Source organism: Erinaceus europaeus, chromosome 14 (assembly GCF_950295315.1).
Source record: "Erinaceus europaeus chromosome 14, mEriEur2.1, whole genome shotgun sequence".
Taxonomy (NCBI): domain Eukaryota; kingdom Metazoa; phylum Chordata; class Mammalia; order Eulipotyphla; family Erinaceidae; genus Erinaceus; species Erinaceus europaeus.
The window spans coordinates 42,179,498-42,307,375 of record NC_080175.1 but is presented as its reverse complement, the minus strand read 5'-3'; the positions used below and the strand labels follow the sequence as shown (position 1 = coordinate 42,307,375).

The 127,878-nt window shown below is 48.4% G+C and overlaps 3 protein-coding genes and 1 long non-coding RNA gene across 11 annotated transcripts; 3 read left to right on the top strand and 1 right to left on the bottom strand.

The window, feature by feature from the left end:
* Positions 1-8,117: 8,117 nt before the first annotated feature.
* TMED4 (transmembrane p24 trafficking protein 4) lies at positions 8,118-11,614 on the top strand. Its single transcript, XM_007524472.3, has 5 exons — positions 8,118-8,303; positions 8,426-8,526; positions 8,625-8,750; positions 9,217-9,363; positions 10,654-11,614. Exons 1-5 carry the CDS (start codon positions 8,168-8,170, stop codon positions 10,801-10,803), a joined length of 660 nt encoding a protein of 219 aa, XP_007524534.1. The 5' UTR covers positions 8,118-8,167; the 3' UTR covers positions 10,804-11,614.
* An 8,961-nt stretch (positions 11,615-20,575) lies between these two features.
* On the bottom strand, positions 20,576-21,477 carry LOC132532785 (uncharacterized). Its single transcript, XR_009544709.1, has 2 exons — positions 20,988-21,477; positions 20,576-20,790 (listed from the first exon to the last, which is right to left on the bottom strand). It is a non-coding gene; the product is annotated as an uncharacterized LOC132532785 (long non-coding RNA).
* Positions 21,478-21,508: 31 nt separating this feature from the next.
* On the top strand, positions 21,509-106,075 carry OGDH (oxoglutarate dehydrogenase). Of its 4 annotated transcripts, XM_007524395.3 has the most exons (24): positions 21,509-21,614; positions 44,608-44,857; positions 63,485-63,676; positions 65,139-65,229; positions 72,830-72,874; positions 80,573-80,688; positions 83,410-83,564; positions 83,685-83,831; positions 85,002-85,092; positions 85,689-85,868; positions 88,493-88,621; positions 92,075-92,254; positions 92,463-92,615; positions 93,120-93,222; positions 93,506-93,634; positions 93,924-94,074; positions 94,328-94,455; positions 94,584-94,762; positions 95,285-95,356; positions 97,645-97,773; positions 98,027-98,099; positions 104,831-104,994; positions 105,086-105,240; positions 105,316-106,075. In XM_007524395.3, the coding sequence occupies exons 2-24, from the start codon at positions 44,636-44,638 to the stop codon at positions 105,434-105,436; spliced, it is 3,105 nt and encodes a 1,034-aa protein (XP_007524457.1). In that variant the 5' UTR covers positions 21,509-21,614; positions 44,608-44,635; the 3' UTR covers positions 105,437-106,075. The 4 variants fall into 4 exon arrangements, with proteins under 4 accessions (XP_007524457.1, XP_007524458.1, XP_007524459.1 ...); XM_007524396.3 differs by lacking the exons at positions 65,139-65,229; positions 72,830-72,874 and adding an exon at positions 65,354-65,456; XM_007524397.3 differs by lacking the exon at positions 72,830-72,874.
* Positions 106,076-110,460: 4,385 nt separating this feature from the next.
* ZMIZ2 (zinc finger MIZ-type containing 2) lies at positions 110,461-127,344 on the top strand. 5 transcript variants are annotated; one of them, XM_060171597.1, is made up of 19 exons: positions 110,461-110,616; positions 117,242-117,388; positions 117,497-117,611; positions 117,776-117,978; positions 118,133-118,328; positions 118,481-118,744; positions 118,841-118,996; positions 119,538-119,706; positions 121,988-122,132; positions 122,205-122,415; positions 122,792-122,897; positions 122,999-123,156; positions 124,147-124,214; positions 124,444-124,512; positions 124,718-124,959; positions 125,256-125,425; positions 125,509-125,748; positions 126,362-126,500; positions 126,676-127,344. In XM_060171597.1, the coding sequence occupies exons 2-19, from the start codon at positions 117,339-117,341 to the stop codon at positions 126,699-126,701; spliced, it is 2,727 nt and encodes a 908-aa protein (XP_060027580.1). In that variant the 5' UTR covers positions 110,461-110,616; positions 117,242-117,338; the 3' UTR covers positions 126,702-127,344. The 5 variants fall into 5 exon arrangements, with proteins under 5 accessions (XP_060027580.1, XP_060027581.1, XP_007524456.1 ...); XM_060171598.1 differs by having other exon boundaries at positions 117,216-117,388; XM_060171599.1 differs by having other exon boundaries at positions 110,463-110,616; positions 117,225-117,388.
* The last annotated feature ends 534 nt before the right edge of the window (positions 127,345-127,878 follow it).

The window sequence follows — 127,878 nt, the reverse complement described above, 5'->3', positions numbered from 1 at the left end:
TGCTTAGCGCCATCTGCGCTTAACCCGCTGCGCTGCCGCCCGACTCCCTCTTTTATATTTTTTATCAGCTTTTTAAAATTTTATTAGCTTTCTTTTATCACCTCATAACAACACTAGGTACACTCACCTATTTTCAGCTATTTATTTACAATAATGAGCGAGAACCAGAGCTTCACTCGGGCACATGTGATGCCTGTGATTGAATTGTCCAATGCTTTTCTTTTTTTTTTTAAAATACAGAAAATTGAGAGGAAAGAGGGAGAGAGTGGTCCGGGAGGTGACACAGTGGATAAAGCATTGGATTCTCACGCATGAGGTCCTGAGTTCAATCCCCAGCAGCTCATGTACCTGAGTGATGTCTGGTTCTTTCTCTCTTCTTCTATCTTCATGAATAAAAAAATAAAAATCTCTCTTTTAAAAAGGAGACAGAAAGGGATCTCTGCAGCCCTGCTTCACCGCTTGTGAAGGTGTAGAACAGGTGGCTTGAACTTGGGTCCTTACCTTACCGCCTGGCCCCCAAGGCTAATGGTTTGTCTAAATTTAAGTATATAGAATTTAGAAACTGGGTGGGGGGTGTGGGGAGAATACCTCGCTTGTTTAGTGCACCTGCCTTGCTATTCACACAGTCCAGATTAGAGCCTAGTCCATCCCCACGCCTGTCTGACGGGTGAAGCCTAGACATGACAAGACCAAAAGAAAAAAAAATGTAGCGCAAGGGCCGGCTTAAGGATACCGGTTCGAGCCTCCGCTCCCCACCTGCAGGAGGTCGCTTCGCAGGTGGTGAAGCAGGTCTGCAAGTGTCTATCTTTCCTCCTCTCTGTCTTCCCCTCCTCTCTCCATTTCTCTCTGTCCTATCCAACAACAACAACAGCTATGACAGCAATAACAACTATAACAAGCACAACAACAAGGGCAACAAAATGGGAAAAAATAGCCTCCAGGAGCAGAGGATTCGTGGTGCCGAGCCCCAGCAATAACCCTGGAGGCAAAAATATGTAGCAAGGCTGCACTACCTGCTGGAAACTCTAGATGGAGAATTTGTTTAATGCTTTTTCCACTTTGACTGTGGCCACCTCCTTCCGTGGGTTGAGTCCTCGTATCTAATTTATGTGACCTTTGCCTCCCTTTTCAATATTTTTTTAATATTTATTTATTCCCTTTTGTTGCCCTTGTTGTTTTATTGTTGTAGTTATTGTTTTCTGTCTTTCTTGTTGGATAGGACAGAGAGAAATGGAGAGAGGAGGGGAAGACAGAGACGGGGAGAGAAAGATAGACACCTGCAGACCCACTTCACCACCTGTGAAGTGACTTCCCTGCAGGCAGGGAGCCAAGGGCTTGAACCAGGATCCTTAACATTGGTCCTTGTGCCTGGTGCCATGTGACTTAATCTGCTGCACTACCAACTCCCCCTTTTCAATATTTAAGACTTTGGTTACCTTGGGCCCACCCCATAGCTTGGGATAATTTCCCTGTTTTATTTCAATTTTTATTATCTATTTTATTTTTATTTATTGGATATAATTAGAAATAGAGAGAGAAGGGGAGTTTGGGAGAGAGACAGAGACACCTGCAGCACTGCTTCACCATTGGCAAAGCTTTCCCCCTGCAGGTGGGGACCAGGGGCTTGAACCTGGGTTCTTACACATTGTAACGTGTGTTCAACCAGGTGCACCACAACCCAGCCCCAATTTCATTTTATTGTATGTATTTGTGTGTGTGTGTGTGTGTGTGTGTGTGTGTGTTTTGCCTCCAGGGTTATTTCTGGGGCTCGGTGCCTGCACCACGAATCCACTGCTCCTGGAGGCCATTTTTTCCCATTTTGTTGCCCTTGTTGCTGTTATTGTTATTGTTGCCACTAATGTTGTCATTGAATAGAACGGAGAGAACTGGAGAGAGGAGAGGAAGATAGAGAGGGGAAGAGAAAGAGACACCTGCAGACCTGCTTCACCGCTTGTGAAGTGACTCCCCTGCAGGTGGGGAGCCAGGGGCTCCAACCACTTCGGGCCATGTGCGCTTAACCTGCTGAGCTACCACCCGACCCCCTGGATTTGTGGGGTTTTTTGTTTGTTTGTTTGTTTTATCACTGAGACTTTACTGCTCTAAACTGACACTTTCCATATAGAAATAGAGAGTCTAAAAGAGAAGGAGAAAGATCACAGCACCAAAGCTTCCTCCAGTGAGGTGGGGGCTGGGCTCAAACCTGTGTCGTTGGGGGTCAGGCGGTAGCCTAGCGGGTTAAGTCACATGGCACCAGGCACAAGGATCGTGTAAGAATCCCAGTTCAAGCTCCCAGCTCCCCACCTGCAGGGGGATTGCTGCACAAGTGGTGAAGCAGGTCTGCAGGTGTCTTATCTTTCTCTCCCCAGCTCTGTCTTCCCCTCCATGTATTTGTGTTTTTAATGTGACACCAGCAATGAACTTGACCTCACACGTGTGTGTGTGATACCTGAGTGGCCTCCTGAGCCCAATTTTGTTATATATATGGAGAGAGAGATAGAGAAGATTGGGTGGGGGTTAGATAGCATAATGGTTATGCAAACAGTCTGTCATGCCTGAGGCTCTGAAGTCCTAGGTTCAGTCCCCCACACCATTTAACCAGCTGATCAATGCTCTGGTTAAAGGGGTGGGGGGAGAAGAGTGGTCCAGATGGTAGCACAGTGGAAAATGCATTGGACTCTCAAGCATGAGGTCCTGAGTTCAATCCCCGGCAGTGCATGTACCAGAGTGATATCTGGTTCTTTCTCTCTCCTATCTTTCTCATTAATAAATAAAATCTTTAAAGAAGAAGAACATTCACACATTTAAAAAAAAAAAGTAAAGAGAAGAGAAACACTGCAGCAGTGTCCCACCATTTGTGGTGTTCCCAAGTGACACAGGGCCTCCTGCTTGCTCAGTCTCCTATTTCACCAGATGAGCTATCTCCCAGCCCCCCACCCCCACACCACTTATTTTATTTTTTAATTTATTCTTTTTTTATATTTATTTCCCCTTTTGTTGCCCTTCCTGTTTTTTTATTGTTGTAGTTATTATTGCTGTTGTTACAGATGTCATAGTTGGATAGGACAGAGAGAAATGGAGAGAGGAGGGGAAGACAGAGAGGGAGAGAAAGATAGACACCTGCAGACCTGCTTCACTACCTGTGAAACGACTCCCTGCAGGTGGGGAGCCGGGGGCTCGAACCAGAATCCTTAAGCCTGTCCTTGTGCTTGGTGCCACATGCACTTAACCCGTTGCGCTACCGCCCAACTCCCAATTTATTCTTATTTTTAAATTTTACATATATTTTCACCACTCCCATCATCCCCCACCCCTATAAATAACCACTATAGTTCTTCCACAGTCTTGAAAACAGGTGGATTTTTTTCATATTTATATATTCAATTCTCTTTTTTTTTTTTGCATTATCTTTATTTAGTTATTTATTGGATAGAGACAGCCAGAAATCAAGAGGAAAGGGAGTGATAGAAAGACAGACAGAGAGACACCTACAGCACTGCTTCACCACTTGCAAAGTTTTCCCCCTGCAGGTGGGAACTGGGGGCTCAAACCTGGGTCCCTGAGCACTGTAACATGCCCTCAACCAGGTGTGCCACCACCCAGCCCCTCAATTCTTTTTTTTTTTTTTTAACCAGGGAATTGCTCCGTTCTGGTTTATGGTGGTGCAGGGATGCCTCAGGCATGATAGTCTCTTTGCATAACCATTATGCTATCCACCCCCACCCTGTCTCTCTCCCCATTTCCTCTCGAAATTTCTAGCTGTCATTATCCAATAAATATAATAATTATTATTTAAAAAGAAATAAAGATAATAATTATTATTTAAAAAGAAATTAAAAAAGAAAGAACTATGGCCCAGGAGGTGGCACAGTGGATAAGGTATTGGATTCTCAAGCATGAGGTCCCAAGTTCAGTCCCCAGCAACACATGTACCAGAGTGATGTCTGGTTCTTTCTCTCCTCCTATCTTTCTCATTAATAAATAAATAAATTCTTTTTAAAAAAAAAGGAAAGAAAAGAAAGAAAGAATTTAGCCCTCAGAGACATGGTTCAGTGGGCAGAAGCTGTGCTATGTATGTGTGAGGCCCAAGCTCAACACCAGCTACCACATCATGACAGCAGTGGTCCAATCTTTCTTTTTTTTTTTTTTTCTTTAGATTTTATTTATTTGTGGTCTGGGAGGTGGTGCAGTGGATGAAGTGTTGGATTCTCACTGAGTTCAATCCCCAGCAGCACATGTACCAGAGTGATGTCAGGTTCTTTTTCTCTTTCTGTCTCTCCTCCTATCTTTATTAATAAATAAATAAAATCTTTTTTTAAAAAGATTTTATTTATTTTTTATAATATGGATTTTATTTTACTTGCTTTTTAAAAATATTTTATTTTATTTATTTATTCCGTTTTGTTGCCCTTGTTGTTTTATTGTTGTAGTTATTATTGTTGTCTTCGTTGTTGGATAGGACAGAGAGAAACGGAGAGAGGAGGGGAAGACAGAGAGGGGGAGAGAAAGATAGACACCTGCAGACCTGCTTCACCGCCTGTGAAGCGACTCCCCTGCAGGTGGGGAGCCGGGGTTCGAACCGGGATCCTTATGCCGGTCCTTGTGCTTTGCGCCACCTGCGCTTAACCCGCTGCGCTACAGCCCGACTCCCCTATTTATTTATTAATGAGAAAGATAGAAGGAGAGAGAGAAAGAACCAGACATCACTCCGATACATGTGCTGCCGGGGACTGAACTCAGGACCTCATGCTGTGTGTCCAATGCACCATCTCCTAGACTTCATGCTCTAGTCTCTTTTTGCCTCCAGGGTTATTGCTGGTGCTCGTGCCTGCACCATGAATCCACAGCTCCTAGAGGCTATTTTTTGTCCATTTGTTGCCCTTGTTTTATCGCTGATGTGGCTGTTATTATTGTTATTCATGTTGTTGTTGTTGGATAGGACAGAGAGAAATGGAGAGAGGAGGGGAAGACAGAGAGGGGGAGAGAAAGAGAGACACCTACAGACCTGCTTCACCGCCTGTGAAGCGACCCCTGCAGGTAGGGAGCCGGGGGCTCGAGCCGGGATCTTTATGGCGGTCCTTGCGCTTCGCACCATGTGTGCTTAACCCGCTGCGCTACCGCCCGACTCCCTATGCTCTAGTCTTTCTTCCTTTCATAAAATCAACTTTTTTGAAAAAATTAAGAAGCTGAGGAGATAACCTAATGGTTATGCAAATAGACCTTTAAAAATATTTCATTTATTTTATTGGGAGAGATACAAAGAAACAGAGAAAGAATGACAAAAAGGAAGACTAGTTCACTGCTCAGTGCTGGCTTATGGTGGTGCTGGGGATTGAACTTGGGACCTCAGAGCCTCAAGCATGACAGTTTTTTGAATTACCATTATTTCCCCAGTCTGCAAATAGACTTTAATGCCTGAGTCACCAAAGGCCCCGGGTTTAATCCTCAGCATCACCATAAACCAGAGCTTCTCTGGTTAAAAAAACAATAAATAAAAGGAGCCGGTGGTGGAACACATGCTTGAGCAGTGAGGCAGTGCTGCAGGTGTGTCTCTCTTTTCCTCTCTACCTCCCCTTTTCCTCTCGATTTTTCTCTGTCTCTATCCAATAAATAATAAATTAAAATAAGAATAGTAATAATAATAATAGTATAATAGTAATAATAATAATAATAATAATAATAATAAATGAGGGGGCCAGGTGGTGGTGGACCCAGCTGAGTGCACACATTACCATGCTCAGGGACCTGGGTTCAAGCTCCCCACTTGCAGGGGGAAAACTTCAGGAGCATTGTATGTCTTTCTCCCTTTTATACCCCCAACCCTCTCAATTCCTCTCTGTCCTATCAAATGAAATTTTTAAAAAAAGGAGGGGCCAGGCAGTGGCACACCTGGTTAAGCACACAAATTATAGTGCACAAGGACTCGGGTTCAAGACACTGGTCCCCATCTGCAGGGGAAAACTCCACGAGTAGTGAAGTAGGGATGCAGGTTATCTATCTCTTTCCTTCTCTACCTCTGCTCCTCAATTGCTCTGTCTGTGCCCAACAATAAGTAAATAAAGATTTAAAAAATATATTGAAAAACAGGAAAATGCCCACCAGGAACAGTGGATTCATAGTGTCAGCACAAAGCCCCAGCAATAACCCCGGTGGCAATTAAAATATATATAATAATAGAGGGCTGGGGAGAGAGCATAGGGTTCTGCGAAAGACTTTCATGCCTGAGGCTCTGAGGTTCCAGGATCAACCCCCAACACCACCATAAGCCAGAGCTGAGCAGGATCTGGTACATACAATAGGTATGTAGATAAATAATGATAATGACAACAATAACCATAAATGAAAAAATTTTTAAATCTCACGATTAAAAATGAGCTGTGAACGTAACAAAATAAATAAAAATAAGGGCGGGCATAGATAGCATAATAGTTACGCAAAGAGACTAGTGTCTGAGGCCCCAAAGTCCCAGGTTCAACCCCTCACACCACCATAAGCCAGAGCTGATCAGTATTCTGGCAGTAATAATAATAGTAATGATGATGATGACGATAACAATAATAAATAACATTAGCTGTTATGCCTGAGGCTCCAAAGCCGCTGCTTCAACCACCCATACCACTATAAACCAGAGCTGAGCAGTGCTCTGGGGAAAAAAAAAAAAGTGTTGGGGAAATAACTCAGCTGGCAGAGCAGGACTTGCATGCCCGATGCTCTGGGCCACATTTACCAGAATGGTGTCCATATGAGAATAGTTTCATATGAGAATATGGAATAGATTTTTTAAAAAAACTTAAACATCTGAACTTGGAATAGTTCAACGATGACATTTTACTTCACTATTTAGAGTTAGATGTAAAAGGCATATGTAATACACTGTAACACTTCTGTAATTAAGAAAGATGAGATTGTGGTTTTTGGAACAAAATGATAGAACTGGAGGTGACTACACTAAGTGGAATAAGATGTGAAAGACAAGTATGGGGGGAGCTGGGCAGTAGCGCAGCAGGTTAAGTGCACACGGCACAAAATGCAAAGACCGGCAGAAGGATCCCAGTTCGAGCCCCCGGCTCCCCGCCTGCAGGGGATTCACTTCACAGGCGGTGAAGCAGGTCTGCCGGTGTCTATCTCTCCCCCTCTCTGTCTTCCCCATCTCTCTCCATTTCTCTCTGTCCTATCCAACAATGACGATATCAATAATGACAACAATAACAATAACTACAACAATAAAATAAGGGCAACAAAAGGGAAAATAAATAAATATATATAAATATTTATGAAAAAAGAAAGACAAGTATGGGATGGTTTCATGTGTGGAATATAGTTAAGTAAAGCAAATTATTTTTTTTTCAAAAAAGGAAACTACAGGGAACAATTTTTTAAAAAGAATATATTTATTTATTCATGAGAAAGATAGGAGGAGAGAAAGAACCAGACGTCACTCTGGTACATGTGCTGCTGGGGATCGAACTCAGGACCTCATGATTGAGAATCCAATGCTTTATCCACTGTGCCACCTCCCGGACCACAAGGGAACAGTATTTTAATAATCGGAGAAAGACGTGTCTTTTCAGAAAAAATTGTTTCATCTAAGTCAAACAGCTCCAAGAGGCTTGGACTAGCTGAGGAGGTTCATGTTTCATGTTTACCTATTTATGGTAAAATAAATAAAATGAAATAAAATTTTATTCCGTATAAAGATACATAAAGAAGGAAGGGGAGATAGAGAACGAGAGACAGCCTGTAGCCCTGCTTCACCACTTGTGAAATCCATCCCCCCCACAAATGGAGACCAGGTGCTTGAACCCAGGTCCTTGAGCACTATGACGCCGGATGTGCCACCACCACCCCACATTATTATTATTTTCTTTTTTATCATTGCATTACTCATCTTGGCTGAGGAACTGAACCTAGGGCTTTGGAGCATCAGCCATTTTGCATAATCACTGTGCTATTTCCACCACCCAGGCCTATTTCTAGACCCAGGAGGCAAGTAAAACGAAGGCAGGTGCGCTGGGGAGGCGAGGTGCTCCACTGCCTCACCTGGAGGCGGGGCGGCGTTCTGAGCGTGCGCACTGCCGCCGGGCTGCGTGGCCGGGCATGGGGCGCAGGCGCGCGCAGGCGCGCTAAGCGGGGCGCGCTGGCAGGTGCAGGGCCCCGGCGGCGGCCGGCAATGGCGCGGCTAATGGTGTTGCTGCTGCTACTGCTGGCGTTTTGTGCCCCAGCGGCCCGCGGGCTCTACTTCCACATAGGCGAGACGGAGAAGCGCTGCTTTATCGAGGAAATCCCCGACGAAACGATGGTCATCGGTCAGGAGGGCTGGGGGTGGAGAGGGCACCCCTCGCCCCGCCGGACCCCGAGGACGGCGCAGCCCAGGGGTGGGGGCCGCGCCGGGCGCGGGGCGGGGTGTGACGGCTCTGTCTACCCGCAGGCAACTACCGCACCCAGATGTGGGATAAGCAGAAGGAGGTCTTTCTGCCCTCCACCCCTGGCCTGGGCATGCATGTGGAGGTGAAGGACCCCGAAGGCAAGGTAGGCCGCGCCAGCCTGGCCCGGGCCACCTTTCAGCAGAACCCAGGGGGCAAGGGCTCAAACCAGGACAGGAACCTTCACTCACTGCTGTGTTGCAGGTGGTGCTGTCCCGCCAGTACGGCTCTGAGGGCCGCTTCACTTTCACCTCCCACACACCCGGGGACCATCAGATCTGCCTCCACTCCAACTCTACCAAGATGTCGCTCTTCGCCGGCGGCAGACTGGTAAGAGATTTGTCTCTTTGCCTGCAACTCGGAATCACTCATTTTGGAGTTTTGATTGGCCATGGTGAAAGTCTTCGTTGGAAGAGAGGTGCTATCTGCCCCATGGCCAGGAACAAGAGGGTGTCCAGAACTTGGCATAGACACAGAGGCCCCACATCCAGACACCATACTAGCAGTCTTCTCCCTCTCCCCGTCCCCTCTGGCCTCCTCTTCCTCTCTCCCCCATCTCCTCTCCCCTTTCACCCTTTTCTCCCCTCCCCTCTCCCCTTCTCTCCTCTCCCCTCTCTCCTCTACCAGAGCAGCTCTCTCATCTGTAGTTTCTGGTGGAGCTGGGCGTTGAACCTGGGACCTTGGAGCCTCAGGCATGAAAGTCTCTTTGCAGGTCCACTCTGTTGTCTCCTCAGCAGCACCAGAAAGAGTGTTTCTGACTTTCTTGCCATGGGGCCTTGACCCTGTTTCCTTCTAGCGTGTGCACCTAGACATCCAGGTTGGGGAGCATGCCAACAACTACCCGGAGATTGCTGCCAAGGATAAATTGACAGAGCTGCAGCTCCGAGCCCGCCAGTTGCTTGATCAGGTGGAACAGATCCAGAAGGAGCAGGACTACCAAAGGGTAAGTCATCTCGTCCCAGTTGGAGATTGCAGTTGACCTTTACACCTACCTGCTAGAAATTTCTGCTTGGGACCTCCCCTCTCTGGGAGCCATTCAGGACTTTGTTGAGTAAAATGGAGAAGACAGTTCAGAATCTAGGTAATATAGACACTGCCCACGTATTTACCTTGAAACAGTGGGGGGGGGGGTTGGTGGTGACATACCCAGTAGAGTGCACACATTACCATGTTTAAGGAGCAGATTTCAAGCTCCTGATCCCAGCCTATAAGGGGAAAGCTTGACAGGTGGTAAAGCAGTTCCGCAGGTGTCTTTCTCCCTCTCTATCTCCCCACTCTCTCTCAATTTCTGTCTCGATCTAAAAGAAGGCCATTGGAAGCAGTGGATTCATTGTGCAGGCACCAAGCCCCAGCAATAACCCTGGTGGCAATAAATAAAATTAAAAAATAAAAATAGACTGGGTGGCGGTGGTGCACCCTGTTAAACACACACATTACCATGTGTGAGGACCCAGGTTCAAGCTCCAGCTTCCCTCCCACCTGCAGGGGGGATGTTTCATGACCAGTGAAGCAGGTCTGCAGGTGTCTCTCCTCCATCTGCCCTCTCATTTTGTCCTACCAAATAAAATAAATATTAAAATTAAAGTAAGAGCTGGGTGTGGCACACCTGGTTGAGCGCACATATTACAGGGCACAAGGACCTGGTTCATGCCCTTGGTCCCCACCCGCAGGAGAAAAGCTTCACAAGTGGTGAAACAGTGCTGCAGGTCTCTCTCTGTCCTACCAAATTAAAGTTAAAAGTTAAAAAAAAAATTTAATGGTAGGGACATGAGGGCTCTATGGGCAGAGCTGTCAGTGGAGGGAAATGGCTAGCTTTCTAGGGGACTCTTTAAATTTTTTTATATTTTTATTTATTCATTCCCTTTTGTTGCCCTTGTTGTTTTATTGTTGTAGTTATTGATGTCGTCGTCGGATAGAACAGAGAGAAATGGAGAGAGGAGGGGAAGACAGAAAGATAGACCTGCTTCACCACCTGTGAAGCGACTCTGCTGCAGGTGGGGAGCCAGGGGCTCGAACCAGGATCCTTATGCCGGTCCCTGCGCTTCGCACCATGTGCGCTTAACCCTCTGTGCTACTGCCCCACCCCCTCTTGGGGATTCTTCTAATATACTCAGGTGGTGTTCCCAAAGGCACTGGGTCCTCAAGTTGAGTAGTTGTGCGGAAGGGAACAACATCACAACGGGGAGGGGGGGGCGGTTCTGCATGTTTATTCACTGGTCTCTTGTCTCACCAGTACCGTGAAGAGCGCTTCCGGCTGACCAGTGAGAGCACCAACCAGCGAGTGCTCTGGTGGTCCATCGCTCAGACGGTCATCCTTATCCTCACTGGCATTTGGCAGATGCGTCACCTCAAGAGTTTCTTTGAGGCCAAGAAGTTAGTGTAGTGTCCCCTCTCTGACCCTTCCCTTCTTCCACTTCCATGGTTTAAGACTTTCCCCTTCTGGCATACCTTATCCACAAAAAAGTGTTGAGGGAAAAAAGAAAATGGAAAAAAGGATGTTAAGTCACATTGGTGTCATGAGGACAATGTTCAGACCAGTCACTTATTCACATCATTTCTTAAGGCTGTAGATCACTAGTCTGAATTTTGAAAGACATGCCCTAGGGTCTGTGAGGAGTTGGAACTGACCTTCAACTCAGTCTTGCTTCTTTTACCTCTTGTGATTCCTCTCCATTCCATCACAAAATGAGCAAATGAAAAAAAAAATCTTTTGACTTTTCTCAGTCTACTCAACACAGGTGACAGAAATATCCCACGGAAGACACCCCCTTAAACTGCTCCCTCACTCAGTGGCTTTGTGAATGTACAAGGGCAGGTCTTGACCCAAGTCAACTGAAATGTTTTTCTATGCATTAGAACTATTTTTTGATAAATTATATATTTTCTTTCTGTGACTTGCTACAAACAGCAGTGCAGCCCCCTCTGCATTGTATATCCACATGTTTCTGGTTACTATGATGGCAGCTCCCTGTGGACCAGAAGGTTAAACAGCATCTTGATTCACCTGTGACTTCCATCACACAGGACCTCATAGTGCCAGGGAGACAGTGACCGAGCCAGCACCCCGGCAGGGCACACCTAGTCCCCCTCTCTCCCCTGAACCTTTATTTAAGTGGTGGTAAATTTTCTCTTTGTGGGAACCAGATTTGGTTCTTTATACAGACTTTTTCAGTGAAATAAAACATGTTGTAGTAGCTGTGTGTGAACTAAAGTGTGAGGTTGTGGGCAGAGGGGAGGCACGGGAAATGGCAGAAAGGCGCTTGGCCTGGAGTGGATCGCGACGCCTGGGTGTGCGGTGCAAGGGTCTGGCCTGCCAGGACAGCCCTAGAGTATAGTAGTGGACAGGTGGCTGCTGGGCCATTCAGATAGGTCAGCAAGTAAGGAATCCTGTGAGGTGAAGTACCTGTCTCTTAGTTCCCCAGAATCATAAATTGAGTAGACCTTTGTATGCTTTCCCAAATGCTCCTTTGCTGTACCAAACACAAGACCATCACTTCCCTGTACTTGACATTTAATATATTTACTTTTTTTCTGTTTTGGGGAATGACTTCAGGGCTTGGTGCATGCATACTATTGCTGGGGGCATTCCAGGCCCAGTCTCTTTCTCTTTAGAGAGACTGAGGAGAGGTACTACATGGCTCCATCATCCATAGAGCTCCCCCCTGCCCATGCCATCTTTGCTGACCACATCTGGTACTAGAGGTCAAACCCAGGGCCTTGTGTGTGGTAGGGTGTTTGCTCTCATTGTGCACAAGGCAAAGTATTTCCTGGTCCATATTATAATAGAAATATACTGCTTATTATTAGGCTGTCTTGTAGATTTAAATTCTTTTTTTTTTTAATTATCCAACCTTTATTGATTTCCTTTTTTTTTCTGTTAACTACTTTTATTAAAAATTTCACTCGAGAGGTTTCCAAAAAAAAAAAAAATTTTACTCATGGAATATATATATATATATATATATATATATAGTATAATTTTAGTAGATTTAAATTATTTCCCTTTCTTGGCTGGGGCAATGGTATAATTGCTAAGCAAAAGATAACACCACAAGCCAGAGCTGAGCAGTGCTCTGGTAAACAACAAAAAAGCAACAGGACTTCTGGGGGCCTGGCTATGGAGTACGAGCCCTTTCAAATTACACTTATGTAAACTAGAAACAAGCAAGGAGAAATCACCTGAAAACTCAACAAAAATACAACCAGGATCTCTCCAGAAACTCACTAAGCCACAGCCACCAAGTTGTGGATGCTAATACAATTTCATCCTGAACTTCCTGAGGGCAGATGTATCCAGGAACCTCACCTCTCAAGAGACCTACCCCACTAGGGAAAGATAGAAACAGGCTGGGGGTATTGATCCACCTGCCAATGTCCATGTCCAGCGGAGAAGTAATTACAGAAGCCAGACCTCCCACTTTCTGCACCACAAAAAGGAATTACTGGCCCATACTCCCAAAAGGGAGAACTCCCAACTCCATCAGAACTTGGAGAAAGGGGTGGGGGAGGAAGGAGAAGGACACTCAGAAGTAGTATATGACTTAGAAAGGGAGAGAAAGCAGGATCAGTGGTCCGGGAGGGGGCACAGTGGATAAAGCACTGGACTCCTAAGCATGAGCATGAGGTCCTGAGTTCAATCCCTGGCAGCACATGTATCAGAGGGATGTCTGGTTCTTTCTCTCCTTTTTTTTTTTTTTTTTTTTGTATGTGTGTGTGTTTTCTTTTTTTACCAGAACACTGTTCAGTTCTGGCTTAATGGTGGTGCTGGGGATTGAACCACAGACCTCAGAGCCTTAGGCTTGAAAGGCTTTTGCATAACCTTTATGCTGTTTCCCCAGCCCCATTTTTTTTTTTAATTATTTTTTTAAACAGCACTGTTCAGCTCTGGCTTCTGGTGGCGCGGGGGATTGAACCCGAAATTTAGGAGCCTCAGGCATGAGAGTCTCTGCATAACCGTTATGCTATCTACCCCTTCCCCTATTGCAGGGTCCGGTGGAGGAATGCAGACACAATTCTGGTGTGGGAAAGGTGTGGAATTATACCCCTGTTATCTTGTAAATTTTGTATGTCAATATTAAATCACTATTTTTTTTTAAGCAAAAGTGAGGTAGGAGCAGGGAAGATCCTAGCTCCACATGTAAAGAAATTCTGGGGAGCTGGGCGGTAGCACAGCAGATTAAGCGCAGGTGGTGCAAAGGACCGGTGTAAGGATCCCCATTTGAGCCCCTGGCTCTCCACCTACAGGGGGGTCACTTTACAAGCAGTGAAGCAGGTCTCCAAGTGTCTCTCCTCTTCCCTGTCTTCCCCATCTCTCTCCATTTCTCTGTCCTATCCAACAACGACGACATCAATAACAACAGCAAGGACAACAAAAGGAATAAATAAATATTAAAAAAAAGTTCTGGGAGTCTGGCGGCAGTGCAGTGGGTTAAGCACACGTGGTGCAAAGCGCAAGGACCAGCGTAAGGATCCCGGTTCAAGAAGACCCCGGCTCCCCACCTGCAGGGGAGTCGCTTCACAGGCAGTGAAGCAGGTCTGCAGGTGTTTTTCTCTCCCCCCTGTCTTCCCCTCCTCTCTCCATTTCTCTCTGTCCTATCCAACAACAATGACATCAATAATAACTACAACAGTAAAACAAGGGCAACAAAAGATATTAAATTTTTTTTTTAATTCTGACACATGGGGCTGGGTGGTGGTGCACCTGGTTGAGTGTACATATTATAGTGTACAAGGTCCCAAGTTCAAGCCTCAGGTCCCCACCTGTAGGGGGAAAGCTTCACAAATGGTGAAGCAAGTGCTACAGGTCTGTCTCCCTTTCAATTTCTCTATTCTGTCAAATAAAGGGGAAAATTCCAACACATGCCACAATATAGACGGAACCTAAAGATATTCTAGGTGAAATAAGCCAGTCCCCACCCCACAAAAAAATTATATGCCATATATATGTTCACATTTTTACTTATAAAATATATGCCATTTAGGTTGTTTTTGTTTTTTTATTTACCAGTGCACTGCTCAGCTCTGGTTTATGGAGGTGTAGGGGAATAAATCTGAGACTCTGGAGCCTCAGGCAAGAGAATCTCTTTGCATAACCATTATGCTATTTACCTCGTACCCTAGTTTATTATTTTTCAACTAGAGCACTGCTCAGTTCATTTATGGTGGTGCTAGGCATAAAACAAGAGCCTCTGGCATGAAAGTCTTTTTTTATAACTACTATGCTCTCTTCCTGGGCTCTGCAATTTAATTTTTTTCTTTTTTTAATATTCTATTTATGAGAAAGATAGGGGGAGAGAGAAAGAACCAGACATCACTCTGGCACATGTGCTGCCAGAGACTGAACTCGGGACCTCATGCTTGAGAGTCCAAAGTTCCACCACTGCGCCACCTCCTGGACCACACCGCAATTTAATTTTATAGGCTTTGGCATTTAACATTTATGTAGGCATTTAAAAAATACTACATATGCCATTTAAAATTTTATGATTAGGAGTGGGGGTAGAAAGAATAATGGTTATGCAAAGAGACTCTCATGCCTGAGGCTCCAAAGTCCCAGGTTCAAACCCTCCCCCACCCCATCCCCCATCCCAACTTCCCACCATAAACCAGCGCTGAGCAGTGTTGTTTAAACAACAAAAAGTTAAGCATAACCTCACTTGTAGGACGTATCCAGAGTACTCAAATTCATAGATGACAGATAATAGAAACTCTAGGAAGAGGAGAGGAAGGGGATGAAAAGTCTTTGCATAAAATCTTTGTTCTTATGTAGTGGCTTTTTGCATACTGATTATGTATCTTGATGGAACTGAGACCACTGAACACACACAGCACAATGGCTGAGACGGACATTTTGTGGACATATTCTAGTCACAATGCACAAAGTATGGAGTCCCAAGCTCTAAATCCTGTCCACACATCAGCCCAACTATATCCTTTTAGAGGTTATTTGTTGTTGCTCTGAATATTTTTATTTATTTTTAAAAACACTCTTTTAAAGTATTTATTCCCTTTTTGTTGCCCTTGTTGTTTTATTGGTGTAGTTATTATTGTTATTGTTGTCATCATTGTTGGATAGGACAGTGAGAAATGGAGAGAGGAGGGGAAGACAGAGAGGGGGAGAGAAAGATAAGACACCTGCAGACCTGCCTCACCATCTGTGAAGCAACTCCCCTGCAGGTGGGTGAATATTTTTTTAGAGAGATAAAGAAAGAAACTTTTGGTGGTCCGGGAGGTGGTGCCATGAATAAAGCACTGGATTCTCAACCACGAGGTCCCGAGTTTGATCCCTGGCAGCACATGTACCAGACCAGAGTGATGTCTGGTTGTTTCTCTCTCCTGTCTTTCTCACAAATAAGTAAATGCATTCTTAAAAAAAGAGAGAGAGAGAGACACTTTCATAGTGACCAGAGCCCTACTCAGCTTTGGTTTATGGTGGTGCTAGCAACTGAACCTCAGATTATGGAGCCTCAGGCATGAAGGTCTTTCACATAACCATTATGCTGTCTCCTGAGCCCTAACAACTGTATTCTTAGAAGTTTTGTTTTTTGTTTTTTTGTCTCCAGGGTTATTGCTGGGACTTAGTTCCTCCACTATGAATACACTGCTCCTGGAGGTTCTTTTTATTTTTTAATTCTCTTATTTTTTAAATTTTTATTTCTTTTCAAATATTTATTATTATTATTTTGCCTCCAGGGTTATCGCTGTGGCTTGGTGCTTGCTCTACAAATCCACTGCTTCTGGAAGCCATTTTTCCCATTTTGTTACCCTTGTTGTGTTTGCGGTTGCTATTGTTGTTACAGCTGTTGTTGTTGGATAGTAGGACAGAGAGAAATCAAGAAGAGGGGAAGACAGAGGGGGAGAGAAAGACAGACACTTGCAGACCTGCTTTACCACCTGTGAAGCAACCCTCCTGCAGGTGAGGAGCCGGTGGCTCAAACTGGGATCCTACCATGGGTCCTTGCGCCTTGCGCTTAGCCTGCTGCACTACCGCCAGGCCCCCTATTTTTAAATTTTATTTATTTATATATTTATTTACTTATTTATTTATTTATTTTCCCTTTTGTTGCCCTTGCTGTTTTTTTTGTTGTTGTTGTAGTTATTGATGTTGTTATTGATGTCTTCGTTGTTAGATAGGACAGAGAGAAATGGAGAGAGAAGGGGAAGATGGGGAGAGAAAGATAGACACTTGCAGACCTGCTTCACCACCTGTGAAGCAACATCTCTGCATGTGGGGAGCTGGTGGCTCAAACCGGGATCCTTAAGCTGGTCCTTGTGCTTAACCCCTTGCACTACTGCCCAACTCCCCTATTTTTTTAATTTTTAAAATAAGTTGACAGTAAAATACAATACTTTGTACATGGCATAACATTTCCCATCCTTAAGCTGGTCCTTGTGCTTAACCCCTTGCACTACTGCCCAACTCCCCTATTTTTTTAATTTTTAAAATAATTTGACAGTAAAATACAATACTTTGTACATGGCATAACATTTCCCAGTTTTCCATATAACAATATAACCCCTATTAGGTCCTCCTCTGCCATCATGTTCTAGGACTTGAACCCTCTATTTTATTTTTTATTTATTATTGGATAAATAATAACTAAATAATAAGACAGAGAATAACTGAGAGGGGAGGGAAGAGAGAGAGAGAGAGAAAGAGAGACAGCTCTTGTAAAGCTCTCCCCTCTCAGGTGGGGCCCTGAGGCTTGAATCCGCATCCTTGTGCACTGTACTGTGTGCGCTAAACCAGGTTTGCCACCACCTGGCCCCTATTATCTTTATTTATTTGATAGACACAGCCAGAAATTGAGAGAGAAGGGGGTGACAGAGAGGGATAGAAACAGAGAAACACCTGCAACATTACTTTACCACTTAACAAAGCTTTCTCCCTGCAGGTGGGGAATGGGGGTTTGAACCTGCATCCTTGAGCATTGTAGCATGCGCTCTCAATCAGGTATACCACCACCCCGTCCCCTGGTGGTCATTTTTTCTGTTTTTTTTTTTTTTTAATTGTATAGGACAGAGGGAAATTGAGAGAAAAGGGGAAGGTAGAGGAGAGAGGACACCTGCAGACCTGCTTTACCGCTTGTGAAGTGATTCCCTGCAGATGGGGAGCTGGGGGTTCAAACTGGGATCCTTGAGCAGGTCCTCGCACATTGTACTATGTGCGCTTAACCCTATGCACCACCGCACAGCCCCATATGTATTCCTAGAATTTTTTTTTTATCTTTATTGGATAGACACAGTCAGAAATCGAGAGGGAGGGGAGCAATAGAGAGGAAGAGAGACAGAGAGACACTTGTAGCCCTGCTTTACCATTCACAAAGCTTTCCCCCTGCAGGTGGGAACTGGTGGTCGAAGCTGGGTCCTTGTGCATTATAACATGTGCACCCAGCCAGGTGCCCCACCACTCAGCCCCTCCTTAAAAGTTTTTTTTTTAATTAATTAATTTTCCCTTTTTTTGTTACCCTTGTTGTTTTTCATTGTTGTTATAGTTATTATTGTTGTTGTTGTTGATATCATCATTGTTAGATAGGACAGAGAGAAATGGACAGAGGAGGGGAACACAGAGGGGGAGAGAAAGATAGACACCTGCAGACCTGTTTCACTACCTGTGAAGCAACTCCCCTAACAGATGGGGCTGGGTGGTGGTACACCTGGTAGAGCACACGTTACAATGCACAAGGTTCCAGGTTTGAACCCCTGGTCCCCACCTGGAGGGGGAAAGATTTGGAAGTGGAGAAGCAAGACTGCAGGTGCCCCTGCTCTCTACTGCCCCTTTCCCTTTCTGACTGTCTCTATCCAGTAAATAAAGATAATTAAAATAATAATGATGATAAATAATATATAAAAATTATAAATAACAATAAAACCATGTACATTGCTTTTTTTTTTTTTTAGAAAATGCTCTACGTTTATATCACACCTGCAGTTTGAATTCTGACCCAGATACTTGTGTCCTCTAAGGAATTACTATCCTGTCAGAACAGTGCTCCTTGCCCTAGTATCTGCGGCTGTGTCTTATGACACAGTCCATGCCTTCAAGTTGGGAATAATCTCAGGAGAACAATTCCAGACAGTCTGAGAAAGTTCCCCCAAGGTCAGTCACTTACAGACCTTCCCACAATAGCATCTAGTTAATATAGCACAGTCTTTATTGGTTTATTTATATTTTAGATGGAGACAAGAAAGTGAGAAACCACAGCATGGAACCAGGTGGTGGTGCACCTGGTTAAGCTCACACATTGCAGCGCTCAAGGACCCGGGTTCAAGCCCCTGGTCCCCACTTGCAGGGGGGAAAGCTTCACGAGAGGTAAAGCAGGGCTGCAGGTTTGTCTCTTTCCCTCTCTATCTCCCCGTCTCCTTTCCTCTCAATTTCTCTGTTTCTATCCAGTAATTAAATAGAAGACCAATTAAAAAAAAAACTACAAAAAAAAAAAAAAAGAATTGGAAGCTCTGAGAGACTAAGTGTTTTGTATGAGCCAGTCTCTTTAAAAAATATATATATACATATATATGCATACAAAGAAACTACAGCACTGAAGCTCCTTTCAGTGTGGTGGAGGGTAAGCTCAAATGTGGGTCACACACACAGCAAAGCATCACAACATCCAATTGAATAAAGGGCTGGCCTTTATTCACAATTTACTTACTGAGGTCAGGTGGTGAAGCCAATAGATCACATATTACCCTTCACCCGCAGAGGGTATCTTCACAAGCGGTGAAGCAGGTCTGCATATGTCTGTCTTTCTCCCTCTCTATATCCCCCTCCCATCTCAATTTCTCTGTCCTATTAAACAACACCCACATAAAAAAAAAAAAAAAACCTGCCCGAAGTGGTGTTATCGCAGCAGGAGCACTAAGCCCCAAGGGTAATTGGACACACACAAACACACACACACAGTGGATTTTCTCTGAATGTGCTTGACTGAAATTTATCGTATTTCGCCAACACTGTGATATATATACTCACCCACATATATTTTGAAGTAGGAATATCTCTTTTCTTTTATATATTTATTTATTTTCCTTTTGTTGCCCTTGTTTTATTGTTGTAGTTATTATTGTTGTTATTGATGTCGTCATTGTTGGATAGGACAGAGAGAAACGGAGAGAGGAGGGGAAGACAGAGAGGGGGAGAGAAAGACTGCAGACCTGCTTCACCGCCTGTGAAGCGACTCCCCTGCAGGTGGGCAGCTGGGGGCTGGAACCGCCAGTCCTTGTGCTTTGAGAAAATATCTCTTTTATATAAAAAAATATTTTAGGGGCCGGGTGGTGGCGCACCTGGTTGAGCACACATGTTACAATTCGCAAAGACCCAGGTTTAAACCCTCCGTCCCCACCTGCAGGAGGAAAGCTTTGTGGGTGGTGAAGTAGTGCTGCAGGTGTCTCTCTGTCTCCCTCTCAATCATCCTCTTGATTTCTGGTTGCCTCTATCCAATCAATAAAAATAATAGAAAAAATTTAAAAAATATATTTATTTTAATGAGAGAGCGATACAGAGAGAAAGACCAGAGCACTGCTTGGGTCTGGCTTATGGTGGTGCTGGGGACTGAACCTGAGCCTCAGCCATGTGAATTTTTTGCACAACCATTATTCTTTCTCCCCAGCCCGAAATGTCTCTTAAGATGAATGAGTTGGGAGTCTGGCAATAGCGCAGTGGGTTAAGCGTAGGTGGCGCAAAGCGCAAGGACCGGCGTAAGGATCTGGGTTTGAGCCCCCAGCTCTCCATCTGCAGGGGAGTCGCTTCACAGGCGGTGAAGCAGGTCTGCAGGTGCCTTTCTCTGCCCCTCTTGTCTTCCCCTCCTCTCTACATTTATTTCTGTCCTATCCAACAACGACAACATCAATAACAATAACTACAACAATAAAACAATAAGGGCAACAAAAGGGAATAAATAAATATTAAAGGGAGTTGGGCAGTAATGCAGAGGGTTAAGCGCAGGTGGCGCAAAGTGCAAGTACCGGCATAAGGATCCTGGTTCGAGACCCTGGCTCCCCACCTGCATGGGAGTCGCTTCACAAGCGGTGAAGCAGGTCTGCAGGTGTCTATTTTTCTCTCCCCTCTCTGTCTTCCCCTCCTCTCTCCATTTCTCTCTGTCCTATCCAACAACGAACTACATCAACAACAATAATAACCACAACAAGACTACAACAAGGGCAACAAAAGGGAATAAATAATATTTAAAAAAATAAATATTAAAAAAAATGAAAGAGTCGGGGACAGGCAGTGGCTCCTTACATTTATTCAGAGCGAGGTGCGGGGTTCAAGCCTCATCATACCCTCCCCTCCCCACCGGCAGCAGGGAAACATCACAAGCAGCGGAGTAGTGTTGCTGGTGTTTCTCTTGTCTCTTCCGTATCTCACCCTCTGCAAAAATTTTAAAAAAAAAAGGCTGTGGAAGAGGTGGAGTCACCATCATGCAGACAACCCAGTCCCTACAATAACCCTGATGAGATTTAAAAAATTATCTAGAGAGTCGGGCGGTAGCGCAGCGGGTTAAGCGCACGTGGCGCAAAGCCCAAGGACCGGCGTAAGCATCCCGGTTCGAGTCCCCGGCTCCCCACCTGGAGTGAAGTCGCTTCACAGGCGGTGAAGCAGGTCTGCAGTTGTATGTCTTCCCCTCCTCTCTCCACTTCTCTGTCCTATCCAACAACGACGACATCCGTAACAACAACAACTACAGCAATAAAACAAGGGCAACAAAAGGGAATAAGTAAAAAATATCTAGGCGTCCCAGTGATAGCGTCTTTCTCACAATGTAAAAATAACATCAGGATGGCAATGACTAGCTTGACACTCCTTGTGCAGGAACCCAGTCCACCCTAGGACTTCATAGACGCTCCAGGCTCCGGGGACCGCCCAGATCGCACCGCACCGCCCACCACTGCCCTAGGACAGAGCAGGCCGGCTGCGTCCTCCCTCAGATGTCTCTCATTCGAGGAACATCCACACTCCCCCGCAAACATTCTCCCCAGACGCTTCTGGTAGAGCTCTGGGGCCCCCCGGAAGGACACGCCTCAGCGACGCCGGCGCGGTTGTATGACGTCACGGACATGCCTACCACAGGGATGGGCCTCCCCGGCCGAATTAGAGCAGCGTGCTGACGTCACACGCCGGGGTGGGGCCGAGAATTTGCTTATCTTGGAGCGGGCTATCCGCGCCTCAGTCGGGTGGAGCTGAGCCGGAGACAGGTAAAGGCGCGCTGCCGCAGAGACCAAACCCACTAGGGGAGCTTTCACACCCGTCGGCTGGGAGTCGAGGTTCGGTAGCGTCGCAGGGCGACGCAGCCGTCCCCTCCTTGTCTTAGCGCCGCGGTGACAGGGGCCGAAGCTGTCTAGAGCCCAGCTTAAGGTTGGGGGGGTAAAGGAGGGAGGATGCGTCCTGACAGACGGGAACGGCAGCCAATGGTGCAGCGGGGGCCGCCGCGCGGGTGGGGATTGGTGCGTGCGGGGGTCGCCGCCGTGTGTCATTGGTCGTCTCGGGTGGGGGCGGGCTGCGCGGCGGATGTGAGCGAAGGGGCCCCACGGCGCGGGTTACCCCCAAGGTCGGCGGGCATCACGTGGGGGCCTCCCGGTCGTGTCCTCTGCCCGCGGCTGCTGGCTGTGGGTAGCCGGGCGCGCCCATGGCGAGGCGCTGGGGGACGCGGGTCCGCCCCGCACGCTGGGGCTTGGGCGGCGCTACAGGCGCCCGTCCAGGCAGGTCCGAGCTCCCGGGGCGACGCCCTTGAGCTTCCCTAGGGTCCTAGCACCCCGCTAACACCCGCTCTCCACACTTTCTGCCCGTCCTCCCCTCGCTCCGCTGTGCCGGGTGCACCCATCCTCCCAGCTCTCCGGGTCACCCCCTCCCCGTAAGTGGGGTCCCCGCAGCGCCCTCCTTTCTCCCTCTGGAGGTTTAGCAGCTAAGCTGTGAGGAAGCGCTGATCGCGCACCTGTTTCCTCCGGTGCAACGCTGACCCGGCGCTGGTGGAAGTCGATCTCCCGCTCTCGGTGGGGCCCCGGTGGCCGCCTCTGAGGAGACGCGACCGAGATGTCTCTGCGGGCCCAGGTGTGAGCGTTGTTGGGGAGTCAGCGCGTCTGGGGCTGCTGTCTCGAGCTTTGAAGACTTGACCTTCGGCCAACGTCCAGTCTCCCTCCTTTCCCAGCTCTGGGATGCGGCCTTGGGATGAAGTTTGGCTCTCCGGGGCGGAGCAAATTCTTTTAAGTGTCTTTTAAGACTCATTTTTCTCGCAGAAGAATGCGGATTGCAGCTTCATATGTGTATGCAGAATCAGTTTTAATCACTATCAACACCTCCACTTGGAGAGGAGGGAACAACCGGCAAAATAGCTCACTTGGTTGGTTGTTTGCCACCCAGATTCAAACCTGACCCCCCACCTCATGGGAGGAAGTTGTGGTTTCTTTCCCCTTCTCTGTCATGATGACTTAGAAAAAGTCAGTCTGGAGTGATGAAGTCCAGGAGACAGGATGGAAAAAATAGTGCAGTATTTATTTTAAAACTTTTGGGATAGTTTTTATTTGGAATTAATTGCAATTGAGAATTCAGAGCACTGCTTAGTACTGGTTTATGGTTGTGCGGGGGCGGGTTGGGGGGGTAATTGAGCCTGGGACTTTAGAGCCTCAAGGCATGAGAGTCTGCATAACTATTTTGCTATCTACCCCTGTCCCCAATTGAGAAATTTATCAAGCTAGCAAAATAGCCCACCTGAGAGGGTGTCTGCTTTGTCAGACACGTTTAGCCCCTGGACTCTGCCCGTCTGTGTTTGAAGGCCTGAATGGCAAAACACACTAAAGCCAGAAGATGGGTGAGAGAAATAGCATAGTTTTGCACAAGTTTCAAATGCCAGATCCTTGGAAGTCCCAGGTTCACTTGCAGACATTAACATAAACCAGAGTTTAACAGTGCTCAAATCAAAAAGAGTTATGGATGGGAAGGTTCTAGAGCGCGCTGGTTGCCTTGCTGGGTGTGTGTGTCAGGTATGTCCCACCTGCCAGGGAAAGCTTCATGAAAGGTGAAGTCTACAGGTGTCAACTTTTGTCTCTATCAAATCTTTAAAAAATAAATAATATGGTTGCTGGGGAGTCGGCCGATAGCCAGTGGGTTAAGTGCGTGTGGCGCAAAGCGCAAGGACCAGCTTAAGAATCCCGGTTGGGGGAGTCGGGCTGTAGCGCAGCGGGTTAAGCTCAGGTGGCGCAAAGCACAAGGACCGGCATAAGGATCCCGGTTCGAACCCCGGCTCCCCACCTGCAGGGGAGTCGCTTCACAGGCGGTGAAGCAGGTCTGCAGGTGTCTCTTTCTCTCCTCTCTGTCTTCCCCTCCTCTCTCCATTTCTCTGTCCTATCCAACAACGACAACAATAATAACTACAACAATAAAACAACAAGGGCAACAAAAGGGAATAAATAAATAAAATACATATTAAAAAAAAAAAGAATCCCGGTTGGAGCCCACCCCCCCACCTGCAGGGGAGTCGCTTCATAGGCCTTGAAGCAGGGGGTCAGGTGGTAGTGCTGCGGGTTAAGCGCAGGTGGCGCGAAGCACAACAACTGGCATAGGGATCCTACAGGTGTGTCTCTTTCTCTCCCCGTTTCCCCTCCACTCTCCATTTCCCTGACCTATCCAACATCAGTAACAATAACTACAACAATAAAAAACAAGCGGTGAAGCAGGTGTCTATCCCCGTCTGTCTTCTCTCAGTTTTTCTGTGCTGTCCAACATAAATAACAGCTACAACAATAAAACAAGGACAACAAAAAGGAATAAATAGATAAATAAATAAATAAAAATAGTTTTTAAAAACGGCTGCTGAAAAGAGCCATACAGGCAACAAGCCCCAGGAATAACTTTGGAGGAAATAATCCTGAGACTTGTACAATTTTTTTTCTAAATATTTATTCCCTTTTGTTGCCCCCCCCTTTTTTTTTACCCCCTTTTTTTTAACCAGAACACTGCTCAATTCTGGTTTATGGTGGTGCTGGGGTGAGCCTGGGACCTCAGAGCCTCAGGCTTGAAAGGCTTGAATGTTGCCCGTTTTATTGTTGTAGTTATTTATCTCATCGCTGTTGGATAGTACAGAGAAAAATGGAGAGAGGAGGGGGAAGACGGGGAGAAAGACATACCTGCAGACCTGCTTCACCGATTGTGAAGCGACTCCTCTGCAGGTGGGGAGCCAGGGGTTCAAACCTGGATCCTTACGCCGACCTTGCGCTTTGCGGCACCTTCGCTCTACTGTCGGCACCCGCTGCTCTACTGCCCGACTTCCAAGACTTGCTGATGCCTTACATAGAAATTTATTGTATAAGTGTAGTTGTAACAAGTGGTGTGGAGGGATTGCCAATTTCCTCAAGTAACATCTTGCAAAAACCAGTACATTGCTGTAAGAATACTGTTTATATCATCCTTATCACCACAAGGATCCCTCTAGCTTCCTTTTTATAGCCACACCCCCTTCTAGCCTTCAATCCTTAAATCTTGGCAGTCAGATCTGCTATTGCCATTATAACACTAGATGATGAACATCTAGGTTGCTTTTTTATTTTCAGAGCACTGCTAAACTCTGGCTTCTGATGATATTGGGGTTTGAACCTAGAACTTTTTCTTTTTTTCTTTTGTATTGTTTACCAGAGGACTACTCAGTTCTAGTTTATGTGGTGCAGGAGATTAAACCTATGGAGCCTCAAGCAAGAGTCACTTTGCAGAACCATTATGCCACCCACACCCACCTTTTTTTTTTTTTTTTTTTTTTTACTGGAGCACTGATCAGCTCTGGTTTGATGTTGTGGGGGAATGAATTTGGGACCTTGGAGCCTTAGTCTGCATAACCATTATGCTATCTCCCTCACCCTAGAAAGTTATTTTTCAAGAGGTACATCATTCCCACTGAAAATACTGATTATGAAAGAATTTGAGTGGGTCAGCAAAGTAACTCACCTGGTTAGTATTTGCTTTGCTACACCAAAAACCTAGGTTTAAGCCTCCCCCACCAAAACCAAAACAAAAAAACCTGGAGAACAGGATTTGAAGAAAGCTCAGTGGAGCAATACGGTATTAGTTTTCTGTGACCTTGGAAAATGCATAGCTATGACATGCTATTTAGGTTTTTTTAAATGAAGCCTCTCTAACCTCATACTCAAAACAGCAATTCTGGAGACTTGCTCTGTGGTCCATATACCAGGTGCTGAAATTACCAGCAGCTGTTGTTGGGTGGCTTCTGTTAAAGTTCAGGGCTCTAGTAGGCCAGGCTAGTGAAGGTGGTAGACAGAGACTCCAGGACACACGGCTGGGCAGAGAAGCTGTATTTCTTTATTCACGAACAACGATTCAAAAACTAACCCAAACCAATCACCACACAGATCTGTCCTGCATCCTTCTCCTCCAGTGGCAGCGGCAAGAACTCTGGAAGTCCGTAGGGGGCAGGGGGCCGGGAGAAGGGGGCCTGCGAAACTAGCAGGGGCCAAACCACAATCTCCCCGGGGGGGGGGGGAGAGACCAAACCAATATGAAGCATAGCAACAGGCCTCAGCATTTCTGGGGAAGGTTCTTTCATACCTGGACACCATTCTGTGCTCCCTCAGGCAGCTGGGTGAGAAGGAAGGGTTGGGGGCTAGAGGGAGATCAGGAGCACTTAGTACTTTTCCGGTCTCCCACTAGCTGTGGTTATGAGATCCACATGGTCAGTTTCAGCACCCACTGTCAACACTTATCTGAAATGTGCTGCTCCTTTTTTGGCAAATGTGGAGGGAGACTGTCTTGATCACACTGGGTAGCACTAGAGACCATCATGTTTGTGGCCCTAGCAGGCCCAGGTTCAGTCCCTATCACCAACATAAACAAGTCAGAGCTGAACAGTGCTTTGGTTTAAACTAACATTTGGGGGGCTGTAGGTGTTCACAGCTTAGGTGAGTACTTCCAATTCTTGCTAGTAAAAGCAGGTCTACTTGTCAACGCTGCTGTTATTTCAGGCACCAGATTTTTTATTTGTTATTGGATAGAGACAGAGAAATTGAGAGAGAAGAGGGAGATAGGAAGAGAGACAGATGCCTGCAGACCTGCTTCACCGCCTGTGAAGCGACTCCCCTGCAGGTGTGGAGCTGGGGGCTCAAACCAGGATCCTAACCGGTCCTAGCGCTTTGCACCACGTGCGCTTAACCCACTGTGCTACCGCCTGACTCCCAGGTACCAGATTTCTAAGCGCAGGCATATCTTGAAGTTTGTCTTGCTCTGTTAGGTTTTTTCTTTTCTTTTTTTATATATACTTTTATTTATTTATTTATTCCTCCAGGGTTATTGCTGGGCTCGGTGCCTGCACCATGAATCCACCGCTCCTGGAGGCCATTTTTCCCCCTTTTTGTTGCCCTAGTTGTTGCAGCCTCGTTGCAGTTATTATTGACATTGTTGACGTTGCTTTGTTGTTGGATAGGACAGAGAAATGGAGAGAGGAGGGGAAGACAGAGAGAGAAGAGGAAAGATAGACACCTGCAGACCTGCTTCACCGCCCGTGAAGCGACTCCCCTGCAGGTGGGGAGCCGGGGGCTCGAACCGGGATCCTTACGCCGGTCCCTGCGCTTTGCTCCACGTGCGCTTAACCCACTGCGCCACCGCCCGACCCCCTATACTTTTATTTTTAATGAGAGGTAGAGACACCACAACACTGCTCAGCTCTGGCTTATGGTGGTGTGGGGGACTGAACTTAGGACTTTGGAGCCTCAAGCATGAAATTCCTTTTGCATAGCTATTATGCTCTCTCCCCATCCTCATTTAGGTTTTCTTCCATAATTTTTTAAATATTTTTATGGGGACCAGGTGGTGACACACCTGGCGAAGCACACACATTATAGTGCTCAAAGACCTAGGTTCAAGACCTCTGTCTCTTTCCCTCTGTTTTCTCCCTTCTCAATTCCTCTGTCTCTATCCAATAATAAATAAGTAAATGAAATAAAATAATTTTTATTACTGAATTGAGATGGGAGGGGGAGATAGAGATAGACACCTGCAGCTCTGCTTCACCACTTGTGAAGCTTTCCTCCTGCAGGACCAGGGGCTTGAACCCAGGTCCTTGTGCACTGTAGTGTGTGCACCACCACCTAATTTTTTTTCTTACCACCAGGGTTACCACTGGGCCTCAGTGCCTGCCTGCACCTGAATTCACTGCTCAGTGCCTTCCACCCCCCTTTTTTTTAAAAAAAAATATATATATATTAAAGAATTTATTTATTAATTCATTCAAGAGAGAGATAGGAAAGAACCAGACATCACTCTGGTACATGTGCTGCAGGGGATCGAACTCAGGACGTCATGGTTGAGAATCCAGTACTTTATCCACTGTGCCACCTCCCGGACCACTATATTTTTTTATTACTTATTCCCTTTTGTTGTCCTTGTTGTTTTATTGTTGTAGTTATGATTGATGTCGTTGTTGTTGGATAGGACAAATTGAGAGAGATGGAGAAGACAAAGGGGGAGAGAAAGAGACACCTGCAGACCTGCTTCACCATTTGTGAAATGACTCCCCTGCAGGTGGGGAGCCGGGGGCTGGAACCGGGATCCTTATGCCGGTCCTTGCGCTTTGCGCCACCTGTGCTTAACCCACTGCTCCACCGCCCGATTCCCCCACCCCCTTTTTTTTATTTGATAGGGCAAAGAAATTAAATGGGGAGGGGATTTAGAAAGGGGGACACTTGCAGCACTTCACAGCTTGTGAAGATCCCCCCCTGCAGCAGGGGCTAGGAGATTGAAGCACTGTTTTGTGTGTGCTCAATCGGGTGCACCACCACCCAGCCTCCCACAGTTAACTCTAGTACAAGTAGTCTGATAGACTCCAGCTTGTTTAGCAGCAAAAACTAGAGGTCTTCAAATTCAGGAAGTAATTCTCCCTTGCAGTTTTCTTTCCTCACTTAAACAGGTTTAGAAACTTGTGTGTCTCCAATCTATCCCCACCGGTTCTCTGTGCCTCTTGAGTGCCTCTTCCCACCAGCTGCAGCCTGTCAGGTGATTCTTGGGGTGGTCCCTACCCTGGGGATAGTGTCTCCAGCTGCTCTCCTCACAGAACAGGGCCTGGTGGTTTCTCCTGCCATTCCTTTGTTTTGTTTTTTTAATTGCTACCAGGACTATCTGGGGCTCAGTGTGGGCACTATGAATCCACTTTTTTTTCCTTTTCCTTTTTGACAGGACAGAAAAATTGAGAGGGAAGGGGAGATAGGGAAAGAGACACCTGCAGACCCACTTCACCACTTATGAAGCGTCCTCCCTGCCGGTACAGAGTGGGGGCTCAAACCCGGATCCTTGTTCATGGTGATATATGCACTTAGCTGAGTGCACCACTGCCGCCCCCCTCCCATCTCTGCCTGGTGTGAAGTCACTTAACGATGTCAGTGATGTGACATAAGGATTTCATAAAAGGAAGTGGTGTTTCTTTCTCTTGTATTTGCTGGGAGAGTTCCTCTTCAAAGATTTGATGGGATTTCCTTGGTGAAACCATCTGGGCCTGGTAAGATTTTATTAGAGAACCAGCGTATGCTGTCCCAGGGATTGAACTCTCCACCTCTTACTTCTAAGTTCATTTCATTTTTTGAACCCCACTGAGTTTTAAGTGTTAAGAAAGCAGCAGAGGTCCCTCACCTTGGCTTTATAGGAAGGTTTCCTTGTGGCTACCTCTGTGGGCGTAAGCTCATTATCCTCTGCATAGGGATAGAGGGGTGTTGGCCTGCGGGCGTGTGTGAATCTAATCTTCTGACAGCTGGCCTGAGGGTGGGGTTCATTACCTGGTGGGGATGGCAGTCATGATCTGACATCATGTAAGGTGGCACTGGACTGCCAGGTGCTAAGCAGCCCACTGATCTGTCTGAAAGGGTTCTGTCATGGAAGACATAGCCTCATTCCTGATACTTTGGCCAGAGTGTAGGTGTCTGTAGGTTTTTTTTTTACACATTACTTAACAGTTCCGGGTTGTCAACTTTTTAAAAAATTTTTTTTTAAATATTTAATTTTATTTATTCCCTTTTGTTGCCCTTGCTGTTTTTTTTTATTGTTGTAGTTATATTATTGTTGTTGTCGTTATTGGATAGGACAGAGAGAAATGGAGAGAGTAGGGGAAGACAGAGAGGAGGAGAGAAAGATAGACACCTGCAGACCTGCTTCACCGCCTGTGAAGCGACTCCCCTGCAGGTGGGGAGCCGGGGCTCAAACCGGGATCCTTATGCCGGTCCTTGTGCTTTGCGCCACCTGCGCTTAACCCGCTGCGCTACAGCCCGACTCCCGGGTTGTCAACTTTTTTAAAAATTCTACTTATTATTGGATAGAGACAGAAATTGAGAGGGCAGAGAGACAGACACCTGCAGCTCTATTTCACCACTCAAACTTCCCTGCAGGTGGGACCAGGGGCTTGAACCTAGGTCCTTGTGCACTGTGGTGTGTGTGCTTAACCAGGTGTACCACCGCCTGCCCCCCCCTTTTTTTAATTTTGGCTCTCAACTTCTAGGACCTAGGGATATTAGAAGTAAAAAGCAAACCCAAGACTTAATGCCAGTCTTTCTTTGCCCCTTAGGTTCACTCTTAGTATTTCCTTTTTTTTTTTTTAATTTATTTTTTTTTATTTAAGAAAGGATTAATTAACAAAACCATAGGGTAGGAGGGGTACAACTCCACACAATTCCCACCGCCCAATCTCCATATCCCACCCCCTCCCCCGATAGCTTTCCCATTCTCTATCCCTCTGGGAGCATGGACCCAGGGTCATTGAGGGTTGCAGAAGGTAGAAGGTCTGGCTTCTGTAATTGCTTCCTCGCTGAACATGGGCGTTGACTGGTCGGTCCATACTCCCAGTCTGCCTCTCTCTTTCCCTAGTAGGATGGGTCTCTGGGGAAGCTGAGCTCCAGGACACATTGGTGGTGTCTTCAATCTCGGGAAGTCTGGACGGCATCCTGATGACACCTGGAACCTGGTGACTGAAAAGAGAGTTAACATACAAAGCCAAACAAATTGTTGAGCAATCATGGACCCAAAGCTTGGAAAAGTGGAGAGGAAGTATTAGGGAGGTACTCACTGCTAACTCTAGTATACTTCTGCTTTCTTACTTTGGTGCCATACTCCAAACTCAGTCAATTTCTGCTTTGCGTTTCTACTTCTTTTTTTTTTTTTTTTACATGCATAACATTCCCCAGATTCCCATTTAACAATACAACCCCCACTATTTCATTTATCATTTTTCATGGACCTGTATTCTCCCCACCCACCCACCCACCCACCCCCGAGTCTTTTACTTTGGTGTAATACTCCAATTCCATTTCAGGTTCGACTTGTGTTTTCTTTTCTAATCTTGTTTTTCAACTTCGGCCTGAGAGTGAGATCATCCCATATTCATCCTTCTGTTTCTGACTTATTTCACTCAACATGATTTTTTCAAGGTCCATCCAAGATCGGCTGAAAATGGTGAAGTCACCATTTTTTACAGCTGAGTAGTATTCCATTGTGTATATATACCACAACTTGCTCAGCCACTCATTTGCTGTTGGACACCTGGGTTGCTTCCAGGTTTTGGCTATTACAAATTGTGCTGCCAAGAACATATGTGTACACAGATCTTTTTGGATGGAAGTATTTCCTTTTTTTAAATTTATGTATTTATTTAAAAATATTTATTTTGTTGCCCTTGTTTTATTGTTGTAGCTGCTGCTGTTGTTGGATAGGACAGAAAGACATGCTTCACCACTTGTGAAGTGAACCCCCTGCAGGTGGGGAGCCAGGACGCAAACCAGGATCCTTAAGCCGGTCCTTATGCTTTTTCTTTTTTTTAAACCAGAGCACTGCTTATGGTGGTGAGGGGGATTGAACCTGGGACTTCTGAACCCCAGGCATGAGAGTCTCTTTGCATGACCATTATGCTATCTACCCGAATCCCTGTTCCCTTCTCTCCTGTTTCAGGGGCTTTTTGTTTAGTTGTTTTTTACCAGGATTATCAATGGTCTTGGGTGCCTGCACAATTCTACCTCTTCCAGTGTCTTCCTCCACCTTTTAAAAAAATGTATTGGATAAAGACAGAAAATTTGAGGGGGGAGATAGACACCTATAGCACTACTTCACAGCTTGTAAAGCTTCCCCCTGCAGGTAGGCCCCCTTAGAGACCAGAAACACCTGTAGCACTGCTCTGCTGTTCATGACGCTTCCCCCCCCCACACACACACACACACAACAGATGGGGAGGGGGGAAGGGCTTGAATTTAGGCATTATGCCTCAGGCATGAGTCTGCATAACCTTTTTGCTATCTCCCCCACTTGGGATTTTAGCTTTTTTAAAAAAAAATTTTATTTATAAAAGGAAACCTTGACAAAACCATAGGATAAGAGGGGTACAGCTTCGCACAGTTCCTACCACCAGATCTCCGTATACCAACCCCTCCCCTGATAGCTTTCCTACTCTTTAACCCTCTGGGAGTATGGACCCAAGGTCATTGTGGGATGCAGAAGGTGGAAGGTCTGGCTTCTGTCATTGCTTCCCCGCTGAACATGGGCGTTGACAGGTCGATCCATACTCCCAGTCTGCTTCTCTTTCCCTAGTGGGGAAGGGCTCTGGGGAAGTGGAGCGCCAAGGCACATTGGTGGGGTTGTCTGTCCAGGGAAGTCTGGTCGCATCCTGCTAGAGGGATTTTAGCTTTCTGAAGTAACATCATTAGTTGGTCCTTCTGGGAGGTTCCATGGTCATATACATACCTTCAAACTGCAGTGGGTTTTTATCTTTATCATAATTACAAAAAGCTGGGAGACAGGAGTACTTGCTTTCCTTCTTTGTCAAAGGAAACTAAACCTAATGGGATGTGTGTCTGGTCCGTGTGACCAGTCATTGTCACTTTGCTATTGGCTTTGCACACTCAACTATCCCTGTCATCTAGACCTGGCAAAATGCCTTTGTAGTCTGAAAGTTATCTTACTATTTCCCTGCCTCTGTTTAATGAGATAGCAGGCGAGAGAAGTTGAACAGATTACTTTTGAGATTCTCTGCCTATAGGGAGTGTTTGATACTTGCTGAAGCTAAGAGAGCCTCAGGCATGGAGTCACAGCCTCAGGTATGTAGTGGGTACATGCTCTTGACTCATCCTAAGAATCTTAATGAAAACCAATAAGATGGCAAATATTTTCAAAATGAGTTCTTTCAAAATGGTTGTCAGGCAACAAACCACAAACACTTAGTGATGAGGGATCATTTCCCTGACTCACTTTCGAGAAACTGTGCACAGGCTGATTGTCTGACAGTGGCCCCCTACAATCCCCCTGCAGGGGGAAAAATTTGAACGGTGAAGTAGTGCTACAAATGTTTGTGTCTCCTCTCCCCTCTACTTCTCTTCACTCTCAATTACTCTGTCCTGCCAAATTAATGAAATTTAAAAAGGAAAACATTTTTCTTATGTTTTAATTTTTTTATTATCTTTGTGTATTGGATAGAGATAGCCAGAAATTGAGAGGGAAGGGAGTAATAGGAAGAGACAGCGGTCCGGGAGGTGGCACGGTGGATAAAGCATTGGATTGATTCTCAACCACGAGGTCCTGAGTTCGATCCCGGCAGCACATATCCCAGAGTGATGTCTGGTTCTTTCTCTCCTATCTTTCTCATGAATGAATAAGTGGATTCTTTAAAAAAAAGAGAGGAGAGACGGAGACACATCTGCAGCTGTTTCACCGTTTGTGAAGCTTTCCCCCTGCAGGTGGGGACTGCGGGCTCAAACCCGGATCCTTGGTACTGTAACATGGTGTGCCACCACCTGGCCCCCTTTTTTATTTATAAAAAGGAAACTGACAAAAACCATAGGATAAGAGGGGTACAATGCCACACAATTCCCACCACCAGATATCCCTCCCCTTCCCTGATAGCTTTTTTTTTTTTAAGCTTTTCTATTCTTTATCCCTCTGGGGAGCATGGGCCCAGGGTCACTATGGGGTACAGAAGGTGGAAGGTATGGCTTCTGTAATTGCTTCCCCACTGAACATGGGCATTGGCAGGTCAATTCATACTCCCAGCGTATCTCTTTCCCTAGTGGGGTGGGGCTCCAGGGTCCACTGGGGGGATCATCTGCCCAGGGAAGTACGGTTGGCATCATGGTAGCATCTGGAACCTGGTGACTGAAAAAAAGTCAACATATATAGCCAAACACATTGTTGACTAATCATGAACCTAAAGGCTGGAATATTGCAGATGAAGATTTGGGGTCTCTGTTTTGTAGCTAGCTAGTAGGCCTATTTTCATTGGATTCCAAAGGGCCCATGACTAGTTTTTTTTTTTCCTTTTACTGAGCCTGACATCTTTTTTCTTTTTAAAGAATTTGTTTATTCATGAGAAAGATAGAGAAAAAACCAGCCATCACTCTGGTACATGTGCTGCTGGGGATTGAACTCAGGACCTCATGTTTGAGTCTAGTGCCTTAGCCACCGTGCCACCTCTCGGAACACAAGCCTGACATCTGATATGTAGGTGGACCCAAGTTATTGTCTGGGGAGATGATGTCATGGCCGGAAAAAGGGCTAGGAAGCTAGATTATGGAAGAGAGTAGCTCCTAAATATGGGAAAGGTATATAAATATTGTTGACTTATACCCCATCGATTTGATCTGGAGCCCATATTCAGCATAGGAGCACATGTAACCTCTGTGTCCTTGTAAATCTGAGCTTGCATTCTGTGGTCATGAGTAGGAACGTTCCAAGCTGCCCCACTTTCAGGACCCATCTTCCTCAGGTGGTAGATAAGAGTATGTTGTCCAGCCTCCTTTCAGAGGATGGAACATTCTCTACTCACAATGGGGTCTATTTTGTTGTTCTGATGAAGATGACCAGTAATAATGGAGAGAGGGATCTATTCGAGGTCTGCTTAGGAATCTCAGGACTCCCTGACTAGGGCCTCAGATGGAGTGGCCTGACAGTGACTGAAGAGTCATCATTAAAGTATACCAGTCTCTTGCCCTTACTCAGCTTTTGCAGTCCTTAAGGTGCTTTGGAGTGACTGAGGGAAGTGTAATAGGAAGTAGGTGAGGATGGTACCTAAGTCTAAATAGAAACTATTTCATTTGGGCACTTTATGGTGTCTTTTTAGGTCTTTATACTTGCTTGCTGCATATATTGACTACAGACTAGTGTTCACTTTTGCTTTCAGGTATATATTTTGCCCTAATTTATGGAGTGTACATATGCATGGGACCTGGTCTATATCTAGGTTTTGGGACTTGGTTAGGAAGTGAACCACCTGAAATGGAATTAAGAGAATCCTATGAGAAAGGTCTCACCCATGTAATGAGGCTGAAGGGTTGACATTCCACACCTGACATTACCCTTGTTGTTTTATTATTGTAGTTATCACTGTTTTTATTGATGTTGTTGTTGGACAGGACAGAGAAATGGAGAAAGGAGGGAAAGACGGGGAGAGAAAGATAAACACCTGCAGATATGCTTCACTGCTTGTGAAGTGACTCCCCTGCAGGTGGGGAGCCAGGGGCTCGAACCAGGATCCGTATGCCGGTCCTTGTGCTTTGTGCCACCTGCGCTTAACCCTCTGTGCTACCGCCCGACTCCCTCCTCTCTCCATTTCTGTCCTATCCAACAACAATGACATCAATAACAACAATAGTAATAACCACATGAAGAGAGGAGGGGAAGACAGAGGTGGAGAGAAAGACACCTGCGCACCTGCTTCACTGCTTGTTAAGCGACCCCCCTGCAGGTGGGGAGCCTGGAGCTCAAACAGGGATTTATCTTTATGCTGGTCCTTGTGCTTTGTGCCATGTGCACTTAAACCACTGCACTACCACCCGACCCCCTCATTCTTTTATACACTTTGTTTAGAGCCACACTGTAACCCATATGCATTGTTTCTACTCCAAGACTAACCCTTTTCCATCCAGCTTGGGAGGGGGACAGAGAGGACACATCCCAAGCATTGGCCCCCTGGTGTCACAGCTCCTTATGGAGCTGCAGTGTGAGCCCAGGCCAGGCATGATAAAGCACACACCTACCATGAGAACTACCAGTACAAAAATGGAACAGTGCACTGCTTTGCCATGTGCATGACCCAGCTTCAAGCCTGACCTCACCACATTGTAACATGTCTTTTCAGCTTCAAGCCTGACCTCACCACATTGTAACATGTTTTCCTATTTCCCTACTCCCCTGCCAATTCCTGCCCTGTCAAATGAAAGGAAGAAAAAGTTTACATTAAAATGTTAAAGTAAGAAGACATTTTTCTAAGGGACAAATAGTATTTTTTAAAATATTTATTCCCTTTTGTTGCCATTGTTTTTTGTTGGTTATTGATGTCCTCATTGTTGGATAGGACAGAGAGAAATGGAGAGAGGAGAGAAAGATGGGGGGAGAGAAAGATAGACACCTGCAGACCTGCTTCACCACCTGTGAAGCAACTCCCCTGTAGGTGGGGAGCCAGGGGCTCGAACCGGAATCCTTATGCCAGTCCTTGCGCTTTGTACCACCTGCGCTTAACCCGCTGTGCTACCGCCCAACTTCCGACAAATAGTAATTTTACATTCCGGGCAGAATAGGAATGCCTATTTGAATTTTAAGTGTAGTTATCGCTATGGCAGTGCAGAATAGGTGTAAATAGGTGCTAAGAGGCAAAATCCATTTTGAGATATCTATTTTTTTGATGGAGGCCTGGAATTAGTTCATCTAGTAGAATGTGTGCTTAGCCACTCATGGATGCCCTGGTTTCAAGCCCTGGCACCACATGGGAAAGCCACAGTACTGAAAGCTTTAGCACTGTGTCTTTTCCCCTCTGTATCTCTGTCTGAAGTAAAGAATGAAAAATTCAAACCAGCAGAGGTGAAATGTGCATGCCAGCATCAGAACAGTTTCTGTTGCTTAGGTGGTTGTAGAGCTTCTTGGGTTTCTTCATGCTGCCAAGGAACTGGAATGTAGTTGGACAGGAATGCCGGGGCACCTGACAGCCACATGACTCCTGTGACAGACTCAGACTTATAGTTAGTTCTTTGTTTCTAAAATCATGTTTTAAAGATTTATGACAAGAGAGTAGACTAAGTCCAGAGCATCAGTCCAGCATTGCATATGCTAGGGACTGCAGTTGGGAACGCACACTTAATATAATACTCCAAAACTGCAGTCACAGTATTGCCTCCATGAATTTTCTTTTTTTTTTTCCCCCTTTTTGTTGCAGCCTCTTTGCGGTTATTATTGCCATTGTTGACGTTGCTTTGTTGTTGGATAGGACAGAGAAATGGAGAGAGGAGGGGAAGACAGAGAGAGAGGGGAGAGAAAGACACCTGCAGACCTGCTTCACCGCCCGTGAAGCGACTCCCCTGCAGGTGGGGAGCCGGGGGCTCGAACCGGGATCCTTATGCCAGTCCTTGCGCTTTGTACCACCTGCGCTTAACCCACTGCGCCACCGCCCGACTCCCATCTCCTTGAATTTTCTTTGTTACTTATTTATTGGATATAGAGATACTGAGATGGGAGGGGAAGGTAGAGAGGGAGAGACACCTGTAATGTGTGCGCTTAGCCAGATGTGCCACCACCTGGCCCCTTTTATTGGATAGACACAAAAGTCAAGAGGGAAGGGAAGATAGAGGGAGACACCTGCATCATTGCTTCACTTGCAAAACTTTCCCCCTGCAGGTGGGGATCAGAAGCTTGAACCTATGTACTTGCACATTGTAGTATGTGCTCTCAAACAAATGTGCCACCACCTGGCCCCCTATTTTCATTTATTTATTTATAAAATGAAAACACTGACAAGACCATAGGATAAGAGGAGTACAATTCCCACCACCAGAGTTCCGTATCCCATCCCTTCCCCTGATAGCTTCCCTATTCTTTATCCCTCTGGGAGCATGGACCCAGGGTCATTACGGGATGCAGAAGGTGGAAGGTCTCACTTCTGTAATTGCTTCCCTGCTGAACACTGGCATTAGCAGGTCGATTCATACTCCCAGTCTGTCTCTCCCTAGTGGGGCAGGGCTCTGAAGAAGTGGAGCTCCCAGACACATTGGTGGGGTCATCTGTCCAGGGAGGTCCGATTGGCATCATGGTAGCATCTAGAACCTGGTGGCTGAAAGAGTCAACATATAAAGCCATACAAATTGTTGATTGATCATGAACCTAAAGGCTGGAATATTGCAGATGAAGATTTGGGGTCTTCGGTTTGAAAATAGCTAATAGGTCTATTTTAGGGCATATTCCAAAGGGCCCATGACTTTTAGCTTTTGCCTGAGCCTGACATCTGATATTCAGGTGGACCCAAGTTGTTATCTGGGGAGATGATGTCATGGCTGGAAAAAAGGACCAGAAAGCTGGATCGGGGAAGAGAGTTAACTCCCAAATATGGGGAAAATGTATAAATATTGTGGACTGTAAACCCCATCGATTTGATCTGGGGCCCATATTCAGCATAGGAGCCTATGTAAACTCTCCATTCCTGTTGGTCCAAACTTGCATCCTGCGGTCATCAGTAGGAACATTTCGAGTTGGACTAATTTCAGGACCCATCTACAGGTGGTAGATAGACTATGCTATCCAGCTCCCCTTTGGAGAATGGAACATTCTCTACCATTGTTGATCCACCTTGAGGGCAAGGTCTTATGGGGGGGGCCCAAAGGGGCCCATTATGTTGTTCCTGATGAAGATGACCAGTGATAATGGAGAAAGATCTATTCGAGGTCTAGGCTCATTGCGTTTGTGTGGGAATCCCAGGAGTCCCATTTTCATTATTAAATTAACCTTGGACTACAAGCCTATAAATGTGTTAGAAGTGCAATTCCTCACTCTTCAATGTATCTACCACACCTCAGCTTCCAGCAAAGTACCAATAAGTCTCCACCTGAACCTATTGGACCCCCACTCTTAGAACAGGCTGCCTTGCCAAGCCCCCTTGAGAGCCTCACTTCTGCAGTATGAGACCAAAGATTTGTCTTCATTTGAATTTGCTTATTCCCTTGCTTCTTCATTTCTACTATAAGAGAACATTTCAGGGAGTCGGGCAGTAGCGCAGTGGGTGAAGCACAGGTGGCGCAAAGTGCAAGTACCGTCATAAGGATCCCAGTTTGAGCCCCCGGCTCCCCACCTACAGGGGAGTCGCTTCACAAGTGGTAAAGCAGGTCTGCAGGTGTCTATCTTTCTCTCCCCCCTGTCTTCCCCTCCTCTCTCCATTTCTCTCTGTCCTATCCAACAATGACAACATCAACAATAACTACAACAATAAAACAGTGGCAACAAAAGGGAATAAATACTTTTTTTTTTTAAAGAGCATTTCAATATTTCCTGTGTCACTGGTTTAGTGTCAGTGAATTCCTTTAGCTCATTTGTCTGATTAGCTGGATCCCCATCACCCCTCCAGCCTGGTTGGTACCTGACAGGATAAAGGATTCTTAGGTAGGTGTCTTTTTCCATTCAGGACTTCATGTCCTGCCAATCCTCAGTAGCCTTTTAGGGTTTCTATTGAGAAATCAGCTGATATTTTTATCAGCGTGCCCTTACAGGTGACTGGTTTTCTTTAGTTGCTTTTAGTACTGTGTTTATCTTTGATCTTTGACATTTTAATTATGCGCCTTGGTGAGCTTTAGTTTGGCTTCATTTTCCTTGGAGGTCTTAGAGCCTCCTGGATCTGAGAATCTATCTCCTCTTTTGATTTGGATAAATTCCCAGTTAATATTTATTCAGATGAGAAGTTCCTTTGTGCCTCTCACCTGGCACCCCTATGATGTGAATATTTCTCTTGATTTCCATAACTCATTCTCCATTTGTTATTTTTGCTGGTTTTCTTGGCGATTTCCTCCACTTTGTCCTCTCAGCATTTTGATTTTTGATTCTGTCCCTCTGTAGGTGTCCCCTCTACTGTGATACTTAGTTCAGTTACTGTATCTGATTTCTGTGATTTGTCATTCCCAGAGCTACTCTGCTCTAGGCTTATTTTATGAACTTTTGAGTTTACCCCAAAGGCTGACTTAAGACAGACACCACAACAAACCTTCTCCCAGTGCCATGCAGGCTGCAGGTGATTGCTTAGAAGTTCTTTCATATTTCTTGTCTTTGTTGAAATTTTCTTTTGTAAACCTTTTCATTTTGGTGGTAATTTTTAGGACTATACTTTGAAGTCTGTTTTTCCTTCGGTTTCATACATCCCTAGCTTTTGTTGCCCTTTTTTGTTGTTGTAGTTATTATTATTGATGTCGCTGTTGGATATAACAGAGAATTGGAGAGAGGAGGGGAAGACAGAGGAAAGAGAAAGATGGACACCTACAGGCATGCTTCACCACCTGTGAAGCGACTTCCCCGCAGGTGGGGAACCAGGGGCTCAAACTGGGATCCTCATGCTGGTCTTTGGCTTCACGCCACATGCGCTTAACTGCTGCGCTACTGCCCAACCCCTGGTTTCTTTTATTTTTAACACTTATTCCCTTTTGTTGCCCATGTTTTATTGCTGTAGCTATTATTGTTATTGATGTCGTCATTGTTGGATAGGACAGAGAAATGGAGAGGAGGGGGAGAGAAAGGTAGACACCTGTAGACCTGCTCCACCAGTTGTGAATCGACCCCCCTGTAGGTGGGTAGCCAGGGGCTCGAACCAGGATCCTTACGCCGGTCCTTGCACTTTGTGCCACCTGTGCTTAACCCACTGCACTACCGCCTGACTCCTGGCTTCTTATTTTTTAACATAAGCAGCACTTGGAGGGACTGACTTGTAGGATTGTTGTCACAAGGTTTGACAAGGCTGACTGGGAACAGGAAGAGAGGAGAGAGTAAGCATTGCTTCACAGCTCATTTTGCTTCCCCTACCCCCCAGCAAGTGGTGACCAGGAGTTTCACACATGGTGATAGGTACGCTCTGCCAGGTGAACCACCACCTAGTTGACTTCCTAAGTTTTTATTTTATTTATTGGATAGAGACAGACATTGAGAAGAGGGAAAGACACCTACAGCACTGCTTCATCCCTGCATATAGAGGCCGGGGGCTTGAATACAGGGTCTTGTGCATTGTAGTATGTGCTTAAACAGGGCCGCCCCTTCCTAGGCCCTGGTTGACTCTTAATTAGGAAGATGGGCCATCCACTACAATGAAATGCAAACCTGGTGTCCACTGTCCTGGCAGCAGTAGGCATTTGTGAGCTGGGAGGCTGGGCCTGACTAGGTTCCGTGGTTTATGGATGGCACCATGTTCAAGGATGACTTTACCTCTGCAAAAGGTAAATGAGCAGTTTGGCGATTGTCAGGGTAGCCCCTGTCACTGGGTCAGTTGATCTAATTGATTTTAGTCAATATCTCAATCAGGGAGCATCCTATGTAGCAAGTAGAAAAGTTCTCTGAAATCCCCCTCCTTTAAAATTTTATTTCAGGACCTAATGAGAGAGGCCAGAGCAGCACTCTGGCATACACAGTACCAAGGATCGTACTTGATACCTCGTACTCAGAAGTTCAGAACTCCACCACTGCGCCCACCTCCTGGCTACTTATATGAGGATACTGGGAGCTGAACTTTGGGACCTGTTGCTTGAGAGTCCCACATGCCATCCATGGTCAGCTCTACCCCGTTGCTGAAAGGTCTCTGTAGACTGAAAGAGAGCAAGGGAATTTATTCTATCTCTGGTAACTACCCCTGGGGAGTAGGAAAAGATCTTGTTACAGATGATCTCACCTTCCTCTGTGCCATGGAAAAAGTTGCTTCAGATGTGCTGGCTGGGGGATGCCATGCTGACCAGCTTGGAGTGCATTCCCAGGGGAGGGGCAGCTGTGGTTAGGTTAGGATTTATAATTGGATTGCCTTAGCACATTTGGGGTGGGCTTTCCTTTAGGCAGATTATTGCAGCAACCCAGTGATGCTCAATGAGGCTACCCATAAACTGTTCCTTTTCTCCCCTGAGAACCACTCAGACTGGAAGGCAGGAGGGGCTTAGAAACAAGTGTGGTGAGGGTTCATGAGTTGGCACCCAGGGGAGTCTCTGATCTCTCCTGCTGCCATTGGCAGAAGGGTGCAGGTGTAAGGAATGACTCCTGACACACAGTTCTGTGTAATTCTTGATTAATTCAGATTTACTTACCTAATTTTTTTTTGATAGGGTGGGTAGAAATTGAGAGGAGAGGCAAGAGATTGAGAGAGATGCCTGCAGATCTTCTTCGAAGCTCATGAAGCTTCCTCCTCCAGGTGCGGAGCAGGGGCTCAAACCCTGGTCCTCACACATAGTAATGCATGTGCTCAACCGGGTGCCCGCTGCCCTACCCCCTTGTTTGTGGCTGCTCCAGGCTGACTTTAGATAGAGGGGCAGGATCCTGCAGCATGGAAGCTTTCTCCAGTGCTGTGAGGGCTGGGCCTCAATCTGGGTCTGTCTCACAGGGCAGAGCAAGTGTGCTAGCCAAGTGAGGCATTCTGCTGGCCTGGAGATCCAGATTTCTTGATAGGATCTTACTGCAAGATCTCAAAAATGGAGTTAAATTTTAGGTACCTTCAGGGAGTTGAGGTGAGGGGACTCTCAAAGTAGCAGCCTGCTTTCCTTTTTTTTTAAAGTCCCTAAGACTAGCCCTTTCCTGAGGCCCCACACTGCTCGACGCCTTCACTGTGACATGAAGTTTTTAGAAGGAAATGCCAAGTTGTTAGTGCATGTGTGGAGTTTCCCAGCCTGGCTTAACCCGTTTACCACCACTGCTTTGTTCTAGGAGATAAAGCCAATATAGCAGTGGAGTGTTTGAAGCTAGCTATATAACTTGGAGAGGGAAATGAACATAGGCCTTTGGACCTGAGGAATTTTTTTAGATTCTCATTTAAAGCAGCAGTGGTGGCAGTACTCAGTGAGCTCACCTTGGTGAGTGTTGGGCCAAAACAGCCTGGGCAGGCCGAATTCAGAGGGTCCATCACTGAGACTGACAGGTCGGGAGTTGGCCCTGCCTCCTGAACTCACTGTGGAATGTGGCTTGGGAAATGCAGGGGGGTGGGGGGGGGGTTGTGTGGCCTGTGTTCAGAGAATGTTCCATGGGCTAGCTCCTGGGGGGAGTGGTGGTGAGGGTGTTGGGGTAGGGGGGTGGGGGTGGTAGTGTGCTCTCCAGCCAATAAGTGCAGCTCCTCTGGACTCTGCTTGTTCCAGATGTGGGGCTTGGGTCATGAGCACACATCTGGCCACAGCCTGATGATGCTGGTCTGGCAGATGGCTTCTTTCAGGAAACATTGATAACATCAGAGCAGGGGACACACTATTCCATGGCCATGGTGAGGAGGTCTGTCTTAATGACTAGTGTTGATTACACTTGGTTAAGAGTGTTTTAGGGCAGGGGAGATAGCATAATGGTTATGTGAAGAGACTTCACATGCCTGAGACTACAAACTCCCAGGCTCTATCCCTGCACCACCATAAGCCAGAGCTGAACAGTGCCCTGGTGTAAGAATGAATGAATGAATAAATGAATAAATGGGAGAGGGTGGTGGTGCCTGAGATCAAACAAGAGTCTATAGTTTGACCACTGAGTCGCCTTCCAGGTGTCACTCTTTGTGATGGACCCCTCTGAATTCGGCCTGCCCAGGCTGTGGTGCCCACCTTTTAAGGAATTTGGGGTGTGTGAAGAGTCCCAAAAATTGTAGCTGATGACTGTAGTGGCACAAGGCAAGTGGACCTTTAGTGATTGCTGTGTGCATGTCCTCTCCTAACCCCTGTTACTCCAGTGACTCCAGGTTGGGCCCCTCCCACTCCCCTAATGAAAAAATGTGAGAACTAGGGAGATAGCATAATGGTTGGGCAAAATGATTTTCATGTCTGAGGCTCCTGGGTTCAATCTCCAGCACCACCACAAGACAGAGCTAAGCAATGCTCTGGGCCCCCAAAAAGTGCCTATGAAAATAGTCACACCTGTGTGCAGCAGTCAGGTCATCAGGTCCTTCTGTCGGAGCTCAATTTTATTTCTCTAGCTAGATTTAGTTATGTGGTAACTTGGGTTGAGCTGGGACCGTACACAGGTAAAGCATGTGTACCTCTCAAGCCCGAGTTCACCCTCTCAGTGAAGGCCTTGCCTCTTGTGATCAGACTGGGTGAGCCTTCTGCCTACAAGGCCAGCTGGGGTAGTCTGTGCTTTACCACACTGACAGCAGCCTGGACCTAGGCCCTGGAGCAGGGCATGCTGGCTGTACACAGCCTGTCTTCCTTTTAATCAATAACTTTATTTGTTTAAATGCTCTTTTTAAAAAAAAAGTACATCTACTTTTAAGCTTTATTAATTAGGGATGAAAGCAGACCAAAGCATCCCTCTGGCATAGGTATTGCTGGGATTAAACTCAGGACCTCATGCTTGAGAGTCCAGTGTCTCATCCAAAGCCAAGGCCAATAAATGCTTTTTTTTTTTTTGCCTCCATGATTATTGCTGGGGCTTGGTGACTACACTATGAGCCCACTGTTCCTGGAGGCTTTTTTTTTTCTGATTTTGTTGCCCTTGTCATTATTGTTATTGTTGCCATAGATGTTGTTGTTGGATAGGACAGAGAAATTGAGAGAGGGGAGACGGGTGGACAGAGAGAGACAGACACCTGCAGACCTACTTCACTACCTGTGAAGCGACCCCCCTGCAGGTAGGGAACCGGGGGCTCGAACCAGGATCCTTACGCCAGTACTTGTGCTTTGCACCATGTGCGCTTAACCACTGTGCTACTGCCCGACCTCCACCCCCCCCTTTTTTTCTTTTTGCCTCCAGGGTTATTGCTGGGCCTTGGTGTTTGCACTACAAATCCAGTGCTCCTGGAGGCCATTTTTCCCCTTTGTTGCCCTTGTTTATCATTGTTAATATTATTGTCATTGCTGTCGCTGTTGTTGGGTAGGACGGAGAGAAAGAGAAAGGAGGGGAAGACGAGGAGAGAAAGATAGACACCTGTAGATCTGCCTCACCACCTCTGAAGCGACCCCCCTGCAGGTGGGGAGCCAGTGGCTCAAACTGGGATCCCTGCACTGGTCCTTGCACTTCACATCATATATGCCTAACTCATTGCGCTACCACCTGGCCCCCATAAATGCTCTTTTTTTTTTTTTAAAGAATTTATTTATTCATGAGGAAGATAGGAGGAGAGAAAGAACCAGACGTCACTCTGGTACATGTGCTGCCGGGGATCCAACTCAGGACCTCATGGTTGAGAATCCAATGCTTTATCCACTGCGCCACCTCCTGGACCACATAAATGCTCTTTTTAACTTCTCTACCCCCTCCCCTTTTTTTTTTGTACAGGCAGTGTGAGAGACCTCAGGACTGCAGAATGTTTCACTTAAGGACTTGTGCTGCTAAGTTTAGGCCGTTGACGGCTTCCCAGACTATTAAGACCTTTTCACAAAACAGACCAGCAGCAGCTAGGACGTTTCGGCAGATTCGCTGTTATTCTGCCCCTGTTGCTGCAGAACCCTTTCTCAGTGGGACTAGTTCGAACTATGTGGAGGAAATGTACTATGCTTGGTTGGAAAACCCCAAAAGTGTACACAAGGTAAGGCTTGCAGGAGTCTTCGTGTGCTTGGAATTGCGGCATAGCGTGGCTGGCCAGCCCAGGTAAGTGCATGCATCCCAGGAAGGCAGGCAAGTGGGCAACGACTGGCAGCCCCACCTGCCTGCATCCTCTGCGCCAGCTCCAGCTCAGTCTCAGCCAGAAGACCCACACCCAACAGGAACTGCCCTTCTCCAAAGGAGCCTTCACCCAGTGCTTGTTACTCAACACACCGAGGCCTTGGTTCCTGCATTGGCTACCCTAAGAGGATGACACCACGTTTGTACCATGTTCAGGAGCTCACCAAGCCTGTTGCAGCATGGAGATGCTGAAGACAGGAGGAAATCACATGAGTGACCACCTGAAACACCCCGTCTCACTGTCCCTCAAGTCATTTCATGTTAAACCTGTATAAATGATAATTTCGGTCATTATCCTCATGCTATTCTGTATGTGAAAGTTAGTTCTGCAAAGACTATCTCCGGGTCACCAACTACTTTCTCCTTAGAGCCTGTCTTCATGGATTCACTCAGTTGAGGGCATGCCTAGTGGCAGAATTTCTTAGTATTTTGCCCTTACCCAATTTTTGTAGTCCTTACTTTATCTAATGAGATTAGACTTAAAGTGATTAAGGGGTAGGAGAGGAGTATTTCTAGGCCTAAGTAGTAAATATTTGACTAGGTACTTTATGGTGTCTTACTGAGTACTTTGACTTTTTGAGGTACATAGCTTCCCCTAACTTATGTATACATGTGCACATGTACCCTGTCCCTTAAGTCCTGGTCTGTATCTAGAGTCTGTAACTTTTTGTTAGGGAATGCACAAGCTTCCCCCACCCTTGGTTCTCACTAGTAGGGGGAAAGCTCCCCTTCCCCTCTCAGTGTCTGACTCTGTCCAATAATAAACTTAAGAAAGGAGGGGGAGGTAGGGGAGAAGAGGAGCCAGCATTACTTCACCACTCATAAAGCATCCCCCGTGCAAGTGGGGAGTGGAGGCTCAACCTAGGTCTTGTGCTTAATATTATGTGCACTGGGGGTGCTGCCACCTGTTCTACCCACCCCCACCGTTTCCCTTTTCTAAGCAGACTGCCCCCCCCAAAAGAAGTGCCTTGTAGAGCAGTCACCCCTGTGGTGTTCAGTGGGTTCTGAAGTTCAGGTTCTGAAGGTAGCACAGTTACTTACAGCCTGCAAGGTTACTTAATAAATTCAGTGCATGAGTTTCAGAATCAAACGGATCTGGTGCCAGACCTGTCTCATTGCCTTTTGTCTTCTTCCCATGACCTTCATTTACCAGTGTGATAAAAGAGCATGATTGAGACCTGGCTTAGTAGAAAGAGCATAGTTCTTTTTTTTTTTTTTTAATTTTTTAGCTTTTTAATTTTATTTTTTATATTTATTTATTTTTCCTTTTGTTGCCCTTGTTTCATTGTTTTTGTTATTGTCATTGAAGTTGTTGGGTAGGACAGATATCAAGAGAGGACAGGAAGATGAGGAGAGAAAGATAGACATCTGCAGACCTGCTTCACTGCCTGTGAGGTGAACTCCCTGCAGGTGGGTAATCGGGGGCTAGAACTGGGATCCTTACATCGGTCCTTGTGCTTGGCACCACGTGCGCTTAACCCACTGTACTAGCACCCAACTCCTGAAAGAGCATAGTTCTTGAATGCATTAGGCCTTAGCTTCAATCCCCAGCACTACGTGAGCCAGAGAGGTGCTCTTTCATAAAATTTTTTTTTGTCTGTTTGTTGGATAAAGACAAATTTAGAGGGAAGGGGAGATTGGGGAGATACCTGCAGCATTGCTTCACAGCTTGTGAAACTTCCCACCTGCAGATGGTGGCCAGGGGCTTGAATCCAGGTCCTTGTGTATGGTAACATGCATTCAACTGGGTGCACCACCACCTAGCCCCCAAATAAATGAATCTTAAAGAGCAAAAAAAGATATGGACACAGGTGAACATCTAGATGAAAGTTGTAGAGGCAAGAGGCCATATGGGGAAGGGCTTGGATTGCTGTGGGCTCTCTAGGCACTTGGCTCTCCCAGCACCTTCCTTCACTTGCTTCTCAGCCCAAAAGCTCTAACTTTATTTGTGGGTGTGTGTGGCAGGTTTGTCATACAGGCTAATGATCTGTCATTAGCTCCCTTGAGATAAGAGGGGGGCGGTCAAGACTGAAAAACTGATGCTCTTGATGGCTCGGCCTGTGACCAGCTCTCATCTAGGAACCCACCCAGTGTTGCTGCACTAGAATTAGATTCTCCTACACAGGAAGGTACCAGGGTTCCAGGAACCAGGGTCAAAGACCAAATATCAGGGCACAAATGGAGCTATTGGTCTTATCATTTAGGTGATTAGAAGCTGTCAGGAACTGAGAGCACAGTTCAGTAGGCCAGGAGATAGCTCACCAGGTAGAGCACACGTAGTCATACATGAGGACCTGGGTTCAAGCACTTGACCATGTGGGCACACCTGCATGGGAAATGTTTGCAAGCAATGGAGCATTACTGTGGTATCTCTCCTCTCTCCTCCCCATTTTTCCCTCTTATCCTCTATCTTAAAAAAATAAAATAAAATCTGCTAGGAGTGGTAGAATCATTTCAGTCTCGAAGTCCTGATGAGAAACCCTAGAAGCAAAGCAAAAGATATTAAAATAGATTAAAATTAGGGTCAGAGGTAGATAGCATAATGGTTATGCAAGGAGACTCTCATGCCTAAGGCTCTGAAGTTCAGGTTCAGTCTCCCACACCATTATAAACCAGAGCTGAGCAGTGCTCTGGTAAAAGATCACAAAGCTAGAGAAATAGCTCACTTGGCCAGTATACTACTTTGCCATGTGCATGACCTAGATTTAAATCCAGCACTCCGTCCACACTGAAGGGAGCTGCTATGGTCAACTTCACTGTTATTTCTGCCTGTCAAAGTCATAAGTCATTTGGGGAAGAAAACGTAACGGCTCTGCAGAAGACTTTACCCCCAAGGCTCCAAAGTCCTAGGTTCAGTCTCTGGCACCACCATAAACCATAAGCAGTGGTCTGTTTAAAAAAAGTCACAATGCATTACCTGAAGTCCATGGTTTACATTAGTGTTCATTCTTTTTTAAAGCTTCTTTTTTTTTTTTAATTAGAGAGAAATGGAGAGTGGAGGGGAAGACGGGGAGAGAAAGACACCTGCAGACCTGCTTTGCTGCCTGTGAAGCAACTCCCCTGCAGGTGGGGAGCCAGGGGCTCGAACTGGAATCCTTCTGCTGATCCTTGTGCTTTGCGCCACATGCGCTTAACCTGCTACGCTACAGCCTGACTCCCAGGGTTCATTCTTGGTGTTATGCTGTCTGTGGGTTTGGACAAACGTGTTTGTATTTCACTGCTTTAAAAATCTACCTTTTGGGGGTCAGGGTTGGGCAGTAGCGCAGTGGGTTAAGCAAAGCGCAAGGACCAGCCTGAGGATCCCGGTTCAAGCCTCCGGCTCCCCACATGTGGGGGGAGTTCACAGGTGGTGAAGCAGGTCTGCAGGTGTCTTGTCTTATCTTTCTCTCCCCCTCTCTGTCTTCCCCTCTTCTCTCTGTCCTATCCATCAATGACAAATAACTACAAGAATAAAAAGGGCAACAAAAGGGAAAATAAATTACCTTTTGGGGGTCGGGTGGTGGCGCAGCGGGTTAAGCGCATGTGGCGCAAAGCGCAAGGACCGGCATAAGGATCCCGGTTCGAGCCCCCGGCTCCCCACCTGCAGGGGGGTCGCTTCACAGGCGGTGGAGCAGGTCTGCAGGTGTCTCTCTTTCTCTCCCCCACTCTGTCTTCCCCTCCTCTCTCCATTTCTCTGTCCTATCCAACAACGAATAGCGTCAACAAGGGCAATAATCATAACCACAACGAGGCTACAACAACAAGGGCAACAAAGGGGGGAAATGGCCTCCAGGAGCGGTGGATTCGTGGTGCAGGCACCGAGTCCAGCAATAACCCTGGAGGGAAAAAAAAAAATTACCTTTTGGGGGCCTGGAGATTCACCAGGTTAAGTGCACATACTACGGAGTGTAGGGACTGGCACAAGTATCCCGGTTTGAGCCCCCAGCTCCCTATGGGGGGGAGTTTGCTTCACAAGCTGTGGAGCAGGTCTGCAGGTGCCTCTTTATCTCCCCCCTCTGTCTTCCCCTCCCCTCTTGATTTCTCTGTCCTATCCAACAGCAATGGAAAAAACGGCTGCCAGGAGCAGTGGATTCATAGCATAGGCACAGAGCCCCAGAAATAACTCTGGAGGCAAAAAACATCTACCGATTTTTGGGGGTTGTGGGTTGGGCTCGGACATAGCGTGCATGGTGACATGTATGTTCTACCAAGCAAGCCCCTTTAAGTTTTGGTGTGTTTTGTGGAACCAGGGTCTAACCCATGTGTGATTACTGTCTCAAAGTTTCTTTCTTTTCTAGATAGAAAAAGAATCCGCAGCACTGAAGCTTCTTTCAATGCAGTGCAGGCCTGGCTCAGCCTTGGGCCACACACATGGCGAAGCAGCACGCTGTCTCAGGCAGACCCAGCTTTCATTCAGATAGAGGGAGACATGCTGCTTCCCCTGGTGCTGTGGCATCTCCGTGTGGTGCTGGGACAGCCTGGGCTACACACCGAGGAAGGCATGAGACTCTTTTCTTCCTTTTTTTTTTTTTAACCAGAGCACTGATCAGTTCTGGCTTATGGTGGTGTAGGGAATTGAACCTGGGACTCTGGAGCCTCAGGCATGAGGAGACTCTGCTTTTCAGCAACTTATAAATTTTTCTTTCGATCTTCATTTTACTTTTATTTATTTTTGCTTCAAGGGTTATCGCTGGGGCTCAGTGCATGCACTAAAAATCCACTGCTTCTAGAGGCCATTTCTTCCCATTTTGTTGCCCTTGTTATTGCTGCTGTTGTTGGATAGGACAGAGAAATCAAGAGAGCGGCAGATGGCAAGAGAAAGGTACACCTGCAGACTGGCTTCACTACTTGTAAAGTGGCCCCCCTGCAGGTGGGAGTCTGGGGCTCGAACCATGATCTTTATGCCAGTGCTTGCACTTCATGCCATGTGTGCTCTTAACCCACTGTGCTACTGCTCAATCCCTGATCTTTTTTTTTTTTTTTTTCTTTTTTACCTCCAGGGTTATTGCTGGGGCTCGTTGCCTGCACCATGAATCCACTACTCCTGGAGGCCATTTTTCCCTTTGTTGCCCTTGTTTTATTGTTATGTTGTTTTTTTTTTAATTTTTATTTTCCCTTTTGTTGCCCTTGTTTTTTATTGTTGTAGTTATTGTTATTGATGTGGAGAGAGGAGAGAGGTGAAGTGGAAAAAGGAGAGGGAAGACGGGGGGGGGGGGGGGGGGAGAAGGATAGACACCTGCAGACCTGCTTCACCGCCTGTAAAGCTACTCCCCTTCAGGTGGGGAGCCAGGGGCTGGAACCAGGATCCTCATGCCAGTGCTTGTACTTTGCGCCACCTGCGATTAACCCGCTGTGTTGCCTCCCTGTTGTTGTGGTTATTGTTATTATTGATGTAGTTGTTGTTGGATAGAACAGAGAAATGGAGAAAGGAGGGGGAGACGGGGAGAGAAAGGCAGACGACACCTGCAGACCTGCTTTACTGCTTGTGAAGTGACTGACCCTCTTGTAGGTGGGGAGCTGGGGGCTCGATCTGGGATCCTTATACCATCTTGTGCTTTGCACCTTGTGAGCTTAACACACTGCACTACTGCCTGCCAACCTTCCCATCCCAATCTTTATCATTTTAATCATGTACCTTGGGTTTGATTTTGAATAAAGTTTTCTTCAAGCTTAACACCGCACCTTTCTAGGTCTGAAGCTCTCCTTCAGTTTGGGGAAGTTCTGGGCTGATTTTTTTTTTTTTTTTTTTTTACACCAGAGCACTGACTCTGGCTTGTGGTGTGGGGGATTGAACCTAGGACTCAACCTAGGACTTTGGAGCCTCAGGCATGAGAGTCTCTGTGCATAACCATTATGCTCTCTACCCCACCCTGGACTTTTTTTGGACCAATTCTTAAATATTTACTTTTCTGACATCCTTGTAATGTGAATATTGTATTTCTTGATGTTGTCCCATAATTTTATTTCTCTTTATTTTTTGCTGCTTTTTCTTGAGTTTCTTGTCCTCAGATTCACCACTTTGTTACTTCTCCCTTTCTGTTGATGGACCCTATGATTTTTTTTTCCCTCTGAATTTCTGTCTTCAGGCCAGGGTTTTCAGTGGGATTGCTCACCTGGGCAACCACTGCTCCTAGTCTTTTTTCTTTTTTTTGCCTCCAGGATATTCCTGGAAACCATCCCCCCCCTTTTTTTTGTTGGATACGACAGATATCGAGAGAGTAGGGGAAGACAGTGGGGAGAGAAAGGTAAACCTACTTGCAGACACCACCCTGCAGGTGGGGAGCCAGGTGTTAGGGTTCCAACTGGGATCATTAAGCCAGTCTTTGTGCTTTGAGACGTGTATGCTTAACCTGCTGCACTACCACCTAGCCCCCAAGCTTTTTTTTTTTTTTGAATGTTTAGTGTTGGATAAAGACAAAAGGGAGGGGAAAGAGAGACAGTCCTATTTCACCACTCATTAAGTGTTACCCTGCTGGTGAAGACCAGGGACCTTGTGCAGTGTAATGTGTGCACTTAACCAAGTGTGACTCCACCTGGCCCCTCAATCTTTTAAAGATTGAGGTGCTCTTACTAAGGCTGGTGGGATGAACTGGGACAGGGTATGCTGAAATCCTTCGTGCTTCTCCTCCCCACCCCCCATATCCTATCCCTACAGACCTGCAACATCACCAGTCAGGAATTAAGAACTGCAGGAAGCGGCAGGTTATGGAGTGCACGCACATTGCCATACATCAACCTCCCAGTCCTCACCTGCAGGTGGAAACCTCACAAGTGGTGAGGCAATGCTGCAGATGCCCCCCGCCCCCCGTAAAATAAAAAATGACCACTTGTAGCAGTGGAGTTGTTGAGCAGGGACCAAATCCCAGCAGTAACACTGGTGGTAAAAATTAAAACAATAAGAGGCACCACTGGAGAAGTTTTCCCTGGCATGGTGCTCCTGTGGGCTGGTTAAGATCTTGAACCTGTATCCTTGTCCATTGTAAAGTTTATATTCCCCTGCTTTCTTTGAATTTTCTCCCTTATCTTGAGCATCTTATTTTTTCCCCCAGAGTATTGCTCAGTTTGATTTATGGTGGTGTGGGGTAATCTGGGACTTTGGAGCCTCAAGCAGGAGAGTCTCTTTTCATTACTATTATACTATCTACCCCCACTCTCTGAGCATCTTTAGGACCAAAGATTTGCCGTCCTCTACAGGAAGTTCACCTAGCTCTGTTGAATGTGGTGCTTTCTTTCGCTTGCTGCCTTGTTCTAGCAGTGTAGGTAATTTGATCCCCATGTCTTCTCAGATTGCTGGATGCTCTGAGGATCTGGGCCCTCTATTTGCACCTGCGTAGTGACCTGAAGCTGAGTGCTCAGAGGTCACTAGGTTGTTGTCTCAGCTCAGGCTCCCAGGCTGGTGAGGACAGGATCTGCTCCCTATGGGCCAGGAATTGACTTCAGGGCCTGTGGCTCCTGGCTCCCAGAGCTTGAGCAAATTGCAGTCCCCACATCCCTTCTCACCAATTGCTGCTCTTAATTCCCATATCATTTTTGTGGGACTATCATCCTAGGGAACAGTAGCTAGCAGATTGGGGGTGGGGTGGTCTCTGAATCTGCCCCTAGGGTCTAAATTCCAGAGCTGCTGCCCTCTTCCCTCCTTCACCCCTCCCCACCCCCATTCCTATAGTTCTTAAATTCCTGATTGGTGATGTTGGAATGGGGGTTGGGGGGGCAGATTTCAGCCCAGCCTGCCCCAGTTTGCCCCACCAGCATCTTACATGTCTTTTACTTTGTTTTGTGGCTGGTCTTTAATCTTCTTGGGAGAAAGTGTTTTCTTTTCTTTTCTTTTTTTTTTTTTTTCTGTGCCCCCTCCGATCTGGCTGACTTTATGCCTCTCACCATGGAAAGTCAGTTTGAGTTTCTCCATATATTGCCGTGGTCTGACTATTGATGCCAGGAGGGATGGATAGACGAGTTGACTAGTTTTTAATGTTGTTCTAAAAAAGATCAAACCATCACTACACAACCCATGGGCTCCCACCTGTTTTTATTATTGGTATTCTGATACGGTGCCAGGGATTGAACGCAGGTCCTCACATATGGAAGGCATGCGCTCTACCTGCTTAGCCTCCCTAACTCCTGTTTTTGCCAGTTGGGTTATTGGGGTTCAGTGCCTCCACAAAAAACCCACCACTCCCAGCAGCCATTTTTGCTTTATGTATTTTTTTACCAGAGAGCACTGCTCAGCTCTGGCTTATGGTGGTGTGGGGATTGAATCTGGGACTTTGGAGCCTTAGGCAAGAGTCTCTTTGCATAACTATTATGCTATTTACTCCCACCTGTTTTTTAATTTACTTTTTTTTAATGTTTATTTGCCCTTTATTGTTGGAGTTATTATTGTTATTGAATCATTGTTGGATAGGACAGAGAAATGGAGAGGAGTGGAAGACAGAGAGGAGGAGAGAGACATCTGCAGACCTGCTTCACTACTTGTGAAGTGACTCCCTTGCAGGTGGGGAGCCAGGGGCTTGAACCGGGGTCCTCAGCCAGTCCTTGAACTTTGTGCCACGTGCGCTTAACCCACTGTGCTACTGCCTGACTCCCTAATTTACTTTTTAAAAGACTTATTTATTGAGAAAGGGGGAGAGAAAGAAAGACATCACTCTGGTGGTACATATGCTGCCAGGTATTGAACTCAGGAACTTATGCTTAAGAGTCCAGTCTTTTATCCACTGAGCCACCTCCTGGACCACTTTTATTTGATAGAACAGAAATTGAGAGGGCTGGGGTTAGGGAGGGAGACATTTGAAGCACTGCTTCACCACACATGAAGCTTCACCCCTGAAGATGGGCAGGGGATGAGGGATTTGAACCTGGGTCCTTGCACACACGGTAATGGGTATGCTTAGCCAGATAGCTCAGCAGATAGGGCACATGTTTCACCAGCCCAGGTTTGAGCCCTGAAACTATAGAGGAGGCGCTGTGATCTGTCTTTGACTATATGAATGAAAACATTAGCTGAGACCTGTGAAATTGTACATAGGTGAGATTCCAGCTTAGCAAAATAGTTTGTGAAACATGTTTGTGGCGGTCAAGCAAATCAAAACCGCAAGCTTCAGGCAAAATAGCTTCCATTGTCCTAGCCTTTGCCCACTGCCCATGTAACTGAAGGGCCATCTCTTTGTCTAGTCTGGCCTCTGTCAAGTCCAGCACATCTCCTAACTCTTGCAGAACTTGAGGGCCTGTATCTTGGCCATGTTGGGGACAAGTCAGATAGACATTCTAGAGCCATAGCTAGATGACACTTGTTAATGGTTATGACCAGCATCTCAATGATAGAATCTCCAGACCCTGCTGGCCCTTGTATGTGCAGCCGGGCAGGTGTATGCTAAGGTGTGGCATGCTCTCAGGCCTCTGGATACACTTGCCAGTCTCTGGTTCTGCTGCAGAGACGTCACACTGGAGCCTGGTGCTGGAGCTGTGACCTGTTCTTTGTCCTCAGTTCTGGTTACCCAACATCCATTTCCCTTCATGCCTTTCTCAGCCAGCTCCTAAGTGTTGAAATGACACTCTGGGCCAGCGTCATGTCAGGAGGCTTTCTGTGTGGGCACAGGAGGCTTAGATTCAAGACTATCAGTTAACCTCTGAGTTATTTTTTTAAATTTTTTAAATATTTATTTATTCATTTTCCCTTTTTGTTGCCCTTGTTTTATTGTTGTAGTTATTGTTATTGATGTTGTCATCATTGGATAGGACAGAGAGAAGTGGAGAGAGGAGGGGAAGACAGAAGGGGAGAGAGACAGGTGGGGTTGTAGGGGTTTGAACCTGGGTCTTTGTCCATGATGGTATGTCTACTTAACCAGGTGCACCTGTACCCAGCTCCCCACTTTGACAGTTTGGAACTGCCTTGGGCTATAGTTTTCGAGTTGCTGTGGTTTGCTCTAGCTCTATCTTGGACTCAGGGAAAGCCTATATAAATATATATATGTATATGTGCATGTATTTTGTGTGTTCTAATGCAGTATCAGGGAATGAACTGATGACCTGGAATATTTGCAGCACCACCCAGCTCCAGGTTTCACAAGCTGTCTTTCTGTCTCCAGTGCTATTGTTGGCACTTCAAACTGAGTATTGTTTGTTTTTGGCCTCCAGGATTATTGCTGGGGCTTGGTGCCTGCACCATGACTCCACTGCTCCTGGAGACCATTTTTTCCCCTTTTGTTGCCCTTGTTGTTTTATCATTGTTGTGGTTACTATTGTTGTTGCTGCTATCATTGAATAGGACAGAAAAATCTAGAGAGATGGGGAGATGCGGGGGGGGAGAAAGAGACACCTGCAGACCTGCTTCACGGCCTGTGAAGTGGGTCCCCTGCAGGTGGGGAGCTGGGGGCTCAAACCAGGATCCGTACTCTGGTTCTTGCGCTTTGCACCACCTGCGCTTAACTCGCTGTGCTACTGCCCGATTCCAAACTGAGTCTTAATAGAAAGTGAGACACCACAGCACCACTCCACCTCAAGTGCAGCTTCCCCTTTTGTATGATACTCCACAAAGTGGTGGCTCAGGGCTCAAACGCAGGTGCTTGGGCATGGCAGGGTGTGCCCTACACTGGGCGAGCTGTCTCCCATCTCCTTTAATTTAGAAAGGAGACACCACAGCACTGCTTCACCTCCTAGGGAGCTCCCCTGGTACCATCTGTGGTGCTCCCATGTTGGTGCCAGGCTCTAACTCAAGTACTTGTGCACAGTCAGCCTCGCTGTCTGAGGTAAGTGCACTCCTGAACCCCTTCCCCAAACACATGGACCCAAAGCGGGTCCATGGTACCCTTGATGGGATTTCCATGATAAGGGCTGTTAAACAACATTTTGAAGTTGCCCCTCAGCAGCTCCTGGCACCCAGAGGAATCGGTGAAGACCGTCCTGTCTAGCCAGTCAGCTGAGGTGAGCAGATCTTCCCTAAGTTCAGTCTTTGATTCTTTCATTTCTTTTTTTTTTAATCTTTATTTATTGGATAAAGATGGCCAGAAATCAAGAGGGAAGGGAGGGATAGAGAAGAGAGACACCTGCAGCACTGCTTCACCACTCGTAAAGCTTTCCCCCTGCAGGTGGGGAGTGGGAATTCGAACCTGGGTCCTTGCGTATTGTAACAGTGTGCATTCAACCAGGTGCGCGACCACCCGACCCCTCAGTCTTTGATTCATATATATGTGTGTGTGTGTGTGTGTGTGTATATATATATATATATATATATATATATATATATATATATATATATATATATACACATAGACATTTTTTCCCCTTTTGTTGCCCTTGTTTTTTATTGCTGTTGTAGTTATTGTTGTTGCTATTGATGTCATTGTTGTTAGATAGGACAGAGAAATGGAGAGGAGGGGAAGACAGGGCGAGAAAGATAGACACCTGCACCAACAACAGATGAGTGGCTGAGCAAGTTGTGGTATATATACACAATGGAATACTACTCAGCTGTAAAAAATGGTGACTTCACCGTTTTCAGCCGATCTTGGATGGACCTTGAAAAAATCATGTTGAGTGAAATAAGTCAGAAACAGAAGGATGAATATGGGATGATCTCACTCTCAGGCAGAAGTTGAAAAACAAGATCAGAAAAGAAAACACAAGTAGAACCTGAAATGGAATTGGCGTATTGCACCCAAGTAAAAGACTCTGGGGTGGGTGGGGAGAATACAGGTCCATGAAGGATGATAAATGACATAGTGGGGGTTGTATTGTTAAATGGGAAACTGGGGAATGTTATGCATGTACAAACTATTGTATTTACTGTTGAATGTAAAACATTAATTCCCCAATAAATAAATTAAATAATAATAATAATAAAGATAGACACCTGCAGACCTGCTTCACTGCCTGTGAAGTGACTCCCCTGCAGGTGGGGAGCCGGGGCCTCAAACCGAGGTCCTCATGCTGTCCTGTGATTTGTGCCATGTGCACTTAACCCACTGTGCTACCGCCCAACTCCTCAGTCTTTGATTCTTAAGGGGCTTACTGCTTGCATTTATAGGGTTCACACAATCAACACCTTAGAAAGGTGTAAGGAACACGAAGCAGTGTCTCACTTGGGTGATGGTTTGGCACTTGGACAGTTTTGTCTTGGAGGACTGACAAGTGGCTCCTAGGTTGCTGCATTTGAGGCCCACACGGGCCAGATGGCAGGGAGGGTGGCTGATGCAGGTACAGAGCAGATGCCACCTTCCTGTGAAGGGCCGAAGGCTGGTTGTGCTGAGCCTTAAAGGCAAGGAAGAGGGTCTGGCAGGAGGCTGTGCCTATGCTCAGGAGACACATGTGATGACAGTGACAGCCTGGGAGATGCTATGCAGGCCGTGGTCACACTGGCCATGGGCTGTGAGTAAACACAGGGAGCGAGTGAAAGCTAAGTATCCGCTGCAAGCTGAGTGGAGACATTCTAAGATCAAGCCGGGGCTGGGGGTGTGTGATGCTTAGGAAATGTGTGCCTCTAAGAGTTTGAGGGACTCAAGCAGCCAGAGCTCCGGGCCCTCAGAGCTGACAGAGTGCCATGGGAGGGAGGTGGGCTTGCATCGTTTGGCTACATCGTTGTGAGCCTACTTTATTCTTTTTAATGTGATGCTGGGTAAAAGCCCAGATCCTTGTGTGTACACTCACTCATCTGTGCTTAGCAGCCTTCCCTGCTCAGCATTTTCATTCTAACAGACAGCACAGCAACACTCCACCATCCAAGTACTTCCCCCTCCTGTGCTGTCCATGGTGCTGGGGTTCTAACTCTGGGCCTATTTCCCAGCCCCTCAAGCATGATTTTTTTTTAATATTTATTTTATTTATTTATTCCCTTTTGTTGCCCTTGTTGTTTTTTTATTGTTGTAGTTATTATTGTTGTCGTTGTTGGATAGGACAGAGAGAAGTGGAGAGAGGAGGGGGAAGACAGAGAGGAGGAGAGAAAGATAGACACCTGCAGACCTGCTTCAACCACCTGTGAAGCGACTCCCCTGCAGGTGGGGAGCCGGGGTTCGAACCGGGATCCTTATACCGATCCTTGTGCTTTGCGCCACCTGTGCTTAACCCGCTTGCGCTGCCGGACTCCCCAAGCATGATTTTTTTAAAAGATTGACTATGAGGGAGAGAATCACTCCAGCACACACAGTGCCAGGGATTGAAGGGAAGCCCTATTGTGCTTGTAAGTTGGGAACTCTACCCACTGTGCTACCCCCTGGACCACAGGATCAGAATTTTTTTTTTTCCTTCAGGGTTATTGCTGGGGCTCGGTGCCTGTACCATGAATCCACTGCTCCTGGAAGCCATTTTTTCCCCTTTTGCTGTCTTTGTTGTTTTATCGTTGTTGTGGTTATTATTATTAATTGATATTGTCGTTGTTGGACAGAAATGGAGAGAGTAGGGGAAGATAGAGATGGGGAGAGAAAGACACCTGCAGACCTGCTTCACTGCCTGTGAATCAACTCCCCTGCAGGTGGGGAGCTGAGGGCTCGAACCAGGATCCTTACGCTGGTTCTTGCGCTTCATGCCATGTGCACTTAACCCGCTGCACTACTGCCTGGTCCCTCAGGATCAGGAGATTTTTTTTTTTTTTTTTTAAGATTTTATGAGAAAGATAGAAGGACCAGACATCACTCTGGCACATGTGCTGCCGGAGATCGAACTCGGGACCTCATGCTTGAGAGTCCAGAGCTTTACCACTGCGCCACCTCCCAGACCAAAGGATCAGGATTTTTCTTCCCTGTAGGCTATGGGAGCCTGAGGGCTTTTAAACTATCAATAGGCTTCTTAGCTTAATCACTGACTCCTGACCAAGAGATAAAGCAGGGTGTGGCAGAGATAATCCAGTGGTTATGCAAAGAGACTTTCACAGCCCCTCAGCTATGCCACAGAGGTATAGGACTTCTCCTGAGTTTCCTGGTTAGATCTCTGTCCCCTGGTGTCCCTCCCTGTTGCTGCTCCAGATTCTGAGGGTAGTAGCAATGGAGACTCAGAGTTGCACTTGGTGAGTCTCTGGGGAGTCCTTTCCTCCCTTCAGCTGTCTCCTTGTTGTGGAGCAGACTGGAGGTGGTGTCTCCAGTGATAAACTGTTGAACTGTTAGCAGTCACTTAATCTCTCCTTAGGCCCCTCTCTCCTCTCTGTCACCAGCCACGCGTGTTTGTACTCACGGGTGATTTACTGGGTTCCTGTGGTCATTCTAGTCCTGTCTTGTTTCGGTCAGGGTGGTCTCCTTTGGTATTCCTAGTTGATCCGGGAGAGGAGAGGAGAGGAGAGGAGAGGAGAGGAGAGGAGAGGAGAGGAGAGGAGAGGAGAGGAGAGGAGAGGAGAGGAGAGGAGAGGAGAGGAGAGGAGAGGAGAGGAGAGGAGAGGAGAGGAGAGGAAGTGATCTGCTGCTCGTAGCTCCGCCTCCCAGGATCAGGATTTTTAATGGTTATTTGTATTATATGTTTAGCAAAAAATGCCCTGTCCTGGAAAGGAACATGGGGTGAGCTTGTGCCGTGGCTGGCCTCTGGCCCTCTTGCTCTACTTCCCTACATACCCCCACCCCTGGAGGGCACCTCGTGGCCTTTGGGCCACTCGGCTTTGCCACCTGTGGATGGATTGAGGGTAGGAGAGTCACTTTTCTAAATGCTTGTTACTTAACAGGTGAGAGTTCTTTGGAGTGGGGCCACTCACTCAGGCTCCTGAGGTCAGGATGCCCGGTGCCCACTGTTGTTCCTCACAGTCCGATGAGAAGTCTGATGCTGTCAGTAGACCACACTGTTGGGTGCAGGTCCCCAGGCAGAGGGTGAAGTCCCTTCGATCCTGAGGGCTGGCAGGAAGACTGCCTCCTGATGTGCCCTGGGTGCCTGCCTGCAGTGAAGGTCTGGTCCCTGCAAGCTTACATAACAAACCCTCAGCGTTGTTTGCCTCATCCCTGCCCTGAAGCAAGGCTAGGCCAAAGTCCAAAGGCTGCCCTTCTGTGTGGCACAGGAAGCTCGCTGCTCCCAAGGACCTGCCGTCCTCCAGGGTCTGAGAAACCCCTTCCAAGGCTACAAGGTGACTCCAGGAGGGAGGAGAGCCTTGGGCCTCCGTTGCCTGCACTCCTGTTCCTGCCCATGACCTTGGTCCACACAGGTCTCAGGGCATCCCAGTGGCTCCCTCTGGTCAAGAGCAGCTTGGCAAGGCTGTGAGAGAGGCATTGCTGTGGGCTCAGAAGGACATGGTGGCACCAGGCAGCCCAGCTTTCTGCAGTGCTCTGACTGCTGCCACGTCCCTCTAGGGCAGAGGCCAGGGAGGAGCTACCGACATGTCAGCAGGCTCCAGAGGGAGCTGAGGCAGCTTTCCTGTAATCTCAGATGTTTACTTCTGAGATTAGCTGCCCGCAGAAAGGAGAAAGGGAGCCTTTTGGCAAGATGCTATAAAAACTAGCATTGCTCCCAGAGTATAAATTGGCTTTGAGTTTATAATCTGAAGAATGCAAGCAAATGGAACTCCTTTTTTAAATACTACTGTTTTTTTAATCATCTTTTAAATATTTATTTAATGAGAGATACAGAGAGAAAGAGGAAGTGAAAACAGAGCTCTGATCAACTCTTGATTGTGATGGTGCTAAGGATTGAACCAGGGACTTCAGAGCCTCAGGCAGGAAAGCCATTATGCTTTCTCCCTTGCTCTGCAAGTACTACTCCTCATTGTAACTGTCTTCCTGTCAGCAGTCCTGTGACTGACTGGGCTCTATTAGCTCCTGCTTCCAAAGGGACCAATGTTTAGGGCTGGGGCCAGGCACAGCCTTGCCAAGGGTGGCTCATCAGAAGTCCAGCACTAGGTGTGCTGTAGCTATCCCCCTAAGGTTTCCTGAGCCCTGAAGCAAGAGTGTTTCTCCGAAGTTTCTGTGGGGTTAAGTACCTGCCTTCAACCTTCCTATTTCAGATCTCCTGTAGGTAGTTCAGTCAGTGTCTGAGGAAAGACTTTGACAGAGGCAGGTTGTGGGACTGCAGTGCAGTCTACACGGGCACAGCAGGGTCACACACCAGGCATGGACAGTAATCTGGGGTCTGAGGGGTTGTGTGAAATTTGCGGGCGCACTCTGATCAGGAAGTGCCCCTGTGCAGGCTGGCTGGGAGAGATGCTGCCTCCTTGAGCTACCAACCAAAACCCAGTGTGAGGTGCAACTCTTATTTTAGAAAGGCCGCACATCCAGTGTTGCTGTGAATTTCATGTTTGACAGTTTGAATGTGACCTTAGTATCAGCTGAGGTGTCTGACAGTTCTGGGACCTGATAGCTAAGCCAGCAGTCAGTAGTCTTTATCCATTTATGTAAAGACCTTTGAGCTTGGGCCTTTGGATCCATTGAAGAGGAAGCCAGAGGCTGCCCCACCCATTCCCCTTCTGATTCCATCAGGGCCCTGGGCTAGGCTCCAGGCAGAGGGAAATGGTGGCCATCAGGTGACTCGAGACTGAGATACTGACTGGATGGGTGGAGCTTGTTCCCCAGCTAAGGTGGAGCAGTCACACTGCCCTTCACTGCTGGTGTAGGTTATGCAATGGTTATGCATACAGGTTCTAATGCCTGAGGCTCCAAGATCGCAGATTCAGTCCTCCACACCACCTGTATGTGGTGCTCTGGTTTAAAAAAAATAAAGGGAATTGGGCAGTAGTGCAGCGGGTTAAGTACATGTGGCACAAAGCACAAGGACTGGTGTAAGGATCCCAGTTCGAGCCCCCAACCTGCAGGGTTTTTATTAGTGCTGGAATTGAGCCCAGTAGTTTAGTTAAGGATTTTTTTTTTAGTACAAAAGGAATATGTTCTTACAGTGGAGTGATGTAAACATCCCACAAAGCTCCCCAAAGACATTATTAATGAGAGGCCACACTGCCTCCCACACCTTGACAGCATGTGACAGCAGGCCTCAATGCCAAGCTTGGTGTCTGTGGGCATGTGGTAGATCTGTCTGGCTCCTGCCCCGTCCCAGGCGAGGGTTATATCCACTTAGCACCCGCAAAACTAAATACCAGAGCCCAGTGAAAAGTCTTATCTCCAGAGCCAGTTATTGACCGAAGAATGTTGAAGACTGGACAATGAATGACAAGGACAACATTTTCAAGTTTCTACACTTTCTGGGCATTAATAGTTTAGAGTCTTTTGCTTTGTAATAGGATCTCGTTTTTAGGTTCTCTGATCTCTGAAATAGTAAAAAGTGGTGGATGGGGGTTGTTGATAAGTCAGGGGATAGTAATGATTGTGTGAAAACATCCATAGCTGTAGGCACCGACGTCCCAGATTCAGTCCCCAGCACCACTGGAAACCAGGGCTGAGCAGTACTGTGCATGGTTTTGCCAGGGACTAGAACCATGTTGATTGAATCTCTTTAATAGTATCTTGAGTCTGTGTTCACCCCTGGCCACTAAGCTCTTAAAAGTCCTTAGTGGCTGACCAAGCAGTAGTGCACCAGGCTAAGTGCTCATAGTATGAAGCACTAGGATCCACGCAAGGATACTGGTTGGAGGCCCTGGCTCCCCACCTGTGTGTGTGTGTGGGGGGGGGCACTTTACAAGCAGTGAAGTCTGCAGGTATCTTTCTCTCCCTCTATCTTCCATTCTCAATTTATCTCTGTCCTATCCAACAGCAATGAAATAGCCACCAAGAACAGTGGATTTGTAGTGTAGGCATTGAGCCCCAGCTATAACCCTAGAGGTGCAAAAAAAAAAAAAATCCACCCTAGTGACCCCTCCTGAAGAATGGACAAGACTCCAGTGAGTAAGGGAATGAAAGCAGACACTTCAGTCTTTGATGTGATGCCTGGTCTGTCTCCTGTGTGAAGGCCGAAAGCCCTATCTTGTGTTCTTGGGTAAGAGCAGGAGCAGGTTACCCTAGAGGTTCTGTGAGCCTCTAGAGGCTTGAAGGGCTCTAAACTCACTCAGCACCCCTGTCAGTTGTGCCAGGTGTGAGGTGCTCCGGCAACCCAAGACAGTCAGACAGGAGAGTTCAAAGCGTAAGTCTGCGGGTGGCAGGGCTGAGAGGGGCTCCTCCGGTTCCCTGCCTTCTGGCCTGTCTGCTGAAGCATTGATATGACTTTGGCGTTTCCATGGATGGCACAAGCAGGGAATAGTGTTTTGAAATAGAAATGGACCTGGTGTACTGCACCAAAGTGAAAGAGGCAGGGGGAGGGGTGTCAGGTCCTGGAACACGATGGCAGAGGAGTACTTAGTGGGGGTGGGGTTCAGATCCCGGAACATGATGGCAGAGAAGGACCTAGTAGGGGTTGTATTATGTGGAAACATTACATATGTACAAACTATTGTATTTTACTCTCAACTGTAAACCATTAATCCCCAATAAAGAAATAAATATATATATGGGCCTAACCTCAGAGAGACCCACCCGTTTGAGGGCGGATGGGGCCGGGTGTTGTCCAGAGGAGCAAGTGGATTCAAGCAACATGTCAGTGGATGAGTGTAACCAGCAGTTCTCTTTTGGGGTAAAAATGCACACTAGGCCTTGATGAGCAGTGGAGTAACCCATGTGTTTTTCTTTGCCTTCAGTCATGGGACATCTTCTTCAGAAATACCAATGCTGGAGCACCCCCCGGCACTGCCTATCAGAGCCCACTACCCTTGAGCGCGGGCTCTCTGTCCACCATGGCTCGAGTGCAACCTGTTGTGGGAGCTCAGCCCAATGTGGACAAGCTGGTGGAGGATCACCTGGCAGTGCAGTCTCTCATCAGAGCCTACCAGGTAAGGAGGCACCAGTGGGCTCCAAAGCAACCCCCGGAATGGTATCACACTTTGACCTTCCACGAAATGTAGATGCTTGTTCTCTCCCCCTTTTATGTCTAGAGGGGCAGAAAAGAAGCCAGGACAGTCTGTGTGAACAATCCCCTGCACCCTTAATGCCTTGGAGTTAGCACCTCATTTCTTGCCACGCATTGGGCGTGTAGCCCAGTCAGTTGCCAGGATGAGGAAGGGGCCAGAGTTAGTGGTGGCCAGGAGAGGGCATGCTTCTTTGAGAGAAGTTTTCTCAGGTGCTCCTACCCAAAGAGATAAGCCTGTAGAATTTAGGCACAGAAGGAAAGCCCCCACAAACAGTGGCTGCTGTGGAGGGAGCAGACGCTGAGGGGAATAGGAAAGAGGAAGGGGGATTTTAACCAGAAATAATCATTTAATGGTTTCCCCATCAGAGGAGGGCAGCACAGGGCTTCCTGGCCTGTCATAGCCCAAGAACCTCTTCTAGATTCCTCACCTGGCATGGGGAAAGACTCAGAAGGCAGACTTCAAAACCTGGCCTGTGCTTGGTTCTAAGGATGGGAAGAGAAAAAGCAGGCTTGGGTCCTCCCTTCTGAGAGCCCCTGGGGATCTGGGCTCCCCTGATACCTCCTGCTGCGTTGCTGTGATACAGCAAAGGGAGTTTTTTTCTCTCTGGTGTTCAGCTTCCTGTTTCCTGGAGACAGCTGCATGGGCCATTTCCCTCTGGTGTCACGATAGGACAGTGTAGCAAAGGGCCATCCTAGTAGAGTCTGGCCAGTGAGGTGCTCCCTGGGGCAAATGAAAGCGAGAGTATAGAGCTGTGTAACTTGCAAGGTCATGTGCTGCCAAGTGCTGCCCTGGGGCACAGGGTGGGGGTTGTAGCCTGCTGACCTTTGCTGCCCTCACTTAGCCTCAGCATCAGCTGACCGTTCTGGGACTTCTTGGCAGCCATCCCTTCTCAGATTGCAAATAAGAAATCGCAGATGAGATCTCCAAGATGGAAAGAAGTTTGACATTAAAAGGAGCTAGACAGCTCAAATGCTATAATTCTTGTGATTTTTTTTTTTTCTCCCACCACTGTGCCCCAGCCTGCTTAGCAGACCCTCACAGCTGGTCCTGAGCCTTTGCTTCTCCCTAGGTACATCTCTGTTCTAAGCTGAGCAGCGGTCACACTAGAATCTCACTTCTATTTATCTTAGGAAATGTGTAAGTGTCCCAAGAAATCTATACTTTCGGTCTGCCATGTTTATTATAACCTAAGATTTTTTTTTTATTGCTATTTACATAGGAACAGTTATGTAAGAATGCTTTTTAAATTAGTCATTTTAAGACTTTTTTTTTTAGCTGACTTTGTTACTTGGGTTTATTGATATTCTTGGGAAGCTCTGACCACGTGTAACTTACACCCTCCCCACAGCCCTGCTTAACAACTTGCTTGTGTTATTACTTCCAGGTCAGGGGTCACCACATTGCAAAACTTGATCCTCTCGGAATTAGTTGTGTAAATTTTGATGATGCTCCAGTAACTGTTTCTTCAAACGTGGGTGAGAATTGATCTGTAAATGATAATTTTAATGTAATTTTACTTTTTTTTTACCCCTTCCCTCTTTTTTTTCTCCTGTCCTTTTGTGTGTGTCCTTCCCTCCCCCACCGTTGGCCCATTCGTAGATACGAGGGCACCATGTAGCACAGCTGGACCCCCTGGGAATTTTGGATGCTGATCTGGACTCCTCCGTGCCCGCTGACATTATCTCATCCACAGACAAACTTGGTGAGGGTCTGAGAGCAGTCAGCACTGCGCTATGTAAGCTCCTCTGTGTCACAGCTTGTGATATAGCCAGGATGTCCGCAGTCGGAAGGGAAGAGGCTCTGCAGTTTCCTTTGTTCTGACCACTTGAAATTTACTGGTAATGCAGCCTTAGTTAGGGTGTTTTGAGCAAGTTATTTTTATCTGTTTTCCAGCCAGATTGCATGAGCTTCATTGTCTAAGCCTCAAAATTAGAAAGTAAAAAAGTGGGGCAGGAAAGGCTTGTGGTGGGGGGAGGAGAAAGAATGCTTTGGTAGAGGGAGGGGGTCAGCAGCGATTAGAGACAAGCTCTGACTTCCCCTGTCCAGATCTCAGTGTATTGTGGCCTTGCTCAAAGAACTGTGGTCACATGTTATCCCCTCCAAAGCATACTGTGGCCAGTTGTGGACCAAGGGCAAATTCCAGAGCAGGTTGTGCAGTTTGGGGGGGGGGGAGTATCTGTTAAATGCGGGTGATCACACACAGCTCTGGAAGGCATCCGTGTGGGACGCAGGGAGGTGCACTCGGAGCTTAGGTGTGTTGTGGCATCCTGTGATATCCGCTGCTCACTCCTGCAGCTGCTTTCTCAGGCCAGTCTGCTCCAAGTCACCATGCTGCTAACCCTTGCTGAAGTGATAACATGACTAATTTCATAATGGCCAGGTTTTCACACACACAAAAAGTTACTATGCATGTGAATGAAATGATTACCTACTGATTAATGCTGCGCTTTAGGAGGAGGCACATTAGCCTCCATGGAATCATGGCTTGTAACTGTCTGCAGTGTCTGGATGCCCTTAGAGGCATCACTGAGTTGGGGGGTGTTGGGGGGGGCGTGTCAGGTGTTTATCAGGGAGGGCTAGATTCCACGCATCATTGCTCTGGGGCCAGTGCCAGCAGCTTGTAATTGTTCTTGGGCTTGTTGACACTGCTCCTAGACAGCACAGGGTCTCCTCTACTTTGTGCCATAGCCATTTAGAGCAGTTGGAGAAATCTTCTAGAGTGTGACGGTGCAGAGCCAGTTCAGATAAGAAAGGGCTGAAGTTGAATCCCGCTACTTGATTCAGTACTTTGTGCTTCTGAGAATCAAATTTACTATATTTATTGGATAGAGGCAGCCAGAAATCAGGAGGGAAGGGGTGATAGAGGTAGAGACAGACACCTGCAGTACTGTTTGACTACTCGCAAAGCTTTCACCCTACAGGTGAGTGACTAGGGACTCAAACCCCAGTCCTTCACATTGTAATATGTACATACAACCAGTTGTACCACCACCCGGCCCCAAGAAGCAAACTTCTCTTGTACAGTCTCCCAGGACACTAAAAGCCTCTTTCCTCTTTAGCCTCTGACACTTATCAAGGCCAGGCCTAACACAAGCTGTGCTCAGCTATCCTGAATCCCCCAGCCCACCCACCCACTCTGGAGGCCTATAGACTACAACCACCTCCAGAGAGGGGCATGGGCCACGGAAGCTAGTGTTCTCTGTATGGCAAAGCATTCAAACAGGAATAGGGCACCAGGGGGAGTTTCACTTACCCACTCAAGCTGCATCTCCCTGGCAGCAGCCAGCCATGGTAGCCTATTTTAGGGAATCAAAACAGCCTTTTTCTCAACTGATTTACAGCTGTCACATAACTTCTGGATAGCCTAGCATGCTTTCTCTTCCTCTTGAGACTGATCAGGTTAGGACAGAGCCAGAGCCGACAGACAGAAGCAGGTTTTCTGGAAATCCCTGGAGTAGTCCAACCCAAGTATTTCTTGAGTGTGAGAAGCCAGTGCTGTCCATACCCCTGGCACATCATTTCACAGCTCATCTGTGCCATACACAGGGCCTCTGCTATTCTTTCTCATGCATCTTAGGTTACCAGAGCCTCTCTTTACATTCCACTGTGGAATAACATCTGTGCATTTTGTGCTTTTGTGTGGTGTGCAGTTCCCAGTTCAGCATCACCACAGTGAGTGTGAAAAAGACCAGATGAGGATGGTCAATGAGCCTTCTGGTGGAGAGACATTTTGCATCCTCTGGTCAGTGGAGAGACATTTTGCATCTTCTGGTCAGAGCTGTCAGGAGAAAGCTAGGGAGCAGTCATTTCACTTTGCAAGCAGAAAGTACTCTTAGAATTTGAAATAGTGGGAGTCGGGCTGTAGCGCAGCGGGTTAAGCGCAGGTGGCGCAAAGCACAAGGACCGGCATAAGGATCCCGGTTCGAACCCCGGCTCCCCACCTGCAGGGGAGTCGCTTCACAGGCGGTGAAGCAGGTCTGCAGGTGTCTATCTTTCTCTCCCCCTCTCTGTCTTCCCCTCCTCTCTCCATTTCTCTCTGTCCTATCCAACAACAATAATAACTACAACAATAAAACAACAAGGGCAACAAAAGGGAATAAATAAATTAAATAAATATTTAAAAAAATTAAAAAAAAAAAAGAATTTGAAATAGTGGGGCGGGTTATGCAGAGTGACTCTCATATTTGAGGTTCCAAAGTCCCAAGTTCAATCTCTCGTACCACCAGAAGCCAGAGATGAGCAGTGCTCTGGTTAAAAAAAAGAAAAGGAATGAATTTGCAATAGTGTGACATGGAAGATGAAAGTGCAAGAAAATAGTCATGATATGAATCTCTCATCTGTGTCTGTAGAAGAGTTAGTCTTTGTCCTATCCTTAATGTATATAGGTCTTTAAGACTACTAATTGTTCTGGCGTGAGCACCCTGTCTCCTTACATTGCAACCCGTTTCTGGAGTACTTTCTGCCTAGCTGAGTGATATAGCACAGCCCAGGCCCCCCGGGAGCCAGCAGCACTGATGCAAAACTGCCAAAGCAAGTATAGATCTGGGGTGTTTGCCTGTCCAGGATTGGTGTCCTGTGTCAGTGTCCTTCACTCAGCTCAGTCCCTCTGCTCCTCTGAGTAGCCTTTTTCCTGAGGATATAGGTACTCTGAGACCCAGGGATTAGACACACCTATCAGAGGTGTGCACAGGGACAAAGGACTGCAGTGGGAAGCCCTGGCCATGGCTAGGTGTGGAAGACCAGAAGCCCACCACCATAAACCAGCCCTGAAATGCAGTGCTCCCTTGGGTGTGGTCAGGGCTTGCATCTGCAAGTATTAGGAAAAATTGGACTGAAAGTTTCCGCTAAATTCTTTTTTTTTAAAATATTTATTTTATTTATTTATTCCCTTTTGTTGCCCTTGTTGTTTTATTGTTGTAGTTATTATTGTTGTTGTCGTTGTTGGATAGGACAGAGAGAAATGGAGAGAGGAGGGGAAGACAGAGAGGGGGAGAGAAAGATAGACACTTGCAGACCTGCTTCACCGCCTGTGAAGCGACTCCCCTGCAGGTAGGGAGCCGGGGTTCGAACTGGGATCCTTATGCCAGTCCTTGTGCTTTGCGCCACCTGCGCTTAACCCGCTGCGCTACAGCCCGACTCCCTTCGCTAAATTCTTGACCTTCTCTAACTAGTATTGAAAAGCCTGGATATTGCTGGCCAAGGGCTCTCTACTCTGTCTCAGAACTTCTCCTGGCCCCTGTAATGGGTGGAAAACCTGTGTGGGCGCGCTCTGCCCTTTAGGGCAGCCTCAGACTTGCAGGGTTTCTGGGATCATCCTGGGTGGCCATGGCCATACCCACCAGTCTACACGAACACACAACTCATGCACCAAGGTGCTGCTGTGATGCAGAGGCTAGTGATGTAGTGGATAGTTTAATGTCGGACTAGTTCTCAATGAGCTATGGGCTATGCTGGGTTCTAGGTGCGCTTGCTCAGATAGAGTACCTTTCCCCAGGATGTGTGAAGTTGGGGGCCAGCTTCTAGTTGGGTCCCAGAAACTTATCTTAATATGTGCCACATTATATTGTTAACCCCATATCCCAAGGGGAAAAGGTTGAGAGCTTCAGCAGGAGACACCTGGATAGAACCTGTTTTCCCATCAAGACTTTTTTGGCTGGCCATAAAGCGACAGGGTGTAGATACTCTATTTCCATGGTCATTAATCTTGCCTTCAGATGCCTGTGCTCAAATCCACCACTTCATGGGGGAGGGAGCAAACTTACTTCGAACTCTGGTGGAGCTGCCCTTGACTGCTTTAGAATGGAGAATTTCCCATCTCTTCCCTCTAGTCTGTTTCTTCTCTTTCAAGTGTAGCTTTTTAATAGGTTCCAACTTAAAATGCCATTAGTTCATTTCTATGTAAATTCAATAGTTTCATCAGGCTGTCAAAAAAAGCATGACTCATTTTTTTTATAGAAAAATCATGACTTTTCTGACAGCCCAGTACTTTTCAGTCACTAAGACTGAGATGAAATTTAACATAAGAACTCAAAGCTGAATTCTTTCAAGAGGAAATGAGACTGCTCTTGTTTATGTGTCCATGAGTCAATCTTGGTGAGTTAGAAATCGGTTCAAGGGGCCAGGCAGTGCACACCTGGTTGAGCACACACAAGGCTTCAGGTTGAAGCTCCCGGTCTCCCTGCAGAGGGAAGCTTCATGAATGGTTAAACAGTGTTGCAGGTGTCTCTCTACCTCTCCCCCTTCTTTCTGGATTACTGTCTCTATCCAAAATAAATTTAAAAAATATTTTAAAAAAAATTCAAAAGCCAAATGGTCCAGGAGGTGGCATAGTGAATGGGGCATTGGGCTCTCAAGCATGAGGTCCTGGGTTCAGTCCCCAGCATCATATGTGCTGGAGTGATGTCTGGTTCTTTTTCTCTCCTGTCTTTCTCATTGATAAATAAATTTTCCTTACTATCTTCATTGGATAGAGACAGCCAGAAATTGAGAGAGAAGGGAGAGAGAGACAAATACCTGCAGCACTGCTTCACCACTTGTGAAGCTTTCCCCCTGCAGGTGGACACTGGAGGCTTGAACCCGGGTCCTTGCGCATTGTAACGTGTGCTCAACCAGGTGCACCACCGTCCAGTCTCTGAGAAATAAATTTTTAAAAAACTTTAAAAAATTCAGAAGCCCTGGGAGTTGGGTGGTAGCACAGCGGGTTAAGCGCACATAGTGCAAAGAGCAAGGACCAGAGTAAGGATCCCGGTTCGACTCCCCTCCTGCAGGGGAGTCACTTCACAGGAGGTGAAGCGGGTCTGCAGGTGTCTGTTTCTCTCCCCCTTTGTTTTCCCCTCTTCTCTCCATTTCTCTGTCCTATCCAACAGTGACATCAGTAACAATAACTACAACAATAAAACAAGGGCAACAAAAGTAAATAAATAAATATTTTTTAAAAATCAGAAGCCCCTAATTATGGCAGCACTTTAGATGATTCACATCACAGAGGGGGAATGTCTGTCTCCCTCTGTATCCACCTTACCTCCCAGAACACTCTAGGTTTGTCCGGTTATGTCTTAGCCCCATGATGACTAGAAATCTGAAAGTTGATTAGAAGCCAGTTCTGTAGAGCAAAAGAGCTGAGTGCTGCCTCATACAGCATGCAGGGCACTGGTTGAGTGGAGAGTGAGGAGCAGAGCACCTAAATGACTCAGGGTAGCAGCCTCCTGAGGTCATGGTGGGACGTCCCGTTGTGGAGAAATGTTGGGACCGCATGGGGCCTTGGCTCTTCCTCTCAGCTGTTCAGGAGCTGACAAAGTCACACATAGGCCCCAGGGACTCACCCTTGCTTCTTGGCAGCTGTGTTTCCCTTGGAAACTGGAGGGTCAGATCCCAGCAATTACTTGTCTTTCTAGCAGCTGAGAGTCAGGAAGTAACTTTTTTTTTTTTTGCTTCCAGGGTTATTGCTGGGCTCAGTGCCTGCTCCATGAATCCACTGCTCCTGGAGGCCTTTTTTTTTTTTCCCTTTTGTTGCCCTTGTTGTAGCCTTATTGTGGTTATTGTTGTTGTCCTTCACTGTTGGAAGGACAGAGAAATGGAGAGAGGAGGGGAAGACGGGGAGAGAAAGACCTGTTTCAAAAGACTTGCAGACCTGTTTCACTGCCTATGAAGCAATTCCCCTGCAGGTGGGGAGCCAGGGGCTTGAACCAGGATCCTTATGCTGGTCCTTGCACTTTGCACCACGTGCACTTAACCTGCTGCGCTACCGTCCAACCCCCAGGAAGTAACTTTTTGATGGTGTTGAAGGGATAGGGATCCTGAAAAATTTTTTGTAAGATTTCATTTATTAATGAAAAAGATAGGAGAGAACCAGATATCACTCTGGTACATGTGCTGCTGGGGATCTAACTCAGGACCTCATGCTTGAGAGTTCAGTGCTATATTCACTGCGCTACCTCCCAGACCACATCCTGTGAGATCTTGAACAACTACCAGATTGTATTTATCTTCTGTTGACTGTCTTTTGATTTGTGGTATTTGCATTTTATTTTATTTAGAGATGGGGGGGAATGAAGTAGCATGCAGACCCTTAGCATCCAGAGTGAGCAAGTGTAAACATCTGCCTTCAGACGTTTCCTAGAAATTGTGACTTTGCAGTTCTCTCTGAGGGAGAGCACAATCTGTGCCTGCCCGTGGACCTATACCTTGATTCTAATGAATGAAGGAAATGAAGCATCTCCATCCGTCTTGAAAGCATTCATACATGTGTGCAGAATGCGGATGTTGTATTAAGAGCCACTGGCTCTGTGGTTTGGGAAGGAAAAGGCCTCTCTGCCCACCCAGTATGCATTTAGAGCAGGACTTATTCATGCTCACTGGGTCGGTCTCACCTTCAGTTTCCAAGGAAATGCTGCTGGTCTCCTGTGTGCTCCTGGGACACAACTTGCTCTGTCCATTCACTGTCAGCCCTGTCGCCCCTGTTACCTCAAGTTGCCCACACACTCCTGACCAAATCAGGAGAAGGTATTTTGTGTGTCCTAATAAATAGGAAGGCTTCCATCCCAGTGTGGCAGAATTGACTACAAATCTTACAGGTAGAGATGTGCACAGCTGAGCTTACATGTCCTGGTTCTGCCCACTCTCAGGGGAGTCCACAGACCCAGCTTCTGTTTTTTGGGATCTTTCTGAACCTTGAGGCTTGGAATCCAGGTGGCTGCCTACTGCTCCAGCTGATAGGAATGGTACGCTAAAAATGCCTCATCTTTCCTTCTCCAATGTTTTCATCGTGAAGTAGTCTAGATAAATCTTAAGTTCTCAGGGTAGGGGCTGATATCTCAGACACTTTCACTTGGTGGCGTCTAGGTGTGGGGGAGGGGACTACCTGTCCTTGTTCAGGCATTTAGGAGCAGTGTCCATGCTACAAGATGGCTCTCAGACCACATGCCTCCCTCCTCTCCTTACATGTGTGTGTCTCCGTGACAGTATTTGTGCCACCCGTGATTGTGGATTTGGGTATTTTGGTTTGTTTTTAAAAACTAACTCTTACATGTCTTTTTCCTTCTGCGCTCACCCATGCTACCCCACTCTGCCTATCAGATCTTGCAGTTTTCAAGGAACGACTTCGAATGCTAACAGTAGGAGGTATGAAAATGAGTCTTTCCCTCTCTCTACAGGGACTTCATTTGAATAGGAAGTGCAACTTTTCCTAGCATGCAATTTGGGGAAAGTTGACTCAGCTTCTGTCAAAGTGTTTTGACGTCTGTTTTGAAGTACATTTTTCCTGTCATTTAAGTTGTTAAACCAACAAGTAGAGCTATTCGATGACTTTCGTTTCAGTCCACTCCGTTCATGTGTTTTCTCATTGCTTAGCTGAGCTCCCATCCTTAGTGTAGTCTGTCTCGAGCTCCTGTTCCACCCAGCTGGGGCCCAAGGCCACACTACATTCTGCATGTCGCCACCTCCACTCCTCATCCAGCCTGTGGCTTTGACTGGACTCTGGATTCTTTCAGATTATCTGTTTCCTGTACATTTTGACACTACTCTTCCCATGTTTGAAGGACAACTCAAATTTTGATAAAAAAATTTGATCAAGAGTGAAACTCTTTTACCAGCCCTAAGGTCTGAGCAGGAGATGTTTTGAGGAATCCAGAGTAGAAGCACTGGGGGTCATCTGTTGTCACACACCTCACTGGCCAGTCTTCCTCTGCACCAGGTTTTCCTGAGAAGTTCTTTCCTCCATCTTATATCTGAGATGTGATTTTTTTTTTTTTTTAGATAATTGTATCTTTATATGCAGCTGTAATAACTGGTCCGTGCACCTCTTAGCCCATTTCCCACAAGGATGACATCTAGTAAGCCATTGTACATCACTGATGCTACCACCATCTACCATACCCACCTCTGTGTTACCAGGGTCATTCCTACCAAAGTCACCTGTTAACCACTAGTTCTCAGGTTCTAGTTTATCTTAAGAATGCTGTACAGATGGAATAAAAATCTGTAACCTTCTGAAAATGACTTTTTTGTTTCTTTTAAACCAAAACACTGCTCAGCTTTGGCATATGGTGGTATGGGGATTGAACCTGGAACTATGGAGCATCAGACATGAACCACTATGGTATCTCCTAGCCTGGAGTTGGCATTTCTTAATTAGCATGATTTTCTAGAGTTTTTTAAAAAAATATTTATTTTATTTATTTATTCCCTTTTGTTGCCCTTGTTGTTTTATTGTTGTTGTCATTGTTGGATAGGACAGAGAGAAATGGAGAGAGGAGGGGAAGACAAGAGAGGAGGAGAGAAAGATAGACACCTGCGGACCTGCTTCACCACCTGTGAAGCGACTCCCCTGCAGGTGGGGAGCCGGGGTTCGAACCGGGATCTTTATGCCAATCCTTGTGCTTTGCGCCACCTGCGCTTAACCCGCTGTGCTACAGCCCGACTCCCTCTAGAGTTTTATTGAGGTTGTTTTGTAGTAATAAGTTGTTTCTTCTTCCAGCTAAGTCACGGTCTTTGGCCTGGGCATAGCACAGTTTTAATTATTCACATTTTGAAGATCTTTTTTTAATTTTTATTTATTTATTTCTTCCCTTTTGTTGTCCTTGTTTTATTGTTGTAGTTATTATTTATTGATGTCGTTGTTGGATAGAACAGAGAGAAATGCAGAGAGGGGAAGACAGAGGAGGAAGAGAAAGATAGACACCTGCAGACCTGTTTCACCGCCTGTGAAGTGACTCCCCTGCAAGTGGGGAGCCAGGGGCTTGAACCAGGATCCTTACGCAGGTCCTTACACTTCACGACACGTGCGCTTACCCCGCTGTGCTACTGCCCGACTCCCCATTTTGAAGATCTTTTTGTTGGTTCCATTTTTCAGCTGGTAGGAACCTTTGCACAGCAAAAGTGAGTTGATTTTGCATAAGATATGAATATACAGTTGCCCCAGCACCTGAATATTAATTTTTTTCTGATAGAGTCACTTCATTACTTTTATCAAAAATCCATTCAACTTGTAAGTTTACAACTTCCTGAACTGTCTATTTTATCTGTCTGATCCTCCTCCAGCTTCACACTATGTGGATTACTAGAGCTATTGAAATTGTCTTTTCCTTATTTAGACTTGTTTTTTCCAAGCAGGGTTATCATTAGGACTGGGTGCCTGCACAGTTAATCTGCCACTCCCTGTGGCCATTTTTCCTTTTTTTTTTTTTCTTTTCTATTTTATTTGATAGGATAGAGAAATTGAGAGGCAGATAGAGGGAAAGAGATACCTGCAGACTTACTTCACAACTTGTGAAGCTCCCCCCTGCAGGGTGGGTAGAGGGCTCCAATAAGGGTCCTTGCTCATGGCAATGTGTGCACTTAACCAGGTGCCCCACCACCTGGTCCCCTTTGGGCCACTTTTCTAACAGTGTTTTGTGATTTCCAGCATATAATTTTCCTGCTAGATTTACCAATTAAGTATTTTATTTTTAATAGAGGGAAAGGGTAGACAGACATGCAATACTGATTCACCACTCGTGAAGCTTTCCCTTGCATGTGTGAATGAGGGGCTTGAACCCAGGCCCTTATACACTTTGTAACGTGGGCTTAACCAGGTGCGCCACCACCAGGCCCCCTTTTTATTTTATTCTATATATTTTTGCCTCCAGGGTTATTAGCCTGCACTATGAATCCACTGCTCTTGGTGGCCATCTTTTTTCCATTGTTGTTGTTGCTGCTACTGCTGTTGGATAGGACAGAGAAATTGTTGAAGGGAAGACAGGAGAGAAAGATACACCTGCAGACCTGCTTCACTGCTTGTGAAGCAATCCCCTTGCAGTTGGGGAGCCAGGGGCTTGAACCAGGATCCTTGTACTAGTCCTTGTGCTTTCCATGATAGCACTTAACCCAGTGTACTACTGCCCGGTCCACAAGCCCATATATATATATATTAGTATCCACATCACAACTATAAAGATAAAACTTTTTGTTTATATTGTGTTTTGCTAAAATACTGATTCTCACATTTTTCTTTCTTTCCAATTTGTGTTGAGTTTTTTCCCTCTTTTACCACCAAGTTTACCAACTGGGGCTGGTGCCTGCATGACACTCCTGGCTAACACTTTGCTTTTGAGAGGGTGAGAGGGGACCACACAACACATACAGTGGTACAGCACTCATTATCCCATGGGGACTGAGGGCTTGAACCCATATCTTCACATGTGGTAAGGTGTATGCCCTACTGGGCGCACCACCATCCAGCCCATGTACCTTTTTTAGGTATATTAGCAAACCAGACCATCATCACTCTGACAAGTGATGTTGGAAATCGAACTTGAGACCTCATGCCTGAGAGGCCAGCAGTGACCGTAGGCTATGCTTATTGGTTGCTCTGTGTTCTTTTCCCTTCAGCTATTGCTCTGGCTGGAGTTTCCAGCACTGTGTTAAATAACAGTAGTGAAAATGAACATTATGGCCTTGTCCAGACATTAGGGAGGATTTAGTCTTTCATCAAACATATTAAATATATATATAATTTTTTTCTCTTTAAACCAGAGCATTGCTCGGCTCTGCCTTATGGTGATACAACCTGACATCTTTGGTGCCTTAGGAATGAAAGTCTTTCTGTGTAGCCATTGTGCTATCTCCCCAGCCCTAACTGTAGTTTTGTTTTTTTAAATATTTATTCCCTTTTTTACCCTTGTTTCATTGTTGTAGTTATTGTTGTTGTCGGATAGGACAGAGAAATCGAGAGAGGAGGGGAAGACGGGGTGGGGGGATAGACACCTGCAGACCTGCCTCACCACTTGTGAAGCGACTCCCCTGCAGATGGGTAGCTGGGGGCTCGAAGCGGGATCTTTAAGCTGGTCCTTGCGTTTTGCGCCACCTGCACTTAACCCGCTGTACTACCGTCCAACTCCCCTTTAAAAATTTTTTTTTTATATTTATTTTCCCTTTTGTTGCCCTTGTTTTTTTTATTGTTGCTGTAGTTATTGTCATTGTTGTTATTGATGTCATTTTAGGTTTTTCAATGTTACTGACTTTTTCAAAGAATTTACTCATCTGGAGTAATTGTTTCCCTTCATTTAAGGCTGTCTCAGTCTTCCCTACATTCAAGGATACTGTCAAGGATACTGGGTAGAGGGTTTAAGTAAACTGTTGTTATTCTTGGCTATTAAAAAGTATGGTAGTGGTCTGGGAGGTGGCACAATGGATAAACCATTGGACTCTCAAGCATGAGGTCCCAAGTTTAATCCCTGGCAGCACATGTACCAGAGTGATGTCTGGTTCTTTCCTCCTATCTTTCTCATGAATAAATACATTCTTTTTTTTTTTTTTAAAAAAAGTATGGTAACACGTTCTGCTGATTTCTGTGTTTTTATTTTTTTAATTGTTTATTCCCTTTTGTTGCCCTTGTTTTTTATTGTTGTTGTTGGATAGGACAGAGAAATGGAGAGAGGGGAAGACAGAGAGGGGGCGAGAAAGATAGACACCTGCAGACCTGCTTTACCGCTTGCGAAGCGACTACCCTGCAGGTGGGGAGCTGGGGGCTCGAACCAGGATCCTTACACCGGCCCTTGCGCTTTGGTGCCATGTGCGCTACCACCCAATTCCCCTGATTTCTGTGGTTTCTAATGAAACACTCACTGTTTCATATTTTTCTCTATTGGAAAAGTTTGAGAGATAGCTCTCCCCATAAGACATAAACCTTGCCATGCACAAGGCTCGGGTTTGAGCCACAGCATCACGTGGTGCAGCGCTGTGACAATCTGAGGCAACTCTGGTACTCTGGTATCTCTCCTTCTTTCTATCTGAGTGAAAAAAGTGACCAGGAGTGGTGAAATCACACATGCTCAAAGCCCTGGCTCTGGGGAGAGAAGCTCGTTTTATAATGGGGTTCTTCTCTATTTTTTTTTCTTAAGAATTTTATTAATATGAAATGGAGAGAGAACACCAGAGCATCACTCTGCCACATGGGATGCTGGGGATCGAATCCAGGGCCTCATGCTTCCTAATTCAGCCCTATACTCATTGTACCACCTCCTGGACCTTAGCATTGATTTCTTTTGGGTTTATTTTGTGAGCTCATGCAGCTTCTGAAATCTATAGATTAGATTCTTTTCGCTTTATTTGCAGGTTTTTTAGTCATTTTTCTTTTCTCTTTCTTCCTTTCTTTTTTAACTAGAGCACTACTCAGCTTTGTTCAGTTATTTTTGAGGTTTATCAGAGATCTTTCCACTAGGCTGTCATATGTCTCCAACGCACTCAGATTTTCTTTTTCTCATTTAAGTTCTCTTTGGTCTTCACTTTGGCTTGTTTTCATTCTGCCTTTAAGCTCACTGATCCTGTGCCTTGATTCTGTCATTGAGCCCACCTACTTAGCTTGAATTTTGGCCATTACATTATTTTAGTTTCAAATTTTTCCATTTGGTCAATCATTTTCTGAGACCATCCTATTTTTCTCTTTTATCTCGTATGTTCTACTTGCTCAAGCCACTTGACAGTGGTTGCTTAAATCTTAAACAGTTCTGACTCCTGTTACCTTGTTATTGATGCCTGTTAATCTTAACAGACAGCCATTCGCAGTTCTTACATGAGTGATCTTTTTTATTATTGAAGCCAGGGCACACTGGATGTTATGGGATCTGGAATCTCCCTGTTAGAGTTCTTCTGCATGCTGCTCTGGTGGGGAGGATCCCACCTAGTAATCCTTATGTCTCTGGAGGTCTTCACTGACGTTGTGGTTGAAAATGGGTAGTCAAATTATCTCCTGGAAGAGAGATAAGTTTAGGCTCCAAGCCTTCTCTAAAACCTTGGGATGGGGTTTGAGGTTGGAGTGCATACAGCCCAGTGGAGGTATGCGTGGCTCTATAGTACTGTGTTATGTGGGTGTGAGCAGAAAGTTTTCTTGGTGGCCCATCCTCTGGCCCCTTAGAGCAGTGTTTTGTTTGTTTTGTTTTGTTTTTTGGTTGGTTGGTTCTATATTTGTGGGAATTTCTGGGTTATTGGTTCCTTGCTCTGAATTTTGGAAATGGAAAGCCGAAAGGAAAACCCAGAAAGAACACCCTCCTCTACAAACTTCCTAGCTGATCAGCTGCCTCTGCCTTTCAGAGCTGTCTTAAAATTGCTTCACATTTTGTGATGTCTGGTCTAGTTAGCCTTGATGTCAGAATAGAAAGATGTCTACTCCACCTTCTCAGGAGTAGATAGCTGTAGATTTTTTATCACTCAGCTGACAGAAGAACTCAGAGGTGCTTTTGAGTTTCCCAGGATAGCCCAAGAAAAGCCAGCTGGAGGAACAGAGGTGCTGCTGTACAGAGCAATGTGGAGAGGTCTCTTCTCTGGGGTGTACGCCTCACTGCCTGCCTCTCAGTGAGCTGCTCCTCACATTGTGCACCCTAGATATTCTAAATCCCTGGCCCCTTGTGTGGTTCTTACCAGTACCTAGGAAAAATGCTCCCAGATGTATGAGTGAGGGGAGCCTAGTGCTTCACCCAGGCTCATCTGGAGAGAGTGACTGCAGGGGAGAGCTTGGGCAGAACTGTAGCACTGTTGCTATCATCACTCCTCCAAGGAAAAACAGCAGCTTGCCCCTTTTTAAAATATGAGAAAGGTCCTAAAAGGCATGAGATTTACTTTAAGACTTAAAAAATGCACCCTGAATGTTTCTGATCAAGGCTGTATAGTAAGCAAGCCAGCTAGACTAGGAACACATGAGGTGACAATTCCCAGAGCATCCGTGGTGAGCTGAGTCAGTTCTGGGCTTGAAAGCCCATTAGTGCGCATGTTTACAGCTTGCCAGAGGATCTTAACACACAGCTGGGTTTACAGGTGACTTCTGGGATCCTATGCCCAGCAGCTGGGTCTCACTGCTGCTCTCATGTGCACAGAAAGCCAGGAAATGGGTCTGAGTTGGTGCAGTCAGATCCAGGAGGCTGTGCTTCTTTCCACTGGGCAGTGGGGCTTCCGTATTAAATGTTGGTGTGTGAAATGTTGGTTCTGAGCCACACATCTCACTGGAGCCAGAGTGCTATTGCAAGGGGAAGTGGGAGCGTGCCTCCAGTGTCACCAGCTTGTTTTCCTCCAGGTCTCTCTCCCCACCTTAACTCAACAGAAAACCAGCAAATACTGTGAGAGCTCACCCATTGCATTTTTAACATTCAGAGTAGGTGCTTGCATGTACTCACAGCAGTACTCGCAATCATTGAGTTACTGGTGGTAAATCCATTAGCTTTCAGCCAGTAAATACTTGTTAATGTTGGACCAAGGAGAGGAGACTAAGATTTACTTCTACTGAGTGCTATCAGAAGAATAGATCAGGGAAGTACGATTGGAGGCCTTGCAGAAGAGCCCTGTCTTCATTGGAGGATGGCCAATTAAATCTGCTCTGCTGCCTGGCAGCTCTCCAGCATACCACCTGGCTGCTTGGTGACTATTCCCCTCACTTCCTGTCACTCACCACGTACCTTTGTCACATAACACATCAATGACCTACTCTATTCTGATTCCCCACTCAACTTGAATTTCCTCCTTAGCTATTTTTCATTTGCTTTTCTGATTGACTTGCCTACTGTCTTCTCAAATCAAGTGATCTGTGTCTTTGGGATCTTGAAATGTTTGCTCCTAAATCACGAATGGGTGCATTAGACTAATACATGCATAATACAGATCTTACTCTAACTCAACCTGTAATACCCAACAATATTCTAAGCTTCTATTTGTTGCTAAAGTCTTTTTCTGGCTGTAAAATACTTTCATATGCACCAGAGGTTTATGATTTCTGTCTTCCTCTGGGGAGTCCCTTTTCCCTCCTGTAAATTCTGGCCCCTGTGTGGCTATGCCCCTTTTCTCCTCACCCTGCAGGATTCTATGGCCTGGATGAGTCTGACCTGGACAAAGTATTCCACCTACCCACCACCACCTTCATCGGGGGGCAGGAGTCTGCTCTTCCTCTGAGAGAGATCATCCGGCGCCTGGAGGTAAGGAAACAACTCTTGTGAAAATCTTTCTGGAAGCCTGCCATGGCTAGAGACCCTCAAGACCAGGCTGCTTCTTTCTTGGCCCTGAATATATTTTTAATGTAAGGGGAAGGGAGCGTTTACTTTGATACTTTATAAACAGCTATTTTCTTTTTTTTTAATTTTTTATATATATATTTTTCTCTTTTGTTGCCCTTGTTTCTTATTGTAGTCATTGTTGTTGATTGAGGTTGTTGTTAGATAGGACAGAGAGAAATGGAGAAAGGGGGGGAAGACAGAGGAGGAGAGAAAGATAGACACCTGCAGACCTGCTTCACCTGTGAAGCGAGTCCCTCGCAGGTGGGGAGCCGGGGGCTTGGACCGGGATTCTTATGCTGGTCCTTGTGCTTTACGGCACCTGCGCTTACCCCTCTGCGCTACTACCCCACTCCCATAAACAGTTATCTTTACAATCCACTAGAGGACAAAAATATCGAATATCATATTTGAGTCCTAGTCAGAATTTATTTCATATGTGTGAGGTCCCCAGTACTTGTGTTCTGCCTGGCAGGGAATTTATGAGTCCCTGGTGGGGTGGCAGCCCCTCTCCCAGACACAGGTCTGTCTGCTTACTCCTCTTCCTTGCCCTGCCCATCCCCTCATCTTCTGTATTCCTCCTCCTCCTCCCTAAACCTGCAGTGACACTGCAACACACACCTCCTGCCCTGCCCCTCCCACCCTAGCAGACGTCATCTTCCGCCTCTGTGCAAGGGTAAATTGCCCTTGACGAGGAACAGCAGCCATTCCTCAGCACTGTCTGAGTTTTCTGACCTCAAGGTCAACACCTAGCTCAGATTGAGAAAATACAGTGGACTTGGCATCTCAGAATTGACTCTGCAAGGGCAGGAGAGATAGCATAATGGTTATGCAAAAAGACTCTTGTACCTGAGGCTCAGTAGTCCCCATGCTCAATCCCCTTCACCATCATAAGTCAGACTGGTAAAAAAAATTGGAGTCGGGCGGTAGCGCAGCGGGTTAAGCACAGGTGGTACAAAGCGCAAGTTCTGGCATAAGGATCCCGGTTCGAGCCCCCTGCTCCCCATCTGCGTGAAGTCACTTCACAGGTGAAGTAGGTCTGCAGGTGTCTGTCTTTCTCTCCCCCTGTCTTCCCTCCTCTCTCCATTTCTCTGTTCTATCCAACAACGACAGCAATAAAAACAATAACTACAACAACGATAAAAGAACCAGGGCAACAAAAGGGGGAAAAAATAGCCTCCAGGAGCAGTGGATTCATAGTGCAGGCACCAAGCCCCAGCAATAACCCTGGAGGCAAAAAAAAATAAATGGAAAAAATATATAATATAAACAATTAAAAATATAATACAGTAATACTATATATAATAAAATATAAAAATATAATAAAAATAATAATAATAATGAAAAAGCATGGATTCCATAGTTTCCCACCTGACATGTACATTAATGGGGTGCTACCAGCATCCCTGGCAAAGTCCTGAGCTGAGCCACTGTATGCAGGGCTCTCTGAGGTGTTGAGAGAGGCCCACGTGGTTAACACCTTCCACCTCCAGTCCCTCTCATCACCTCTGGCATTTGAGAAGTAGAGAGCAGGGAGATTCTCTTTGATTTGGGGTGGTACCAGAACTTAGAAGCTGTCTGGAACATTGGCCTGGACTACAGACATCCCTGCCATGGCACTTCCTAGCCCCTCTTGACTGGACTGATACAGGCTATTGTTGGTCACTTCTGAGTTCTAGCAAAGTCCCCTTTGTTTCCTAACCATGAGGCAAAGGCCTCCCCACACTGGGTCAGCCAGTTTCCATGTTGTGAAAATAAGAAGGAGTCATGGACAGACTGCCAGGCAGAGCGCAGCACTCTGAGGCACACATACTCAGTACATTCGCTGCGAAGACTTAAAGGTTGTTTTTCAGCGCCATAGAGAGCTCACCAGGTAGGGCACATGCCTTGCCATTGGAGTCTTAGCCCCCAAAAAGCTGGGGTGTTGTCTTTTTCTCTGGCTGTGTTTGAATGGAAAAGCAGGCCCAGAAGGATGAAATCCGATGCTCAAGGCCCCAGCTCTGCACACAAATTTATAGAGCCTGTGAAATCTGAGGCCACACTTGGGCCACCTCCTTCTGGAATTCCAGTGCTGATTCAGGCTTGCTTTCTTGTCCTGACTCCTGGCTGTTGGCTGGTGGATAGAAAAGGCCTTGAACTGACTACCTGGGAGTTGATCTTCCATGTCTCTTAACTCCCCACTGTACTCTTCCCATCAGAACTGACCTGTATGCTGCCCAGCTCACCCTCGGCAGTACCAGGGTATGCAGTCAGTCTGTTTGGGGGCTGCAGATCTATTGGGCTGGCTCAGGATCCTTTCTTTGTAATCTGTGAGAGCTAAATTTCCCAGGAGTCAGTTGTTAAAAAGAAGAAACTATAACATTAAGAGACGTCTGCATTTTTAGTACTGATGAGCTGGCGTCCCCTGGCAGCCCTGGACCTTTCTCTTTCATGATGCTGTGCTCAGTCTGGGCTTGAGGGCAGAAGGGCTACCCCCCAGAGAACTTGGTACCTCAGCAGGTGTGGTCTGTTCTCTTAAGGGAGCACAGTGGACCTGGGGGTCCTGGTTACAGCAGCTCTGCCTGCATTGGAAAGGGAAGCAGCAGGTGAGCCCCTTCCCTTGGTTGAGCAGTAGGTGAGAGTTCTCCTTCTTGTTGTGTGAAACAGATGGCCTACTGCCAGCACATCGGGGTGGAGTTCATGTTCATCAATGACCTAGAACAGTGCCAGTGGATCCGGCAGAAATTTGAGACCCCCGGGATCATGCAGTTCACCAATGAGGAGAAGCGGACCCTGTTGGCCAGGCTTGTGCGGTCCACCAGGTACCGGTGGGAGTTGTGGGGTGTGTCCCCCTCCCAGGGAAGCAGTGGCCCTGTCTGGATGACCACCGCCAGCTGGTCCTGGTGGTCTGGCTCATGCAGAACATCCTGGTTTCCACCCAGGTTTGAAGATTTCCTGCAGCGGAAGTGGTCCTCCGAGAAACGCTTTGGCCTGGAAGGCTGTGAGGTGCTGATCCCAGCCCTGAAGACCATCATTGACAAGTCGAGTGAGAATGGAGTGGACTACGTGATCATGGGGATGCCGCACAGGTACCTGCTGCCGCCCCGTCGCAGTACTCACTGGCCTGCAGGGGCACCAACCCTGCTCAGGGCTGACCCTTAACAGTCTTCACTCCAGACAGTGCCACAACTTGAAAGATTTTAAAATGTTTTTCTTTTTTTATATTTATTTTCCCTTTTGTTGCCCTTTTTATTGTTGTAGTTATTATTGTTGTTGTTACTGATGTCATTGTTATTGATGTCGTAGTGTTGGATAGGACAGAGAGAAATGGACAGGAGGGGAAGACAGAGAGGGGGAGAGAAAGATAGACACCTGCAGACCTGCTTCCCACCTGTGAAGCGACTCCCGGCAGGTGGGGAGCCGGGGGCTCGAACTGGGATCCTTATGCCCGTCCTTGCGCTTTGCACCATGTGTGCTTAACCCGCTGCGCTACCACCCGACTCCCAACTTGAAAGATTTTAATCTGGAGGGTCCTGGTTGTGGTTAAGTGCACACATTAGTGTGCAAGGTCCCAGGTTTAAACCCCTAGTCCCACCTACTGGGTAAAAGCTTTGCAGCTGGCGAAGCAGGGCTGCAGGTGTCTGTTTCTCTCTCTACCTCCCTCTCTCCTCTCCATTTCTGGCTGAATCTGGCAGCCAAGAAGGTAGCCCGGTGGGTAGAGTACAGATACCCATGTAGGGGTGCTAGGTTAGGTCTCCAGCACATGCCAGAACACATCATCAGTGCCCTGGCCTCTGCTTCATAAATAAGTAAATTTAGGGCTGGGTTGTGACACACCTGGTTAAGTGCTTAATAGTACCATATGCAAGGACCCTGGTTCAAGCTCCACTCCCCACCTGCAGGAGGGGAGGATGGGTGAAGCAGGTCTGCAGGTGTATTTTTCTCTTACTCTATCTCCCCCATGCCTCTCAATTTCTCTGTCCTATCGAATAAAATAGAAGGAAAAAATGGCCATCAGGAGTGGTGGATTCATAGTGCTGGCATCTAGCCTCAGCAATAACCCTTGAAGAAGAAAAAAAAAAAAGTAAATTATTTTTTCCTCAAGGAATTAAATCACAATGTTCTAGTTGGGTCACAACAGAGCCTTCACTTTCTCCCTTTCTGCCTTCATGGCCTCAGATGCCCTGCAGAGGGAGGGTGACATGCTCATGGTAGAGCAGCACTCTGCCCAGGCCCTGCTCACCTCCTGTGTGTCCCAGGGGGCGGCTGAATGTGCTTGCGAACGTAATCAGGAAGGAGCTGGAGCAGATATTCTGTCAGTTTGATTCAAAGCTGGAGGCAGCTGATGAGGTAAGACACCTGACTTTTCTTGGCAATTGTTAAGAATTTCCATCCACATGATACCCTCTGGCTCCACTTACCTCAGGAAAGATTCACTAGGGGCTGGGTGGCTTGGATTTTTTTATTCTACATAAGTTTTTTGCAAGGAATATAGATATGTTTCAGAGAGGCACCTGCTAAAGGCAGAGTGTGGGCTTGGTTTCAGGATATGAGAAAAAAAGCCTGACTTCAACCTCCACAGGGGTAGAAAATAGATCTAGTTACGGAAAAGAAATCAGAGCTTGAGTAGAAGACTTAGAGATTATATACCCTCAAGAAAGTTGGTGCAGGAAGTCTTCAAAGTTTGTCGGGACGGAAGTCTTCACCATGCACAGGGGGCTCACCCCTCAGAAGGGCAGCTGTCAGGTCAGACCTGGCACCCCCACAGACCTGCCCGTGTGCTGAAGGAGCCTTCTCCCTGGGCCACGGGTGAGGGCAGGCCAAGGAAGAAGACTTCCCAGCCTCCCAGGAATAGGATTTCTGGGAGTAGAAACAACGCAGGACGGGCTGCTATGCAGAGGAAGCAGCATCTTGCCCAACATGGAGACTCGCTGTTTGCACGCCAGGGTTCTGGGGACGTGAAGTATCACCTGGGTATGTACCACCGACGGATCAACCGTGTGACAGACAGGAACATCACCTTGTCTCTGGTGGCAAACCCTTCTCACCTGGAGGCAGCCGACCCTGTGGTGATGGGCAAAACCAAGGCTGAGCAGTTCTACTGTGGGGACACCGAGGGGAAGAAGGTAAGACGCTGGGGACCCCGGGCACAGGCAAGGTTAGTTTCCTGGCTTCGGGCAGCACAGTCCACATGGACTTTGAGAGTCATAAGCTAGTCTCACGTACAGATTAATGTTCTCCCTGCTCGTGACTTCTGAAGCAAAGTGACGTTCCTCATCTCCACATCTGTGAAATGCCTCTCCTGCACAAAGGGGTGCTGGTCTCCCTGAACAGGAGGGGTCTAAAGGGGGAAGTGGACTTGAGCTTTAAATAGAATTTGTAGAGCTGACAGGTGAGAGAGCCAGACCAGGAGTGTCCCTGAGAACAGGAAGTAGTTCCCACTTTGACTGACACCTCTTACATGGCAGTGTGCTCCCTGGAGAGGGTTAGGCTGGGGGGTGGTTACTCCCAGGCTTGGGATCGGCATAGTGCAACATGGCTCAAGGCAGCAACAAGGGCCTGTTGAGCAGCAGTGAGACCACCAGTAAGGGGCTGGCTGGACAGGGGCATGAAAGAGCTTGCAGTTTCTGCAGTCCTGAGCTAGGATGCTGCCCCCAGGTATTTGCGGCCAAGAAGAAATGAAGTGATGGGAAACTTGGTCTGAGTCCACATTCATAAAGGTAGACTAAAAGCTGTTCGAGTCCTGCTCATTTAGATACTGGAAATGTCCTAAAAAAAATAATTGGTGAAGAAAAAGCAGCAGAGGAGACTTAAAATGGCTGAACTAAAGGCCCTCATCTGCCTGTTCTTGGAATGCAAGGCAGGAAAGGTTGACTTGCCTCATTGGTGTGGCTGCCAGATACCTTGCTGCAGAGACTTGGCACAAGTGCCACCACCCCAGAAAAGCTGCAGCTCACTTCTTTGAGTCCTCGTAAACCCAGAATGCAGGGAACTGCAGGGTGTTGCATAACTATCAGCATCGAGAAGTTCTGTAACTTCAAGTGACTGAGGTTCTACAGCCAAGCAAGTCTGGCAGGAGCTGACCTGATGGGGCTCAAGGCTAATGCAGCCTTTGGGTTGTTGGAGTGAGAGCTCCCCTGCACCAGGATGACCTGCACCAACAAGGGTTCCAGTGCCTCACTCGGGTGCCTCCTGGGCAGTGGTCTGGGTAGTTGAGCTTCACTTGAAGTTAAAGGGCGTGGCAGAGGTCAGGCGCAGCTTTGCAGGGAGGAAACACACAGCACGGCCTTTTCCTCAGGAAGGAAGCGATGGCCCGTCTCCCAGTGCCTTTCCCACCAGACGTGACATCAGCAGCCCCAGAGCAGACCTGCCATCCACCTGACTTAATGTGTGTCCCTGAGTCCATCAAAGAACGAAGAGCCAGGCTGTGGTTCATCTGGTTAAGTGCTCATGTTACAGTATCCGAGGACCCAGATTCAAGCCCCTGGTCCCCAGTTGGGGGGGGGGGAGAGAAGCTTCACAAGTAGTCTCTCTCCCTCCCTGTCTCCTCTCCCCCTCTCTGCCTCTACCCAATAATAAAAATAAATATTTAGAGCAGGGATAGTAGCATAATGGTTGTGCAGAGCGACTCTCATGCCTGAGGCTCTGAAGTTCCAGGTTGAATTCCATGCACCACCATAAGCCAAAGCTGATCAGTGTCCTGGTAAAAAATAAATATTGAAAAAAAAATTTTAATTAAAAAAAAAAAAAGGACCAGACACCAGGGGTGGCTGAGAACGGAGAGCATCAAGGATTTAGCGGCCTCAGGAACACAGGGACATGGAGCTAACAGGTGATGTGTTGAGGACAATGATGACAGGGTCTCGAGGCATAGGAGGTGTGTTTATAAATTCGGGAGGGCAAAGGCACAGAAGGGTTGGATTGGGGTTGGAGCTGCCATGCAAACTGTGTGCTTGGCAGCCAGGTGCTGGCTCCGTTACAAAAGGGCCTGGGGGTGAAGAATACACAAACACTGGTCTTAAAATCCACCCTCTGCTAAAAGAGCTGCCCTCCTTGAAGAAGTGACTGGCTTCAGATTTAGGCAGGGACCCCACAGCATGAGGCTCATCTCTGCTGTGCCAGGAAGCACTGGACCCTGGGATCTGTCCATACAGTCTAGGACAATGAAATCGGATAACTCCTGGTGTGAATCACTTAAAACTAGAGGAATAAGCTATGAGCACATGTAAACACAAGTCAATAGAAAACAATGACTGCTGCGACAAGGGACGGGTTTATTGGGGAGCAAGCTGCATGGGTTCTCACAAATGCTGCATTGATCCCACACCAAGGACATCATGATGGGTATAAAGGGAGAGCAGGTTGCTGCCAGAGCCAGCAATGAATGTCAGTCTCACCGGTGTGAGGCAGGCTGGCTCTGGCACCTTTGCGGAGTCTGGTCATGGAGCATTGGGTGGTACCCAAGGATGTGGAGACAGAAGAGACCGGGATCTACTCTGGGTGGGAGGAGTTAAGAGTTGTGGGCCTGACACCATGCACAGGCCTGGGCTGTGGAGGGCCGAAGCAGACCTGCTGGGTGTTGGCTGTGCAGAGACACAGCAGAGGTGTGGCAGGTTTGGGGACTAGAAAGGGGTTGGGTGTTGGTGCCACATTCTTGCTGTTCTCAGAGCAGGCTGTGATGGCATCTCCACTTGACCCCATGAACTCACTGGACTTGGTTAGACCTGGGGTCTTGTTTGCATGTCTGCAGGTCATGTCCATCCTCCTGCACGGGGACGCTGCGTTTGCTGGCCAGGGCATTGTCTATGAGACCTTCCACCTGAGCGACCTGCCCTCTTACACCACTCACGGCACTGTGCATGTGGTTGTCAACAACCAGGTACCTGCTGAGGGTACGGGGGCCAGGGTGGTTGCTCGCCAGCTTACTTAGAGGGACCTCTTCTTTTGAGTAGTTTTTTGACCATAAAACCATACTTACTAGAAAAATGGGCTCAGAAAACTTTTTTTATATTTGTTTATTTTCCCTTTTTGTTGCCCTTGTTGTTTTTCATTGTTGTTGTAGTTATTACTGTTGTTGATGTTGTCATTGTTAGATGCGGCAGAGAGAAATGGAGAGAGGAGGGGAAGACGGGGAGAGAAAGATAGACACCTGCAGACCTGCTTCACCGCCTGTGAAGTGACGCCCCTGCAGGTGGGGAGCCAGAGGCTTGAACCGGGATCCTGACACCGGTCCTTGCGCTTTGCGCCACCTGCGCTTAACCCGCTGCACTACTGTCCGACTCCCCTCAGAAACTTTTTACAGGTCCGGGTGGTGGCGCAGCTGGTTGAGCACACAACTTACAATGTGCGAAGACCCGGGTCAAAGCCTCCTGCCCTCACCTGCAGGAGGAAAGCTTCACAAGTGGTGAAGTAGGGCTGCAGGTGTCTCGTATCTCCCTCTCTCCCCTCTCAATTTCTGCTGCCTCTATACAATAAAATCATAGATTTTTTTTTAATAGTGGGGAGTTGGGCGGTAGCACAGCAGGTTAAGTGCACATGGCGTGAAGCGCAAGTACCAGCGTAAGGATCCTGGTTTGAGCCTCCAGCTCCCCATCTGTTAGGAGAGTTGCTTCACAGGTAGTGAAACAGGTCTGCAGGTGTCTATCTTTCTCTCCCCCTCTGTCTTCCCCTCCTCTATTTCTCTGTCCTAGCCAATAACAATGACATCAACAATAACAATAAAAAAAAGGCAACAAAAGGGAATAAATAAATATTTTTTAAAAAGTAGGGTCCAGGTAGTGGCACACCCAGTTGAGCACACATGTTACCATGTGCAAGGACCAAGGTTCAAGCCTCTGCTCCCCACCTGCACGGGGGAATGGGGGGAGCTTCACAAGTGGTGTGAAGCAGATCTACAATTGTCTCCGTCTGTCTCCCCCTCCCCTCTCAATTTCTCTGTCCTATCCAACAAAATAGAAGGAAAAATGGCCTCAAGGAGCCATGGATTCATAGTGCTGGTATGGAGCCCCAGCGATAACCCTGGTGGCAATGGAGGGAAAAAGTGTTCTCTTAGCGGTGGTATCCTAGAAGATTGTCTTCCATGTAGGTGGGTTTTTAAGAAAACTGGGGTTTATTTTTTTTAATTTTATTTATTTTCCTTTTTGTTGCCCTTGTTTTTCATTGTTGTTGTAGTTATTATTATTGATGTGGTCATTAGGACAGAGAGAAATGGAGAGAGGAGGGGAAGACGGGGAAAGAAAGATAGACACCTGCAGACCTGCTTCACCGCCTGTGAAGCAACCTTTTAACCTCAGGTATGGGAGTCTGTTTGCCTAACCATTATGCTGTCTCCCCAACCCAGCGTTAAAATTTATTTTTTTGCCTCTAGGATTATGGCTGGGGCTCAGTGCCTGTACTATGAATCCACTGCTCCTGGCGGCTGTTTTTGCCTTTGTTGTTGTTGTTGTTATTGTTGTTGAATAGGACAGAGAGAAATGGAAAGACAGACCGCTTGGAAGTGACCCTCTGACCCTCCCCCCACCCCAGGGCTAAAACCGGGATCCTGGGAGTTGGGTGGTAGCGCAGTGGGTTAAGCGCACGTGGCACAAAGCACAAGGACCGGTCAGGATGCCAGTTCAAGACCCCAGCTCCCCACCTACAGGAGAATTGCTTCACAGGCAGTGAAGCAGGTCCACAGGTGTCTCTCTGTCTCTCTCCCTCTCTATCTTTCCCCTTCTCTCAATTTTTCTGTCTCTATCCAATAACAAATAAATCAATAAATATTTTTTAAAATTTTTTTAAAAACAAACCAGGATCCTTATACCAGTCCTTTCACTTAGCTCCATGGGCTTAGCTTAACGTAGTGTGCTACTGCCCAGGCCCCTAAGCATTAAAATTTATTTGGCCTGGGAAGTGGCTCAGTGGATGAGATATTGGATGAGGACCTGAGATTGATCCCTCACAGTCTGTGTATCTGGGTCTCACCCCCACTCTTTTAATATGTATTAATTACAGATATTTAAAAGAAAAAAATCACTATGTGGTGTGAGGGGGGGTATGCAGCAGTAACACACCAGACTTGGATGGCTTAAGCCCTAGAGATGGAAAATTCCTTAGCACCACCATATACACCCTGGTCTGTCTCATGAAAATAAATCCTTCAATAGTGCAACGGGTTAAGCACAGGTGGCACAAAGCACAAGGATCAGTGGAAGGATCCTGGTTCTACCCCCTGGTTCCCCATCTGCAGGGGAGTTGCGTCACAAGCAGTGAAGCAGGTCTGCAGGTGTCTTTCTCTCCGCCTCTCTCCATTTCTCTCTGTCCTATCCAACAACAGCAATGACAATAATAATAATGACAACAAGGGCAACAAAATGGGAAAAATGGCCTCCAGGAGCAGTAGATTCATAGTGCAGGCACCAAGCCCAGCAATAACCCTGGAGACAAATAAATAAATAAGTAAATCCTTGCCAGGGCTAGATACTATAATGGTTATGCAAAAAGACTTTCAGTGCCAGAGGCTCCAAAGCCCCAGGTTCAATCCATTTCTAGTGTGAACAGTCAGGTGGAATAAGAAATGGTTTCATTTGTTTTTCCCACCCACCTACATATGCCTTGTGAATTTTTCCTTATATGGTCTACTGAAGTGGGCATGATGGGGAAACTTTAGGAGCAGTGCTCTGTATTGTGTATTGTCTCTCTCACCCTCTATCAAAAAAGAAAAAATATTAAGTAAAGTTTAAAGTTCCAGAAGTATTGGTGTCCAAATTTTCAAATATATACACATATAAAGAAAATCTTCTAGAGAGTCTGCAGTAGCGCAGAGGGTTAAGTGCACGTGGCGTGAAGTGCAAGGACTGGCTCAAGGATCCCGGTTTGAGCCCCCAGCTCCCCACCTGCAGAGGAGTCGCTTCAGAGGCGGTGAAGCAGCTCTGCAGGTGTCTTATCTTTCTCTCCCCGTCTTCCCCGCCTCTCTCCATTTCTCTCTCCTAACAATGACGACATCAATAACAACTGTAAGATCAACAATAAAAAACAAGGCAACAAAAGGAAAAACTAAATAAATAAAATATAAAAGAAAATCCTCTGGCATGGGAGGCAATCAAAATATTGACACTGTAGCTGAATGAATTATAGATAGCTGTTTAATTTTTCACGGTTTCCCAAACTTAATGCTTTCTTATCAGAAACACACAGGTATGGTGGTGATAAGGAATTTTCCAAGTCTGGTGTGCTACTGCTACATATCCCCCCTCAAAAAAATAATAAACTGAGAAACAGTCATCTGGGAATTAGAGTAGGCAGTTACAGCCAGACTGTAGGCAGTGAGAGAGCCTGCATGTCATCCTTTCAGATCGGCTTCACCACTGATCCTCGCATGGCCCGCTCTTCCCCCTACCCCACTGACGTGGCACGTGTCGTGAACGCCCCCATCTTCCATGTGAACTCAGACGACCCAGAAGCTGTGATGTATGTGTGCAAGGTGGCAGCCGAGTGGAGGAACACTTTCCACAAGGATGTAGTGGTGGACCTGGTGAGTGATCTTTGGCCCAGTTCTCCTGGGTCACCCATGACATAGGGAAGGTCACTGGCACCCGGCCCCAGGATGCTGTACTGTCCCAACATGGAACAGTTACCCTGACCCTGGTGTGCAGTGAAGTGAGAGCCAGGACCCTGATTCTAGGCAGATGGGCGCAGAGCCCCTGACTGTCCTTAACTGGTGCTGTGCCCTTCATGCCTAGGTGTGCTACCGACGCAATGGCCACAACGAGATGGACGAGCCCATGTTCACACAGCCGCTCATGTATAAGCAGATCCGGAAGCAGAAGCCAGTGCTGCAGAAGTACGCCGAGCTGCTGGTGTCACAAGGCGTGGTCAACCAGCCCGAGTACGAGGTGCGTGCCCAGGCTCTGGTCCCAGTAGCATGGCTCTGACTCCTGCCGTCCTTACTGAGTATGGGAAGTATTTAAGAACCACAGTGTTTCCATGTACACCTCAGAGGGTCCGAGCGAGGGACTTCTTGAAGGAGATGGGGCCTGAGTGGGTTTTGGCGGGAGGTGGAGACCACCCTGCAGCCTTCCTCAGCTGTTGTAGGGCTGGCAGGATAGGATGGTCAATTCTGGCTGCTGCAGTGGGGAGAGTGAGCAGGCGCAGGGTCATGAGAAGGGCTGGTTGAGACTCTGACCTAGAGTGCAGTCTAAGTGGTACCAAGCTTGGGCATATACTAGAGGGGACAAATAGGATGCTTCCAGCTCTCGAGGCTGTGTTGAGGTCATGAGTACTGGACCAAGTTATCACAGTATTAAACTCTAGGGGGGAGTGGGGAAGTGCTGGAAGAAGAGCCGGGGTCCCATACAGAGCACCCCCTGAAGGCTGTGCTGTGTGCCCCCCCACCCCAGGAGGAGATCTCCAAATATGACAAGATCTGTGAGGAGGCCTTTGCCAGGTCCAAGGATGAGAAGATCTTGCACATTAAGCACTGGCTGGACTCCCCCTGGCCTGGTGAGTTGAGGACGAGGCAAGCCTCCACCTACCCTGAGCATCTCCTAGACTCAGACTGCACTGAGACTGTCCGCCTTCTCATGCCTCACCTGGGCCAGGGTTTGCTTTCCAGGAGAGAGAGGAGCCAGTGGCCAGGGAGATGGCTCAGGTGGCTTACCTACCCCCGAGGTTATTCCTACAGTTGTGGTCTGGCTTCTCCTGAGTGGAACATAAATAGGAGAAATCTAAAAGAACCAAAATGCAGCCATGTTCACTTCGTCCATCTGTCTCCACCCCCGTATAGGTTTTTTCACTCTAGATGGGCAGCCCCGCAGCATGTCCTGCCCCTCCACGGGTCTGACAGAAGACGTTCTGACACACATTGGGAACGTGGCCAGCTCTGTACCTGTGGAGAACTTCACTATTCACGGAGGTGCGAGGCCACACCACCCTTTGGCAGTGCAGTGCTGGGGTCCAGTCCAGTGCACCATGGTCCCTCCCTCTATTCCCACTGTTCCCTCCTCACCCTGAGGTATGGTCCTCAGCCAGCCCAGCCGGAACAGAAGGGATGAGCCATCACCTCCATCCCCTGGCAGAATCTGCACTCAGCCTCCCTCCCTAGGCAGTCAAGACGCCCAGAAGCTGGAAGCAGTACTTTCATCACAGACAGTGGGGTGGGGTGGGGTGGGGCACTGTGGGCACTGAGCACGCCATCTCTGCAGGGCTGAGCCGCATCTTGAAAACACGAGGAGAGATGGTGAAGAACAGGACAGTGGACTGGGCTCTGGCGGAATACATGGCCTTTGGCTCCCTTCTGAAGGAGGGCATCCATATCCGACTGAGCGGGCAAGATGTGGAGCGAGGCACTTTCAGGTAAGGCTTCAGAGTCACAGCCCAGGGGGGGGAGGGCTCTGGTGTTTTAGCTTCCAGAAGAAAATCACTTCTGGAGAACAGTCCTTTGACCCCACTGTCTTGGGCGCAGGAGTTTGGTTTGGACACTTGAGGACAAACCCTTGTTTGCGCTCTGGTTGGGACACTTGAGGACAAACCCTTGTGCTCGCTAGTGTGAGGGTTGGGAGTGGAGATGGGTCTGGCTCCCGTCTGACAGTATGTTCTTCTGCACCAGCCACCGCCACCACGTGCTGCATGACCAGAACGTGGACAAGAGAACCTGCATCCCCATGAACCACCTCTGGCCCAACCAGGCTCCCTACACCGTGTGCAATAGCTCTCTTTCCGAATATGGGGTTCTAGGTGAGCACCCCAAGCCTGCGAGGCCTTCCTCGGCCCCTGCCCCCTCCCTGCCTGTGTCCTCCCCCAGCCTGCCCACCCCCACCATCTGATGCTGGGTCACGGTCTTCTCCCCCAACCCCATTCTGTAGGCTTTGAGCTGGGTTTCGCCATGGCCAGCCCCAACGCGCTGGTGCTCTGGGAGGCTCAGTTTGGCGACTTCCACAACACGGCCCAGTGCATCATCGACCAGTTCATCTGCCCAGGACAGGCCAAGTGGGTGCGGCAGAATGGCATCGTGCTGCTGCTGCCCCATGGCATGGAGGGCATGGTGAGCCCCACCGGCACCACTCTGGGCTTCCCTGACAGAGGCTTCCAACTGGGCATGCCTGTCCTGTCCTGCTCCACTTCTGAGAAGCAGGCAGTGGCGAGGCCTCTGCAACACAGCTTGGGTTTTTTGCTTTTTGTTTTCATGCAGCACCAGAGAATACACTCTGGGCCTTTTTCTGTTCTTTTGAGAAAGTGTAGAGAGGAGGTGAGGTGCTAGGAGCCTGAGGTGCTTAGTGCCCAGGGTGTTGCTCCCTGGTGGTGCAGCTTGAACCCAGTGACCTTGCTCATAGTAAGGCCAGCATCCTGCCAGATGAGCTAAACTCCTGGACCCTGCAGTGCAGGCCTCCGTCTCAGGTCTGGAAGCCAGAAGCAGGAATGCTGGGCCCTGAACTAGTGTGGCACATGCTCTCCCCCCCTGCACTGGGTGGGCAAAAACTGAACTGCCATCAGGAATAAAGGTATGGCAGCAAGCGGGCACTGTCCTCACATGCAAAGCTCCTGAACTGTGACTGTCTGCTTGCAGGGCCCCGAGCACTCCTCTGCCAGGCCAGAGCGCTTCCTGCAGATGTGCAACGATGACCCAGACGTCCTGCCGGTGAGAAGAGTGGCCACCTCAATGCTGTCCTCTGTGGAAAGGGCCATCAGTCAAATGGGTCTAGGCACCCCTAAAAGAGCCTGCCTTAGAGCTCACTGTGAAATCTGCACTGTACGCTTTGAGGAGTAATGCTCAGGCAAACTTTTTTTTGAAGATTTTACTTAATCTTTTTAAATTTACATTGGATAGAGACCTAGAAATTGAGAGGGAACAGGGAGATAGACACCTTTCAGCACTGTTGCACTGCTTGTGAAGCTTTGTCCCTCCATGTGGGGACAGGGGGCTTGAACCTAGGTTCTTGCACACTATGTCCAGCCAGGTGCAGTCACTTAATCTTTCAGTTTATTACTGGATACAGAAGTTGAGAGGGCAGGGAGAGGTAAAGAGGGAAAGAGATGAAAAAAAAAAAAAAAACAGGGAAAGAGATGGAAAGACACCTGCAGCCTTCTTTACCACGCCTGAAGCTTTCCTCCTGCAAGTGGGGCCGGTGGCTTGAACCTATGTCTTTGCACATGGCAATGTGTGTGCTTAACCAGATGTGCCACCTCCTGGCCCCTATTTTTTTTTTTTTTTCTTATAAAAGGACAGAAATTTGGGTCAGGTGATGGCGTGCCTGGTTGAGTTCTCAAGGACCTGGCTTCAAGAATCCAGCCCCCAACTGTAGGCAGAAAGCTTCATGAGGGGTGACGCAGTGCTGTGGGTGTCTCTTTCCCTCTCTGCCCCTTTCAATTTATCTATCCCAAAATAATTATTTTTTGCCTCCAGGGTTGTTGCTGGGGCTTGGTGCCTGTACCATGAACCCACTGCTCCTGGAGGCTATTTTTTCCCCTTTTGTTGCCCTTGTTGTTTATCATTGCTGTTATTGTTGTTAGTAGTATTGTTGTTGTTGTTGTTGGATAAGACAGAGAAATGTAGAGGGAGGAGAGAAAGACAGACACCTGCAGACCTGCTTCACCATCTGTAAAGGGACACCCCCCCCCCCCGCTGCAGGTGGGGAACCAGGGTGTCTCTAACCAGGATCCTCAGGCCGGTCCTTGCGCTTCACACCATGTGGGCTTAATGTGCTGCGCCACTGCCCGGCACACCCAAACTTTTTTATCAACTGTTTTTTTTTTCTTTATTGGGGGGATTAATCATTTACAGTCAAAAGTAAAATACAGTAATTGGTACATGTGTAACATTTCCCACTTTTATTTATATATACATACATATGTTGTTGTTTTTTTAAATCAGAGCACTGCTTAGCTCTGGCTTATGCTGATGCGGAGGACTGAACCTGGGACTTAGGAGCCTCGGGCATTAATCTTTGTATTACCATTATATTTTCTATCCCCCACCGATATTTCCCAGTTCTCCACATAATAGTTCAGCCCCTCTAGATCCTCCTCTGCCATCATGTTCCAGGACTTGAACCCTCCCCCCAACTTTTACTTTAGTGCAATATACCCCTCTTTTTTTTCCCTTTTGTTGCCCTTATTTTTTGTTGTAGTTATTATTGTTATTGATGTTGTCATTGTTGGATAGGACAGAGAAATGGAGAGAGGAGGGGAAGACAGGGGGAGAGGAAGATAGACACCTGCAGACCTGCTTCACTGCCTGTGAAGCGACACCCCACCCATGCAGGTGGGGAGCTGGGGGCTTGAACCCGGCTTTGCACCATGTGCACTTAACCCGATGTGCTACCTCCCGACTCCCTACTCAGTCATTCTTAAGAGGTATTAATGACCAGAGGAGAGAGCCAGAGCATCATACATGTGGTGCTGGGAATCAGTCTCAAGACTTCATGCTTGAGAGTTCAACACTTCGTTGTTTTGCCTCATGTGCCTCGATTTTATTGATTTATGAGAACCAGGGCATCACTCTGATATATGTGATGTCAGGGCTTGGGACCTCCTGCCTACGGGCCCAGTGCTCCAGCTACTACTGTGCCACATCCTGGGCCTCACAGCAAACATTTTATAGGAAAGATCACCAAGGTGGTTTTAGTGAAACTTTGAGCTGAAAATGATCGGGAATCCATCTCTAGGAAGAATCGGTGGGTTTTAGGTAAAACGTACTGTCTCATGCAGGGCTGTAGTGGCAAAGGAAATAGGAGGGGCAAGTTCACTAGTCCCCAAGCACCCCATATGGTAGTCAGCTGTCGGTGTCCCCTCAAGCTTCTTTCTCCAAGTGAGCAGTAGTGGCTGTGAGGCCGGGGCCATGGTTATCTTCTGAGGCCATCTGTCCCCACACCTCCCATAGCTGTACTCAGTGTCCCCTGGCCTCTGGCCGCTCCCTCCCTGCTGCAGGACCTGGCAGAAGCCAACTTTGACATAAACCAGCTCTATGACTGCAACTGGGTTGTCGTCAACTGCTCCACCCCCGGCAACTTCTTCCATGTGTTGCGTCGCCAGATTCTCCTGCCCTTCCGAAAGCCAGTAAGTGTAGGGGGTAGACTGCTCAGATGGGCCTGGCTGACCTGTGGAGTCTGGAGCCCCAGCCCAGTGGGGATGCCTGAATGGGGAGATGTGGGGTGGGCGCTATGAGGAAATGGAGCTTCTTCTCATTGCAGAGAACACAGTGATCAGCCCAGATCCCAGCCCTATAGTCATGGCCTGAGCAGCTCCTTTCTGTGGAGCTTCCTCTGGGTTCCTCAGTCTGATCCATCATGAACTTGTGATTCATTTTCAGTTGATCATCTTCACCCCCAAATCCCTGCTACGACACCCCGAGGCAAGATCTAGCTTCGATGAGATGCTTACAGGTAGGTCTGAGGGGAGAGACTGTGGTACTTTGTGTCCTGCCTGACACCTTCGGCTTTTACCCAGCTTGGGTGGAGAAGATAGCATAATGGTTATGCAGACACTCATGCTTGAGGCTCCTAAGTCCCGGACACCTACAGACCTGCTTCACCACCAGTGAAGTGACACCCCTGCAGGGGGCTCTAACCGGGATCCTTGGCGCCGGTTGTGCTTCTTTCTACTCCACACTACTATAAGCCAGAGCTGAGCAGTGCTCTAGTAAAGTGTGTATGTGTATGTGTGTGCACACATATAAGTGATAGAAGAGAGAACTAGGACATCACTCCAGCACATGTGATACTGGGTTGTGTTTTCTGATCCATCTTCCTACTCTGTGCCTTTTAATAGGTGAGAATTCAGGCCATTGATATTACAGATTGAAGATATTTTAATGCCATTATTATAGTTTCTAGTGTTCTGATATATGGCATAATTATTTTGATCTGACTTTATAGGAGACCTTTCAGAACTTCTTTCTGGGCAGGCTTAGTGATAGTTAATTATTTCAGCTGTTGCTTGTCTGAGAAGGTTTTTATGCTTCCATCTAGTCTGAATGACGGTGTAGCGGGATGTAGTAGTCTTGGTTGAAAGCCTTTCTCAGGAGTCAGGCAGTAGCACAGTGGGTTAAGCACATGTGGCGCGAAGCACAACTGGTACAAGGATCCTGGTTAGAGCCCCCAGCTCCCCACCTGCAGGGCTGTCACTTCACAGGCGGTGAAGCAGGTCTGCGGATGTCTATCTTTCTCTGCCTTTTCCTCCTCTCTCCATTTCTCTGTCCTGTCAACGACATCAATAACAACAGTAATAACTACAATAAAAAACAAGGGCAACAAAAAGGGAAAAATATATATGAGAAAACCTTTCTCATTGAGCACTCGACAGATATCTTGCTATTCCCTTCTGGCATTTGGTGTTTGTGTGGAGAAATCTGCTGCGAATCTTCTGAGTTTTCCTCTGTAGGTGACTTTGTTTTTCTCTTGCAGCCTTTAGAATCCTTTTTTTATTCTTATTCCTTTTCATTATAAATATGATGTGTCTTGGTGTCTTTAAGTCTGGGTTAATCCTGTTTGGGCCCCTCTGGGCTTCTTGAACCTTTGTCTTTTTTTTTTTTTTTAATATTTATTTATTTTCCCTTTTGTTGCCCTTGTTTTATTGTTGTAGTCATTGTTGGAAAGGATAGAGAGAAATGGAGAAAGGAGGGGAAGATGGGGAGAGAAAGATAAGACACCTGTAGACCTGCTTCACCATCTATGAAGCGACTCCCTTGCAGGTGGGGAGCCGGGGGCTCGAACCTGAATCCTTACGCTGGTCCTTGCACTTTGCACCACGTGCGCTTAACACGCTGCGCTACTGCCCGACTCCCAAACCTTTGCCTTTCATGTTGTCTAGACTGGAGAAGCTCTCAGTTATTATGTCCTGTAGAGTGCTTTCTTCCCCTCCCTCTCTTTCTTCCTCTGGCAAGCCAATAATATGTATATTTTGAAGTCATCCCACATGTCTGTTGTTGTTTTCAGTATTTCTTAATCTTTCTTAGTTTTCTCTAGTTCGTCCTGGATCTTGCTAATTTTGTTTTCTGCCTCATTTATTCTATTCTCTCTCCCCTCTGCTGTGTTCTGTATTTCAGCTATTTTGTTACCTTGTTCTGATTACTGTATTAGCTTGTTCAGCTAGTTGTGCTCTTAGCTCAGCTATTTCAGCTTTCAGCTCTCTAATTACCTCGAAATAGTGTTTTCTTTCAGTCTCATTTGTTGTTTCCCCATTTCTTTATTTTTTTTTAAAGATTTTATTTATTAATGAGAAACATAGGAGAAAGAACCAAGCATCACCCTAGTACATGTGCTGCCGGGGATTGAACTCAGGACCTCATACTTGAGAGTCTGATGCTTTATCCACTGCGCCACCTCCCAGACCACTCCCCATTTCTAATGACTTTGCTTGCAAACTCTTCCCTCACTCCTATAACTAATTCCTCAATTAACATTTGGATGTTGACCTCATTCTTCTGTGCTTCTACCTTTGAGGGGATTTTAGCTGGGCTTTTGGCCTGGTTCATTTCTCCAATGTTTCTTCTTGGTTTAAATATTTTATATAGTATGTTATGAGGTCCCTCTGTCAATACTTTTATTTTTTAAACATTTATTTCCTTTTGCTGCCCTTTTTGTTTTATTTTTGTAGTTATTATTGATGTCATTATTGTTGGATAGGATAGAGAGAAATGGAGGGAGGGGGAGAGAAAGACACTTACAGACCTGCTTCACCGCTTGTGAAGTGACTACCCTACAGGTGGGGAGCCGGGGCCTTGAACTGGGGTCCTTTGCGCCTCAGTCTCAATACTTTTAGACCACTGATCACTCTTGCTTGGGTTGACTTGTGCCTAAGTAAGGTACTTAAATAGTTCACAGTTGTGGGAATTAACAGTTGTTTTCAATGTTATCTCAATTCCTGAGTTGAAGCACAGTGGCTGTTAAGGCCTCTTTTCTTTTCCTTCCCTGTAGGCTATGGGAGCCTGAGAGCTTTTTAACTATAACTAGGCTTTTTTAGCTTAATCACTCACTCCTGACCAAGAGATAAATCAGGGTGGGGGAGAGATAGCACAGTGGTTATGCACAGAGACTCCCACGCCTCTAGGATCCAAAGCCCCGGACTCAATTCAGCTGTTCTTGCAGCAGTCAGAGCCAAGCTGTAAGTACTACTTGACCTGTGAGTTTCCAAACAAGTACCGTTTATACTCTGTGGGTTCTATAGCAGTTATTCACTGTGTCTCCTCAATTCATCAATCAGGAGAACAATGTGAAAAGGCTCCCACTATACAGCCCCACCTCTAGCCCACTAGAGTGTGGTCTTCTCCTGAGTTTCCTGGCCAGTTCTTTGCCCCTTAATGTCAGCACAGGGCCTCCTGGCTGCTATTCGAGCCTCCTAGAGACAGTAGCAATGGAGACTCTCAGTTGCATTTAGTGAGTCTTAGGCGAGTCCTCTCTTCCCTTCAGCACTCTCTGTTGGTAAAACAGACTGGAGGTGGTGCCTCAACCAGCAAACTGCCTGACTGTTACCAGCAGCTCAGAAGTAGATATGGGCTTTATCCCCAGGAGTTTCTCCTTAGGCTCTTCTCTGTCCATGAGCCACACGTGTTTGCACTCACTAGTGATTTGGTGGGTTGCCAAAGTAGTTCTAGTCCTGTCTTGTTGTGGTCCCAGGTGATCTCCTTTGATAGTCCTATTTGACGGGAAGAGAGCCAGCACGTGATACTGGGGACTGAATTTGAGACCTCATGTTTGAGGGTCCAGGACTCTAGCACTTGCACCGCCTCCCAGGATGCATATACCAGATACATGAAGTGAGCCTGAGGCAGGGCTCGCCCCCCTCCTAGAGACAGCTGGCCCTCAGGAACAGGGAAGGCACTAAATGATAGGACCTGCCAGGCCCTGTGCCAACTCACTGACACCAAATGAGTCTGTCAGCATTGAGATTGCCACCTGCTCAGCTGTGGCTGGGTGTCTCACCATACACAGCCCACTCATCCCTAGACTCTGAGCAGGTGAGTTCACCTTCCTTGAGTCCTCTGTTGAGGCAAGCCTCTTGGTTTTTGCCCTGTTTTTTTTGTTTTTGTTTTGTTTTTTTAATGAAATACACGCCACACAAAACCATCTTTCAGTGTATCTGGCTCAGGGCCATTAGTTCGCACAGTCATTGTGCAGCTGTCCTCCTCATCCCTCTCCAGAACTGAAACTGAATTAAGCAACCACTCTCAGTCCCATTGTGACCCTAAGTAACGCATCTGAATGGAATCTTTCCTAACTGTGTCTGTGGTGAACTAACTTCATTAGAATCTCCTTTCCTCTTAAGATTGTCCTATGCATAGATAAGCCATACTTTGGTTATCTGCTCGTGGACACTTGAGATGCTTCTGTTTTAGCTACTAAAGGAGTAATCCTGCTTTAAGGTTGGGTCTACATATGTCTCCTCAAAACCTTTTTTTAAAAAAATTTATTTATTAATGAGAAACAGAGGAGGAGAAAGAACCAGGCATCACCCTGGTACATGTGCTGCCGGGGATTGAACTCAGGACCTCATGTTTGAGAGTCCGATGCTTTATCGACTGCGACACCTCCCAGACCACTCAAACCCCTCTTTGCAGATTTTGTGTGGGCCCTCAGAAGTGGAATTGCCAGGTCATGTGATTTGATGGATTTTTTTGAGGTGCTAGACTATTTTCCTTGGCACAGGATTGAGTGCCCACCAACAGAACGCAAGGGGTCCAGTTTCTCCATCTTGGCCAGCACTTCTGATGGGGAGGGGGGTGGGCTGCCTTTTTTGCAACAGCCATTCTAGTGGGCATGAAGAGTTGCTGCCATCTTCATTTCCTGGTGATTCATGGTGTTAAACATCTTTTCATGTGCCTATTGGCCATCTAGCTGTCTTTATTTCCCAGAGCCATGCTCAACTCTGGCAGGGATTGAACCTGGAACCTTTGAAGCCTCAGGCATGAAAGTCATTTTGCAAAACAATTATGCTGTCTCCCCATGCCTACTTGTCAGTTTTTTTGGTTTTTTTTTTTTCCTTTATTGGAGGTTGTTTTTTTTTTTTTTTTTTGCCTCCAGGGTTATTGCTGGGACTCAGTGCCTGCACCATGAATCCACGACTCCTGGAGGCCATTTTCCCCCTTTTGTCACCCTTGTCATCATAGCCTTGTTGTGGTTATTATTACAGCAGTAATAAAACTTGAGCTATAAATGAAAGTTTGACTAAGTTATACTGTTCGTTGTTGGATAGGACAGAGAAATGGAGAGAGATGGGGAAGACGGGGAGAGAAAGACACCTGCAAACCTACTTCACCGCCTGTGAAGCAAGTCCCCACAGGTGGGGAGCCAGGGGCTTGAACCAGGATCCTTACGCCAGACCTTGTACTGTGTGTCACTTGTGCTTAACCCGCTGTGCTACCACCTGACCCCCTATTGGGAGGATTGTTTTACAGTCGCCAGTAAATGCAATAGTTTGTATATGCATGACATTTCTGTTTTTCACATAACACAACCTACACCAGGTCCTCTGTCATCCAATTCCAGGACCTGTACTCTCCCCATATACTTTTACTTTGGTGAAGTACACCAAATGTCACTGGTTTTGATTTTCAATTTTTGGGTTCATTTTAAGTGTAAAATATATATACACACACACATATACATACACACACACATATACATATACATATATATCACTGCTTGGAGCAGCTTCCTGCAGTCAGCCATTAATATATAGAGATAATTTCTAATCAGAGTGTGTCACATATGTCCTCAACGTGAACTCTTGTGTGCTTTATTTCACGAACTTTGAGGCTTCCTGAAGTTGACCCTGTTCCTGGAAGCACCACCCCAACCATGAGCAGATACCTGGAATTCGCTCCGGGTGTGTGGGAGGTGCTCCTGTTGGGAAACTCAGGAGGCATCTGAGCATCTGCTGGGCGCTCACAAGTGCTTCCCCAGGCTTATGTGGCACCACTCAGGTGGGGTGCAGCCTCAGAAGAGTGAACTGCTCCCTCTTGCTCTTCAAGGCTGGCTGCCTACAGTGTCATCTATCATGTGGGTTTTCTAGTCCTGTTAATTTTTTTAAATCTTATTAATGTGGTGGTCCGGAAGGTGGCGCAGTGGATAAAGCATCAGACTCTCAAGCATAAGGTCCTCAGTTCAATCCCCGGCAGCACATGTACCAGAGTGATGTCTGTCTCTTTCTCTCTCCTCCTGTTTCTCATTAATAAATAAATAAATAAATAAATAAATAAAATCTTTTTTTAAATCTTATTAATGTGAATGAGAAAAGCAAAGAATCACAGAATTGGGCACCTCATGCTTAAGTCCAATGCTTGACCCACCTACCTCCCAGGCCACTATCAAGTTCTGTATTTTATTTTTTTAAGAAATTATTTTTTTATTATCCTTATTTATGTATTGGGTAGAGAAAGCCAGAAAGTGAGAGGAATGGGAAGGGAGAAAGACAGATACCTGCAGCCCTGCTTCACCACTTAAGAAGCTTTCCTCCTGCATTTGGGAACTGGGGAGCTTGAACACTGTAATATGTGCTCTCAACCAGCTGTGCTATCACCCAGCCCACAGTTTTTTGTTAGTTTGTTTTTTTATTTTTAATATTTATTTATTTCCCTTTTGTTGCTCTTGTTTTTATTGTTGTAGTTATTATTATTGATGTCATCGTTGTTGGATAGGACAGAGAAATGGAGAGATGGGGAAGACAGAGAATGACACCTGCAGACCTGCTTCACCGCTTGTAAAGCAGCTCCCCTGCAGGTGGGGAGTCATGGGCTCGAACTGGGATCTTTACTCCCGTCCTTGCGCTTTGCGCCACCTGCGCTACGTTACCACCCGACTCCCAAGTTTTTATTTTACAAGAGCATTTGTCAGCTTTGGCTTATAATGGTCCAGGAGATTGGATCTGGGACTTCAGGACCTCAGGCATGAGTCTCTTAGCATAACCATTATGCTATCTACCTTCATTCCCCCACTCCCCCACTCTACCCCCCACTACCATGTTCTTAAGGCTCAGGTCAGAACGCATGCTAGGGTGACTGACATTCTGGAGAAGCATTCCTCATCCTCAGGAACTGCCAGCACAGAAGGCAGCACTAGCTCAAGCGCAGCTGCAGAGAGGGCCCTGTCCTCAAAAGGACCCCCCTGCTCCCTCTTAGGAACCCACTTCCAGAGGGTGATCCCCGAAGATGGGCCTGCAGCCCAGAGGCCAGACAGTGTCAAGAGGCTCCTCTTCTGCACTGGCAAGGTGTTCTACGACCTCACCCGTGAGCGCAAAGCGCGAAGCATGGAGGAGCAGGTGGCCATCACCAGAATTGAGCAGGTGAGGGTGCAGCCGGCTGCCACTGGGGGGCACCAGTCCAGCTCACGGCTCAGCCATCCTCTCCTGACCACGGACTCTGCTGTCTCGCCAGCTGTCCCCGTTCCCCTTTGACCTCCTGCTTCATGAGGTGCAGAAGTACCCCAATGCTGAGCTGGCCTGGTGCCAGGAGGAGCACAAGAACCAGGGCTACTACGACTATGTGAAGCCTAGGCTGCGTACCACCATCAACCGCGCCAAGCCTGTGTGGTAAGGACTGGGGGCTGGCCTGACGGTTGGGCCCCCACCACCCTGGCAGCCCCCACTCACCCCACCTGCCCCCAGGTACGCCGGCCGGGACCCTGCTGCTGCTCCAGCCACCGGCAACAAGAAGACCCACCTCACGGAGCTGCAACGCCTCCTGGACACGGCCTTTGACCTGGAGGCCTTCAAGAACTTCTCTTAAGCGCTGCCTGGACCTGCTCAGCCCCCTCACCCACAACTCCCCCCTCCCCCCCCCCCCCACACACACACTGCACACTCCTGTGCTCACTTAGGAATTAGGCTTCTTCTCCCACCCCCAAGCCAGGCACTCCTGTTGGGCCCAAGACCTTCATGGAGGTAGAGGGAGCCCCACTCTGTCCCCCCACCCACTTCATCTGGCAAAGGGCTTCCGGTCTTGGCCCTAGATGCCTGGGAGGAGCCATCACTGTCAGTGTTTTGGTGGGTGCAGAGTTTTGGCAGAGGCTCTGATGCCCAGAATAGCACCGGGTGAGCAATAACCGAGCCCAGCCTGGCACACAGGGCAGGACCACTCTGCTGTTTCTGTCCCTACCCTTCCAGAGGCCCCGGGCAGCTCCACAGGTATGTCTGGGTCCTCCCCTTACTTGACCATCTTCCCTCTGTCCCCGTCACACCGTGGAGACTGCATTCTCTCTACTGGGTCAAAGCCAGTCAGGGGAAAAGGGACAAGGAGCAGCGTGCAGCCGAGGAGCCAGCCCCTCCCACCTATCACAGGGACAGATATGATTTATTTATTTTGGTTAAAGAGAACAAAAACTTTGCATTGCATTCGGCTTGACCCATAAACTCAGTTGTCCTTGTACCCACCCTGCTGCCATGTTCTTGTGTCGCGCCTGTTCCCCCTTCCCGCTCCAGCTGAGCCAGGCCACACCACCTGCCCCAGTCCTGTCCCCCACCCCCAAGGGACTCTGGGCTGAGTGCATGGACAGTGCCTTCAGGACCCACTCCATCAGCCTCCATATGGCTGGCAGTGATGGGGGCAAGGGAGCACACCAGCTGGGAGTGACTTCTGACCTCTGCACCCCCCTCCAAGAAGCCAACCTGGTGGTGGCATGGATGGGGCTCAGGTGTTGTACCCAGTGTCTCCATTGGAGGAAAAGCTGTGCCCACCGGGGTCCTGACATCTCTGGTAGGAGTAGAGAGACTCGGAAGCATCACCCTTACCTGCTTCTGCCCCAGTAGCTGGAACTGGATAAAACAGCACAGAAGTCCTTTGCCCACATTCCAGACAAGCCACATCAATGTGTGCAAGACAACCCCAGCCCCCTGCAGCTGGCTGTGCACATGGAGTCTGCTCTCCTCCCATCACACAATGAGGAATTGGCAGGGAGGGACAACCTGGTTTCTTTCCAGGAATGGCTCTGCCCCCCCACCCAGTCTTGCCTGCAGGGACTCACTCCTGCTCCTCCACACCTTTACCAAATCCCTCACCTTCACCTTTGACTTCTCGCCCCCATCCACCAGGATTCTCGTTTGCCACGGACTGGGAGAGTTGGGAGTGATTGTTCGACCTCATGCCCTTTCCTTTCCACTTGGGTGGAAATGTGGTGATATCTCTTCATCTCGTTTATTCTGATTTCCCTCCTGCTTCCTCTACTCCAAAAGTTAACCTTTTAGAATAGTTTAGCAGCGTGGGAGTCGGCCCAGTGAACTCAGGCATGGGTGCCAAGTTCAGTCCCCAGCATCACTTGTGCCAAGGCGATACTCTGGTTCCTTTTTTTTTTTTTTCCTCTGTCATTTTTTTAGAGACCACATCACCAAAGTTTTCAGTGCAGTAGGGACCAGGCTTGAACTTGGATCACATAGATGGCACAACAGCACACTGTTCAAGTAAGCTATTTTGATGGTCCTCCTTAACTTTAAAAAAGAGTTTAGCAACCCAGATGGCTGTGCAGTGGTACCGCTTTGGACTTGCAAGTACAAGGTCCTAAGTTGCCAGAGCTCACGTGGGTTGGCTCTCAGCCAGGAAGGTAAACGACCCGTTCTCCCTCGCTCGTTCAAGGGATGACGCAAAATAGAGACAAGAGACACTGAGGAGAATTGAGGCACTCATTTAATGGCAGACAGACATGGGCTTAAATAGGAATTCAGACAAAGAACATATTTCAAATATGTCAGCAATTACAGGTTTCTTAAAGGTCAGCTTGCCCCTATGGTAGGGGGGGCTGGTATGACAGTAATTGATGATATACATAAAGGTCAAGACAATTATTCTCCATGATGCAAGCAACTTAATTATCCAAAGGTATTTGAGAGAAACATAGGGGTTAAACCAGCAGGGTGAGATAGAAGATAAACAAGCTTGATAGATATCAGAAGGCTATAAGGAAATAATGTTTGGAGTTTCACTGACTGAAGTCAAGGAGGTGTTTGATGGAGTATGCTTTCTCTAGTGATCAAAAGTGAGGTGATTGTGTGAACTCTGGGTGACTATGTGAACTTTGAATGAACCTTAAGGCAGGCAGCCATGTGGCCTGCAGTTAATGGGGAGAGGCAGTGAGGTTTCTGTGGGCTTGAGAGTCTGAAAGGGAAGAACTGAGTCTGAGAGTGTTTTTTCCCCTTTGCTCATCTCGGTTGAGAGAGACTAACAAGGGGGTGTCTTTCCCAGACCTCCATCCAAGGATGGGGGGAGTTTTCCCTAAGCTCTATCAAGCTTACACATAGCCCCACACCAAGTACAACCCCCCACAGTACCACACATGCAGAGCAGTGAAATTGCATGTGTGAGGTTCCACAAAATAGGTGTTTTTAAAGGATTTTTTGGGGAGTTGGGTGGTGGCGCAGCGGGTTAAGTGCAGGTGGTGCGAAGCGCAAGGACCAGCGTATGGATCCCGGTTCAAGCCCCCAGCTCGAACACAGGTGGTGAAGCAGGTCTGCAGGTGTCTGACTTTCTCTCCCCCTCTGTCTTCCCCTCTCATTTCTCTGTCCTGTCCAACAATGACATCAGTAATAACTACAACAATAAAACAAGGGCAACAAAAGGGAATAACTTTTTTTTTTTTGTAATTTAAGTTAAGCAGCCCCATAGACAGTTTGTTGAGAGAGTACAAGACTTAGAGGTGTGAGGTCCAGAATTGCATTCCCAGCACTGCATGTGCCAAAGTGTTACTATAGTTCTGAGTTTAGCACCTAATTCCTTGAAGGGCACTGGGCTGTGGATCTAGGCATATCATCTTAGTTCTGGAGCTGAGTTGTGAGCAGAGGGAACAGGATAGCAGGCAGTCTAGGCATCTAGCTCCAGGGTGGCTACTTTACCAGGAGTGAGTGCGAGAAGCAGAGGTGGCGCTCACAGCCAGGAACCTGAGGCTGCAAGGCACTTTAAATGAGAGCTCTGGCTCGGGGGCCAGACATCAACAACCACAACAATGATAAAAACAAGGGCAACAAAAAGGAAAATAAGTTATTTTTTATAAATTTTCATGCTAAGGGAGTCGGGCTGTAGCGCAGCAGGTTAAGCGCAGGTGGCGCAAAGCACAAGGATCGGCATAAGGATCCCGGTTCGAACCCCGGCTCCCCACCTGCAGGGGAGTCGCTTCACAGGTGGTGAAGCAGTTCTGCAGGTCTTTCTCCATCTTCCCCTCCTCTCCATTTCTCTGCCCTATCCAACAACAATAACTACAACAACAACAAAAAACCCAAGGGCAACAAAAGGGGAAATAAAATATTAAAAAATTGAGAGGGGAGGGAGAAGTAGGGACAAAAAGACACCTTCAGACCTGCTTCACTACTTGTGAAGCATCCCCCCTGCAGGTGGGGAGCTAGGGGCTTAAACCCAGATCCCTGCATTTAGTACTATGTGCACTTAACAAGGTGAAGCAGGTCTGAAAGTGTCTCTGTCTCTCCCTCTAACTCTTCCTCCCCTCTTAATTTCTCTGTCCTATTCAATAAATATGAAAAATGGCCACCAGGAGCAGTGGATTCACAGCACAGTAACCAAGCCCCAGCAATAACCCTGGAGGAAAAAAATCCAACACTCCATTGTACCACCTCTCAGGTTCCAGCCATGGACTTTCAAGTTTGAAGTCTCAAATTCAATTTCCAGCATATGTGTGCCAAAGTGATACTCTAGTTCTCAAGAAGTACACATGGGTTTTTTAATTTATTCATTAATGAGAAAGATAAAGAACCAGACATCACTCTGGTACATGTGCTGCCGGGGATTGAACTCAGGACCTCATGCTTAAGAATCCAATGCTTTACCACTGTGCCACCTCCTGGACCACCACACGTTTGTTTAAAGAGACACAGACTAGAACACTGCTCAGCTTTGGCCTTATGGTGGTGTGGGGGATTGGGCCCTGGGCACTTTGGAGCCTCAAGTATGAAAGTCTTTCTGCAGAACCATTATGCTGTCTCTTCCACCCCACAAATCTTAAAAAGAAAAATGGTTAGAGATGTGGCTCAGTAGATCACTTGCTTAGATTGTGAGGTTCCAGGTCGGATCCCTGGCACCACATATGACCAATATGCTCTGGTGGCTTGACACCTGTGGCTTTACTACACCTTGAAGCTTCGCTCTTTAAGGTGGAAACAGGCTGGGGTGGCTTGAACCCAAGTTCTCACACTCAAACGTGTACGCTCTACCCGGTGCACTGACACCCAACTCCACATGAACATATTTAATACCACTCAACTGTACATTAAAACGTGAAAATAATAGTTTGTATTTTATCACACTCAAAAGCGTTGGTAGTCGGGACAATAAGTAAGGTACTTAAAGTGTCACAATAGCACTTGAGGTGCCAGATGATCAGAGGTAGCTTCTCCTGTTTGGAATGCGACTTGACGGTTTTCACCAGGGTGGCTCTGCAGCGCCAACTAGCAGCCAACTAGTACTCACCCATCAGGGGCGTGCGGACGCTGGGTCACCTCCGCTGACCAGCACCGCCCATCGAAGACCACGCCCACCTCGGGCAGGGCCCGCCCCTCGCTTGCAGGAAACGCAGGTGGCTCCGCCCACGTCGCAGCTGGAAAGGTGTGCATGGGTGGGGGTGGCGAGGGTCTGCACTGCAGGGTGCTGCGGGCCACTAGACGGTCCACCTCCTGACACTCTGCCGTCCCAGCCTAGCCTGTGGCCCGCGTTCTCCGCCCTCGCCCCCGCCCCGAGCCGCGGTTCGGGGCTCGGGGCTCCACTGCTCTGGCCTGGGGGCGGGCCCGGCGTACGGCGTCATGCATATGCATGAGCAGCGCGCGGCTCCATTGTGCCCTCGGAGCGGGCGGCGGCGCGATGGCGCGGGCGGCGGCGGACTTGGGGCGGCTGGCGGCGCGGAGGGCGGGCTGAGCGCATGGAGCAGCACAAGCCAGGGCCCAGGGCGGCGAGGGGCCGGGCCAGGCTGGCTGGAGGTAAGTGGGCCAAGCGGGCGGGTGCGGGGGAAACCGCGGACCGCGGCAGGTGCGCAGGTGCGGGCGGTGGCAGGTGCGGACAGCGGCAGGGGTGGGCGCCCCGGGGCCGGGTGATAGAGGACCCGCTGCCCACCTGCCAAGCCCGCCCCGCGTCTCGGGTCCACCGAGCCGGTGCGCGCCAGGGCGAAACCTCACCTGAGCCTTTGTTGGGGGCCGGCCTGGAGGCAGTCCAGCCCCCGGAGGGGTGCGTGGCCTCAGCGGCCTCCCGGGCCGAAACTGGCCGGCCCGCGCCCGCGGCCACCCCGCGCTGCGGTCGGGGGGCTCACCCTCCCGCGCCCCCTCCCCCGCCGTGCGCGCCCACAGGCCCGTGTCAGGGGGCCCGGGCAGGTGTCTCTTCGCTCCTGGGCTGGAGGCGCTGACCTTTCAGTCTCAGCTGTTGTTTGGGGTGGGGGACTCCCCTTTTCAAATGGGACATAATGAAGCTCAAGCATAAACATGTCCTGCCCCTTTGGAGTGTACTTCTATGGCCTACCCCCCCACCCCTTACTCCCTTCCTTACTCTAGCCTCCACACTGTTCTTGTTCTTTTCGCCCCTGTTTTTGCTTCCCCAATCGTGCTTCCAACCTCACCCCTTCCCTACTTTCCCCTCCACCTACTTATCCACCAACACCCCCTTCGTCCCTTTAGGTAGGGATCATCCTCAGTCATCTTTTTAAGTCGTTTGTATTATCTTAGAAGATTTCACAGGGACAGACACAGAGCCTGTGCCTCCGTCCCTGCGGCCGTGATGGACAGGCCCCGGGTGAGCACAGACTGACTCACCAAACCCTGGCACGCAGGCTGAGGGCCTTCCTTGAAGCAGTCTGAGAGAGGTAACAGGATAAGCCAGAGACTTAGCCTTGCCCAAGGGGTGCTGACCTTGGGGATGTGACAGGCTGGAAACAAGTCAGGGAAGGGGAAGGGGCGATACTGAATGACAGCTTCAAATCAGCTGCTGAAGACCAGGTGGGATGGGCTGGGATGGGGTATTGAACTCTGAGAACACTTGGCTTTGCCAGGTAGTGTGCACCAATGTGTGCCTTGAGGACAGGAGCCAGGATTGTAACATAAAAACCATCAAGTGTCCTCTTCTCTTCTCAGTCCTGCGATGGCCACCATAGACCCATTTCAGATGTTGTAAGCGGAGGCCAGTAGTAGTGAGCCCTGCAGCCATTCTCTGAAGCACCCTACCCCCGGGTCATTCTTTGGGGGTGAACCCTTCACACTCAGGCCAGGAATGTTGAACTGAACAGAGGGGTCCAGGCCAGTCCCTGGAGCACATGGCACCCTACCTTGAGACCCCCTTGCAGCTCTATTCTCTGAGATCAGCTGGTTCCCTAGTGCTGCAGGAGACGCTGAGTTGCTGCTCTGTGGCCAGGGGTCGTATCCCCCCCCCCCCAGGGGAAGCTACTGGCTCTCTGTGGGGTGTGCTACTGGCTCTCTGTGGGGTGTGCTACTGGCTCTCTGTGGGATGTGCTACTCTTGGACAGAGTAGAGGTCAGAGAGTGTTGCCTCACAGTGATTTCAGCCTTTACTCCCCACACTTGAGGCCTTGGGAGCTGCAGGCCCAAGGTTCCAGGAAGGACAGGTCTGGGCAGTGAGCTGTCCATTTAAAAATAATAATAATTATTATTATATATGTACTTATTGAGGAGAGAGAACCAGAGCATCACTCTGGCATATATGATGTCAGGGATTGAATTTGGAACACTTAAGAGCCTAATACCTTTTCCACTGGGCCACCTGTCTGCATCCTGTTTTCTGGTCTGTTTTCTACCCCCCAAGAAAGCCACGGTCAGGTGCCCAGACAGCTCTGCTGAAGGGTCTGGTAGCAGAGTGCTTGGCCACCCATGCCAAGGGTCTGCATGCCTCTTACACCACCGTCAGGAGCAGTGGGGGTGCCTGGCCTGCAGGGAGGACAGCAGACTTGAGCACAGGAGCTCACAGGCAGGAAGTCACCACCCCCGCAAAGTGAGCTCTGGGGGAACTGGAAGTGTCTGTGGCCTCCTCTATGGCAGAGTTGAGGGGGTGGAATTCCCCAGACCCATGTGATGTAGGGGACGGCCCTGGGCCCCAGGCGCACAGCCTCCACTGAGGGGCCACCCTGCACCTCCCAGGTCACCGTCATCTCCAGACACTCAGACTGGGGACACAATGTCACCTGATACTTAATAGAAACAGCATGTTCTGCCTTGGAGGCAGGGGTCTTGTCCCGGCTCTGCAAGGGAGTGAGTGTACTTGGAATTCGAGAAAGACTAGCTCCTGCCCTGGACTCTGACCCTGAACTCCTGTCCTTTGCCTCTGTGACAGTGGAGTGGGCTCAGCCAACACAACTGTTTTCTTTTTTCTTTTTTTTTTGGGGGGGGGATAGTGGAGCAGGGTTATCACAAGACATTTCTGGAGAGAGTTGGTGGGCCTAGTGACTTGCTAACTAAAATTTGAGACTATTACAGAGCCACATGCAGTTGTAAGGAGTCACACAGAGTAGCCTTTGCATGGCCTGCCCAGTGGTCACATCTTTTTATTATTATTATCTTTATTTATTGGATAGAGACAGTCAGAAATCAAGAGGGAGGAGGGTGATAGAGAAAGAGAGAGACTCCTGCAGCCCTGCTTCACCACTCGTAAAGCTTTCCCTCTGCAGGTGGGGACCAGGGGCTCAAACCTGGGTCCTTGTGCATTGTAATACATGCACTCAGCAAAGTACGCCACCACCCGGGTCCCTTATCTTTTTTTTTAATTGTTTTTTTTTACAGACTTTTTTTTAACTTGCTTTTTTCCCCTCTTGTTGCCCTTGTTTTATTTTATTTAATTTCTTTTTTATTTATTTATTTTCTTTTTTGTTGCCCTTGTATTTTTATTGTTGTTGTAGTTACTACTGTTGTAGTTATTGATATCGTTGTTAGATAGGACAGAGAGAAATGGAGGGGGGGAGACAGAGGGGGAGAGAAAGACAGACACCTGCAGACTTGCTTCACCGCTTGTGAAACTACTCCCCTGCAGGTGGGGAGCCGGGGGCTCGAACCTGGATCCTTAAGCTGGTCCTTGCGCTTTGCACCTAACCTGCTGTGCTACTGCCCAACCCCCCAGTGGTCACATCTTACAGAAACACCACAGCGCCCCATGCAGGAGACTACAGCAACAGATGCAGACAGCACCAGCTCTCTCAGAGCATCCCCACGTCCCTCCTGGCGAGCACTGCTCTGTTCTCCATGTACATAAGTTCATTGTTTCCGGGACATTATGTAAAGGGACACGTACGCTGTGTGGCCATTGGAGACTGGCTTTTTCCACCTGACATAATTCTCCCTTGGTTCCCGCGCTTGGCTCTTTTTATGCCTTTGGGCTGTGGATGTACCACAGGTAGTTAACTTCACTGTTGAAGGACATCTGGGTTTGTATTCTTTGGTTACTCGGAACTGAGCAGCTGTGAACACTGTCCAGGTTTTTGCATGAACAGAGATGCATGTTGATTGAAGGTGAATGTTCAGGCATGTGACTGCTGGATTGTATGGTGGCTGAGTGCAGTTTGGTGAGAGACTGCTTGACTTTTCTGGAGTGGCTGTACCATTCCACGTTTCCACCAGCATGTGTGAGAGGGCCTTTCTCCCTGCCAGCAGTTGGTGGTGGCACTATCTTTCATCGTAGCCTTTCTGATACTTGACACATTCAAACTGCTCGCTTGATGTGGCTTATATTTGCAGCTCTCTGCTGGCCAGCATATATTTATCATCCACATGGCCTCTTCAGTGAGATATTCCTTCATGTCTTTTGCTCATTCTCTAAAGATTGATTTACTCATGGGAGAGAAAAAGACAATACCAGAGTATCGCTCTGGCACATGAGATGCTGGGGATTGAGCTCCAGACCTCACGGTTGAGGGTCTACTGTTTTATCCACCCTGCCACCTCCTGTTTTCTTTCTTTCTCGTTTTCATTTTCTTTTTTCTTTTTTTTCTTTTTCTTTTAAACCAGAGCACTGAGCAGCTCTGGCTTTTTGGTGGTACAAGGGAATAGTACCTGGGATTTCAGAGTCTCAGGCATGAGAGCCTCTTTGCATATCCATTATGCTGTCTACCCCTGCCCTTTATTTTCTTTATGTATTTATATGTAGACAGCCAGATATCAAGAGGGAATGGCTGTGGGTGGGGAGAGACACCTGCAACACTGCTTCACCACTCGCAAAGCTTTCCCCCTGCAGGTGGGGACCAGGAGCTCGAACCCTAGCCCTTGAGTACTGTAACACGTGCACTCAGTCAGGTATGCCACCACTGGCCCCGCCACTTCCTGTTTTCTACTTGACTTTTCCAATTAGATTTTCTCTCTTTTTTATCATAATTTTCTTTAAAAAACTTTTTTATTATATTTATTATTTTAATATTTTTAATATTTATTCCCTTTTATTGCCCTTGTTGTTTTATTATTATTTTTTAAGTATTTATTTATTCCCTTTTATTTGCATAGTTGTTTTATTTATTTATTTATTTATTTATTCCCTTTATTGCCCTAGTTGTTTTCTTGTTGTAGTTATTATTGTTGTCGTCATTGTTGGATAGGACAGAGAGAAATGGAGAGAGGAGGGGAAGACAGAGGGGGAGAGAAAGATAGACACCTGCAGACCTGCTTCACCACTTGTAAAGTGACCCCCCCCTTGCAGGTGGGGAGTCAGGGGCTCAAACCAGGATCCTTACACCAGTCCTTGAGCTTTGCACCACTTGCACTTAACACATTGCGCTACCGCCCGGCTCCCGCCCTTGTTTTAATCTTTATTATTTTTTATATCTCTTGTTGCCCTTGTTTTTATATTTATTTTTTATATTTATTGATTTTCCCTTTTTGTTGCCCTTGTTTTTATTGTTGTTGTAGTTATTGTTGTTATTGATGTCATTGTTGTTAGATAGGACAGAGAGAAATGGAGAGAGGAGGGGAAGACAGAGGGAGAGAGAAAGACACCTGCAGACCTGTTTCACCACCTGTGAAGCAACTCCCCTGCAGGTGGGGAGCCGGGGTCTCGAACTGGGATCCTTGGGCTTGGCACCATGTGTGCTTAACCTGCTGCACTACTCTCCGACTCCCTCTTTATTATTATTTTTTTTTTATGGACACAGCCAGAATCGAGGGAGAAAGGGGAGATAGGTGGTTCGGGAAGTGGTGCAGTGATAAAGCTTTGGACTCTCAAGCATGAGGTCCTTAGTTTGATCCCCGGCAGCACATGTGCCAGAGTGATGTCTGGTTCTTTCTCTCTCCTCCTATCTTTCACATAAATAAAATGTTTTAAAAAGGGGGGGAGATAGAGAGGGAAAGAAACAGAGATACCTGCAGCCCTGCTTCACCACTCACTAAGCTTTACCCCTGCAGGTGGGGACCAAGGGCTCAAACACTGCTCCTTACACACTGTATCATGTGCGCTCAACCAGGTGCGCCACTACCCAACCCCTAATAATAATTTTTTAACTTATTTTATCTTAATGAAAGAGATACAGAGAGATACCAGAGCACTACGTAGTTCTAACTGATGGTAATACTGGGGCTTGAACCTAGGACCTCAGAACCTCAAAACCTCAGGCCTGAGAGTCTTTTGCAGAACCATTATGCTTTCTTACCAGGTCAGGTTTTTTTTTTGTTGTTGTTTGTTTTTTTACCAGAGCACTAATCTGGTCTGATGTTGGTGTGGGGACTGAACCCGGGCTTTGGAGCCTCAGGCATGAGAGTCTCTGCATAACTATTATGCTATCTGCCTCCCCCCCCACCCCACCCCCACACACACACGTGTGCTCAGCCAGGTGTATCACCACCCAGCTCCACTTTCCACTTCTCTGCCATGGCTTGAGCCCTGCTGACCTTAGTGGCCTCAGGGAAGGATCAGTACACGGCACCAGGCCAGCACACTCAAAATGCAGAGTGCCCCTCACCCCCATCCAGGCCTCCTCAGGCCTCCCCTGAGAACCAGAACCACTGCCTCTAGGGCTATGCCAGGCAGAGATGGGCATAGCGGGGGCCCTAGCGACCTCTGGCCCTATGAAAGCCTTGCTGGAGGAAGTGTCAAGGGCCCAGATGGCTGGCGGGATGGCCGGTCCCTTCCTCTTCTGGGAGTGTAAGTGGGAAAGGGAGCCACACTGCCATGTCTGTGGGCACCTGCTGGGCTGCTGCCCATGGTACTGTGTGTGGTCAGTGCCCCACCCAGGGGATGCTATGCCTGCTTAGCTCCCCACACACTAAGCCCCAGGTAGAGACCTATCCTTCTTCCCTGGGGAGGGGCCCTCTGCCAGGCCCCCCCACTTGCCAGCAGGCACCCTTCATGCTCTGCCCCAAAGCCCCCTCAGGGTGAGCAGGCTTCTTGCAGTTGGAGGAGCTGGGGCTGTGTCCTGGCCTTCTGGGAGATCCAGGCCTCAGCCTATGTAGGGGAGCTGTGGTGCATGGAGGAAAAATTTGGGGTCAGAAAGCCCAATTCCTCACTGGCAGGACCCAGTTCTACCAGGGACTGATGCCACGAGCCCTTTGGGTTTGAGCCAGGAAGGCAAGGCTTATATGGGGCTTCCTCCACTCTGTACCTCCTGACAGGGACCCCAGCTATGTCTCCATTCCAGGTCTTCTTTCTCCCGTCCGAGATAGCAGAGCAGCCCAGCCCCACGGAAGCACGTTCCCACTCATCTCAGGCCCGGCCTTCAGGCTGCTCAGAAGCCAATGAACCCCATGAACCCCATGAAACCTGCCCTGCCCCCTGCACCACACAGGTGAGTTGGGGCTCCTGCCCTTCCATTCCCATCTGGCAGGGTTTTGGCACCTGTGCCCCTCATCCCCACCCCAGCTCCTGGGGGCCTGACCTACATCCCTTCCCACAGTGATGGTCCATTTGCTTATGAGGTGTTGCCTTGGCAGCAGAGTGCCACCCAGCCTGCAGGCTCGCTGTCTGTGGTCACAACCGTGTGGGGAGTTGGCAACGCAGCACAGAGCCAGGTGAGCGCACCCATGCCCTGGCTTCACAAGGCCTCTCCAGCCCAGGGGCTATGGTGGAAGGGTTCTTCTCCTGCACACAAACCTCCCCTCCTCCCTCACCCCCTATCCTCCCCAACCAATCTCAACCATCTCAGGGCTTATTTCGGTGACTTGTTTCCTTACAGGTTTTGGGGAACCCCATGGGCCCTGCAGGGAGCCCCCCAGGTGGCTCTATGATGCCTGGCATGGCGGGGGGCAGCTCAGCCCTGAGCTCCCCACAGTGTCTGGGGCAGCAAGCCTTCGGTGAGGGAGGTACTGCCAAGGGCTACGTGCAGCAGGGCGTGTATGGCCGTGGCAGCTACCCCGGGGGCCCTGGCTTCTCCACGGGGTAAGTAGGACTCCCAGGACCCTCCCAGAACTGTGAGGCCCGGGTTCTCACTGGCTCCTGAGTGAAGGGGGCCCCCAGTAGTGCTGTGGGTGGGCCCAGGCCTGGAGTAATAGGCAGGGAAGCTTCTGAGTGGTGCCTCCGCTTGTCTTGACAGGTATGCAGGGGGACCGGGAGGCCCGGGGGGCCTGGGCCTCCCTTCCCACGCTGCTCGCCCCTCCACTGATTTCACTCAGGCAGCGGCAGCAGCTGCTGTGGCTGCTGCCGCTGCCGCCACCGCTACGGCCACTGCCACGGCCACTGTGGCTGCCCTGCAGGAGAAGCAGAGCCAGGAGCTGAGCCAGTACGGAGCGGTAAGGCCCCTGGAGTCCGGGCAGATGGGAGTCAGGGGAAGAGCCAGCAGAAGGGTGGGCAGGGCAGAGGTGAAGAGTTAAGGAGAGGCTCCCGGGACCCTATACCTCAAGGTGAGAGCCCTCCCTCACCCCCGTTCTCCTTTCCCTTCCAGATGGGGGCCGGACAGACTTTCAGCAGCCCGTTCCTGCAGCACGGGGGTCCCCGCGGGCCTAGCTGTCCCAGTGGCATGAACTCTACAAGCATGGGAGGGCTGATGGGTCCCTCGGGCATGAACACCATGGGCATGAATTCTACCAGGGCAGCAGGCCTGGCCCCTCTGTATGCTGGGCAGCGACTGCCCCAGCATGGGTACCCTGGGCCCCCCCAGGCCCAGCCGATGCCCCGACAAGGGGTCAAGAGGACCTACTCCGGTGAGGTGGGTGTCCAGGCCCAAAACCTTGGGGGGAGGCACTGCTGTCCCACCCCTCGGCCCCTGCTCACCCCTCCACCCTTGTGCTGCTTCCCTGCCCAGGTGTATCCGGCCCAGCAGTATCTCCCGGGAGGCCAGTATGTGCCCAGTCCAGGGCAGCCCACAGCTGCCTCCACCTACCCTGGTCACAGGCTGCCGCTGCAGCAGGGCATGGGCCAACCCCTGTCCACTGCAGGCCCTGCAGGACTGCACTACAAGGTACGCCTGTTCCCCAGGCCACGGGCCTCAGGTGGACCCACAGGTGCTGAGAATGCCCACACAGCTAGGAACTCACACTGCCTGGCACCAGAGCAGCTATGGTGGGGAAGGTGGCAGGGGACAGAGTCTGGACCCAAAAGAGCTATGGGCAGGTCTCATCTGACTAGTCCGGGTAAATTGAGCAATTGGTACCCGCTCTCTGTAGATAATCAGGAAACTCAAAACATGGTTAAGGAAGGAAGTAAAGACTAACACCTGTGTGTGTCCAGGGCTTCTCTGTCCAGACCCAGGCTGAGAGTGGGCTGAGCCCCAGGCACACACATCTTCTTTGCCGCAGAGCAGCTCAACAGACAGGGCACTGACTTAAATGAAGGGGTGGAGGGTAGGGACAGCTGGGTGGATGTGTGGAGAAGGTGCGTACAGCCAGGCCCCCTGGGGCTGCCCCTGCCTGTCTGCAGCTGACCTTTCCCAGTGGGGGCTCTGGGAACAAGTCCTCCCTCCCCACCATCGTCCTGCCTTGACTGTGTGCTCGACCCCACAGCCCACTCGTTCCATCCCTGGCTACCCCAGCTCCCCACTGCCGGGGAGCCCCACGCCGCCCATGACCCCCAGCAGCAGCATCCCCTACATGTCCAGCAGCCAGGAAGTCAAGTCTCCCTTCCTGCCTGACCTCAAGCCCAGCGTGGGTGCCTTGCACCCTTCACCTCCTGGTGAGTGCTGTCTGTTCTCAGGGTGGGTGGGGACTGCAGGGATGGGCCTGCTCCTGAGGCTCTCCCCACAGGCCTCCGCAAAGTGGTGTGAGGGTGTGGGTCTCCTGGGAAGGTAGATCACAGTGCATATAAAATCTTGGGGATGGGCTGGGGGGGTGTTAGTCACAAGATGATGATGATGATGATGATTACTATTGGATAGAGACAGAAATTGAGAGAGCTGGGAGTGAGACAGAGAGACACCTGCAGTCTGACTTTACCCCTTGTGAAGCTTTCCCCCTGCAGGTGGGGACCAGGGGCTTGAACCCAGGTCCTTGCACACTATAATGTGTGTGCTTTTGCATAACTATTATACTATCTACCCTTTTAAGAATTTTTTTAATCTTTATTTGTTGGATAGAGATAGCCAGAAGGGGGAGACAGGGAGGGAGAGATAGAAAGACACCTATAGTCCTGCTTCACCGTTCACAAAGCTTTCCCTCTGCAGGTGGGGACTGGGGGCTCAAACCCAGGTCCTTACGCATCGCATTGTAGTATGTGTGCTCAACAAGGTGCGACACCACCCAGCCCCACAAGATTTTGTATAGACTGTGGAGAGCTGGGCGGCAGTAGATAGCATAATGGTTATGCAGAGATTCTTTTTTCTTAAAACAATTTCTTTTTTTTTAAGATTTTATTTATTTATGAGAAAGACAGGAAGAGAGAGAAAGAACCAGACATCACTCTGGCACATGTGCTGCAGGGGATTGAATTAAGGACCTCATGCTTGAGAGTCCAAAGCTTTATCACTGTGCCACCTCCCGGACCATGCAAAGAGATTCTTATGCCCCTTGGGCTTCAAAGTCCCAAGTTCAAAACCCCCCACACATACCACCATAAGCTAGAGTTGAGCAATGCTCTGGAAAAAAATTAAAAACAAAAAATAAAATAAAATAAAAATGGAATATGAAGAGCTTTCGGAACTCCCTAGTTCTAGAGAGATAGCACAGTGGGAATTCATGGAGTTTATGGGTGAAAGAGGTCCCAGGTGGGATGCCAGAGCTGACTGGTGGCCTGGTCCCCCCCAAAAAAAAAACAAAAAAAAAACACCTTGGTATACTGTACTGAAGTTGAGGGGGTGAGGAGTTCAGATCCTGGTGCATAGTCAGAGGAGAACCTAGTCTGAGGGATACTGTTTTTGCAGAAAACTGAAAAATTTTACACAAGTACCAGTAACAATAACTATAAACCATTAATCCCTCCAATTAAAAAAAACAGAATGGGGATACAGCATAATGGTTATGCAAAGAGACTCTCATGCCTCGGGGGCTCTTAAGTCCCAGGTTCAATCCCCCACACCACCATAAGCCAGAGCTAAGCAGTGCTCTGGTGGGGGGGGGGGACAGATTGGGGGCCAGGCAGTGATACACCTGGTGGAACACATGATAACATGCACCAGGACCTGGGTTCAAGACCCCAGTCCCTATCTACAGGGGCAGCTTCACAATGAATGAAGCAGTGTTGCAGGCATCTCTCTCTTTTTTTGCCTTTAGGGTTCTCACTGGGGTTCGGTGCCTGCATTACAAATCCACTGTTCCTGGCAGCCATTTTTTTGATAGGACAGAGAAAAATTGAAAGGGATGGGGAAGATAGAGAGGAAAAGAGAAAGACACCTGCAGACCTGCTTCACCACTTTTGAGGCATCCCCCCCCACAGGTGGGGAGATGGGGACTTGAACCAGGATCATTACGTGGGTCCTTGTGCTTCATACTATGTGCCCTTAACCTGGTGAGCCACCACAAGGGCCCCTTTTCTCCAATTCTCTTATCTTCTCTTCCTATCTCTTTCTTCCCACTCACTCACTCAATTTCTGTCTATAGAAACACACACACACACACACACACACACACACACTGAAAGCACCAGAGGCTCATTTTTGTTGTTTTATTATTACTTTTTATTAGAAAGAAGCAGAGCACCACTCTGGCACATGTGATGCCAGGGATCAAACTCAGGACCTCATACCTTATAATCCAACACCTTACCCACTACGTCACCTTCCTTCAGGGTGGAGGGCCATGTTCTCCTGGCCTAATGCAGGGACACTGACTGAGCAACTGAGACAGAACAGTCGGAACAGCAGGACAGGAAGCTGCTGTCACCACTGGAGGTGACAGCTAAGTGCAGTGTCCCAAGAGATGCCACCCAAACCTCAGCCCTAGGGGGTGGCTGTGCAGCCCAGGGGTCTTCAGGGCATGGTCTGGAGCCGGCAGCCAGCTCACCAGGTGTGGCCTGCTCCCAGGCAGCGGCCCCTGTGACGAGCTGCGTCTGACCTTCCCCGTGCGGGACGGGGTGGTCCTGGAGCCCTTCCGTCTGCAGCACAACCTGGCTGTGAGCAACCACGCCTTCCAGCTCCGAGATTCCGTCTACAAGACCCTGATGCTAAGGTGAGCGCCCCCACCCTGGCACCCCAGCCACCCTGCCACCGCCACTCCTCAGTGTCCTTCCCCACCTTGCAGGCCTGACCTGGAGCTGCAGTTCAAGTGCTACCATCACGAGGATCGGCAAATGAACACCAACTGGCCAGCCTCCGTGCAGGTCAGCGTCAACGCCACGCCCCTCACCATCGAACGCGGCGACAACAAGACCTCCCACAAACCCCTGTACCTGAAGCATGTGTGCCAGCCGGGCCGCAACACCATCCAGATCACCGTCACAGCCTGCTGCTGTGTGAGTGCCCCTGCCTCCCTGCCAGGTGGCTGTGCCCTGGCATCTCAGTGCTAGGCTGGCCTCTTGGGGGAGGCTGAAGCTGCCCCAAGTCCCCAGCCAGCCCTGAGTCCTCATGACAACAAAGTCTGAGGATCTAGGTGGTGGTCAGATAGCAGCCTCACCAGCTGGGGTGCCAAGGAGCCTAGGGGAGCCCACATCCTGTGGGCTCAAGAGGTCTGGGTTCTGCCACCAAGCAGGGCATGTGAGCTGTGTGCGTGTTGGCAGGGGCTGTGGGTGGGCCACTGGCTACAGGTTGCGCACAGAACTTGGCTGAGCAAGGTGATCTGTGTGGGCCACTGGGCCCCCAGCCTCAACCCTGACAACCTCCCCCTTGCAGTCCCACCTCTTCGTGCTGCAGCTGGTACACCGGCCCTCTGTCCGCTCGGTGCTGCAGGGCCTCCTCAAGAAGCGGCTCCTGCCCGCAGAACACTGCATCACCAAGAGTGAGTGGCCTCCGCATCAGGACCACACAGGCCCTGGGGCCAGAGGCTGGTATGGGGGGCTGCAGCCCCCATACGCAAGTCCTTCCCTGTATCGCCCCCAGTAAAGCGGAACTTCAGCAGTGGTACAATCCCTGGCACCCCTGGGCCCAACGGAGAGGATGGGGTGGAGCAGACGGCCATCAAGGTGTCCCTGAAGTGCCCCATCACCTTCCGAAGGATTCAGCTCCCTGCCCGAGGCCACGACTGCCGCCACATCCAGGTGGGCAGGCACCAGCACTGAGTGTCCGAAAACTCAAACTCTGACCACCTAGGCTGGCAGGCTGGCAGTCGGCGGCAGGTGACCTGTGTCCCTGCCCTATCCCTGCAGACTTAGCCATCATCTCTCCAGAGTATAAGAAGCCTGGTGTTCTGTACCCAGGGCTGTGGTTTTAAAAGGTGTGGAAAACTTGGGGTAGAATGACACAGTGGTTTCTGCCTCTGCAAGAAAATACTCTGACATCTGGGGAGATAACATAGTAGTCATGCCAAAGGCTTTATTTTTATTTTAAATGTTTACTTATTTACTTATTTTGGTTAGAGAAATTAAGAGGGAAAGGGGAGAGAGAGGGAAAGAGATACCTGCAACACTGTTGCACTACACATGAAGCTTTCATCTTGCAGGTGGGGAGGAGGGGTTTGAACCTGGGTACTTGTACATAATAACATACACTCAATCAGGTGTGCTATTGCCTGACCCCAAATCTTTTTTTTTTGACCCCAAATCTTTTACACACACACACACACTCACACGAATGCACACCACAGCCTGCTCATCTCTGGCTGATTTTGGTGCTGGAAATTGAGCCTGGGACCTCAGAACTTCAGGTATGAAAATCTTCTGCAAAACCATTATGCTGTCTCCTTAGGGCCACCTGCCCTCTACTTTCTTTTTTTTTATTAATTTATTAATGAGAGAGGAAAAGAGAGAAACAGAACCAGACATCACCTGGTACATGTACTTGGTAGGTAATGAACTCTAGGGACCTCATGCTTGAGAGTCCAATGCTTTATCCACTGTGCCACCTCCCAGGCTGAGTCCCCTACAAATACGTATGCAGTGCGTCCCTCCCCTTCTCGGTCACCTGAATATGTATGTGAGAAGAGGCACGTGGGGTTACGGGGCTCCCCTGGCTGCCATCAGTCCCCAAGCCTGAACGTGGGTGATCACCCTGCTCCCTCTGAGACTTGTTATCTTCCTGGCTCTCCACAGTGCTTTGACCTGGAGTCCTACCTGCAGCTCAACTGTGAGCGGGGGACCTGGAGGTGCCCTGTGTGCAAGTGAGTGTCCCCGAGACAGTCCCTGAGGCCAGTGCAGGGCTCCAGGATGGAAATGTGGGGGGACACTACCACAGAGGCTGTCCTGGGCAGTTCCTTCCCACAGCCTCAAGGGTGGCACTGGAGAGAACAGAGCACAGATCAGATGGCACTGAGCTCCCAGTGTCACATGTAGGTGGGGAGAATAGGGCTGGTGCCCAGGCCTGAGCTGTGTCTGCTTTGTCCTCCGCAGCAAGACAGCACTGCTGGAGGGCCTGGAGGTAGACCAGTACATGCTGGGCATCCTGATTTACATCCAGAAGTACGTCTCCTGCCACCTTGAATAGTCAGCAGAAGGCAGGGGGGACAGGCCTACAGACCTGCCTGCAGCCCGGGGTGCACACATGGCCTGGGGGCCTTGAGACATGGAGGGGCTGCTGGGAGAGGTGCTGGGTGGGCAGAGACCAGCCTGTGTGTGTGTGTGTGTGTGTGTGTGTGTGTGTGTGTGCGCGCACATCCCCCAACAGCTCTGACTACGAGGAGATCACCATCGACCCCACATGCAGCTGGAGGCCAGTGCCCATCAAGCCCGACCTGCACATCAAGGAGGAGCCGGACGGGCCGGTGCTGAAGCGCTGCCGCACCGTGAGCCCTGCACACGTGCTCATGCCCAGCGTGATGGAGATGATCGCCGCCCTGGGCCCTGGGGCCACCCCTTTCACCCCCCTGCCAGCCCCCGCGGCCCCAGCTGGCGACTATCCCAGCCAGGGTGAGGACAGCAGAGCCAGCCCAGGCCTTGTCTACCCATGCGTGTCACCTGAGGAGCCAGGGGTCGGCTGGGCACATGATGGAGATGGAAGTCCCTTGAGGGCCACCTGACATTTCTGTGGCTGGGCCCTGAATTAGGGGGGTGAGGAGGGCCCAGACCGCTCACTTCCTCCCAGCCTTCACTGTTGTGATCCCATTCAACCTGACAGTGAGAAAGAGCCCCGTGCATGCATCCACCAGGCTGCCCTGGCTTCTCTCTTGGCCCTCACTCAGGACCCGGCTCTCCTCCTCCCTCAGGTGCCTCCTTCCTGGGACCTGGGGCCTTTCCCGAATCCTTCCTGTCTACTTTGCCCAGCACACCCACCCTCCCTGAGTTCACCCCGGGGCCACCCCCCATCTCCTATCAGTCCGACATTCCCAGCAGCCTCTTGACACCAGACAAGTCTGCCGCCTGCATCCCAGGCCAGGTGAGTGCTCCGCCAGGAGACCTCCTCACCCTCGGGGGACTCTAGAACCATTTGGCCAGCTTCTGCTCCCCTTCCTTCTGCAGATGGCACCAGCGGGTCACCTGGACCCAGCCCACAACCCCGGGCCACCGGGGATGCACACCTCCAACCTGGGTGGCCCCGCAGCACCCCAGCTCCACCATCCAAACCCCCCTGCAGCAGCCCGGGCACCCCTGGGCCAAGTGAGCTCAGGTCCTGCAGGCGAGCTGGCTTTCAACCCCACCAGCAGTGTGATGGGGCCCCCCATGGCTGGTGGTGGGGAGGCCCCAGAACCTACCCTGGATGTGAGTACCTGACCCACTCTGGGAGTGCTGGGCTGGGCTGGGGGTGATGGGGAGACCTCTGCAGGAGCCTTCAGCCTCAGAAGGGAACACAGATACCTCCATGACTTCAGGCCAAGACCTGTCAGGTGACATCAGCCCTTGTGGTGACAAGTGCTGGGTGGCAGGCTGTGTCCAGCACCTGGCCCTGAGGATGCCATGAGGGGCTGGCAGAGCCCCTAAAAAAACTGGCCATGATGGTGGTGGCACCAACCCTCAGCCACCTGGCCCACCAGTGGCTCATGAGCCAGAGCCAGTGCCTAGGGGACAGGTGACTGTCCTACCATGATAAAGGAAACCCACCCCGCGGGTACCCCATAAGGAAAAACTAGAGCACCTTAAGCCATAAAAGCTAAGGGACTTGGAGGCACGGAGATGGCTCTCCCTTTCCCGTGCAAGAGGACCTGCTTTCAGGCCCCTGGTCACCACATGGGAACACCATGCAAAGGAGAAGCTTCTCCAGTGGCGGAGCATTGCTGTAGTGTCCCCCTCTCTGCCGTTCACCCTTCTGCAAAAATCCTCTCTTCCTCCTCCCCCTCCTCCCCCCTCCTCTGCTGGGAGCGGTGCAAATGAGCAGGCACAAAGCCCCCAATGGAGAAAAAAGTCTCAGGGCCTCCTGCGCTTGCCGGGTTCTCCCTGGGATCGCTCCCAGGCTCCTGTGAGGCTGCCTGGGGTGGACACTGGACAGCCAGTTCTTGTTGGACATCTAACCGCAAGTGACTCCTTTGGCAGGGTGGGAGAGCCCTCAGTTTCTCTGAGGGGCTGGGATGCCTGGTGGGGTGGGGTGTGGGCACACAACCCTGCAGAGGTAGGGGCCTAGCTGGCATACCTGGGCAGACTGGCCATTGTGAGGCCCAACCGAGCCACTGACAGCTCATCCTTCGTCCTCAGTTGCTCCCAGAACTGACCAACCCTGATGAGCTGCTGTCCTACCTGGGCCCGCCTGACCTACCCACCAGCAGCAACGAAGACCTGCTCTCCTTGTTTGAGAACAACTGACCCAGGCATCCCCGCCCCCCCCCAGGGGCCAGCCCTCCTCATCCCTGCAACCTCCAGCCATGGCCCCACCCCCTGGAAACAACCCTGGCTGGGTAGCCCAGGCAGAGACCCTGACCCCCAACTCACTGCTGAGATGCCCGCCCCTGCTACGTGCCCAACCCCCCAGCGGCCTCATCTTGCCTGCTCCCCCTGGCCGCTTCTACACCCCGTGAGTTGGCTCTGATCCCCACCCAGGTGTGTGTGTTGGGGGGGAGAAGCCTGGCACCCTCCAAGCCCTCGAAGGGCTGCGGGGAGACAAAAGCACAACGGAGTTACTGTCCTGGAAACACAACGCTGGGGTGGGGGGGGGGGGGGGTCTCTGTGCCCCACTCCTTTCTACCCACATTGGGAGGCAGTGCCAAGGCCCTACGTGAACAGCCCCCACGTTTTTAGCCTCCCCCATACACACACTCACTGCCCCGCCCTCTCCCCACACACACACCCAGGGCCAGGCTGGGAGGGGCCACTGCACCCCGGGGAGCTGTCGCGCCCATCTGTATTAAAGGACTCTGGAGGTGGCCACCGCTTGTCCTTGCTCCGCCCCAGCCCGCCAGTGGGGAATTTCCTGGGCTCTGGAATTTTCCAGGCTGACTGCTGCTGCCCAGCTGCCAGGGTGGGTGCAGGCTGGCTGGGAGGCTCCCTGCCCTAGAACTGCCCCTGGGGGAGCCCTGAGTGTCTCCCCTCCCCACCCCAGGTTCCAGGACAGAGCCTGGATTGCTGTCTGCCTCTGCCTTCAACAGCTTTATGGGGGTATACTCCCCTACGGTGGGTCTGGAGAGGGAAGGCTGGGACAGGTCCCAGCCTGCCTTGGGTGGGGTGGGGGTGACATCTGGCAGGATGGTCTGACTAAGCACCAGCTGGTGTGCTTGCTCTGCAAACTGCAAGAAGGAAGGGCTGGGCGGTGAACTAGCTCGCTTAGTTCTTTGCCATATGCACAACCCAGGTTGGAGCCCAGCCCCCACCACCGCAATGAATGAAGATTCCAGGTTGTGGTCCTCTTCACTCTCTGCCTCTGTCTCTAAAACAGGGTGAGGGACTGGGCAGTGGTGCAGGTTA

Bases quoted from the DNA above. Each gene is read 5' to 3' on its own strand.
- TMED4 (XM_007524472.3), top strand. From the start codon at position 8,168: ATGGCGCGGCTAATGGTGTTGCTGCTGCTACTGCTGGCGTTTTGTGCC. The intron at 8,304-8,425 runs GTCAGGAGGGCT...GTCTACCCGCAG, and splicing joins CGACGAAACGATGGTCATCG to GCAACTACCGCACCCAGATG. The intron at 9,364-10,653 runs GTAAGTCATCTC...TTGTCTCACCAG, and splicing joins AGGAGCAGGACTACCAAAGG to TACCGTGAAGAGCGCTTCCG.
- OGDH (XM_060171602.1), top strand. From the start codon at position 44,636: ATGTTTCACTTAAGGACTTGTGCTGCTAAGTTTAGGCCGTTGACGGCT. The intron at 83,565-83,684 runs GTACCGGTGGGA...GTTTCCACCCAG, and splicing joins AGGCTTGTGCGGTCCACCAG to GTTTGAAGATTTCCTGCAGC. The intron at 94,075-94,327 runs GTAAGGCTTCAG...CTTCTGCACCAG, and splicing joins GTGGAGCGAGGCACTTTCAG to CCACCGCCACCACGTGCTGC.
- ZMIZ2 (XM_060171597.1), top strand. From the start codon at position 117,339: ATGAACCCCATGAACCCCATGAAACCTGCCCTGCCCCCTGCACCACAC. The intron at 117,979-118,132 runs GTAAGTAGGACT...TTGTCTTGACAG, and splicing joins GGCCCTGGCTTCTCCACGGG to GTATGCAGGGGGACCGGGAG. The intron at 118,745-118,840 runs GTGGGTGTCCAG...TTCCCTGCCCAG, and splicing joins AGAGGACCTACTCCGGTGAG to GTGTATCCGGCCCAGCAGTA.